This window comes from Crinia signifera, chromosome 3 (assembly GCF_055691185.1).
Source record: "Crinia signifera chromosome 3, ASM5569118v1, whole genome shotgun sequence".
Taxonomy (NCBI): domain Eukaryota; kingdom Metazoa; phylum Chordata; class Amphibia; order Anura; family Myobatrachidae; genus Crinia; species Crinia signifera.
In genome coordinates this window covers 268,523,836-268,668,014 of record NC_139219.1, presented here as the reverse complement: position 1 = coordinate 268,668,014, position 144,179 = coordinate 268,523,836, and the positions used below count along the sequence as shown (strand labels likewise).

The 144,179-nt window shown below is 43.7% G+C and overlaps 1 protein-coding gene across 1 annotated transcript; it reads right to left on the bottom strand.

The window, feature by feature from the left end:
- Positions 1–36,728: 36,728 nt before the first annotated feature.
- Positions 36,729–101,436, bottom strand: AGTR1 (angiotensin II receptor type 1). Its single transcript, XM_083178022.1, has 2 exons — positions 101,286–101,436; positions 36,729–38,134 (listed from the first exon to the last, which is right to left on the bottom strand). The coding sequence occupies exon 2, from the start codon at positions 38,102–38,104 to the stop codon at positions 37,007–37,009; it is 1,098 nt and encodes a 365-aa protein (XP_083034148.1). The 5' UTR covers positions 38,105–38,134; positions 101,286–101,436; the 3' UTR covers positions 36,729–37,006.
- Positions 101,437–144,179: the final 42,743 nt, after the last annotated feature.

The window sequence follows — 144,179 nt, the reverse complement described above, 5'->3', positions numbered from 1 at the left end:
GAATGGCTTGTTGCCAAGGGGGATGTGCCACGCCTCTGGACGCACCTAATCAGGTTTTGCAAATACTCGCTGTCTGACTGGTGAGAGGTAAGAGAGTGTGCTTGCCGCGTCACATGTCAGCCCAGCGCCGGGGTGGAGTTGTGGACTGAAAGTAAACTCGTGTGGAGGAGGAAGGATGTCGTGAGTACTGCACTCTCTCCTGGCAGGGTCCCTGTGAGCTCCAATTTGCCGCCGTGCATGCGCTCTGCAGAGCTTCTGGTTGCCACTGCTCTGCAGTTCTCTGAAGGGGATGGACATTCCAGCTATCATGCCCTCTTTGTCGGCTGCCGCAGCTACTGCACATCCCTCCTCTATGGCGGCCTGCTAGTCAGTTTCTGCGTTCGCTTGGCAGGTGCTGTCTGATGAACTAGCACTGCACATACCCCAGCATCAGCCACATGTTATTAGGGGAGTGCAAGACCAGAAGTGAGTACCCAAATGTGGGGGACTGGGGAGTTTCATGTTAATTAGTGGCTTTCTCACCTCCTCCCATGGCCCTTAGAAGCACAGGTTTGGCAACATGGGGGTCCGCTCTATGTGAGGTTAGGGTGGTGGGCAATAAGTACAGTGCTTGACATCTGAGACCACCTGCACACATACATTCTGCATAGCAAATAGATATTACCTGAATAGCTGGGCAGCATCTCAGTTCTACAGTTTGTATAACGGTCTGTCTAGTCACAAATACAATTGGTCAGTTACTGCCAGGATCTGCCAGCCTCCCCCGGCCACCCATTCCTAACCAGCCCCCATTACCTGCCACCCCTTCCTTTCTGTCACCACCACTATCTTCCAGCCCCTGCCAGTAACCCCACTATCTGCCACCCCTTGCTAGTCTTCACCGTGATTTGCAACCCTCTATTAGCTGATCCAATATCTTCCTCCCTCCTCCCCTGTCACTTTCAAAAACTTCCAACCCTGCCAGTCACCCCACAATCTGATGACCCTTGGCAGCTAACACATGATCTCCCACCCACCCTCCTTCTGCTCCCCCATTTACCTGCCACCCTTCTTCTATCTAGTCACCTTCCTTCCACCTTATTTATACCACCTCTCTGCCCGCACAGCCAGAGGTCATATAAGTGGCACTTTTGTGTGGCGTACTATTATGTGGCAACACCCCTTCCCCACAGAGCCATGCCCTAAATTTTCAGCGTGCACTGTCACTGTTCCTGTACTACGGCTTTTCTAGTATTTGTGTATCTTGTTTTATGTGAGTGGGCCAAATTATACTCCCAGCCCTCGGCCCAGGGTATATGCCGTATGGGGAGAGGAGGAGGTTTCTGTATGTGCCATGCTGGTATTGCGGAGTTTGCTAAAATGTGTAATGGGCATTATGGTGTGTGGTCTAAAGTGTAATACCACGCCCATTTTTGTGATGCCGCGCCTCCTTCCCCTTAGGCCACGCCCCTTTTTGCTGCGCGGCGAAGCCTGCTTCTGTATTTGAATTTGGGACCTTCCATTACCATAATTCTAGATTTGGCTATGTCTCCAAATCTCACTAATAGCCTGACTCCCAGAAACAACCCAGTGCCCTCCTTGTGTGAGAAGATCCTACACTGTACCAAAACTTCCCAGGGTGTGGTGGCATGTACTGAGACATTCCTGCCATTAAAGTCCATTGGTACTGCTTTACAATTCCAGTCCAGTGATACTCAAGAAAGATAATGGAGAACCAAAATTTGGAGGATAAAATAGTGAAGAACCACTCCCTCCTAGTGCTGAAGCTGCTGCCACTAGTCATGACATGGACAATAAAATGGCATCAACGTCACCTACCAAGGCCGATGCCATTGCTTTGTAGAGGGAATGTAAAATCCAAAATCCCAAAGTTCAGTAACACGACGAAAAAAATAAATGTAAATCGTTTGAGGAGTAGCGGAAGCTTGCCAATATGCCATTTACAACACAAAGTGGCAAGGAATGGCTAAGGCCCAGGCCTACTGTATGTTCATGACTAGTGGTTCCGCTTCATATGACAATCAAAGCCCTCCTCTTCCCCCCCGCTAGAAAATGTAAGAGTTTTAAGCTGTTATCAAAAACAAAGCAAATCATCCGACCCGCTGGTGATGATGCGGGGCAGGCAGGAGCGAGTTTGAACATCTGGTGCGGACTGAAGGACCTGCCAACAATTGCTGACATTCTACTGTCACTGCACATGATGCTGTCACCATAAAAAAAAATGGTGGAGGATTACATTGCTGACAGCATCCATGTAGGCATGTCAGACAGTCCATATCTGTAGTGGGAATTTGGAAGCCCCTGTATGAACTGGCTCCCTCTTTACCTGAGTTGTCCCCCCCTCAAGTGTGTACTCCAAAAGTGTTCAGCAATAGGGGCAGTGTTAAGGTTAGTAGGAGGGATAGGGGGATTTACCAGAATGCTGCAGCTGTCACATTAAATAACTCAGCTGGTACTGCACATCATGTGACCACCAGGGCCAGGAAGCCAGCAATGGAAACCTGTGACCTGATAAGAGAACCCTGGGCCACCAGAGACGGTTTGTTGACTCTATGATAATGACATTTTAGCAGTGTTGAAATAGCAAATGTCTTCACGATCAATGTCAACATATGATTATCCTGACATTTGCATGTCTAGAATTTTGGGAGGAGATGGATCAGATGCTGAGCTTTGGAAGAAGTGCTATTCTAAGGCAGAAAAAATCCTATATAATAAAAGGCTCATCACCTCTAATGGGGAAATTCAAGTGCTACTGTATATGTGCTGGCGGCCACTAGATGGGCATTTTAAAGGAGCAATTCAATTGTTGCTCCATTTGGGTGAGCACAGCCACCAGCGCTGACATTATGGTTTTGTTGTGCCATCATTTTGATGGGCTGGTAACTAGTATTACATTAAATATCAGGTACAAGAATAAAAAAATCCCGGTTATAGAATGGATGGCTGCGGTAGCCTGCAATTGTTGATGCTTTGTATTTCCCATAACATAAATTTGAAGTTCACATGGTTTATGTAATCACCTAAGAGAAATTATACTTCACTTACAATATTTATTTTGGGAGACTTACAGAACTTTGCCCGTTACCACTGGAACAAGCTAATAATAGTCTTGTAGTGCGTCTCTCTTACTTACAGTATAAGCACAGTTTTGACATCCAAAACGTCATTGTCCTATTTTCTTTGTGATAGACGTAACTTGCACAAGGATGGAGAACAGCCAATAGAAGAACCCTTCAAAAGTCTTGTGATGCTTCAGTACAACTCCAGCAAGCAGACATGAACATTCATTTGTTTCTCACAGGAACAGTTCCATGCACATCGTTAAAACCAGATCAAAGTTACAAGGTTTAAGCTGACTAACATGAGAAAGGAAATTACTGCAGTAAGGCTGTTTTTCAGGCATTTTTAAAAAAAAAAAACTTGTTCAATCAACAGGAGATTAAACTCCAGATCAGACTGTTTTTATACACTCCTACTGCAGACCTTGGGCAAAATGTAATAGGGTGCGATGTTTAGTAATGTGCAATTTGTTTGGTCAAAAACTGCCAAAATTGCACATTTAACAAAAATCGAACATGTAGTAGTGTGCAATTTGCAGTAAAAATTACACATTTTACCCTGACCAAAAAATCGTTCATTCAAAATCTCATAGAAAATATCAAAATTACAAATGAAAAACTGGAGAAGAGGTCAGAGGAAGATGAGTTTATGTATGTTTATCTGTGAATGGGTACATGTATGTAATAAAGCAGTACTGGTGAGGGTGTCAGTGTGTAATTATTGTAACACTGGTAATGCTGTGGGTCTACAAGTTTCTGCAAGCCCTTTAATGCCACACATGCTGGGACTAGTGGTCCTTATATGCAGGGGAGGCTTGCTGGGACTTGTTATTCCAAAGCACAACACAATGTTAAATTTTAATTCTAATGTGTAAAAAAGTGTCCCCTGGATGTGGCATGGCACCTCTGGCTGTTGGAGTCTGGTACTGGTTTCAAAATCTGGGAGGCCCACAGTCTTTTTGTCCCCTGTATTTTTGGAACCAGGACCAGTCCATGAGCCCTGTGCTGGTTTCTTAAATATGAGGGGACCCATTACTTTTTTTCCCCGTATTTGGGAAACCAGGTCCGGCTCAAAGATCCCAGAGGTGGTTATGCTCGGGGGTACTGGGGACCTCACAACATTTCTATTTAATTTTACAATTGATTGCACGCTCCTGGGCCGTTACAAAAAAAAAAATCACACATTTCCGTTGCTAACAATTGCACCTTTACTAAAAATCACACATTCCTGTTGCTAGCAATTGCACCTTTTTGTGCATATTGCATGTGTTTCAGCCAACAAAACCAAAAACATTCCCTGGTTATATTTTGCAATAAAATCCTCACTGCATTGGGTGGTTCAGGGAGCTCAACATAGCATAACTTCAAACTGGTCTCCTCACCCTGTTGAGACCTTGATACAAGCACCGTGCACCATGTACACGTGCAAAGGACAACCATCTTTTGGGACATTCCACAAGGTCCATTCGAACTTCCTTGAGCGGTTATTCAACTTCTATTGACCCACATAATAGTAAGGACCATTCTACCCAAGCCTGGAAAAAGACCCAAGAGTGTTGAGACCTCTAACATAGTACTGATGGCAGTTGCCCCCTTCCCATCCTCCCATTTATCAACCATCCACAGGTGAACAGAGTCCATAATTGCTGAGAGAGTGCCACAAGCATTCCAAGTACATTGCTCCCTTATTAATGGATCAATTACCTATCAGGAATATTATTGTTGTGAATTGTTTTTAATATTGCAGTTTTAATAAAATGTCATAAGTATTTAGACAATGCCATTATTGTTTATTATTGAACATTTACCATCAGTGCGCTGCTCTCTTTTCCATATTCTGTACGCATCACTTTATTCTAAACAGCAATAATCCTCCGCCGAGTCCTCACGGACCGGCAGGCATTTCCCTGGAGTGTTGTCACTTATACACGTGTTCTAAAAATAATGAGTTTCATTTAACTATATAACCTCAATAACACGGAAGGTCAGGGCATATATAATCTGCGGTTGGGTTGCTTTATTTTGCATTGGTTTATGTGACATTGTACAGCTGGTAACCTCAGCATTCCTTTAAGAACATTTTCTTTCAAAGAAAACTGGATTTTGCTGACAAAGCATTTTTGTCTGTTCCAATGTATACAATGAACCTTGGTCTGAGACACTCGCACTATGAAATAAAAGCTTCTGTATCTTAAAATGGAATCAGATTATTATACACAATTTCCTACTGAAATTATGCTATTACTCCTACTTTCACACAGTAAGGGGCAGATTCAATTGCTGGACTGAAAGTGATCTGCATCGATTTCTATAGAAATCACTAATGTACATATTGTTTCGCGCACACCCAGAGCACCCACCCACGAAGGACGAATTAAGTTATTCAAAGTATTGAGCTTCGTCTGTAATTCCTCACCTTCCAACACAATGTTATGGGATTTGGGGGGTTATTCTGGTTGATCTGCCTTGCGAATGGTGGCTTGGCCGCTTCGCACGCACTGTCTGCGAATGCATGTTTTACATAACATCCATTCGCAGCCTCTGGGTGAACACCCACATCATTCCATGGTCACCGACCATGGAATGATGTGGAACGTGCACGCATATCTAAGTGACTCTCAGGTCACTTAGAATTGCGTGCACCCTTGGGAGGAAGAGGACGGGCAGCTGACATCCGGTGATGTCAGCTGCCTGCCCCCAGCACCGACGTCACAGCCCGATTACTATGGGAAAGCCCAGAGTTTACATGGCGTTCCTGGGCGCGACTATCCGCCGCCGCAGCCTTGGGTGCGTGCGGCACCCAGTCTCTTTGCTGTGGCCGCAAGCACCTGGTGTATTCACATGCACAGAGATGACCCTGCGCATGTGCATACGCCAACCGTCAGTCCCTGTGCGAATGTTCTGGTCTATGCGAATGGACCAGAATAACTCCCTTGGTCTTCTGAGTATGCAGTGTGTGTGTGTGTGTGTGAGGCCTCACCTGCCTCACCCCACCGCACGCCAACGACATACAGGTATACACTAGAAGTACCCTGGGGGATATACATGCGGGGAACACATACCTGCCGAGCTGCACATTGCCTAGGCAGCCATCAGCGGCACCACTGGTCGATGCAGCAGCCAGGTAGGTAACAGTTATAGCAAAGACAGTACATTTATCAAACAGGAGACACAAGGTTACATATGGCAGAGTGTACAGTTCTTAAGCAGCCATTTGCGGCGCCATCTTGAAGGGCTCAACAGGCCATCTTCCTGTAGAGAGAGGCAGCTTGGGTGGTGGCAGGGGGGGAAGAGTCAGTCAATGAGGCGGGGGGGAGAGTCAGTGAGGGAGGGATCCTACTGGCCTCTGGGTGTCATTGCCGCTTGGCCAATGCACCTCCTGTCCCCCTCCTTTTTCGGGGCTCCTCTCGGGGGGGCACTGCTTATACCTGGAGCTGGGACATGGGGGGGAAAATGGGCACTCACAATCCACAGGTCTTCAGCTGGGGGCCTGCAGGCTGGAAGTTCCTCCACTGGTCCCAGTGTCTGCCTGGGGCTTCTAGCAGGGTGGTGTAGGCTAGCAGCCGCGGCCAAGGATCATGCTGGCCCGGATGTACCCAGGATCCTCAGGCCGATGGATAAAGTGGTCGTGCACGTGGCCATGGCTGTGGTGCCGCCTGTCCCATAACCGAAGATATCGTTCACATCAGAACACTACTGTTTCATGTTGCTCAGTCTTGAGGCCCCCATACATTGGGGAGTCGGGAGCCCGGGGGAGCAGGGTTCACGGAGAGCTAGGCAGGGGGAGCCAGGAGCCTGGAGCCATCCAAGCTGCATTAAAAAAAAACCATACAAAAGAATGGGAAGCCACTGATGAAAATGACTTACTACTGGAGCGCGGCAGCGCCTTTTGTGTTCCAGGAGAGAGCAGCTCAGACTCAGCGACATGACCTGATGTCCGATGATGTTTCCGATGTATCAATTATATGCCAAAGGACGGAATCCATTATCAATTATATGCCATCGGATGGAACTAATGACATAACAGTAAATGTCCCTATGCTCAGATTAGCTTTTGCATGCAAAAAAAAAATAGCAATGGCAGCAGCTTTGCTGTAATTCATTGGAAAACACACCATATTGAAATGCCAATTTGTAATAAATTAAGAAAAGATTGTGTACCGGAACGCCACACCATTTTCTGTACTTTTCTGAATAGTGAAGTTGACAGCTTTTTTGATTCTTAATTGAATATTCTGACCCCGCTCATCCGAACTTTTGTGCGTGCTTCAGTGTGTAATTTTGAGTGACAAGATGCTGCCTTTCATGTGTTGGGTATTATGGGTATTACGCTGGGCTTTATTTCAGATAAGCAAAATATTTTTATCAATTCTAAGAGTGTAAATCTAGAACCTTGTTACATTTACTCCTTAGTGTCTGTAAACTTGTACAGTAAAGGTCAGTGAGATTTGTTCATGCTGGCTGTCTGGCTATTGTGATTGACCTGACTAATCAGTGGGTGATATTTGTGAATGCATGCAAATTAGGTTGATTTGTAAATGGTTTCACCAATGGAAAGTCTTTGACATTTGGCCGAATTCCAGAATTGGCTATCTCTATATAAGGATCATGCTTTTTAAAATGGTATAATAATATTTTTCAGTAACTATGGGATATTAATTTATTTCCATTTAGGTGGAGATGAGATCATTTTGTATGCCTTTTATGTACTTAAAACACAGTTCGTCTCTATGCTCTGTGTGATCCCCTGGGCCTTATCATTTTGGTTGAAGCAAAAGTGCCATAAAATGATATTATGAAAATGCTGCACTGTGCTCTGAAATTGGCTTTTTCCTAGAATTTTCTTGGGATTTGTCATTTTTTGTACAAAAAATAAAAACAACAATGCATTTTAACCCCTTCATGACAGAGCCAGTTTGTGCCTTCATGACAGAGCCCTTTTTTTCAAATCTGACATGTCTCACTTAAGTGGGGATAACTTTTTTTTGCTTTTACTTATCCCAGTGATTTTGAGATTGTTTTCTCGTGACACATTGTACTTCAAGTTAGTGGTAAATTTTGGGCGATACAGTCTGTGTTTTTTTGTGAAAAATACCAAAATATCGTGAAAAAATGGAAAATTTAGCAATATGCAAAATGTCACATTTTCTGCTTGTGAGACAAATAATCATACCACTCAAAATAGTTAATAACTAACAAAGACCATATGTCTACTTTATGTTGCAATCATTATTTCAACCTCCTTTTCATTTTTTTGGACACTAGGAGGCTTCAAATATGACTAGCAAATTCTCAAATTTTCAAGAAAATTTCAAACACTGATTTTTTTAGGGACCAGTTCAGTTCTGATGTGACTTTGAGGGACTTGTATGTGAGACACCCCAATAAATGATGCCATTTCAAAAACTGCACCCCTCACAGTATTCAAAACAGCATTTTGGAAGTTTGTTAACCCTTTAGGTGTTTCACAGGAATTAAAACAAAGTGTAGGTGAAATTTCAAAATTTCTTTTTTTTTGCAGAGTTTCAATTTTAATACATTTTTCTAACGAATACAGTAGATTTTACTAGAGAAATGTGACTAAAAATTGATTCCCCCAATTCTTTTGTTTTCAAAAATATCCTATATGTGGCCCTAGTGTGCACGTTGACCAAACCACAGGCTTCATAATAGAAGGAGCACCTACTTGATTTTGGAGCCTCCTTTTTATGAGATTTTTTTTTAGGCACCATGTAGGTTTCTAGGCACCATAAGTGCTAAAAGTTAGGAACCTCCCCCACAAGTCACCCCATTTTGCAATCTACACCCCTCAGGGAATTCATCTAGGGGTATAGTGTACATTTCAAACCCCCAGGGGTTTCACCAATTTTGGTACAACTGGGATGTGAAAATGGAAAATTACATTTTTTTACACAAACATGCAGTTCTGGCTCAAAATTTTTCATTTTCACAAGGAATGAAGGAGACAAAGCACCCCAAAGTCTGTGCCCCAATTTCTCCCGAGTACGGCAATGCCTCACATGTGACCAAAAAATACCAGTTGGGCGCATGGCAGGACTCAGAAGGGAAGGAGTGATTTTTGGATTTGGCAGCACAGATTTTGGTGGAATGAATGGTGGGTGCCATGTTGCATTAGCAAGACTCCCAAAGCACCAATACAGTGGAACCCCCCCACAAGTCACCCCATTTTGCAAAGTACACCCCTCAGGGAATTCATCTAGGGGTATAGTGTACATTTCAAACCCCCAGGGGTTTCACCAATTTTGATACAACTGGGCAGTGAAAATGAAAAATTACATTTTTTTACACAAAAATGCAGTTCTGGCTCAAAATGTGTCATTTTAACAAGGAATGAAGGAGAAAAAGCACCCCAAAATCTGTGGCCCAATTTCTCCCGAGTACGGCAATGCCTCACATGTGACCAAAAAATACCAGTTGGGTGCATGGCAGGACTCAGAAGGGAAGGAGTGATTTTTGGATTTTGCAGCACAGATTTTGGTGGAATGAATGGTGGGTGCTATGTTGCACCAATACAGTGGAACCCCCCCACAAGTCACCCCATTTTGCAAAGTACACCCCTCAGGGAATTCATCTAGGGGTATAGTGTACATTTCAAACCCCCAGGGGTTTTACCAATTTTGATACAACTGGGCAGTGAAAATGAAAAATTACATTTTTTTACACAAAAATGCAGTTCTGGCTCAAAATGTGTCATTTTAACAAGGAATGAAGGAGAAAAAGCACCCCAAAATCTGTGGCCCAATTTCTCCCGAGTACGGCAATGCCTCACATGTGACCAAAAAATACCAGTTGGGTGCATGGCAGGACTCAGAAGGGAAGGAGTGATTTTTGGATTTGGCAGCACAGATTTTGGTGGAATGAATGGTGGGTGCCATGTTGCATTAGCAAGACTCCCAAAGCACCAATACAGTGGAACCCCCCCACAAGTCACACCATTTTGCAAAGTACACCCCTCAGGGAATACATCTAGGGGTATAGTGTACATTTCAAACCCCCAGGGGTTTCACCAATTTTGATACAACTGGGCAGTGAAAATGAAAAATTACATTTTTTTACACAAAAATGCAGTTCTGGCTCAAAATGTGTCATTTTAACAAGGAATGAAGGAGAAAAAGCACCCCAAAATCTGTGGCCCAATTTCTCCCGAGTACGGCAATGCCTCACATGTGACCAAAAAATACCAGTTGGGTGCATGGCAGGACTCAGACGGGAAGGAGTGATTTTTGGATTTTGCAGCTCAGATTCTGGTGGAATGTTGGTGGGTGCTATGTCGCATTAGCAAGACCCCCGAAGCACCAATACAGTGGAACCCCCCCACAAGTGACCCCATTTTGCAAACTACACCCCTCAGGGAATTCATCTATGGGTATAGTGAGTACTTTGACCCCACTGGTGTTTTGTCAAATTGTTAGGCATCGATACGTGAAAATGAAAAATGTCATTTTTTCCATTAATTTGTAGATTCACCCCATAATTTTATACTTCCACAAAGGGCAATAGTAGAAAAAGCACCCCAAAATTTGTTACACAATTTCTCCTGAGTATGGCAATACCCCATATATGGTTGTAAAACGCTATTTGGGCAGACAGCAGGCTTCAGAAGGGAAGGTGCACCATTTGGCGTTTTTGGCGCAGATTTTGCTGGAATGGTTTTCATGCGCCATGTTGCATTTGCAGAACCCCTGTTGTATCAGAGCAGTCAAAAACCCCAACAAGTGATACCATTTTGTAAACTACACCCCTCAAGGAACTCATCTATGGGTATAGTGAGTACTTTGACCCCACTGGTGTTTTGTCAAATTGTTAGGCATCGATACGTGAAAATGAAAAATGTAATTTTTTCCATTAATTTGTAGATTCACCCCATAATTTTATACTTCCACAAAGGGCAATAGTAGAAAAAGCACCCCAAAATTTGTTACACAATTTCTCCTGAGTATGGCAATACCCCATATATGGTTGTAAAACGCTATTTGGGCAGACAGCAGGCTTCAGAAGGGAAGGAGTGCCATTTTATCATAGAGTTTGCTGGAATGGTTTTCGGGCGCCATCTTGCATTTGCAGAGCCCATATTGTACCTGTGCAGTGGAAATCCCAAGCAAGTGATACCTTTTTGTTACTAGCCCCCCTCATGGAACTCACTTACGGCCGTAGTGAGCATTTTGACCCCACTGGTGTTTTGTCAAATTGTTATGGGCTGTGAAAATAAAAAAAAAAACTAATTTTTTACATTAATATGTAACTTTAGATCAAAATGTGCCATTTTCACAAGGGTTAATAGGAGAAATTGTGTAACATATTATGGGGTGCTTTTTCTCCTGAGTATGGCAATAGCATATATGTGTTTGTAAATTTCTGTTTGGACACATGGCAAGACTCAGAAGGGAAGGTAATGGCATGCGGCTCTTTGTACAAGCTGTGTGGAGTACATTAAAATTCAAGGGAAGTGTGATATATCTTAAAACAATCTTTGATACACAAGCCTGGTTGTGTGGGGCAGGTTTCACAATGGTAAGTTGTGTCCTTTCTTATCCCCTTTTTGTAGCATACTCTACATCGTTTCTGGGACCTTCCTTTCTTTCCAGTGTGGGGGACTTCACTCGGAAAATGTTGCCCTGGTACAATTCGCGAGGCCTCGCTTCCAGAAGTACTAGGGCCCCCCTGTTCCTGGTTGCCAAAAATAAGGGCCTTTATTACTGCCTCTTGGTAATCCAGGAATGTCCCCCTTTGGCCTGCACATCGATGTAGTACAAATGCGTTGTACAGTGCCATTTGTACTATGTGTACAGCTAATTTTTTATACCAGAACCTTGTTTTTCTCATAGCACTGTAAGGCTTCAGCACTTGATCTGACAGGTCGACCCCCCCCATGTACCTATTATAATCCAAAATGCAGTTGGGTTTTGTAGTTTCGGTACTTGTGCCCCGCACTGGGACAGGGGTGCTGCTATGGCCATGCACTGTTGTCAAGATAAGGACATCTCTCTTGTCCCTATACTTGACACACAGTACATTGTCGCTGCATAATGCCCTGCTCTCGCCCCTTCTAAGTGTTTGCCCAAGCAGCGACCTAGGGAGGCTTCTATTATTTTTCCGTGCAGTGCCGCATGCCACAGTACTTCTGGAAGCGAGGCTTTTGAATAGTGGGACGCTGGTATAGAAATTATCCAGGTACAGGTGGTATCCCTGGTCCAGCAGTGGGTGCACCAAATCCCACACTATCTTCCCACTAATTCCGAGTAAGGGGGGGCATTGTGGGGGGTCTATTTTTGTGTCTCTACCTTCATATATCCTAAATTTGTGTGTGTACCCTGATGTACTCTCACACAGCTTGTACATTTTCACGCCATACCTTGCCCTCTTACTTGGCAGGTACTGGCGGAATTGGAGCCTCCCTTTGAAATGTACCAGGGACTCATCTATTGAAATGTGCTTCTCGGGGATGTATGCCTGGGCAAACTTGGTACTAAAATGGTCTATTAGGGGTCTAAGTTTATATAACCGGTCATAATTGGGGTCATCCCGGGGTGGGCACTGTGCATTATCCCTATAATGGAGAAACCTAAGGATCGCTTCGAAGCGGGTCCTTGACATAGCCACACGGAACATTGGTGTATTGTATAAGATGTCTGTGCTCCAGTAGGACCTAATCGTGGGCTTCTTCACTAGCCCCATGCACAGTACAAGGCCCCAAAATATAACCATTTCATTTTTATGTACAGGGGTCCACTTGCGGGGCTGGGCATAATTAGAGGTGGGGTTTTGCTCAATAAATTGTTGGGCATAAACATTAGTCTGGGTGACCATTAGATCAACTAAATCATCACTAAAAAAAAATTTAAAAAAGTCCAGCTCTCTGAACCCTGCTGAATTAAATTGTATTCCTGGATTCCCTGTGAACTCAGGGACCTGGGGTACGTAGTTTTCAGGGGTTGTCCATGTGGGGTCAGAGGACTCGACTACTGCAGTGGGAGTCCTGCGTTGCCTCCTCGGGGGTTCATCAGAGTCACTAGATGATGAAGAGGATGACAAACGGAAATTTGTCTCATCCTCGCTAGCAGACTCAGTATCAGAGGCCAGAAACTCGTATGCCTCCTCGGCAGTATATGTTCGTTGGGCCATAGTTTTATTGGTGTATGTATTTATGAGGTGCTTCAACACGTGTGGGGTTTTGTAGCACTGACAATGTGCAAATGCACTGCAAAAATTATGGTGTGCGAATGCACTAAAAAATTATGGGGTACAAATGCACTGAAAAATTATGGTGTACAAGTAACGCACAGAAAAAATTATGGGGTACAAATGCACCGAAAAATTATGGGGTACGAATAACGCACAGAAAAAATTATGGGGTACAAATGCACAGAAAAATTATGGGGTACGAGTAACGCACAGAAAAAATTATGGGGTACAAATGCACCGAAAAATTATGGGGTACGAATAACGCACAGAAAAAATTATGGGGTACAAATGCACAGAAAAATTATGGGGTACGAGTAACGCACATAAAAAATTATGGGGTACAAATGCACCGAAAAATTATGGGGTACGAATAACGCACAGAAAAATTATGGTGTACGGATAAGGTACAGAAAAATTATACGGATCACAACACACAAAATTAGGTGGTGACTACAGGGAGGGTGATCACAGCACAGATGACCACAGGGAGGGTGATCCCAGCACAGATGACCACAGGGAGGGTGATCACAGCACAGATGACCACAGGGAGGGTGATCCCTGCACAGATGACCACAGGGAGGGTGATATAGGCAGGGGTGACCACAGGGAGGGTGATCCCTGCACAGATGACCACAGGGAGGGTGATATAGGCAGGGGTTACCACAGGGAGGGTGATCCCTGCACAGATGACCACAGGGAGGGTGATATAGGCAGGGGTGACCACAGGGAGGGTGATCCCTGCACAGATGACCACAGGGAGGGTGATATAGGCAGGGGTGACCACAGGGAGGGTGATCCCAGCACAGATGACCACAGGGAGGGTGATATAGGCAGGGGTGACCACAGGGAGGGTGATCCCTGCACAGATGACCACAGGGAGGGTGATATAGGCAGGGGTTACCACAGGGAGGGTGATCCCTGCACAGATGACCACAGGGAGGGTGATATAGGCAGGGGTGACCACAGGGAGGGTGATCCCTGCACAGATGACCACAGGGAGGGTGATATAGGCAGGGGTATTGTGGTGATCAGCGCAATTTCACACAGCCTAAACACAGCCTAAACTCTGACACAGCTCTGACACAGCTTCTCCTTCCAAAGCTCTAACACAGTGAGAGGGTTAGAGCCCGGGAAGAGAAGCAAAACACCCCTTTTACAATAGAAAGGCTGTGATTGGTGTAGTCAGGACTGACTGACCAATCACAGCGATCGGCGGGGCGGGACCACTCTGATTGGTCCGCGGGCGCACTGACACGATCGGCTGCTATTGATGACAGCAGCCATCTATACTATGTCGCCTTGTCACTTGACAAGGCGACATGACACAGCGGGGACGTACCTGTACGGCAAGGTGCGCGAACTACCCCGCTGCCGTGACGTACAGGTACGTCCGCGGGCGGGAAGGGGTTAACGAGTTTTTTTTTAATCTATACTGTATCTCTGCTTTCTTAAATATGTTTATTGGAACTAAATACCAAGATAAAAGGGAAAAACATAAAAATAATCCAGACTTTATAGTTTGGTTATATCAAAATAATAAATCAATATAATATTTTCACATCAACACTCTCCCAAAAATCTATAAAAATATATTGCAATGAGAGGATGAAATGTCCTGCTTAAATCTTTTTTTCTAAGAACTCTTATTTGGACATAAAATTAACTCTGCAAAAAGGGACAAATTTGTCCCTTCCTAGAACTACAGTATGTTGCACCGCAGTAGGGGAAAATTTTAAATGAGCTGACAGATTTAGAGTTGGGAGGGGTGTGTCTAAATTTCCCAAGTCTAAATTTCAGTGTAAAAACAAAGCTGCTTTGAATTGGTGCTTAGCAAATGCAGACAGTATTTTCTCTTTGTGCAAAACTAAATAGTTACCCCTTACATTACAACATGGATTATCCAGGAACAACATTACAATATGTTGCCTTTTTTTACTCATATCTCTAAATAAACCCTTAAATTTTCTATTGCAATCTAGTATAATCTGGATGGTCTGGACTCATTGTTTTATCTCTAGTGTATAAAACTCATTCTTTCTAAATATGAATAATAATATACAGGTTCTCTATATTTATTATAACAATTAAGCCATTACAAACTGTATGTCTTTCAATTTTCCATGTTGGGATCCAGAATTTGTATTTGCTAGGTATGGCGAACCAGATGTCCATCTCGGGAAGGCTAACTGTCCAACTCCCACTAGACATCAAATTTAGGTATAGGAGGTTCTGGTCGGTGTAAGAGAGAGTTATACAGCATAAATATATTACACGTCATCAAGTGGCTACAGTAGAAAAGTTATTGAGATGGATTCAGAAAATGAGAAAACACTACAAATACCAGTATTCAATGCTCCCGATTCACCGTTTTTTTCGGCGAATCGGGCTGTTTTCACCCCTTGCGTTGAATTTTTTTCACTGAAAATATGATTCACCCTATTCAATGTTCACTGTTTGCCAAAAGCGAACAGTGAATGCCGGCCAGTTCTCCGTTTCATGCTCGCTGCAATTCGCTGGTATATTTCAATGGGGTTTTCACTGGGATTCACCGAGAGTGTATTCAATGCTCAAATGGAGAACTGCTTTCTCCATTGATTTTCGTCATGATTCTCCATTTTACATTCGTCATCTTTTTTAGGTGAACTGGAATGTGATCTTTTAAAAGAAAGCGTTTTTTTTTTATTTTTTTGGTGTCAAAAAATCAGATATTTTTTTCTGTGAAGGGGCATGCTATTTTTATTCATGTGCTTGCATGCCAGCATGCCACATTCGCCAGCAGGGGGCGGGAGCCGGGAGCCACTCATTAATATTCATTTATTCACTGCACACTGGTCCCGATCATTACATATGCACAATCGGCACCAGTGAGTGTAGCGGCTCCCTAGCACAGCCCCCTGCCAGCTCTGGGGGGGGGTCTCCCTGTGTCCCCGACAGCCCTCCATCAACCCCCACAGTATCCGGCGCAGACAGGGAGGCTTCCATCTCCCTGCCTGCAGCCGTCCCCCAGCTCCCCGGCGGCATTCGCCCGGGGGGGGGGGGGGTTAAAATTCGCCGCCAGGGGCAGAGAGCCCCTGACGCGTTGAATAGGGCGGACGGGCGGGACACATGCCAAAGAAAAATGGTCAACATAAACTTTTAGAAGTTTTTGAAGTGTCCATTTTTATATTTTAGCACATGCCCCCAATTAGTGTACCACATCTTCTCACATGGCTCACTTCACTCACCATGTATAAATCAGATTACCGTTTCCTATGTGGATGTTAAAGTATGAAAAGCTATAAAAATAAAAATAAAAAATACTGTAAAAAAACTCATGTAGACCATATGCTGTGTAGAGGGATGGTCTAGCCCACAGGGGCACAGGGGAAACCCCTGGTAGGCCCCACTGACTGGGACCCCCTCCTCCTCTTTGGGCTATGGTGTATTTTCTGTAGTGCATTTCAATTATTATTCTGGAACATTATCATGCATACACGAGCAGTGTTTAATATATATATAGGCCTGACTTATTTTGCACTTGGCAAAAAAGAGACAGCACTCCACGTTTAGTAATAAACAAACACTTTTTAAAAAAAGATAAAGTAGTGATACATTACATGAGACCTAGTATCCATCAATGTTTCTTTGGCCAGCGGCCATTTCAACAGGATGTCTGTCAGAGGAATATGTGCAGGGAGAATGACCGCATCCTGATGAAATGGCAGCTCGGCCATGAAACGTTGATGGAGACTAGGTCTCATGTAATGTATCACTTTATCTTTTAAAAACAGTGATTGTTTATTACTAAACGTGGAGTGCTGTCTCTTTTGCCGAGAGCAAAATAAGTATTGCCAATGAAATTGTCAGCAGGACACCACGAAAGCTGCTTAATTATCCAGAGTGCCAAATTGATGCATAATATATATATTATTATTATTATAATTTTATTTATAAGGCGCCACAAGTGTTTCGCAGCGCCGTACAAAGGAACAATACAGGGAGACAAAGCTTGGCATAACATTGAATAAATAACAAGAATACAGTACAAATAAAGAGCGCACAGTTCAATACACATTACAGCTTGGATATAAGTAGTGAGGACACAATCAACATACAACTAGAGGCTAGAAGCCAATGATGGAGATGAGTATGTGGACAAAGATGGTCACTGAGTGTTGGAGTATAGAAGAGCTGTGAGTGACATGTGAAGAGAAGAGGGCTTTGACAACAGGAGGGAAGAGGGCCCTACTCGGAGGAGTTTACAATCTAGTAGGAAGGGGAGACTGACAGATTACAGAAGGTGCAAGCAAGTGGGTGGTGGTTAGATAGCAGGATGTAAACAGGCAAGGGGTCGGAGAACCAGCTGGTTTATGCAGTGGAAGGGTATGTTTTGATGAATAGGGGAGTTTTCAGTGCCCGTTTGAAGCTTTGCAAGGTCGGGGAGAGTCTAATGGAGCGAGGGAGTGCGTTCCACTGAAGGGGTGCAGCACGGGCAAAGTCCTGTACTCTAGCATGGGAAGCAGTGATCAGGGTGGAGGAGAGACAACAGTCGTCAGCCGACCGTAGAGGGCGGGAGGGTGTATGAATGGAGATGAGGTTAGAGATATATGGAGCAATGGAATTAGAGATGGCCCTGTATGTGAGTGTGAGGTGTTTGAAGAGGATTCTGTAGGGGACTGGAAGCCAGTGATATATATATATTATTTATCAAGTGGCCCAGGCCATATATTCTTCAATGGTTAGTAGCAACCCCTTCTTGGTTCTGGCCACACCCATAAACAAGGGGCAATACAACTGCATTCACCGATGGGCCCTTCTGACACTGGCTGTGTCTACCATTTTCATATCGACCTTTTTACCAGGTCCCTTAATACATGTCAACCTATTGATTGTTGACCTTATACTGTTGACCAAGGGACCAGACACCATGAAATGCTGGTGCCTACAGAGCATCCTTAACATGAACCTGATACAATTAGATATAAGATTTGAAAAACTAGAGATTCTAAGAAGAGTTAATTTGTGTTTGTCACAAGTGCAGAACTCACAAATTTGTGTTTGGCTGCTTTGAGTTGGAAACTATTCTATTGTATTGTAATAAGGATATGTGTTTGTGAAAGGATACAGGGGAGAGAAGAAAAGAAGATATTGCTTTAGGATCTATACACAGAGGTAATCACATATCATAAACAAATGAACAACACCATTGTCAGGCCAGTACAGTATGTACCTATAACATCCAATAATTCTGTATGAAAACACACAAGCACAACTGGCACTACTGGCACTACATCTCTTATAGACACAAGCTGAGAACCTCTACTGTATTTTATGATCACATTTCTTTAAATACAAAAACACAAAATTCTGAAATAATCTTTTGATGCTTTTTACAGAAACTCGCTTGAACTATTTTTATCTTTTCCCCTCTTCTTTGGACCTGGAGTTTCTGTAGGAAAAGACCCCACAGCTGATGTTCAGACAAGTAAGACCCCACAGAAAATGTAAGGCGTCGGAATAAATAATTACCAGATTTTTGTCAGCAGGTGGATAAACAGAATATGAATATAATCATTTCAACAATTGGGGCTGAACCGTCTGAAGAAATTACTTTGTTTGCAGTTAAACCTATTTTAAATGGTGGAGATGGTGGTAGATTTTAGAAGGCTGTCACTGGTTGTATCTCTGCTTGAGTTTGCTGGCAGTGTTGCGTCTATGGTGAACTCCTTTAGACTTTTTTGGTCTAAAATCTTAGAGAATGTTAAATGGGATCCATCACCGATACGGTTGTCATGAAGGCACAGCAGATTCTGTATTTCTTTTGGCAGCTCAAGAAGTTAATCTCATGAAGCTGCTTATTGTTTTTATTCTGTGATAATCAAGTCTGTGTTATGTTCCTATATGTTTGGTTTGGATCAGTCAGTGAAACTGACAGACTTAGGCTCCAAAATGTAGTGAGAACAGGATGCGGTCATAATGCCAGCGGTCAGGGTGCCAGCATTCATGATGCTGGCTTTCAGTATATAGATGATGGCATCCCAAGAAGACTGATACCAGAACTTTGAAAGGATCAGGATGCCAATGCTGCAATAATGACAGTTGGCATCCCAATTGGTGAGAAATCGGGGTGCAGCAGTGGGAGGCCAGGAAAGGGGGAGTTAGGTTTAGGTACTACTTAGACGACTTAGGGTTAGGCAGTGGCGTAACTACAGAGAGTGCAGGGGATGCAACTGCTATGGGGCCGGGGGGCCCCAAAATCCTAGCAGGCTTTCCACTGCACCCTCTGTAATTGTGTTACTTTTATTTCCCCCTAAAGATAGCAGTGAAGCCGTGGGTCAGGGGACATTGTTTTTAGTGCAAGGGAGGTAGGGGGAGTCTCAGAACCACTGCCCGGAAGCCACTAATACAGCAGAAGTTCCACTTTTGCTGCACCTGCTGGCTGCCTGGCTGCCTGGCTGTGACGGCGGTGCCAGGGGAAAGAGGAGAGGACTGTTTGTTTGTTGCCCGGAGCTGCTCCCCGACGAAGGAGGGGACCCGCTGCTGTTGCTGCCCGGAGCTGCTCCCTTGTGCAAGAGACCAGCTGCCAGTCCTCTCTGGCGGAGGAGACCGGCTACTATTGCCTCCCAGAGCCGCGCTCTGTCAGAGGAGGGGTCCCGGTGTCCCGCTGAGGTTGCCTCCTGGAGCAGCACTACTCAGAGCCACCACCCTGTGTGTGTGTGGGGAGATGGGACCCGCAGCTGCCCGGCGATGCTCCAAGAAGAAGGACCCACTGCAAGAAGCCGCTTCTGCTGCTGTCACTGCCCCAAGCCACACCATGGAGGAGCGAAAGTGGATACTACAGACCTGGGGATGGTGAGAACAACCTTCCCCCCATCTGTCTGTTTGTGAGTCTGTCCCACCATGGTCCATCTGTCTAGTACTCCCCAGACCTGTCTGGTCTGTATGTCTATGCCCCCCCCCCCCATCTGTCTCTCTTTTCCCCCATGTGGTGCTCTGTCTGACCATCTATGCTCACCACCTTTCTGTCTGTCTATGCTGCACCCTCCTTCTATCTGTCAGTCTCCTTACATGGTGCTCTGTCGGTCAGTCTACCCTTCCCCCTCCCCTTCATCTCTCTCTCTAACTAACACTCTCTATCTTTGACACTCTCTCCCCCCATCTCTCTCCCTCTGACATGGTCTCTTGCACCCCCTCTCTAACTGACTCTCCAATACCCTGTTTTTCTTCATCTCCTTTCCTTGCAGTGACAGCAATGGGGGGAGGCCCTTTGAATATTTTGCTATAGGGCCCACAAAATCCTAGTTACGCCCCTGGGGTTAGGCTATGGGGTGAGGAAGGTTAGAGTTAGGCTGCGAGGAGAGGGTGTTAGGTATAGGTATTGGGGTACATGAACAATAAACTTTATTCTGAAGTACAGATGGGGCAGGCTACATCCTGGCTGGCGGATCGCCAGAACGTCCCTGATGGCGATCCGCCAGCAGCCTCGCCATCCATCAGACTGAGATGCTCTGTCCCTGTAAATGCCCTTCTCAGCTGTATTGGGTATTTTTTGTAACAAATACTCAGACTGTGAGCTATGCATCTGCCGCCGCTACTGCTAACACCAGCGGGTACAACCCCCATTTGGGGGGTGTAGCCTGCGGTCTTCTGCTGTAATACTAATGGCATGCACATATTATGTAGTATGATGCACAGTGTCTGCCATAATCAATTGCACGGTGGTATATTTACACATTCGAGGAAGTTAAAGAGAGGACAAAGCCCTTGCGCAGTCTTTATGCGGGCCCCCTCTTCCCTGCCAACGCAGTAGAATCTGGCTTTTTGCCACAGTCTACTATGCATGCACAGGACATTGTGGACCTGTGGAGAAAGAGAGAAGATATTTGCCTATCCTACCAGAAGCTGCGGCAGACACACAATTTTTGCATTATTCCTCTATAACCCCGGAAGAGTTACTGTAGTTGCTATCCTCCATCCTGCCTGCTTCCTATTGACACAGGAAGGATAATGGGGGCCAGACTAAATGGCTAATTGCATCATTTGGCTCTGCCCACATTCACTGCAGACACATGAATTACAGGTGTTTGTGTTGGGGCAGAGCCTAATGATTAGTCCGTTCAACCCTTTTTCCCTAAGTGTTCTGAAATGTCTCCTGTAAAGCCTTGTCCTAGAGAGGACACTAACGAAGTAGGCAAGTATGGAGGAGAGAGAGATGCATTAAGCTTCAAAAGTGATAAACTGGAGAGTGATAAACAGCCAGCCAATCAGCTCCTACCTGCTATGTCACAAACCGTGTTTGAAAAATGTCAGGCAGGAGCTGATTGGTTGGTTGTTTATCACTCTCCATTTTATCACTTTTGAAGCTTAGTGCATCTGGCCCAGAGGCATATGGAGAGAGAGGGAGATACATAGGTAGGGAGAGAGAGACATTGGAAGAGTGGGAGATACATAGGGAGGGAGAGACATGGGAAGAGAGAGAAGACATGGGGAAAGAGAGAGAGGACATGGGAAGAGAGAAGACATGATGGGGAGAGAGAGATATGGAGGGATAAAGAGAGAAAGACACTGGGAGAGGAATACATGTGGGGAGATAGGCATGATGACAGTGTCCTATTTCTTATCATTACTGGCAAGAAGTACTGCCAGTGGTGGTTGACTTACTTTACTTTGACACAAAATTATTCTCCTGAATTTGATCAACTTCTTGTTCAACACATTTATTATCAACATCCTCATTAGCATTACACAGATATCCCCCTCATCCTGCATTTTCACAATGGCATCCTCAATTTCCATATCTAAACCATTACCTACTGTACTTTTTACATTTATTTTTTATTCTCACATTTGCAGAGGGATCCGAAATGGTAGGAGAATACTTCATCAAATGTGACAGGGATAGATAACATGGACACCCCTAGATTGTCCTCAGGGATTTGTGAAGATTCTGAAAAACCCAGTCTTTCTTCAGCCTTAGCGGTCTTGTTTTTGGGCACTCATTTGTCTGTTTTAAAGGTGTCACATTTACATGTAAACCATTGTCAGGGTAACCATCAGAGGGGTATTGTGGGGACTCCAGACAGAAAGGGGGCCCTGGACTGGAGTTTATAAAGTATAATTTGTCATAAACAAAGTTCACATTACCCTTTAAGCAATGTAGAGGTGGAGTAGTGCTGATAGTGCTGCAGACACCGGAGGTCTCACCAGGCATTCCAGGTGTTTGAGAAAGAGAATGGGGGTCCTGCCTTTAGTCCCTCGGGCCACAATTGATGGCAGCCCTGACCATTGTGGAACAGCTTAAACAATTCACTATTTTGATGCATGGATCAAACTTTTATATCTTTTACATGCTGTCATTGGGCTAGTTTTATTTTGTTATAACTTTTACATTTCTGTGCCTTACAGCAGGCCACGGTCCTAAGGCATGCTAAAAGTCCAGGGTTTAAGGATAATCAATCTTGAGCATAGATACTGAAAGACAATTAGTATTTGTTATTTTGATTTACCCATCTTTGTTAAAGCATGGATACCACTAAAACCAGAACTTGAGGTTTAAGGTTAGGGAACCCTTGTCTAGATCATAGTACCATACATAATTACAGTCAATATGTTCCTCCTTAGAAGTATTTACAGCTTTATTACTATTTAAGTGATGCAGTTGGAGTTGGTGATTTTTGTGTATGCAAGTATGGGCCTTATTCTGGTCGATGCGTAAATTTCCGAATTCTTTCGGATGGCGTTTTTTAGCCGTCTGCGCATGCGTGGGCAACGCTATGCGCATGTGCCACGCAAGGTCTCCGTACTTGTTTTCACTAACACCGTACAGAAATGTGCACCGCATTCACTCGGGAGATGTGGGCGTATTATGGGCGTCATTCGGAAGTACACAGGGGCGTAGTTTCAAAGTGGGCTAAACTGGGCGTTAACATTGGCGTACACGAGGGAGTGCACTAATTCTGGTAGACGTACATTCGGACTGAACACCGAATGAAAACGAACCAAAAGGCAAGAAATATGCGGTGTCCATAAGCAAGTATTTCTTTGCGGACACCACTCGGTCATGCGCTAGGCATTCGGATCGCACAATTAGTACTCCCGCACCTGAACCAATGTCACCTGAACACAATACAATCCACTCCTCTACTCATTACTCATTAATTACACTCTTTTCATTGCTTCAATTGGAAACCTTGCAGCTTAAATGGACCATTACAAAACACACAAAGCTATGCTGAAAGCACGGCTGCATTTGTTAAACACATTTACACTGCAAGCAATGGACAGAACTTCCTATCACTAATATAAATATACATGTCACTTGTACATTTACCAATAAAACCACACATTTGGGGATAAAAATATAAATTTATTAGACTAAGGTCAAACATAAAATTGAAAAAGCATGTTTTTTGCCACATGCCACAAATTAAAGGTACCAGGAATTATGGAAATAAAAAAAAATAAAGTTACAAATGTATTATTTACATACATAGCCACAGCAGAATCATTAGGAACACATCAGGTGGCTTCACAAGAAAAGTATAGCACCAACACTTCAAGTACAGCAGACAGTAATGGCAGCCAAAAGAGGCCAACAGAGGAACCAAACACAGCATTCGAACCGAGGGCAAATGTGGGTACCCTGTGCAGGGGATTGGTTTGCACACAGGAGGCTGACACACACACACAGCAAAATGAAAGATTTGGGAAGACATAAGGGTGGAGATTAATGTGGACACAAGTTCATGTGCGGGGCTTTTTGGCCTTGGAAGGGCCCTTGCCACGTGCAGCAGCAGCTCCTCGCCCACGGCCATGGCCACGTTGGGATGGTGGGGCAGGTGGGGCAGATGATGGTGAAGGGGGGGATGGTGTTCCCCTTCTGTTAGCAGGGAGTGCTGGTGGTGGGAAAGCACCAGAAACGGCTGCCAATAGGGCCCTATTGGTGTTAACTAGGTCTTGGAGGAGGTCATTCATCCGGCAGGATTGATCTGCCAGCACCTGCAGGCTGGCAGCTACGGACTGCTGGGTGCTGACAAGACCCATCATGACCTCCTCCGTCCTACGCAGCCGCTCTGATGCTATCTCTCCCTGCTGGTGAATCTGGCCAAGCATCTCCACCCACCTGTCCACATCCTGTGTGGCCGGTGGCTGCTGCTGCTGCACATGTCTGGCAGTGGTGGCAGGTGGCACAGACTCCTCCACCTCCTGAAGACTTGCATGACCAAACGGCGGGGATGCTGGTGAAAGAGAAAATTACAATTACAACACATTCCTTGAAAATTAGTACAAACTACTTATGCCATGCCAAACAATTACCTTCTACATAAGCAGCAAAGACTTCCGCTGGGGCCTCGCTATCCATGTTGCTCACCCCCTGGATCTCCTCAATGGCTTTGCAGCCAGCAGCCATCTCTTCCAGGGGGGTGAGCTTCAGTTTTCCTGGCATGGGGCCAGCCCCAGAGGTTTGGCTGTGGTCCCGCCGTTTGGTCAGCTTCTTTTTTAGGTTGGTTTTGAAGTCGTGCCACCTGCAAGCAAAGTTCTCATATTAATACATGTCACCCCTGACGTTTGATGTAGCATGCATTGTAATCTGCTACAGATTTCAAATTGTGCTTCATTCTACATAACTTACATTATGATAAACTTTAAACACAACACTTAGAACAAACTTCCACTCAGCCTCCAATAAATATAGAATAAGAGACATGCCAATCATGTCTGTTGCTCCTAGCAACCTGACCGACCATTCACCAACTCCATCTAACATATAATACAAACATTACTGGTCTACTTCTGCACAAATGTAGCACACTTTAACTTGCCTCTTCTTCACATGCTCCCTCTCACGAACTTGTGGAGCTACCACATTAATCTCCGTGGTTATGTCATCCCAAATCTTCCATTTCCTGGTGTGTGTCAGCTTCTCCTGTGGACACTCTATCCAATCCCTTGCACGGGGTACCAGAATGGCAAGCTCCTGCGGTTCGAATGCCATGTTCCTGGTGCCTGGATCCTCTGTTGGGCTCTTTTGACCACGGCCACGCCCACGGCCACCTGTCGCTGTACCTGAAGTGCTGGCCATGCTACTATCTTGGGAAGCCACCTGCTGTGTTCCCAATGATTCTGCTGAGGCAGAAGATGGGCCAGCTGCTGATTGGCCATCTGTGCTTTGGCCTGATGTGGATGGGCCAGCTGCCTGCTCTCCTCCAAATGCCTGTTGTTGGAGGGGCACATAGGAGGTGCTGGAGTCCAGGCGTGCCATGAGGTTTTGGAAGTCTTGCTCTCCCTCAGAATGAGAGCCAGCCATGTTTGCAACACCATTTTGTGGTTCTAGCACACCTTTATATACTATTTCTGTCAGTGGCGTACTTCATCCCCACCCTGTGTTTTTTGCGGCAGCGTTTCATATGGCAGCGTTCCGTACGGCAGCGTATGCCGTGCTGTTTGTGCGGCGCATAGGCCACGCCCATAGTAGCGGCAATTCGATTTAACAAAACCTGGCGTACCTTCAAAGTCTAATTTAGGTGAAATGTTGTAATATTTTCTATAATGACCACCTCCAACGTTATAAAAACATAAATGCTATCTGTGAATGTTCATTAGTACTGTGCTATTGTTGTGAATGTACAACAAATGTAAGTAACCCAATTCATTTTGAAATCCGACCCCCCACAAGTCATGCAGTAGTCATCACTGATGTCATGCACAACACATGTGATAGGCCTATAAATAGTGGTTTGATGCTAGATTCATTTGTCTCCAGATCTGTATTGTGGCCGGGTCTAAGGTAAGATCTCCCATGGTCATTGTAGAGATGATATACATTAACAATGTAAGGGTAATAATGTATGCAACATTTGTTCACATATCAAAGAGTTTTTGTTCAGCAAAGGCTTGTTAGCATTAATGAATCATGTTACCTGGCCACCATTTAACACACAGGTGTTAAACCTGTGGGCCACCATATATTGGTGAACTACATGTCCCATCAATAGCTGAAATGTGTCCCATGCTGTTACAGTTCACAATGGAGGTTATTCATGTTACAACATTCCCTTTCACACCATCAGAAGGCGCACACTTTGATGTCCCATGCATTTTCACCTAACATATTTCTTTCAATTTGTCATTCGTGTGTCTGACTACATGATTTCATGATCAATTGTTCTTAGATATAATACTTAATTAGTGTTTAGGTGTTAAATGTAAGAGAGATATTTGTGTTTAAATATTTGTGTGGTGAGGTAATATTATTGTTACATCATTGTAGATCATTATGGATATTCGGGACTTGACTGGGCGGCCGTCTATTGTACGTATGGATTAATATTATTCTACTCATTTTTTGGAAGGAGCATTCTTTGCATAGGTGTTCCATTTCATTTGATCATTTCATTGTTGGTTGCTGAAGCAATGATGGATTTTGTGGCTAATGGGCTAAGGGCACTTGCGGCTCAACCCACTTGTCGCCCAAGGAGGCCAGGACGTGCAAGAATCTTTCTCACACGGGTGACACTCTTTGGGATGCCCGATGATGAGGTACTTACTAGGTACCGGTTACCCCCACATGTCATTCTAGATATACTCTCTTTAATTGAGAGTGATCTAGAACCTTGTCATGGGCTCACGACGGCAATTCCGCCTCACACTCAGCTGCTGGCGGTCTTGCATTTCTGCGCCTCAGGATCATTCCAACAAGTAGTGGCAGTACTTGCTGGAATATCCCAGCCTGCTTTCAGCAGAATCCTGAGGCGTGTGACGTCAGCCATGTTTAGGCGCAAGGGGCACTTCATGGCCATGTCTTTTGCCCAAGAGACCCTTCACAGAAGCCAGCAGGCATTCCATCAAATTGCTGGCTTCCCTAATGTGATAGGGGCTGTGGATGGCACCCATGTACCATTTGTGCCTCCATCACGAAGTGAGAAGATCTATAGGAACCGAAAATTGTTCTACTCACTCAACGTGATGGTGGTATGTGGCGGCGGCCCATCCATGGAAATTCTTGCCTTCAACTCGAAGTTTCCCGGAAGTGCCCATGACTCTCATGTTATCCGACAAACCGGGATTTGGCAGAGACTCCAAGAGCTTGAAGGCCGTGATGCGTGGGGTCTGGGTGACTCTGGTTACCCATGTACGCCCTGGCTGCTTACGCCGTACAGCTCCCCAGCACCAGGCCCACAGGAGGCATTCAATAGGGCGCATGTTGCCACCAGGCAAGTGGTGGAGCGCTCAATCGGCCTGTTAAAGGGTCGATTTAGAGTGCTCCACCGGACTGGTGGTGACTTACAGTATGTCACTGAAATGGTGTCGTTGTGGGCTTGTGTACATTCTTTCACAACATAGCTGTGCGGCGTGAGATACCCTTTGATGAGTGGGATGTCCTAAAAATAATTTTGGGATCTGGATGATAGGCCAACAAATGTGTAGGTCAGTAGGTTAACACCATATGGTCATCATGCATGTAATCGACATGGTCAAAAGGTTGAAATGACAATGATCAACATCTGAAAAGGTCAACATGAGGTTTTTTTTATTTTTTTACTTTTTTTTATATTTTAACTTTAACATCAATATGGACTCCAATTGGGTATGATTGCCGCAAGCATGGTGAGTGAACACAGTACACTAATTTTGGGTCCATTTTCTAAAATGTACAATATTGCACCCAGTGGCGGATTCAGGAGGGTGGGGGGCACCAAGACACGTGTCCCTCTTTTACCTAGTAAGGGCTGCTGGCTGTTAGCCCTCTGGATCAGGTGCAGCCAGTGAATTTTAGCAGACTCCACAGTTGGCAGCTATATAATGGTTGTCCAAGCAGCAGGGCGACAGTCAGGAGAGATGACTTCTGCAGCTGCTGATAGCCCAATGGAGAGGTTGTACAGATCAGAGCCAAAACTGGCCCCCATCCCTACCGGCCTATCCCTACATCTACTGTGTGCAATGCCTCCACTCCCGACTCCTGGATTCAATATGCCCGAGCAGCAATGGATGGGCATTTCCAGTGTTACTGGGAGGAGATCAGTCCCCTTCATCCCTGCAGATCTCCACAATCTCATTTAACCACTAATCCAACTCTGTCCCAACCAGAGATATAGTCCCAATGATGTATTGATTAATGTAGGGGATGTAGCTTAGTGATGTAGTGTGGCGTGTAGGGGGATGTAGAGTAGTGATGTAGTGTGGCGGGAGGGTGGGATATAGCGTAGTGATGTAGTGTGGCATGTAGGGGGATTTAGCATATTGATGTAGTGTGGCCTGTAGGGGGATGTAGAGTAGTGATGTAGTGTGACGTGTAAGGGGACGTAGCGTAGTAATGTAGTGTGGCATGTAGAGGGGATGTACTGTAGAGTAGTGATGTAGTGTGGTGTGTAGGGGGGATGTAGAGCAGTGATGTAGTGTGGCCTGTAGGGGGATGTAGAGTAGTGATGTAGTGTGGTGTGTAGGGGGATGTAGAGTATTGATGTTGTGTGGCATGTAGGGGGATGTAGCGTAGTGATGTAGTGTGGCCTGTAGGGGGATGTAGAGTAGTGATGTAGTGTGGCATGTAGAGGGGATGTAGAGTAGCAGGGCCGGGCTGGCCATCTGGCACTTCTGGCAAATGCCTTGTGGACCGATTTTCTGCAGCCAGATGTGTGCAATATAATAGTATTTGTTCATATAACTGCTAAGGCTGCGGCGCGCAGAGTTCGGACTGCACCGGTACATAGAGAGAGAGACAGTGACTCCGGCCGGAACTGGAAGCAGTGTTGGAAGTGCATACTAACACTTCGCTCTCCTCACTTCACAGCAGCTGCGTTGGGACCCGGCCGAGACATCCTTTGACTGTCCCAACGCAGCTAACAGCTAATTGGAGCCACACACATGGAACCCCCATGGCTGATAGCTGCCGTCGGGTACCTGAAACCCAGCTGTCTGGTTGGAGCAGGAGAGTACCGGCTTTCTCATAGAGTGTTCACGTACAGCCGCAGGCACCAGAGCTGTGACCATGGGACTGCCCTCTACAGAGCCTGCCAAGCTTCCATCATGTCTAGAACCAGGGAGAGATGGCTGATTGCTGCAGGTTAGAGAAGGTCTCTCTCATAGCCCTTTGTGTATATCTATCTATCTATCTATCTATCTATCTATCTATATAGATATATAGATACAGAAGTACCAACACACTCGCCATTCCTAAGAATGGGGTGCAAACAGCACCCACTTCCCAGGATGGGGTGCATTGGCCTGTGACCACACACTCTAGTAAATACAAACACAGGGGGCCCAGCACTCACTACAACAAACTAACTCACCTTAACATTCAAATAATCAATTAAATAAATAATGGGGTCATTGATGCATTGATCAATTTATGAACTAAAACCCCATTATTTATTTAATTGATTATTTGAATGTTAAGGTGAGTTTGTTGTAGTGAGTGATGGGGCCCCTGTGTTTGTATCTATATAGATAGATATATCTATATAGATATAGATATATAGATATGCCAGTAGTGTTATTTGTAATTTAATCTAAGTTCAAATGGCCACATATTGTATTTGTTGTTATTGCTAAATATGTTCCCCTTGTGTTGTCAGCCTAGCGTTACATATTACTCACACAGTATGTCTCACCCTCCTCCCACCCAGTCCTTATTTTCCTTTTTTCCTTTTTTAATTTCCTTTATAATTTCATCTCCATAACATAAATATTTATTAACCTACACCTGCTATCCTGCAATCACTATTGTATTTGCTGCATTTCTTTCTGACTTACTCAGGTATTTGTTATCCGGTAGAGTGATTTATTTTTTAGCGCTTTGACACAGAGCCGCTGCATTTAACTGTACAAAGAGCAGAGTACAGCAAGCCAATCAAATGCAGTCACCTGAGGGCCTAAAACCATTCCCATTCTCATTACATGTAACAGTGGGGTCAATTGCATGTAACAATGTGGCATAATATGTAATGGGCATAACAGTGTGCAGCATATTGTGTAATGGGCATAACTGTATGCAGCATTTTGTGTAATGGGCATTACGGTGTGTTCCATAATGTGTAATGGGCAATGTAATGCCTCCTTTTTGTGATGCCATGCCTCCTTTCCATGAGGCCACGCCCCCTTCTCACCGCGCGGCTTCACCGCGCAAGGGTACCGCCTCCTGCAGGTGGGCCTGTGTGCTCAAAATGCCAGGGCTGATTTCTGGTCCCTGTAGAGTAGTGATGTAGTGTGGTGTGTAGGGGGATGTAGAGTAGTGATGTAGTGTGGCATGTACCTGTCGATTCTATGATCCACACACATAATTACACACTGCTGACAGTAAAAGCACCAAGAGTTTGGGCAATGCTAAGAATGTGTTTGCTTCCCTGAACCTTGCACCAACACTCTCAGAGACATCCTCATTTGAAAAAGCGGCGTCTTATTTTTCAGTCATTGTGTCTCTTGGTCGTTATTGTCTCATGATCACCAGACAAGAAAACCATATTCTAATCTATACAAATCACTAAAAAGTCCATAGATGGTATGTCCCATTCTGCCTTTGATAACCACAGGATTGCCCTCATCACATTACTGTGTTTAGACTCTAACACTTAATACCTGTATTTGAATGTAACATGCAGCAATTAAATGAAGCTATAGTAGAGCTTTTAGGAATTGCTCCAGTCATATATGCAAAAATGTGAAACTAGGATGGGAACTTACAATTTACTTTATTAAATACCACAACATATTTATCAATACCAAAGAACAACACATTCATAAAAAATACAAAAATTGAACATTACATTTGTACCAATACAAAACATTATACATACAACTTTGTACTATCAAACACAATAGTGGTTATACTTTGCATGTACTGTATTATAAAAAACAATACAAAATGTAACATTTAAAAGCAATACAGATATATATGATATACTGTAGAGTGCACACTGTCACTACGAAGTGCTGTACATACTGTGTACTTCAGAGAGGATGATTCTGGGATGCATAACATTGACAGATTTTATCTACGGTGATAACAAGGCTATAACTGTATCTATGACTTCTGCATTTAAATGATCTTTTGTGCACTGATAAAATATACAGCTTATTCAATTTACATCTAAAACTTCTGCAATACCAGTCACAATGTTTATAGTGATTTACATTCTATATAGCTTGTGTCAGTCAGATAAAACATTATTATAGACAATCACTTTAACTGTAGAACAGATGTACATCACTGGTTACGCTTCAACTCTTTTACCCTGTGTTAACTGCTATCAGTGTTTTACAGACAAATCACATATCAATGGAAAGGCCCACACACATGTTATGAATTTCCCTTTTATATCAGCCATGCACATGTAGCCAGGGAAATGAATAATGCCACACCTTCTTTGTATGATACTGTAGCTGGATCAGAAGAATATTCCACCAACTACTGACAGTAAAACTCATGCAAACTAGAAGGTTTTTTAGAGTGTATTTTGTGTGCATTGGCTTGCTCAGAAATGGGCACGCGCAAGAATGGGCAATGAAGAAGAATACAGTAGGCTGCTCAATTGCATTCACCGTAGAGGCATAATTGAGCAGTAAGGCAAGTTCACTGAAGACATGTTAGTGCAAGAGACATGTTAGTGCAAATGTAGGCAGGGGAGCCAGAATGTTTTCAGGTGTTGGGTGGGGGTGGGGGGGGGGGGGGGGGGCAAGATAAAATTTCATTTTGGCCCTTTCTTTATTAATTTCCACCCAGATGCGTTAAAAATTACATCTAGGGACAAGCGCTCTAGTAGAATGTATAGAGTAAAGCGGTCACATCAGCAAACACTTTATGTTGCACACCTAGGGCCAAATGTAATAGGGTGAGAGTTTCAGAAAGTGAGATATGTTGAGAGAGTTTTCCCATGTTTTTTAAAGCAGCAATCAATTACATGGCAAAATCAACCTGGTTTTGCAGTGTAATTGATTGCTGCTTTAAAAAAAAGGGGAAAACTCTCCCAAAATCTCTCACTTTCTGAAACTTTCACTCTATTACATTTGGCCCCTACAGCACTTATGCAGTCATTACATTTTTGCGTGAATTCCTGTTATTGGGGAGGAATCCAGAGGATCCATTAATAGCTCCCACTGTGCCTGAGGATGCATAAAGAGGGTATTGAGACATCGCTCTTCCCAATTACAATGTACATTTTTGGATGAACCTTGGGGGAAACTGGCAGGGTTGGGTGGTTGAGGGTGCTGCATTGGGGGTTCACGGGTGACGCAAAGGATAGGGGGAGATTGGGATTTAGAGGGAAAATAAATTAATTAGAAGTGAAGAGAGAGCTGCGGGGGTGAAGGAAAATATGAAGTGGGGCGTGAGAAGGCCACAGGGATGGACCCATGGGAGAGGCCAGTCCAGAGTAAAAAGCCACATGCTGTAGTGATCAGAGCTAGATGCTGGGAGAAGCGGGTTGTGGGAAGGGACAAAGTGGAGCAGAAGGAGCCAGGAGGAGGATTATCTCAGTTCAGAGACTACAGACTTGGGCTTTACAGTCAGGAAGCCCTAACATGAAGGGGGTAGTGATATGATGGGGGTGAGGTAGGTGGGGGGGGGGGGGGGGCGATCTGACCCCTAAATTCACCCATGGGGGAAGGTAGATGAGATGACCTTTTTCACATCCCACCCAACAGTTCCTACACCTATGAATGTAGGGTATTTAGAGCTGGATGTAAGTGAAAATACCTCTGTTTATATAGGTGTATGTTTTGCACCTTATACAGTATAGGTGCAAGTCCAACCATGATGATGATGATGATGACTACTATTAAACTATGCATTTGGGTGGCTGTACTCACCAACCAGGGAGGGGCGGGGGACGACGACATACATACATTAAATTGAGACATTATATGCGGGGAACACATGCCCACCGAGCTGCACAGCACCCAGTGGCGCCGCTGATGGCTGCCTAGGTGCTGTGCAGCTCGGTGGGCATGTGTTCCCCGCATATAATGTCTCAATTTAATGTATGTATGTCGTCGTCCCCCGCCCCTCCCTGGTTGATGCTGCACTGTAAATCAACAAAAAATTCCTAGTGTGCGCAAGCATACATGGCCAATAAAGTTGATTCTATTCTATTCTATTCTATTTTTCAGTTCCTTGGCCTGAATTCTCTCTTGGTTTCCCTGTTCTTAATACTCTTTGGGGACAAACAATTCAGACCTGTTCAGGTCTAAATTTGTCCCCTCTTCCGATGGTGGGGGTCCACGCATGTGCATAGTCTCTAATGCACATACACAGGCCCTGGTTGCAAGTGCCTTCTGCTAATTTTTCCTTTGCCAATACGCTTGCAGCCTTAATGACAGGCAGGGGGCGTTCATGGGTAGACCCTCAGCATTTCATGGGCGTGCCCACAAAAACAGTGGATGCACCTCAGCAGGTGTTCCCTTGGCTGCTCCAGGTGGGGGGAACAATGTCGGCATCTGACCCAATTTCGCGTTGCTACAAGCATCTGCCATGTGACTCCAGGGTCACATGGCAGCTGCGAGTGCCGGGCAGAGAAGGGGAAATCATTTGATGGAAAGTAACCATTGAATGATTTCTGCTCTGCGCTAGTGAGTGGATCTGTACCCATATACATCTGTTGGCAGCCCTGTACATGGGCTTGTCTGGAGAGCAGGTCTAACTTAAGTGATTTGTCATATAATTCCTACCACATTACAGTAGTTTAACTATTATTTACAGTTTTACCATTTAGAAAGAGCGAATGCTGTATGGCATATAAAATGTTATTGAACGTTTCTAATGGCACATGATGAATACATCATTGAAATATTAAAATATTTCGAAATACGGAATAATCCGTTATCCAAAATCCCGAGCATTTTGGATAAGGGATACTCAACCTGTAGTTGGAGATTTAAGGAATCCTGAAATGTTATAAATGCTGATGAGTGAATTGTGCTCACCTCCACCCAAACCCCCCCCCCCCTTCCCGAACACTCTAAAGATCATCGTTACATTGATCAATATCAGCTTAAAAAAAATAACACATGTACAGTATGTACAAAACATTCCCCACTCAAAATATCCTTGACAAAATTGTATATCTCTATACTTTATACCAATATGTTTCACACCATGAGAAGAATTATAAAAAGCTATATGTTCTTGTGAAGCATACAAATGTAAATAAGCTTTTAAATAAATTTTGGGTACAAATTAGGCAACACATAACCCTGAAACTGGGACTGATCATGTATGTATGACCCACATTTATTGGTGAATGGGATCAATTGCATTGAGCTCAGGACAATGTGACATATAATATTCTAATAGGTCTAGGTCTACATCATATGGTCGATATAGTCAAAATGTAGGCAAAACCAAAAAGTCAACATGGCAAAGATTGACACATGGGTCAAAGTTTTGTCTATTTCAACTTTAACTTATTGTGAACCTCTGCGCTAATTAATATTGGACAAGGCTGGGATGGATAAATTGACATACACTGTTTTATCAAACATACATTAATACATTTCTCAATGGTCTTAATGTGACCGTATTAATAACACACTGATATGTGATATCACTACATAATTATAAACATATGTACATATATAAAAAATCTCCTTGCTGTCGGAACTTGATATCAGTCTATGCTGCTGCAGTTTGAATCTGTTTCTAGTATGCGGCCAGGCTGTGCAAACCCCTGGCTTCCCAAATGAGGCACTGTATTATTATTAATTTATATATATATATATATATATATATATATATATATATATATATATATATATATATACATATATATATATATATATATATATATATATATATATATATATATATATATATATATATGCACACAATTATAATAATTTGGTGGTATCACATATCATTATGTTATCATTATGTTATTAATATGGTCACATTAAAACCATAAATGTTTTATATGCTTGATGAAACCGTGTATGGCCATTTATCTGTCAGCCAAGTCTAATGTTAATTAGCTCAAAGGTTCATAATTAATTATTGTGTTTGGTTCACTTATATGATATCATGATACGCTGCCACAAACATATTAAAGACATCTGCAGCTCTATTTATTATATTTTATATACTCCGTAACAATTTAAAGAGAACAGCACCTAAATAATATTGGTTTATTAGTTTGTGTCTATTGTCCATGTCTACAATTTCGTGTTGACATATTGATTGTTGACCCTTTAAGGGGCTTAAGGTGCCCACACACTAGAATGACTTTTTGGCCGATTGTCCGAATTCCGATAAATCGGCCGATATATAATCCGATGTTTCCCGATAATCGGTCGAAAATCTAAAATTTCGGTCCGATCCGCGCTCACATGGATCTTTTGCTAAATCTTCTGATCTTACATGCTGCATAAAAGATCAGAAGATTTAACAAAAGATCCATAGGAACGCACACGGGATCTTAAGAAAAATCTTTGGTGAAGATGTGCGCTTGCCTGAAATATTTTGTCCAGGACGGACAAAAGATTTCAAGGCTAATTTATGCGCACATCTTATGATCGCAGATCTTTCTAGTGTGTGGGCACCTTTACACATGATAAGATTTGCTGAGCGTTCCGAGCGTTAGATGTTTTCGTTACACATCCCCTCTCATGGTACAGAGGGAAATCGGTGGCAGGGGGTTATTCAGCGGGGCGGCATCTCAGGTGCTTGGTAAGCTGTGATATTCGCAGCTTACAGAGCAAACCCGAATCAGGCCGTTTGACCATATCTATCCGACTGCTTGTATTGTAACCATACCAATGTATCATGATTGACTGGTGTATGTGTGGCCAGCATTAAGTACTGTTCTAATGGTGTTGATAGTACATTTAAATTATGTAGATGACCTTGAAATTACAAGAAAAATTGCCATTGATTTATACTTAATAACATTAGATATTAGATGTAAATGTAGAAAGAGGTGAAGGTGAAGAGATACACTGGGATCATATTAGCAATAATTTATATTACAGTGTTCAAAGTTACGATTTAACATTAATTGTGTCATAGTAAAGACTATTTAAATAAATATAAAAATAAATAGAAAATCAGTATATTTGCTATTAACGATATTTAAAAAAAGTTTTGCAAAGCACAAAAGAAAAGTAGATTTGTGATATTGAAATATATGTACATAATATGAGCAAAAATATATAAACATTACTCTGGTAAAGAATGTATGTTTTACATGTAACAAAGGGACACATAAATATGGTATATTACAAAAACATTATTGTACAAAATGAGGTATTCAATGATCATTCATTCATTCATTCATTCATTCATTCTTTCCTTTCAATCATGAACACAAACTACAGTATATTCTGAAATGTGAGGGGAATTTAATAGGATGAGAGATTCAGAAAGTGAGAGATTTGGTAAGAAATCTCAAGTTCTTTTAAAGCAGCAATCATTTACACTGCAAAATCAAACTAGTTTTGCAGTGTAAATGATTGCCGCTTTAAAAAAACTGGAGATTTCTTACCAAATCTCTCACTTTCTGAATCTCTTATCCTATTACATTTCACCCCCAATGTTAGTATGTAAGTGATGCTATTTTATATAAACAGCAATGCTGTTTTTGGATGTAGTTTCAGAAATTTGCTAAATTAAGTTTAGTAGATATTTAGTGGATGTTTTGTCAGTTTCATACTGATTGCTTTGTAGAAGTTAATATATGTATGTATGTTTCTTTATAAAAATCCACCACATTTTATAACTGGATTATTTTCTTAAGCTTTTGAAGTGGAATTGTTTTCTTTCAGTAACGTTTACTATATTACACACTCCCAGTATTTACTTCTTCATGTTCACTGACTCTCAAAGAGTTTTTAACTGAAGAACTATGTTTGTCTGAAGGGCGATAAGAAAGGGTACTCATTTTTGAATTCAGGCTTTTCAGACTTGTATGTGATCGAATATTTGGTGGTATGTATTTTAGAAGTTGCAGGAAGTGTTTCCTGAAATTCTTTCCAAAAAACCCATATAAAAAAGGGTTCAGGCAGCTGTTCAAATAAGCAATACAAATGCTGATTGGCATACCGGTGTCAACAATGTCTTGAATATAACAGCTTTTTATTTTTCCCAGCTGAATCAAAATGTCCAGGAAGGTAAGCACTTGATGTGGAAGCCAGCAGAAAAAAAACACCAGAACAATGGCCATTATCATTTTAAAAATATCATCATTTCTAGTCTTGCCTTGCTGTTCATGGAAGGTGTCCTTCAAAGTCTTTCCAATAAATGTGTAGCTGGTTAAAATGATCACAAAAGGAATACAAAATCCTAGCACATTCTTCGTTATACCCAAGCCAATCAAAAGTGTTTGTGAGTTGTTGGATGAATAAAAGAATGCACAGACTGTTATGTTTGTCTCCTTAATTGGGACCAATGTACGATATATAAATGTGGGCAGACTTGCCAAACATGCAATGATCCATATGGTGAAACAAATGATCCTGGCAACCACCATTGTACGTCGAATACGAGATCTCATTGGGTGGACGATTGCTATGTAGCGATCAATGCTGAGGCATGTAAGTAGAAACACTGTAGTGTATAGATTTAGAGTGATGATTGCTGAGGATAGTTTGCACAGGAAGCTGCCAAAAGGCCAACTGTAGTGCATGGCTGTGTAGGCCGCCCATAAAGGCAATGTGATGACAAAACATAAGTCAGCAATAGCTAAATTCATCAAAAATATGCTGGCCACAGTCTTCATCTTCATGTAGCAATAAATGACAATGACAACAAGACTATTCCCAAAAACTCCTATGACAAATATTGTGCTGTAGATGATGGGAATGGCAATAAATATGTAACCGTGTCTTCCCGACTTGGTGCAATGGACCGTAGGCTCTTCAGTGGACATGTTCACCATCTTGACAGGGTTAGGTTGATGAAACTGTAACTGCAGAATAAGAACAGATGTAAAAAATAATTAGCATATATATTATTATTTATAAGCACAGTGTTTTGCTGGCTTATGTTTTTCTCTGCATATATATATCTATATAATAAGTTGAAGAGTGTATGTGTGTGTCTGCGTGTCCGTTGCATTGCGGACACACCGTGGCACTCAGAGCTCCCAATTTTTTTCAACAAGTTACCTCTATACCCGGTGGTGTGCACCTCAAAGCCGTTTTTGGGAAATTTCACTTAGAAATTTAAAAAACACCAATTTTTTATTTGCCTTCATTGATAATCTGGGAAAAAGATTGACGATCTGGGAAACGAATTTCATTGCTGTCATTGAGTATGAATGACACATTCTAACATTATGGTGATGGCTTTAAACAATTAGGAATAATTGAGGATATACATAGACCACACATCATTGTACACCCACACACACACACAGTACACCACATATGCACACATAGCACACAAGACACACATATATACGTAGCGGACCTCACACACTTACACATTGGACAGATACACACAACAAAACACACACATAACACACCACATGCAGCACAACACAAACCCATATACACTACAACACCACCAAAAAACAATACAACAAACACACACACTTAAACATTGCCAGGATACGCACAGCACACTACACACACATATATATGTAGCGCACCTCACATTTGGCAGATACTGTACACACAACCCAACACACACACATAACACACCACTCACAGTACAACACACACCCACATTCACTACAACACGCACCCAAAAACAGTACAATACACAGAACACACAAACAAACATTGAACAGATACACACAGCACATTACACACACACACACACACATTTATACGTAGCGCACCTTACACACTTACACATTGGGCAGATCACACAACACACACACATAACATACCTGTAACAGCACAACACACACCCACATTCACCACACACACACAAAAAAACAGTACAACACACAAAACACACACATAAGCTGTGTACAAAAGGTGGGCGATAGGGGCTGAAATCACTGGAAATATGGTTGCTAGCGACCATATTGCCAGTGATGGGAGTGTGCGCGCTCCCGTTTTCAGCCCCATTCTAATCGCAAGCTCCTGCGACCAGCTGATTACCTCTGCGACTCCCCCGGCAGAGGTTCCTTTTCATCAGCGACCATCTCTGCTAACAATATATTGCTGAGCAATATATCTCCCTGTGTGTACGGGGCTTTAAACATTGCACAGATACACAAAGGCACAACACACACATAAACATACACATTTCTGATTTTGTACCGATTTCTGACCCTCAGATGTTGGAGGGTATGTCATAGGTGCTAAATATCAGGAGTGGATGTAGAATTCAACAACACATACAACTCAGGAGCGTTGTGTTTCAAACAACAACACCACACCTGATTTCATTGCCATCATTGAGTATCGATGCAAACACATTCTAGCATTATGGTGGAATCTTTAACAAATTACAATCTTAGGTCTTTGGCACAGCATACTGTAAGATGACATTTTTCAGCAATTTTGGAAATAAAAAAAACCAAGTTTTTCCCGGGCAACGCCGTGCGGGTCAGCTAGTATATATATATATATATATATATATATATATATATATTATATTCTCTCTATATATATTATAGTAAATGGCACATATTTTCAACATTAACTTTAGAACATTGTGACTGCTAAGCCAGTTTCTTAATGTAAAAGACTTGCAAGGTTACAATCATTACTGAAGGGTCACGTCACATAAATACTACCCTTACAATATAGGAATATTCCATGCCGCAATCTACAAAATGTATTCAGCCTACCAACCCCGCTGATGACATGTGTATTTATTTATTTGAGACCGAGTCACTGGCTGTAACTGGACAGAGTGACAGGCTGTAACTAGACCAGTGGCGGAACTCCGGGAAGCAATGGAGTAATTTGCCACTGGGCTCCTGGCCTAAAGGGGCACTGACTCCATTGCTGCCGCTGGGTCCCGGCAATCCCCTGCACCCTTTAGAATTGTTTAAAAAAATTAACCCATGGGCAGAGGCTGCGGCGGCACCGCTGATGTCCCATGGACCCCCGCACCCTTAATACAGAAGGAAAAGGACCAGCTGATCCTGTCTCTCCTACCCCTTTCTGGTGCTGCCATGCTCGTCTGGAGGATCCAGATCCTGTGCTACCTGCAGAAAGGTCAGGCACCTCTGACCTCCATGAGAACCAGTGTGAACTGCGGGATGACCCAGTGCTACTGATCTCCGGTAGGGTCTGGCACCTCTGAATTGCGGGAGACCCGGCATGACCTGCGGGATTACCCGGAGCCGCTGACCTGCGGGATGACCCAGCGACACTGACCTGCGGTGCGACCTGGCACCTCTGAACTGCCGGAGACCGGGGATGACCCGGAGCCGCTGACCTGTTTTTTTTATTTGAAAAATAATGCATATTTCAGATTCCTTTTGGGGATGGGACTAGGCATTCAAAAGTTATGCTTGTCGCAGACATTTCAAACCCCTGTTCCCCCCTCCCCTCTCTCTCTTTTTCTGTGTCCATTATTTTTCTCTCTCCCCTACTTTCCCTCCCTCTCTGTCTCCCCCAGCCACCCTCTGCTCTCTTTTCTTTCTCTTACCCCGTACCCCTCTCTCTCTCCCCCTCCACCTGTCTGTCTATAACCTCTACCTCTCCTTCTATTCTGGCTCCCCATCTCTCTTTCCCACTCTCTCCCATGCTCTTTCCGTCACCACACCCATACCTCCCAGCAGTTCCGTTTTTCGCAGGACCATCCCGTTTTTTGGGGGACAGTCCCGCGTCCCTTCCGGGGCCGGAAGTCCTGCAGCAGGGGGCAGTTGGGAGTAGAAGGAATAGACACTGTGTGCATGTGCACAACATCTATTCAGCAATACAGAGGGCAAAAAGGAGCGTGGCCTGGTGGGGGTATCATTTGCATATATTATGCTCTTATTTGCATAGTATATGCCCCCTTTTTGCCGCTTCCGGGCATCAAGAAGTTCAGAGGTATGACCAAACCTCTCCCTGTTTCACCACTCTCTTGCCCTACACGCCATTGATAATAAACACTTGAATTTCACATTTCTTGTTAAGACTCAGAATGACGGCTTTCTATCATCTATATACATGTTTAGTGTCCGTGAGTATCAGAAACACTGCCATCAGCTGGCTGAGTGCGAAACTACATCTCTTTCTCACACATGCACAACCACAGAAGGTAGCAGACTATTTCACTATATGTTATAGCCACCTTGCTATATGTCATTACTATATCACTTCATGTTATTGTATATCCAGTTCACCATATTTATATTAATCTTGATATGTTACATCAATTAACCTTTCTACCAGATGCATCTTGCAATGTCATATACAAATCACTACAGGGCATATGCATCAATGCTTGGAGAGTGATAAAGTTGAGAGATAAAGTACCGTCCAGTTGGGTCCTAACTGTGACTTTACAGGTTGCGTATGAAAAATGAGTAAAGCATACATCTACAGATTTATTGTCAGATCTGGCTGGTTGGAAGAAAAACCTGCTAACATCTGAATGATAATTTGTCAGTTTTCAATCAATTTAAATGTATTAAAATTAAATTTCAGCAATTTAAATCAAATGGCCAACTGTAATTTGTTCTCGTCCATAACATGGTTTTTGTTCTAACCAGCCAGATCGGACAATAAAATCTGTAGATGTATGGGCAGTTTATAGTGACTATTGACATCACGCATCCATCCTTTTCATCATAATACATATAAACAAGGTTGCAAAAACAAAGTTTAGTAATCAATTCACAACCAAACTAATTAGAGATTTACTATAACACAGCATTCCTAAAATTTGATGCTCCATTGACGTCAATAAAGTATGTTCCAATCACAGCAAAAAAAAAAAAAAAGGATTAAGATTGTAACATTACAGTATGGGGATCATTTGTGGGCAACAGTTAGGGCAAGTCTGTGTGTGTGTGTGTGTGTGTGTATGTGTATGTATTTTATATAGTACAGTATCTCAGTTACTATCATATCTGGTAAATTGATTTAATGGGCATGTTGGTGGGTATAAATTGTAATGGGCATGATAGTGTGTGGCATAATGTGTAATGGACATGATGGTGCTGTGCATAATGTGTAATGAGCATGATGGTAGTGGGCAAAATGTCTAATGAGCATGACGTGGTGGGCATAATGTGTAATGAACATGACCGTGGTGGCCATAATGTGTAATGAGCATGACGGTGGCGGGCATAATGTGTAATGGGCATGACGGTGGCGGGCATAATGTGTAATGAGCATGATGTGGTGGGCATAATATGTAATGGGCATGTTGGTGGTGGGCATAATGTGTAATGAGCATGGCAGTGGTGGGCATAATGTGTAATGAGCATGGCGGTGGTGGGCATAATGTGTAATGAGCATGATGGTGGTGGCCATAATTTGTAATGAACATGATGGTGGTGGCCATAATGTGTAATGAGCATGATGGTGGCGGGCATAATGTGTAATGAGAATAGCGGGGGTGGGCATAATGTGTAATGAGCATGGCGGTTGCGGGCATAATGTGTAATGAACATGGTGGTGGCGGGCATAATGTGTAATGAGCATGACAGTGGTGGGCATAATGTGTAATGAGCATGATGGTGGCGGGCATAATGTGTAATGAGCATGGCGTGGTGGGCATGATGTGTAATAAACATGGAGGTGGTGGGCATAATGTGTAATGGAAATTACAGTGGTGGGCATAATGTGTAAAGGGCATGTTGGTGGTGGGCATAATGTGTAATGAGCATGGCAGTGGTGGGCATGATGTGTAATGAGCATGGCGGTGGTGGGCATAATGTGTAATGGGCATGAGGGTGTGAGGCATAATGTGTAATGTGCATGACAATGGCAGGCATAATGTGTAATGGGCATGACAGTGTATGGAATAAATTCTAATGAGCTAGATTTCTAGTAACGGCACTGATCTGTGGCTTCTATGGGATGCACAGAATGTTAAATTGTTTCAGAATTATTATTTTTTTTTACATATATTTTTATAACTGGTGAATGAACAGCAGAGTGTCTCTTAAAAATAACTGAAATGTCTTCTAACTGGTATAAGCTAAACTGAAAAATAATCTCATACTATTAACTTAAAATAGCTGTTAAAATCTTTGATTGCCCTACTCTTTGGTTAGACACTTTGATTTAATACGTACAGTATTACTGCAGTGTCACAAGCATTAGCACACTAGAAAAAATGCATTGTCAAATTATCATTTCACTTTTAGATTGGAACAATTAAAAAAAATATTTTCATACAGTAGTTAAAGATGTCTAAATATTTACTGCTGTACAGTCACCTTTGCTGTGTAATTTCATGATCATTTTATCTGTGATTATATTGCTGTGACCCATGGCATGCAGGGAAATGAAGACATTGTTGATTTGTGAGGGTTATCTTATCAGTGTTCACTACATGGATAAAACAAGAGTGAGTGGCAGGCCTCCAGTTTCCAGATCTCTGCTTGGGAAAAAACTGGTATTGAAACAGCTGCGTAAAACTTATTTTAAGTGCAATCTACAGATACACTATGCCTAGTCCCACTATATAAAACAATAGTAATGGCGATAATAATAATAATAATAATAATAATAATAATAATAATAAATATTTTATCTAGCTATTGAGATAGAGAAAATAAGTCTATGGCATGGCTCTTTAATGCTGGACCTTAATTAGAAGAATTAGACCTTAATGCATTTGCTGCAGTCACTGTTGTATTAATACTGCTTTGACTGTTCTTTCAGAGCAAGCATGGCAGACAGGGAGAAAGCATCAAGCTATTTGTGCTCCCTTATAAGCTGGTGCCAGAAAATGACATCAGAGCAATAAAATAAACATGTTTACAGACACTTGTGAGACATGCTATGCCAGCACATTGCACATTGTAATATTTTATGATATGAATAAAACAATTATGGATAAAACAAGTTGTATGTGAAAGAATAACTACAATCATTTACAGTATATTTCATTTTCACTGACTTGATTTAACGAGAGAGAGAGAGAGAGAGAGAGAGAGAGAGAGAGAGAGAGAGAGAGAGAGAGAGAGAGAGAGAGAGAGAGAGAGAGAGAGAGAGAGAGAGAGAGAGAGAGAGAGAGAGAGAGAGAGAGAATGTCCAAAATATTCTGATGCCCTGGCCCAGCATGTACGTTTTGGCAGTCAATAATCAGATGGCATTCAGATTTTTCAGCATAAGCTGAAATATATATATTGAAGTACATGAGCTACTAGTTTTCTAGGTAGGTACTTTAATATATATCTTCAGCATTCACCAATAACCCAGATTTAAAAAGAAATTAATATTTTCACCAACTTTGTAGCAACCTTTCCTTATAGAAAGGACTACATGCTTAAGCATAAATGTAAATCATACAAAATGTATAGTGTCACTTTAATAGCCATTTGTCAATCTATTTATATAGTAACAAATTGTGGGCATTATGACTGGTCTTGTAAATTATACACAAATGAAATTACCTTTCACAAAGCCCCTGGGTTATAATTAAAATGACATACTATCTTAAATTCACCGATAAAACAGCTTTGCCACAGCGATCAGTGTCACATATACGAGATGACAAAATCCAGGAAATTCAATTAGGAATGAAAGTTCACATTTTGTTCCAATTAAAGACTTGAAAACAAATTGGTTACATCCTACTTGATTAACACTTTTACAATTGCACTGAATTTGATACATGGCTTGGAATATAAAGTAACGGCTAGGAGCTTTTGTTTTAATAAGGATGTAAAAAAAGAGAACTTATTTTTTATTTATTTTATTTATAAAGTATATGCAGATCAATATATTCTATGTTCTAGGAATGTATTTTGAAATGTGTTTTTGAATTATTTTTGAAATCTACTTCAAAGCAGGTACAGATAAATTCATAAAAAATAAAATAATAAAAAGGTAAAATTCCAAACTAATAAATAATGAAATGATAATGAAATAAATAATCAAAATTACTAGTGTTATTGATGTCTCAAAAATTTGAGTTAAATACAATTTTATTAACTTATATAAAGAAGGCACAAAAAATTATAAAATCAGTCTACACTTTATACAGTCAAGTTGAAAATTAATGTTCTGTGAGGGTTAATTTTTTTAGCCATCCTCATGCTGCCTAGGATCTGTCAGTTAACATTTATTTTCTATCCAGTTAACACTGTGTATGTAAATTCACATTTAAATATGCCAATGTAATAAAGTGTTAAAAATATAAACCATGGGATGCGATGAAGACAGACCCAGTTTATTTTTATGTCATCATTAATTTAAGATGGAAATTAAGCTGAATGAATATTGTATTTGGAGTCAAGTAGAAATATTTATACTAGGATTGTCTTAGATTTTTTTTCTTTTTGTACAAATTGTGCAGACAGTTCTGCAAGGTTACTATCAGGAGTCACATTCCATCAGCAGAAAGCGATCTTGCACTGCATATTCCAGTGACCTGGCAATTTCACAATTCATAGACCGGGTTTTTGCTGAATCACTGTTTCCTTTTATAATAATAAAAAAAAAGGACTTTGATGTGAAGTCATGATACATGTAAAGTATTTCCTTATTATGGAGCATGCCTTTAGTATGCAATAAAGTTTACAGTAGATAAACTGCAGCTGATAATCCAATTGGCCTACCCCCAGAGGTGAATTTTCTACAAGGCAACCTAGGTGCCCGCCTTGGGCCCAGCAGGTCCAATGAGGCCCCATAAACAGGGCCGGTGCAAGGCACCAGAGCGCCCCAGGCAAGTCGGGGTGGGGGCGCCCCGGTGTCTGCCACCTGGGTACCTGTCCTGCGGTGCTGTAAAGCTGGCAGCGGCGGCGGCAGCGGGGGGTCCCTGCAGTCAATAAGAAATAACGAGCGCTATCCGCCGGGCTATGCGGAAGTGCTTCTGTTTTGGAAACACTGGCCGCATGGCGCACGCTGATTGGCTGAATCTAAGCAAATCAGCGTGCGGCCAGTGTTTCCAAAACAGAAGCGCTTCCGCATAGCCCGGCGGATAGCGCTCGTTATTTTTAATTGATTGCAGGGACCCCCCGCTGCCGCCACAGCAAGCTTTTACACACATATACGCCGCAGGACAGGTACCCGGGCGGCAAGGCGGGGGGGGGGGCGCGAAATACTGCCCTCCAGTGGCCGGCGCCCTAGGCAAATGCCTAGATTTGCCTAGTGGTGGCGCCAGCCCTGCCCATAAATATAACCTGGCCATCCAAAATGTTCCCATTGTGTGACTACCGTGCAATGTCATGATGTTCTTGGATAGTATAAAAAAATTTGGACATACAAAATAGTTTCATCCACTGTATGTAGGCAGTCAATTTACTTTAAATGTGATACAGGAATTTAGCGTAATTTAAAAAGACCCAGAGTTGATTTAGATTTGTACACAATGTTTATGTTAATGCAACTGAACATTTATCGCTGGACTGTGCACGCGCCAATGTCTTTTATCAATGCCGTCTGCAATCAGCAGCAAAAATATAGTGCTATGGATTTTTTGAGGGCGGAGGGCCCAAAACGGGTATCTTGCCTAGGAACCTGTGAAGTCTAAATCCAACTCTGCCAACCCCAATCTAAATATATTCTAGGTTATTAATTAATTGGATTTGTTTTTGATTGTATAACATGTCCTAAAATGACATAAATTGTGATAGCCCATATATGTTCATATACTGTACTGTAACTTTTCTATCTAACTGAAGTTTACAGAATTCATTGTGTAGGAATAAACACAAGGCTGGCTGTACTACAAACATTGATTAATGGTTATGTGGAAAGAACAGCAAAATCTCATTAAGCCAAATTTTTATTAGGCAATTTTTCTAGTAATCATTGAAGAAGTCATTCTGCTGCTGACTCCCCTGTTTCTGTGAGAGAAACAGCAGATTTCCAATAACCTTTTGTTCTAGTTAAACCAGCAGTTCAGAAGTTTTCAAATTCAACAGTGAAAACTGTATGTCTTCCTTTTATTATAAGTAGATGTCACAAAAGTAATATTTGTAGCCAAAATACATTAAGTAAAATATATATTAAAACGTTTAACTGGGATAACACTTTAGCTATCTCAAAACATCCCATCAGCTCTCTATAATGTTATAAATACTTTATAACCTATCACCCACTGTCAGTAAACAAATCTATGGAGCATCTGAGCAGCACTGCTGACATCCAACACTGGACAGTTTAAAGGGGGGCCAGAGTATTATTTGATTGAAGGGGGATTAGATTATAATTTGATTAAAGGGTGCAACGATTATTATTAGACACTGGGAAGCTGTCTGTATTGTTTGGCGATCATATTGGACAATACCAGGTGGCAGAATTGAGGTAGTGATGACTCTGAGACGGTGGGAGAAGCATGCCATGGTGTGGTTTGGATTCACAGGGTAGGCAAAGGCTGGATTAAAGGGGACACAGCAGTTGATAACATCCCACTCTCAAGAGGAATATTCAACAGGGCGCTGGCATAGAGGTTTCAGGAACACTCAGTTCAATAAAGTGTTCCTTCCCCTATTTGTGCTGCACGCATGACATCATAATGTCACATAATGCTTTGAGCAGGAGAAGATCCAGATTTGTGGTGAATAGGGAAGGTTTTATATTTTATATTCAGGGTGGGAGAGCGCTCAGATTGGTAATTAAATTTGGAAGAAGTGATGCAGAACCGAGTCTCTTAACACGTTTCTCTGATATCTGGGTGCAGCGGTTTCAGCAGAAGAATGTCGCTGATGTCCACCCAGTGTTTCCATGGGCACTCCCACTGTTTGCAGGGGGTTTGCACATGAGCATGAGTGACTGCATACCTCCCAACTGTCCCGTTTTCCGTGGTAACTTCCTGCTTTTCGGGGATGTTACCACGTTCCTCCCAGGGCTGCCATTGTCCCGTGGCTGGGGGGAGCAGTTGGGAGTCCCCCGCTGTCACCTGGTGAATAGATGCTAGGTGACGTCTATTCCTGTACTAGAGAGGCTGGGGGCTGACCAGCAGCTTACATAGCTGCTGGTCAGGCCTCCTCAGCATCAAAAATGGAGGTGTCGCCTCATGGATTGATGCATTTAAAAGCCACACCCCTTATTTCAGGTGCATGCAGGAGTCCCTCTTCGCCTGACTACAAAGTTGGGAGGTATGGTGACTATGTGCATGGACAGACCCTCACCATTGAGACGGGGTTGACTTCGGACCTGTGCGAACAGGTCTGAATCGGTCCTGAAGTTCAGAGATATGCAGGCTGCCGCAGTGATACAGGAAGGAGGATGGTGTGTGTGTGTGTGTGTGTGTGTGGGGGGGGTTGTGTGTGTTTCACCTGTGCACACCACTCATGAGTTCGAACTTTGCACAGGAAGATTTATTTTCATTATTTGTTCATTGAGTTTTGTGTTTCCTGAATTTTGTGCTGGAGAACAAAGTATGGCTGCATTTGTTAGTGTTCTGGATGAGTTGGCAATAGAGATCTCCATAACTTATATGTCTGCCAAATTGCTCAATAAATTATTTCCTGTATGACCTTGTGGAATGCAAGCCATCCAGAGAGCTGTTGTGAGTCTTTATAAGAGGAAGGGAGTCTGTATATTATTCACAATATATTCTCAGCAACAGTTTGTTAGTTTGCAATATGAAACACTTTCTCTAATATACATATAATGCCTTCGTAGGATTTTTTAATAGACTATTGTGCTCTTGACTTGACAAATGCATCCAAACACAGAACTGAAATTGGAACTCAAACAATCTAAGCCCAAAGCTATAATTTCACAGGGAGCTTCTCCACTCATTGGGGGTTATTCAGACCTGATTGCTAAGCTGCTTTTTATCAAACAGACCAAACCATGTGAACTAAAGGTGGGGCAAATGTAATATGTACACTGTAGGTGGGGCTGGGACAGAGGTCGTACTGTATGGCCACCTTTGGGTGGAGATTTACTAAAGCTTGAAGAGAGAAAAATTGGTGGCACTGTAGGTTCGGAAAATGTAACATGTGCAGAGACAGAGTTAGATTTGGGGGAGGTATTTTGTTTCCCTGCAGGGTAAATACTGACTGCTTTATTTTTATATTGCAGTTTAGATTTCAGTTTGAGCACAAACCACCCAAATCTAAACCAGGGCCATTTTTACAGGGGGACAAGTCGTGCAGCTGCACGGCAAGTTCCACAGTTACAATTGCCACCGGAAGACATGTCCCGCCTCTGAGTCCTTATCACCCCCTACCTTCATGATCACCCCTACCACCGCCTAACTGTCTTTAATTATTATTATTGTGTGCCATATAACGGACCTATTGCAGGGACAGAGGGAGTAGGAAGGATGGAGCTGTTGCTGGGCAGGAACAGCGATGGGAGACCTAGCGTGCACTGCTGCTGCTGCTGTTGGGCATGCAGGGTGTGGGTGTAGACATGGAGCTCCTTGGAGGAGTGGAGTGAGGAGCCAGGGGTAAGCCCGCAGAGCTGCTGAGTGCAATGTCAGGGTGCGGGATTCAAAGAGCTGCCGGGAGTGTGGGACAGAAGGAGACACAGAGGTTTTGGGAGCAGAGAGAAGCCAGGTGGGAGCCGCAGAGCAGCCACTGACAGAATCGGAGTGCTGGGCAGGAGGGTTGGACGAACATACAGAACAGCCTGTCTATAGTGGAATGTGGTCCCGGAGAGAGCTGCTGGCAGCACAGAGTTGATGCAGCAGGATGAGGCTGCTATGAGAGAGACTGCGGGCCAGCCAGAAAACAGGAGCAGATTAGTGCTCACATGGTCTGCCCCTTCTTCAGCTAAGTAATCCCCCCACCATTACTTATCCCCCATCCCAGTGTCCCCCACCCTGCCATATCAGTTTCTCCCAGTCTTCCCTCCCCAACCAGCACTTTGCTGTCCAACCAACCAGTTCACTGACTCCCCCAGCCCGGTTTCTCCCTTCTTTCCACATCCACTAGTCCACTTACCCTTCTAACTGCCCCTCAGTAAGATCCCCCTCAGCTAGTCTGTGGTAGTGTCCCCTGTTACTAAGGGCCTTATTCTGATCTGAGCTCAGTACAAATTTGTTCGGAAAATGGGCAAAACCATGTGCACTGCAGGTGGAGCAGATGTAACCTGTGCAAAGAGAATTAAATTTGGGTGGGGTGTGCTGAAACTGAAATCTAAATTGCAGTGTAAAAATAATGCAGCCGGTATTTACCCTGCACAGAAACAAAGGGGGAAATTTACCAAAATGGATTCGTAGAAAAAAGGTGTATTCGTAGGGAGAAATACACCTTTTTTTTACGAATTTGTATTTTCGGGATTTACAATCCCAAAAATACAACAAATCGTAGTCCTAAAGATGGAACATTCGTATTTGTATTTACAAATACGAATGTCTACACCATCGATAGAATACGACAGAAATCACCATTCAAAAGAATGGTGGTTTCTGATTTACTAAGCAGCCGTACTGACAATACGGCTGCTTAGTGGTGTGAAACACCCACGCAAATACGACAGGAAAATAGAACACCATTTTCCTGTTCTATTTGCTTTAAGCCTGCACGGATCAGTCAGATCCGTGCAGGCTTCAGTGTAAAAAAATAGAAAAATAAATAAATTTAAAAAAAAAAAACGGCGTGGGGTCCCCCCCACAGCCGAAACCAGCACCAGGCTGACAGAGCCTGGAGCCGGTAATTAAAAATCAGGGAACCCGACAAATAGGGGTTCCCTGATTTTTAACAACCAGCCCCAGGCTCCTGCTCCGGGGCTGGTTCCCAAAATACGGGGGACAAAATGACTAGGGGTCCCCCGTATTTCAAGAACCAGCCCCAGGCAAAACCAGCCAGCGGGTAATGCCACAGCCGGGGGGAGACTTTTTATGCAAGTCCCCCCGGCCAAAGCATTAACCCTACCGACCAGTCAGCCTGGCCAGGGGCCCTGGGGGAGTGGGGACCCCCCCCAATAAAGGGGTCCCCCCCTCCAGGACTTACCTGACCAGGCTGAAGCCTGGTGCTGTCCTCGATGCCCCTGGGCGGTGGGCATCGAGCTGATGGTTTTGTGTAAAAAATAGAATAAAAACCATTGTCTTTTACTGGTGAACTATGAGTCCCAGCAAGCCTCCCCCGCAAGCTGGGACTTGGAGAACCACAAGTCCCAGCCTGCGGGGCATTAAAGGGCCCGCTGGGTCTTGTAGTTCCACAGTAAAAGAAAGAGTTAAATAAACACACTGACACACGTGAAAAATAAAAGTTTAATACACACATTACACATACATACTGATACTTACCTTTCTTGATCCCGTAGGTAGCCCTGGTCCTGATGTCGTCCATGTCGGCTGTCTGCGTCGTCCTCCAGGTCCATGTCGACGGTCCGTGTCGTCCTCCAGGTCCATGGCGGTGTCCGGGTCCGAAGAAATCCATGTTGGAGCTGTGGAAGGAAATCCTACTCACCTGGTCCTGCGCTGAAGAAGTCTTCTCTTGATCCGACGTAGTCCAGGTAATCTTCATGCTGTCGCCAGTCCCCGCTGTCTCCGCTGTCCGTGCATCGCGCTGAGGAGAGATGCTGAAGTTTCATATTCGGCGCCTCTCCTCAGACTGAATTCTATTGGCCGCCTAGCAGGCCAATCAGGAGCCGAGAAATGGTTTTTATTCTATTTTTTACACAAAACCATCAGCTCGATGCCCTGGAGGACGACGCAGACAGCCGACATGGACGACATCAGGACCAGGGCTACCTACGGGATCAAGAAAGGTAAGTATCAGTATGTATGTGTAATGTGTGTATTAAACTTTTATTTTTCACGTGTGTCAGTGTGTTTATTTAACTCTTTCTTTTACTGTGGAACTACAAGACCCAGCGGGCCCTTTAATGCCCCGCAGGCTGGGACTTGTGGTTCTCCAAGTCCCAGCTTGCGGGGGAGGCTTGCTGGGACTCATAGTTCACCAGTAAAAGACAATGGTTTTTATTCTATTTTTTACACAAAACCATCAGCTCGATGCCCACCGCCCAGGGGCATCGAGGACAGCACCAGGCTTCAGCCTGGTCAGGTAAGTCCTGGAGGGGGGGACCCCTTTATTGGGGGGGGTCCCCACTCCCCCAGGGCCCCTGGCCAGGCTGACTGGTCGGTAGGGTTAATGCTTTGGCCGGGGGGACTTGCATAAAAAGTCTCCCCCCGGCTGTGGCATTACCCGCTGGCTGGTTTTGCCTGGGGCTGGTTCTTGAAATACGGGGGACCCCTAGTCATTTTGTCCCCCGTATTTTGGGAACCAGCCCCGGAGCAGGAGCCTGGGGCTGGTTGTTAAAAATCAGGGAACCCCTATTTGTCGGGTTCCCTGATTTTTAATTACCGGCTCCAGGCTCTGTCAGCCTGGTGCTGGTTTCGGCTGTGGGGGGGACCCCACGCCGTTTTTTTTTTTAATTTATTTTTTTTTCTATTTTTTTTACACTGTAGCCTGCACGGATCTGACTGATCCGTGCAGACTGCTAGAAATAATTCGTATTAGCAGCCGTATATACGGCCGCTAATACGAATCATTACACCATCGGAGGGTTACAAAGCAGTCGTATATGACTGCTTTGTAACTGATCCTCCGGAACACGACTTTGCATACGACTTAAACAGTCGTATGCAGTCGTAGGGAAAATACCAATACGAAAAACTAGGTTTTTCATATTGGTAAATTTCCCCCAAAATAACTCACACAAATTTAAGTCTCTCTGAACACGTTACATCTGCCCCACCTGCAGTGCACATGGTTTTGCCCATTTTAAGAACAAATTTGTACTGAGCTCAGATCAGAATAAGGCCCTAAGTTTAGTGAAGCCCCATCATATCTCTATTCCCTTCCTAACCATCCCAGTGCCCCCATATGTATCACTGCCTCTCCTGTCAGTCTCTCCTGTCACCCTCTGCCTCTCTGTGTCTCCCTCTACTTGGCATCACTCACTGCTTTTCCTCATCATCCACTGCCTCCCCATGTCACCTATTCCATATTGCAAGGCCATTCCCATTTCTCTGGCACATGCTAAATAATTCCTATCTCTTTTACCCTGCCAAGGTCCCTCCCCCCCCTATTCATTTTTTTATTGATCCACTCATGCGTAACAAAGCAGGAGTTGACCAGATGTAGCAGACATCCCGTCTCTTCCTCTATTGCCAGGGCTCAATCAATGTCACTGAACAGCGGCTACGGGTGCTTTCATAAGGACAACCTGCTGCTGCTTCCAGGAGCAGCCTGCCGAGACTGCTCATGTTGCGGATGACAAGGAGATGGTCAGCATCTGCTGGTCCAGCGGCGTAACTATCGTCCCGCAGCCCCAGCGGTGGCGGGGAGGCGGTCAGGGTATGTGGGCGCCGGGGGTGCTGCGGGACTATTATTATTCACTAGCTGCCTTCTGCCGCCGGGTCCCAGCTCTCCCGGCTACTGCTGCAGCCGCAGCGGTGCTAATACAAAAAGTGACACTTGGAAAATGGCTGCCCCCATACCGCAGACAGTTTTCCGCCTGCGGTATGGGGGCAGCCATTTTCCAAGTGTCCCTTTTTCATTAGCAGCAGTAAACGGGACGGGAGAGCCGGGACCCGGCGCAGACGGATGTGGCCCGAGCCGAGGTAACACAAGCACATACAAACAAACACACACACACCCCGCCCGCACCCCGGCTCCCCTCCACTTGTGTTTTTTTTACCCGGGGGTTGGACGCCCCCTGCATTTTGGCAGGGGGGCGCATAATTACTAGTTACGCCACTGTGCTGGTCCCCGCTTCTACTAAAGGGATGGAGTGGCAGAGTGGTGGGGGAGGGGGAGACTAGAACCCATTGTCACCATCTGTACATTCGGTACTGAATAACAATGGGGAAGATGGAACTACAGCTACAGCTCTCCCCCCCCCCCATTGAATATAGTCCTACAGCATCTTCTGAAATACAGCTATCCCACTGTTAGCAGCGGCTGATTCAGAGCTGCTATTTGAAGTGTCTCGTCGTCTCCAGAGCCAATAGGAGCTCATAGCCCAGCAGCCAATCAGGCAGTGGTGGCTGCTGTACCGTGAGCTCCGTTGGCTTGCGAGCTGGTGCAACAGTTGAAATAGCCACTGATCTTCTCTGATACAGCAGCCGGGTTGCCCACCGCTCTGCTCCGCTATATCCCCATTACAATGAGCACACCACTCTTCCCGGCTGTAATGGGGACAGCAAGTGCATCGCTCTGCCGGGGTGCACTTGCTGAAAGGAAGTAATCCCCCATGGCAACGAACATTGAACTTCCCCTGGCATCAAGCATGTATTCGACATCCCCTGTGGCAGTGAGCATTTAACCCCCCCCTGACAACAAGCATGTAATCCCCTGTAGTAACAAGCATTTAAACCCCCCTGGCAATGAGCATATGTAATGCCCCATAGCAAAGAGAATTTAACTCCCCCTGGCATGTATTTAACTCCCTCCTGGCAACGAGCATGTCCATAAGTGGCACCTATGTGGCACTAGACATTATAGCGTGTGGAATGTGTTATAGGCACAAAACACATCACAAAATATCTCCCATCTCGACTCCCCCAGCCGAAATCAGATTCCAAGATTATTGGTGAGATCTTAAATATCCTGACTTATGTTACATCTAGGGATATAAAGTTCTGTAGGTAAACAGGATTTCCAGATTACCGGTTTATGTATAATTCTGTTCCTAGTAAAGGCATTATCTTGTAAGTCACTATCATAGAATACAGTAAGTACTTTGGTCAGTGGATTGTTGCATGACATAGGCTTGTATAGTACAGTAGGTCGCATACGTGACTTTAACAATTCATACCCAGAGACACCCGATGCCATAATGCAGAGCCATTGCATCAGACATGATTGATCAGGACTAGAGCTCCTGTAACCCAAGCTTAATGCATTGCTATTATAAATAGAATCTTATTAAAAAACTATCAGATTACTTTTCTAGACAGCCTCATTATTGTTACACATTATGCTTTCGAAACATGTTTAAAAGAGAAATCTGCAATTTTCAAATGGTTGCATTTAATAAAGTTGTCATTTCAATAAACAATATAAATTATAGTTTCATATTTACAAACACATGACAGACTTTCATCATAGAAAAACAATATTTCTCCATGACGTATATAAGGACATTTGGATCTAACATGAACCAGTTAAGAATTGATATAATGGGGTTTATTTAGTAAGATGGGATTTCTATCAAAGATGGGATGTTGTTATTGGCAACCTATCAAATAGCATCTAGAACAGGGGCCTTCAACCTTTAAGACTGTGTGGGCTACATTAAAAAAGTCAAGGAAGCCCAAGGGCCCTTGGCGCACCCAATGTCGAGCTGTGGCACGAATGAGGCACGTGTGCATGTGATGCGGCAATAGATGTGAGATGCTCACGCGTCCCTTTCTCGGCACCCCGGCGCTACAGGTGAGCATGGCTCCATCTGAGCATGGCTCCATCTGTATACTGCGGTTTCAGCACAGCCCCCATAGACATCACAGCTCACCCATAACATCAGCACAGCCCCCATACTCAGCACATAACCCCCTCAAAAGATTGTCAGCACAGCCCCCATACTCAGTACATAATACCCCACCCCTCCATAGACAGTCATCAGAGCCCCCCCCCATAGGAAGTCAGCACATCCCCCCTCCATAGGTAGTCAGCACAACCAGCCCTCTCCTTCGCCTCCATAAATACATCCAATAGATAGTCATCACAGACCCCATGGCTCCTCCTTTCCCACATCGGCGGCGAAAGTGTGGTGGCGGGACTCCGAGAGGCCTGCGATCTGCGGTGTCCGTGAGAGGGGTAGTGGTGGGGCCCCGGGGGTACAACTATTGGTGGCATCCTGTGCTCCTATTACCCCCCATTGGTGGTGCAGGTGTGCGCAGTGCTCCGGGAACCTCCTTTTCCCCAATGGCGGTGGCAGGGCTACAGGTGGCCTGCTACACGCGGCGTATATGAGGGGAGGTGCTGCGGTGGGGCTCAGGGACGGACTCCAGGGCTCCTCCATTCACCCATCTATGGCTGAGCTCCGGTGGCCAGCGATCCGAGGTGTCCCAGATAGCGGCAGCAGGGCTTCAATGGTTGGCTGTGTGTCTCATCTGCATCTTGCCTTGGACGGATGCTGCAGATGGGACCATTTTATATCTCCATGGCGGGAAGTTGTGGTGGCAGCAGTGGGGTTCCAGATGTGCATGTCAATCACTGATGCAGGTGCGCCCCTTTTTTTTCAATTTAAAAAAACTGCCCAGCCAATAGGCCCTTGCTATGTCATAACCACAACCCTTGGCTGATGTTTAAATACATCAGCGTGAGGATTGAGCAGGAAGTTCAGTGGGAGCAGTGGAGCTGTCAAGTGCTGCAGATGACCATCGTCCCAGGTAGGTGGCAAGCTAATACAAAAGAGCTTAGCCGGCTGCCGCCCCTTGGGATTCCTGGATGAAGACTACAGAAGTCCTAGTTGCAAGCAGCAGCCATGCAAAAGAGCTAAAAGGCTGCCTATCCCCTAGGTGAAGATTGCTGTTTAATAAAAATGTTTTTAAAAAAAATTATTTGGTACTTATGTATTATCTGGGCTCCCATGTTAAATGCACACAATTTTTTCATACCCCTACTATCCAACTACGCATGGAGTTGATTTTATATAGTGTGGCGAGCGCAGCGAGCCACCGTGCCCGAAGCGTGGCGAGCGCAGCGAGCCCCGCGAGGGGACGCGGTCTCATAAGAAAAATGGGAGCCCAGATATTACATAAGTACCAATTATTTTGTGTATTATTTTAAACTTTTCATTAAAGGGGGCTTACAGGTTCATGCAGGACTTTAAAGTCATGGCATGGTGGCACTTGTGGTTCTCCAAATGCCACCATGCTGGGATTTAACTGTTTGGACTTGTAGTCCTCCTGTAATGAACAATATTAGTTCAGCTATCAACCCTGCACCCCCAGAAATCCACAGGTATGGGCTGACTAGCTAGGGTGGCTGAATGACCAATGACATGTGTCCAGGGCCGGCAACAGAAATCTTGGGGCCCCATACACTAATATTTTGGGGGGAGGGAGAAATAATGGGACAGGGGTCAGACAGAAGTGTGCATTGAGGATCAGGGAGAAGTGTGCATGGGGCAGGGCTCAGAGAGAAGTGTGCATGGAGGATCAGAGAGACGGGGGCAGGGATCAGACATGGTGTGCATGGAGGATCAGAGAAATGGGCATGGGGCATGGCTCAGAGAGAAGTGTGCATGGAGGATCAGAGAGAATGGGGCAGGGTTGAGAGAGAAGGGGACATTAACCCCTTCCCGACATTTGACGTACATTTACGTCATGGTCGGGAAGTACTTCCCGACACATGGCGTAAATGTACGTCATGGCTTGTAACTGTCACCGCGTCTATAGACGCGGTGACAGTTTCAACATGTCTGCTGTCCCTGACAGCAGACATGTCCCTGCATGCCCAGGGGGGGCTGCGATGCCGCCCCCCCGTCGGCGATCGCTGTGATTGGCTGTTCAGTGTGAACAGCCAATTACAGCGTTTTCTGTGTCACCGGCGAATAACGTTCGCCGGTGACACGCGATCGGAGGTGATTGGTGCTGTAAAGTACAGCACCAATCACCGCGGGGTGTAAGGGTGACACTGGTGTCACCCCACCTCACCCCGCCCGCCCCCAAAGGCCGTGATTGGTTCGTCGGACCGACGGACCAATCACAGCCAAGGAGGGAGATTTAAACTAACGGTGACTGCACTGCAGACGCCATTCCGGTCTGGAATTGCGTGCAGTGCGGTCACCGTGCCTAGCTGCCGCAGTATACTGACCTGAACCGAGCAAAATACTTACCTGATCACTGCTTCATTACTGCTTGTAGTGTGCTGGATGCTTCCTGGATCCTGTTACTACTTGTGACTTCCTGTGTTGTGAACTTGTGCTGCTGCAGTGTAATAGCGTTAGATAGAGAGAGATAGATAGAGAGAGATAGAGAGAGATAGTGTCAGAGAGTGCTATATTTTGTGCTGCTGCAGTGTGATATAGTTATAGATAGAGAGATAGAGAGAGAGAGATAGAGAGAGATAGAGAGATAGTGACAGATTGTGCTATATATTTTTTATATAACTGACTGCTGCCCCCCCTTTTGTGCTGATCAGTATAAATTAACTGATCAGCAACTTTTTGGGGGCGCAGGTTTTTTTTTATATATATATATATATACCTGTCAGTGCTGCTGCTGCAGTGTTATAGAGTGATAGATAGTGAGAGATAGAGAGATAGAGAGATAGAGAGAGATAGTGACAGAGAGTGATAGAGACTGCTATATTTTGTGTCTGCTGCCCCCATTTTGTGCACCCCCAGCAACTTTTTGGGGGTGCAGGGGTTATTTTTCATATATATAACTGTCAGTGCTGCTGCTGCAGTGTCATAGAGTGATAGATAGTGAGAGATAGAGAGATAGAGAGAGATAGTGACAAAGAGTGATAGAGAGTGCTACATTTTGTGTCTGCTGCCCCCTCCTTTTGTGCTGATCACTATATCTGAGGTGATCAGCAACTTTTTGGGGGTGCAGAGGTTTTTTTTTTTATATATACCTGCCAGTTGCACTGTCAGTTGCACCAAAGGTTGTGCACCTGCTGCCCCTCACTGGTAATCAGTGTCGCATCACTGATCACCTTTTTTTTTTTGTGGGTGCTGTGGGGTCTTTTTTTTAATTTTTTTTTTACACACACTGTGATTTTGTGGGTGTCCTGTGGCCACTGTGCGCTGATCAGTGACGTACATCACTGATCATCTTTTTCGGCACAGGGTTGATCTATTTTTTTTTTTTTTTATCAAATTCCTGTTGCCTTTGAGCGCTGTTCAGTGACGGACGTTACTGACCAACATCTGTGCTCAATTTTTGGCGCAGGACCTTTTTTTTTTTTTTTTAACCCCTTCAATTTTTTTTTTTAACCCCTTCAATTTTTTTTTTTAACCCCTTCAATTTTTTTTTTTATATAAAGTATTTTTTTTTTTCTGCACTACATACACACTACACACTACATACCCCCCGGGTTGAAATAAAGTTTGTACCCCCCCCCCTACACTATACACGTGTTGAAACATTTCACTACCAGTAACACAAAAATAAAAATGGCATCCCAAATGTCATCCCAAATGTCATCCCAAATGTCATCCCAAATGTCATCCCAGTCATCCAGAAGAATGTATTCAGCGGAGGAGGCATATGCCATGCTTGCCTCTGACTCTGACACAGCCAGTGATGCAAGCGGGGAATTTGAAGGCTTCGTCTTAAGCTCCTCTTCCTCCTCTAGTGATGAGGGACCCCCTCAAAGACGCCCCCGTAGAGCAGCTGAGACCCCCCCCAATAATTGATCTCGTATGGACCCCACCACCAGACAATTTTGAGCCCCAGGTTCCTGAGTTTTTGGCCATGCCAGGAATCCAATTTGATTCCACAGGTCTCAGAGAAATTGACTTTTTCAAATTATTTTTCTCTGATGATTTTATAAATTTAATGGTGGACCAAACTAATTTATATGCCCAGCAGTTTATTGCTCAAAACCCCACGTCATCATTTGCTAGGTGGACCCCTGTAGATGCAGTAGAGATGATGACATTTTGGGGTCTGGTGTTTCATATGGGCATAGTAAAAAAGCCAGAAATTAGGCAATATTGGAGTACAGATGTTCTGTACAGCACCCCATTTTACCGTATGGCCATGCCCCGGGCTCGATTTGAGACGATCCTTAAATTTTTGCATTACAACGATAATGCACAGTGCCCACCCAGAGATGATCCCACCTTTGACCGGCTATTCAAAGTCAGGCCGGTCATTGATCATTTCAGTGCCAAATTTGAAGAGATGTACATCCCAGATAAATTCATTTGCATAGACGAGTCCCTTATACATTTTAAAGGAAGGGTTAAATTCCGCCAGTACCTTCCCAGTAAGAGGGCAAGGTATGGCATAAAAATGTATAAGCTGTGTGAAAGCACCTCAGGGTACACCCACAGGTTTAGGGTATATGAAGGGAAGGATTCAAGAATTGAACCGCCAGAATGCCCCCCCTCCCTCGTAGGTGTTAGTGGAAAAATTGTCTGGGATTTAGTGCACCCCTTCCTGGATAAAGGTTATCACCTCTATGTGGATAACTTTTACACCAGCATCCCCCTGTTTAAGGCCCTTGGTTCAAGAGGTACAGCAGCTTGCGGTACTGTGCGCAAGAACCAAAGAGGCCTCCCAAAAACGCACATTGCCCAAGTAATGAGAAGGGGTGAAAGCAGGGGAATATGCACCGAAAATATGTTGTTGGTCAAATATAAGGACAAGAGGGATGTCCTTATACTGACAACAATTCACGGAGACAGTACCACCTCCGTCCCTGTACGAGGTACCAGTACCCACACCTCAAAACCTAATTGTATCCTGGATTACAATAGGTACATGGGCGGAGTGGATCTTTCAGATCAGGTACTGAAGCCGTACAGTGCCCTGCGGAAAACAAAAATCTGGTACAAGAAGCTGGCCGTGTATATCATCCAGATGGCACTGTATAACGCTTACGTGCTATTCCGTTCTACCGGCCAGAGGGGGACATTTATGCACTTTCAAGAGGAAGTCATAAAGGGCCTAGTATTTGGGAACCAGCAGGCAGAGGGCCCCAGTACTTCTAGTACTGGCCCCCGTATTGTACCAGGGCAGCATTTTCCTGATGAAATCCCCTCCACTGGAAAAAAGGGCAGGACACAAAAAAGGTGCAAAGTTTGCTATAAAAAGGGAATAAGAAAGCAAACTATTTTCCAGTGTGACACTTGCCCCGACAAACCCGGCCTATGTATAAAGGAGTGTTTTAAAATATACCACACATCTATGGATTTTTAGGTTCATCATTTCACCGTGCTTCGGGGGTCTTGCTAATGCCACATAGCACCCACCATTCATTCCACCAGAATCTGAGCCGCAAAATCCAAAAATCACTCCTTCCCTTCTGAGTCCTGCCATGCACCCAACTGGTATTTTTTGGTCACATGTGAGGCATTGCCGTACTCGGGAGAAATTGGGGCACAGATTTTGGGGTGCTTTTTCTCCTTCATACCTTCTGAAAATGAAAAATTTTGAGCCAGAACTGCATTTTTGTGTAAAAAAATGTAATTTTTCATTTTCACTGCCCAGTTGTATCAAAATTGGTGAAACCCCTGGGGGTTTGAAATGTACACTATACCCCTAGATGAATTCCCTGAGGGGTGTAGTTTGCAAAATGGGGTCACTTGTGGGGGGGTTCTACTGTATTGGTGCTTGGGGGGTCTTGCTAATGCGACATAGCACCCACCAACATTCCACCAGAATTTGTGCTGCAAAATCCAAATATCACTCCTTCCCTTCTGAGTCCTGCCACTTTTTGGTCACACATGAGGCATTGCCGTACTCGGGAGAAATTGGGGCACAGATTTTGGGGTGCTTTTTCTCCTTCATACCTTCTGAAAATGAAAAATTTTGAGCCAGAACTGCATTTTTGTGTAAAAAAATTTAATTTTTCATTTTCACTGCCCAGTTGTATCAAAATTGGTGAAACCCCTGGGGGTTTGAAATGTACACTATACCCCTAGATGAATTCCCTGAGGGGTGTAGTTTGCAAAATGGGGTCACTTGTGGGGGGGTTCCACTGTATTGGTGCTTTGGGGGTCTTGCTAATGCGACATAGCACCCACCAACATTCCACCAGAATTTGTGCTGCAAAATCCAAATATCACTCCTTCCCTTCTGAGTCCTGACACTTTTTGGTCACACATGAGGCATTGCCGTACTCGGGAGAAATTGGGGCACAGATTTTGGGGTGCTTTTTCTCCTTCATACCTTCTGAAAATGAAAAATTTTGAGCCAGAACTGCATTTTTGTGTCAAAAAATGTAATTTTTCATTTTCACTGCCCAGTTGTATCAAAATTGGTGAAACCCCTGGGGGTTTGAAATGTACACTATACCCCTAGATGAATTCCCTGAGGGGTGTAGTTTGCAAAATGGGGTCACTTGTGGGGGGGTTCCACTGTATTGGTGCTTTGGGGGTCTTGCTAATGCGACATAGCACCCACCAACATTCCACCACCAAAAATCACTCCTTCCCTTCTGAGTCCTGCCATGCACCCAACTGGTATTTTTTGGTCACATATGAGGCATTGCCATACTCGGGAGAAATTGGGGCACAGATTTTGGGGTGCTTTTTCGGTACTTGTGAGTTATCCGGGCGTCCGATTTTTAAATCGGGTCGGATCGGGACATCGCATCGCATCGCATGCGACCATCGGATGCGATGCGATGCGATGACCCGATTTTTCCATAGGAATCAATGTTAAAATGGACTGAGTCCATTTTAACATGGAATTCAATGGGAAAAAGGGGTCCTTTTCATACCCCTACTATCCAAGTGGGCATGGAGTTGGATTTAAACCTGTGGCGAGCGTAGCGAGCCACCGAGCCCGAAGCGTGGCGAGCGTAGCAGAATCTGAGCTGCAAAATCCAAAAATCACTCCTTCCTTTCTGAGTCCTGCCATGCACCCAAATGGTATTTTTTGGTCACATGTGAGGCATTACCGTACTCGGGAGAAATTGGGGCACAGATTTTGGGGTGCTTTTTCTCCTTCATACCTTCTGAAAATGAAAAATTTTGAGACAGAACTGCATTTTTGTGTAAAAAAATGTAATTTTTCATTTTCACTGCCCAGTTGTATCAAAATTGGTGAAACCCCTGGGGGTTTGAAATGTACACTATACCCCTAGATGAATTCCCTGAGGGGTGTAGTTTGCAAAATGGGGTCACTTGTGGGGGGGTTCCACTGTATTGGTGCTTGGGGGGTCTTGCTAATGCGACATAGCACCCACCAAAATTCCACCAGAATCTGAGCTGCAAAATCCAAAAATCACTCCTTCCCTTCTGAGTCCTGCCATGCACCCAAATGGTATTTTTTGGTCACATGTGAGGCATTGCCGTACTCAGGAGAAATTGGGGCACAGATTTTGGGGTGCTTTTTCTCCTTCATACCTTCTGAAAATGAAAAATTTTGAGCCAGAACTGCATTTTTGTGTAAAAAAATGTAATTTTTCATTTTCACTGCCCAGTTGTATCAAAATTGGTGAAACCCCTGGGGGTTTGAAATGTACACTATACCCCTAGATGAATTCCCTGAGGGGTGTAGTTTGCAAAATGGGGTCACTTGTGGGGGGGTTCCACTGTATTGGTGCTTGGGGGGTCTTGCTAATGCGACATAGCACCCACCAAAATTCCACCAGAATCTGAGCTGCAAAATCCAAAAATCACTCCTTCCCTTCTGAGTCCTGCCATGCACCCAAATGGTATTTTTTGGTCACATGTGAGGCATTGCCGTACTCAGGAGAAATTGGGGCACAGATTTTGGGGTGCTTTTTCTCCTTCATACCTTCTGAAAATGAAAAATTTTGAGCCAGAACTGCATTTTTGTGTAAAAAAATGTAATTTTTCATTTTCACTGCCCAGTTGTATCAAAATTGGTGAAACCCCTGGGGGTTTGAAATGTACACTATACCCCTAGATGAATTCCCTGAGGGGTGTAGTTTGCAAAATGGGGTCACTTGTGGGGGGGGTTCCACTGTATTGGTGCTTTGGCGGTCTTGCTAATGCGACATAGCACCCACCAACATTCCACCACCAAAAATCACTCCTTCCCTTCTGAGTCCTGCCATGCACCCAACTGGTATTTTTTGGTCACATATGAGGCATTGCCATACTCGGGAGAAATTGGGGCACAGATTTTGGGGTGCTTTTTCTCCTTCATACCTTCTGAAAATGAAAAATTTTGAGCCAGAACTGCATTTTTGTGTAAAAAAATGTAATTTTTCATTTTCACTGCCCAGTTGTATCAAAATTGGTGAAACCCCTGGGGGTTTGAAATGTACACTATACCCCTAGATGAATTCCCTGAGGGGTGTAGTTTGCAAAATGGGGTCACTTGTGGGGGGGGTTCCACTGTATTGGTGCTTGGGGGGTCTTGCTAATGCAACATAGCACCCACCAACATTCCACCAGAATCTGAGCTGCAAAATCCAAAAATCACTCCTTCCTTTCTGAGTCCTGCCATGCACCCAAATGGTATTTTTTGGTCACATGTGAGGCATTGCCGTACTCGGGAGAAATTGGGGCACAGATTTTGGGGTGCTTTGTCTCCTTCATTCCTTGTGAAAATGAAAAATTTTGAGCCAGAACTGCATTTTTGTGTAAAAAATGTAATTTTGCATTTGCACAGCCCAGTTGTATCAAAATTGGTGAAACCCCTGGGGGTTTGAAATGTACACTATACCCCTAGATGAATTCACTGAGGGGTTTAGTTTGCAAAATGGGGTCACTTGTTGGGGGGTTCCACTGTATTGGTGCTTGGGGGGTCTTGCTAATGCGACATAGCACCCACCAAAATTCCACCAGAATCTGAGCTGCAAAATCCAAAAATCACTCCTTCCCTTCTGAGTCCTGCCATGCGCCCAAATGGTATTTTTTGGTCACATGTGAGGCATTGCCGTACTCGGGAGAAATTGGGGCACAGATTTTGGGGTGCTTTTTCTCCTTCATACCTTCTGAAAATGAAAAATTTTGAGCCAGAACTGCATTTTTGTGTAAAAAAATGTAATTTTTCATTTTCACTGCCCAGTTGTATCAAAATTGGTGAAACCCCTGGGGGTTTGAAATGTACACTATACCCCTAGATGAATTCCCAGAGGGGTGTAGTTTGCAAAATGGGGTCACTTGTGGGGGGGTTCCACTGTATTGGTGCTTTGGGGGTCTTGCTAATGCGACATAGCACCCACCAACATTCCACCACCAAAAATCACTCCTTCCCTTCTGAGTCCTGCCATGCACCCAACTGGTATTTTTTGGTCACATATGAGGCATTGCCATACTCGGGAGAAATTGGGGCACAGATTTTGGGGTGCTTTTTCTCCTTCATACCTTATGAAAATGAAAAATTTTGAGCCAGAACTGCATTTTTGTGTAAAAAAATGTAATTTTTCATTTTCACTGCCCAGTTGTATCAAAATTGGTGAAACCCCTGGGGGTTTGAAATGTACACTATACCCCTAGATGAATTCCCTGAGGGGTGTAGTTTGCAAAATGGGGTCATTTTTGGGGGTTTCCACTGTATTGGTGCTTGGGGGGTCTTGCTAATGCAACATAGCACCCACCAACATTCCACCAGAAGCTGAGCTGCAAAATCCAAAAATCACTCCTTCCTTTCTGAGTCCTGCCATGCACCCAAATGGTATTTTTTGGTAACATGTGAGGCATTGCCGTACTCGGGAGAAATTGGGGCACAGATTTTGGGGTGCTTTTTCTCCTTCATACCTTCTGAAAATGAAAAATTTTGAGCCAGAACTGCATTTTTGTGTAAAAAATTTAATTTTTAATTTTCACTGCCCAGTTGTACCACAATTGGTGAAACCCCTGGGGGTTTGAAATGTACACTATACCCCTAGATGAATTCCCTGAGGGGTGTAGTTTGCAAAATGGGGTCACTTGTGGGGGGGTTCCTAAATTTTAGCATCTTATGGTGCCTAGAAACCTACATGGTGCCTAAAAAATAATCTCATAAAAAGGAGGCTCCAAAATCAAGTAGGTGCTCCTTCTATTATGAAGCCTGTGGTTTGGTCAACGTGCACACTAGGGCCACATATAGAATTGGGGGAATCAATTTTTAGTCACATTTCTCTAGTAAAATGTACTGTGTTCCTTAGAAAAATGTATTAAAATTGCAAATCTGCAAAAAAAATGAAATTTTGAAATTTCACCTACACTTTGTTTTAATTCCTGTGAAACACCTAAAGGGTTAACAAACTTCCAAAATGCTGTTTTGAATACTGTGAGGGGTGCAGTTTTTGAAATGGTATCATTTATGGGGGTGTCTCACATACAAGTCCCTCAAAGTCACATCAGAACTGAACTGGTCCCTAAAAAAATCAGTGTTTGAAATTTTCTTGAAAATTTGAGAATTTGCTATTCATATTGTAAGCCTCCTAGTGTCCAAAAAAATTAAAAGGAAGTTGAAATAATGATGGAAACATAAAGTAGACATATGGTCTATGTTAGTTATTAACTATTTTGAGTGGTATGATTATTTGTCTCACAAGCAGAAAATTTAACATTTTGCAAATTGCAAAATTTTCCATTTTTTCACGACATTTTGGTATTTTTCACAAAAAAACACAGACTGTATCGACCCAAATTTACCACTAATTTGAAGTACAATGTGTCACGAAAAAACAATCTCAAAATCACTGGGATAAGTAAAAGCAAAAAAAAGTTATCCCCACTTAAGTGATACATGTCAGATTTGAAAAAAAGGGCTCTGTCAGGAACGCAAAAACTGGCTCTGTCAGGAAGGGGTTAATGAACAGATAGAGGGGTCAGGTATTAGAGAGAAAGGCAGGTGTACCTGCTGCAAGATGTGATGGTCAGATGATCTTGCAGTTTAGTAGCAGTGCTGATTCCAGGCTTCATCAGCCTGAGAGCTCCGGGAGGTGCAGGGTGCTGTGGATCAGCCTCTCTGCCATACAGGCCAGAGCTAACAATTGTAGAGCCGATGTTGTGGTGCTTTCATGCACAGGACATCAATTTCTTTAGCCTGGAATGAGACAAGAACTAGTGGGGGCTGCGGAGATGGCGCTTTACTGTCCAGCTGGCCCTAGCGGTGGGTAATAGACTTCTTCCAGAGCCACTTTCCCATCCCTACACGCCTGTCCGCCTCTGGGGCCCAATTAGAATTATGAGGCCCATCACAGTTGTCCCTCTAGACCCCCCTGTCGCTGGGCCTGCGTGTATCCCCTGACTGTGACATTACCTCCCTGACCAGTGTAGCCTGGTGCTGTGCACCACTGAGATCTATATTACAGTGTAAAACTAAAACAGACAGTATTTACCCTGCACAGAAACAATAAAACACCCAAATGTATCTCTCTGCACATGTTACATCAGCCCTACCTGCAGTGCATATGGTTTTGTCCATTAGAGAGTGATTGTGCCTTTCCGAGTGAATCAGAATAACCCTTGGTGTCTAGAAATAAATACCTGTGAAAACAGTGCTTTGTTATGCTAACCGCGTTCGAGCTTGAGAACATTGGACAAGATACAACTGCTCTTCAGTTAGATAGAAAACACATGTAAATAATAGTAACAAGCAATAATTCAAGTTGAACAAGAATCTGTCCTTTGGTAAATATATTAAATTTAGTTCCAAATCTCTCATGTGGTAAAATAATTTCTATTTCGCTGGCACATCTTAAAAGAAGATATATTTGGGTTAGAAGTTAAACATTTGATTAGAAATCCATGACACTCTTGGGAATTATTCCGAATATGTATTGAAGAATAGCTAGTAAGTGTGTGTAGTTTCTCAGCGTTGTGGTTTAAATTACAAGCAAATTATGGAAAAATAGCTTTTCCAGCATCTTGGATTTTCTCCCAGTAGCCTGTATTTGAGGACTTTAGTAGTAGTCTGCCCTTTGCCATCTATACAGTTTATTATGTCAACTCCCATTGTTCCCAGCCAATGATGCTCCTTTTATCAACAGTCCACTTCCCAGACCAATCAGCTGCTGTTTATCTAGCACTGTGTATGAAAATGCAGTTTGAAATGTATTGGGAAACGTCTCTCTTTTAACTTTCTGAAAGGTTTGATAATACAGTGCATACCCCCAAAATTTCTATACACTTGGCTAGATGGTAGCCCTTGTAGGACTTGGCAATAGCACAAGAGATTGATAGGCAGTTTTTAACAGAAAATGGTGCTTAGGGGTATACAAAAAGCTTATTGTGTGTTAGAATTCACTAATCGTGAGTCCGTTGTGACAGTACAGTGGAAATTCAGTACGACTGTGGATCAGAATTCATTCTGCAAAATGCGCATGTAATCTGCACGCGGGCTGCATTTAGATGACCTGCAAAGCTGCAAATTTTACAGCTTTGTGGGTCAACCAGAATGACCTCCTAAATGCGATGCGATCTACAGTAGTAGTTCAAAAGGTACTTGTTTCCTAGCACGGCACCCGTCGTGGTACATCGCACGCCTTAAGTTAAGGTCCTTAAGGCATGCGATGGACGCGATGGACCCGATTTTCTGTCTTTAACTGTCTCAATTGCCGGTAAAAGTGAAAATCGCGTTGATCGCGTCCATCGCGGCCCCTAATAAGGGGCTGTGATGCGACCGACGCAATCAACGCGATTTCCCCATAGGGAACAATGTTAAAGTGAAAATCAGCGAGCGAGCCAACGAGCCCGAAGCGTGGCGAGCGCAGCGAGCCCCGCGAGGGGACGCGGATACCTGTGAAGCCCGCGATGGGCCGCGATACCTGTGAAGGTATCCGCGTCCCCACGTGGGGCTCGCTGCGCTCGCCACGCTTCGGGCTCGGTGGCTCGCTGTGCTCTCCACACTTTCCATTCTGAACTCCATGCCAATGTGGATAGTAGGGGTATGAAAAGGTCGGAGGACACGTACCGCCGCCCCTCGCGGGCTCGCTGCGCTCGCCACACTTCGGGTTGGCGTCTATAGCGGGGTGGCGTTAAAATTGGGGGCCATTTCAAACATCAGAGGGGGTTTCTATTACAATAGGGTGTTTTGGGTCATTTCACATTAAAATTAATGCAAAATCGCGTCGATCGCATCGCATCCGATTTGGTTGGCATGCGATGCGATCGACGATTTTGCTGACGCGATGCTCACAATCAAAATTGGTGGCGCCATTCTAGGAAACAAGTACCGTTCAAAAAGTATTACCTGCACATATTTTTTTGACTTGCGATATTCGATGCCCAGGAGCAGGCAGTGCTTCGCAAGCCAAATCAGACACTGTGCGATGTGATCTACAAGCGATGCGTTTTGAACTAAAAAGAATGCATCTGACCATTGCACCGTGTGTGGGCACCTTTAAACCTGCACTGTTAGTGTGCCTTGAGTACCGAGGTTGGAAATTCCTGCTCCATCCGATATCCGACCTCCAAGTGCATATTGGTAAAAAAAAAAAAAAAGCATATGTAAAAATATAGTTTAAGCCACAGGTTCTCAAACTCATTCCTCTTGACCCCACACAGTGCATGTTTTTGCAGGTCTTAAGGTGCCCATACACGTACTGATTATACGGTACGTTTTGTGCTAAAATAGCATCGCATTGCATGCGATGTGCGTGCGATTCGATGCAATGCGATCAAAACACAGTACAGAAAGTATGTGCAGCACATACTCTTTGCACTGTGCGATGGGATGCCCGCGGGAGCATCCTGCATTTATCGGTATGTGTATGGGGGCCTTAACAGAATCAAAAGTAAAATAATTAGCTCCACCTGTGGATCTTTTAAAATGTGTCAGTGAGTAATGAGTGCACCTGTTGGTTGACCTGGAAAACGTGAACTGTGTGGGGTCCGATGATGTCACTCTGGGGCAGCCCTGCATCTCTGAAGATGCTTGACTGCCCTCAGAGGGACAAGTGAGAAAAAGTTATTAAGGATCTCTATGCGCACAAAAACTGGATGCTGCTAAACAAATAGTGCAGTGAGTGTCATTCAAATCACACACAGAAATAATACAGAGGACAATTGATAAGCACAATGTCCAGCGCTTCCAGAGTTCCCAACGGACCAAATTATCACCATATGTGATTGGTAATAAAGAATAAATAATGTCACCAATAGCAGGTCCGAAAATGGTTATCCGGTTTCTTGAAACCAGTGGTCGGAAGTAATTTTCCTCCATTTTGGTTATATGTGGAGAGAATAAAACAGCCAATAGTGCATAATATTAAAAAATATGACACTTTAATACAAATTGCACTTACAATGAGTTGGAATTAAAAAGCATATCAAAGATATCCAAGGCATATACAGGGGGGATGTCCACAAAGGTACCAGTGGTAAACAGGCTCCAGCTCCGGAACTGGTGGTCAGAGTCCACAGGGATCCAGTCCTACATTGTAGATGAGAAAGCAAGACACGCTAAACGCATTTCGGATATATTTATCCTTCGTCAGATGCCCCCAGAGGGACATCATTGGGATTCCCATTGGGGCATGCCCCCTTCACATTAGGCTGCGCCTCTGGTGCACAATGGAAACAGAGAGCGCACCCAGTGTCAGCGCACCTGGTGATGCCTCTGCTTGTGTCTGGCATATAACAAACATCCCAATATAAGGGAAGGTTGTAAGGAGGGACAAAGATTGCACACTTGTAGGCCTAAATATGCAGGAAGCCCTGGCCTAGATTTCCCACAAGACAACCTAGCCGCCTGCCTAGGGCACCTTAACCTTTTTGTTTATTTTTGGGGATTTTTTTGGGGGGGAGATATCATTTGTTTTTGGGACCCCTAAATTGCTGAATGTCACCTCCTCAAGAGCAGCTGGACTTACCTGTGATGCCACCTACCTGATGACATAGACATCTTTCTATCTAAAGATGCAGTCTCCACCAGCTTAACTATGAAAGGGTTTCATGTGCAGCTGCATCGTTAACAATATATTGCATAATAGATGATACGCATGATAACATTATTGATATTATTTGCAGAGAGAGTTAGATTTGGGTGAGGTGTGTTCAAAACCTGGAAGGGTGGTTTTGGCAAAACAAATTCTGGAACACGAGCGGAGATCCAGATCCAAAACCAAAACACAAAAGCCAAAAAGTGTCCGTTCCAAATGCCTTAGTAATTAAAGTTGCAAAGCCATGTGAACTGCAGGTGGGGAAAGTGTAACGTGCAGACTAAGTAAAATATGCCTAGAAGTATTCTTTTGACAGGCGTATTCGTATTCTGAATCAGGTGTAGGAATGTATACGCAAATGAAAGAATACCAGTAGAAACCACCATTGAATCACCAACCGTAGTGATTTGAATTTGGCCCCAGCCCTGATGGTTGGGGTATACGCATTTCTATGCATGTGTAAACACCAATAGCGAACGGCTTTGGCGAGTTAAATATTCTCCAGGCTGTTCGCTGCAGGTTTTAATAAAAAAAAAGGCAGGGTTCAGAATGAAAGATCTTGATCAGTATAGCTCATTCTGTACACACACACAGAGATTTGCATTCACCTGCTAAGCAATTTGGCTAGATTTTGACTGCATGCGCTGACTTAGGGCCTTATTCTAGTTCACTCTTTCTGACAAAATCCTTCTTAGATGGACAAACCATGTGCACTGCAGGGGGGCAGATGTAAAATGTTTATTTTAGATTTGGGTGGGGTTTTACTTCAAAGTGAGATCTATATTGCAGTGTAAAAATAAAGCAGCCAGAATTTACCCTGCACAGAAACAAAATAACTCACCCAAATCTAATTCTCTCTGCACATATTGGGGGAAATTTACTAAAGGAAATTTGTAAAAAAAAAATAGGTGTATTTGTATCCAGAAATACACTTATTTTTGACATTTAGGGGGAAATTTACCAATATGAAAAACCTAGTTTTTCATATTAGTATTTTCCCTACGACTGCATACGACTGTTTCAGTCGTATGCAAAGTCGTGTTCCGGAGGGTCATTTACAAAGCAGTCATATACGACTGCTTTGTAACCCTCCGATGTCGTATTAATTTGTATTAGTGGCCGTATATACGGCTGCTAATACGAATTATTTGTAGCAGTCTGCACGGATCAGTCAGATCCGTGCAGGCTGCAGAGTGTAAAAAAAAATAGAAAAATAAATAAATATAAAAAAAAAAACGGCGTGGGGTCCCCCCCACAGCCGAAACCAGCACCAGGCTGACAGAGCCTGGAGCCGGTAATTAAAAATCAGGGAACCCGACAAATAGGGGTTCCCTGATTTTTAACAACCAGCCCCAGGCTCCTGCTCTGGGGCTGGTTCCCAAAATATGGGGGACAAAATGAGTAGGGGTCCCCCGTATTTTAAGAACCAGCCCCAGGCAAAACCAGCCAGCAGGGTAATGCCACAGCCGGGGGGAGACTTTTTATACAAGTCCCCCCGGCCAAAGCATTCATCCCTACCGACCAGTCAGCCTAGCCAGGGGCCCTGGGGGAGTGGGGACCCCCCCAATAAAGGGGTCCCCCCCTCCAGGACTTACCTGACCAGGCTGAAGCCTGGTGCTGTCCCCGATGCCCCTGGGCGGTGGGCATCGGGCTGATTCAAGTGTAAAAAAAAAGATTAAACTATTGTTTTTTACTGTGGCACTACAAGTGCCAGCAAGCTGGGACTTGGAGAACCACAAGTCCCAGCCTGCTGCGCATTAAAGGGCCCACTGGCACAAATTTTAAATAAAAGTTTAATACACACTTCACACACACACTGATCTACCTATCTTGATCCCGTCGGTAGGTCGCTGGCTCCGGTGTCGGCGGCTCCGGTGTCGGCGGCTCCGGGGTCGGCGTCATGTCTGAAGAAAATCCATGGTGGACCTGTGGAAGGAATACTACTCACCAGGTCCTCCATGGATGGTCTTGTGTCTTCTGTCTTCTTTTCCAGGGCTTATTTCTTTATCTTCTTTCTTCTTTCTTCTTCTTTACGCTGCCGGCTCCCGGGACATTCAGAGCTTCAGAGATGTTTCCTCCTCGACGTCTGGACTAAGAATGAATTCTAGCCAATCAGGAGACGCCTAGCGGCCAATCAGGAGCCAGTAAAGTCGGCTCCTGATTGGCTAGAATTCATTCTTAGTCCAGACGTCGAGGAGGAAACATCTCTGAAGCTCTGAAAGTCCCGGGAGCCGGCAGAGTAAAGAAGAAGAAAGAAGAAAGAAGATAAAGAAATAAGCCCTGGAAAAGAAGACAGAAGACACAAGACCATCCATGGAGGACCTGGTGAGTATGATTTCTTTCCACAGGTCCACCATTTATTTTCTTCAGACAGGACGCCGACCCCGGAGCCGCTGACACCGGAGCCGCCGACACCGGAGCCAGCGACCTACCGACGGGATCAAGATAGGTAAGTATCAGTGTGTGTGTGATGTGTGTATTAAACTTTTATTTAAAATTTGTGTCAGTGTGTTTTGTGTACTATTTTTTTAACTGTGGAACTACAAGTGCCAGCGGGCCCTTTAATGCCCAGCAGACTGGGACTTGTGGTTCTCCAAGTCCCAGCTTGCTGGGGAGGCTTGCTGGCACTTGTAGTGCCACAGTAAAAAACAATAGTTTCATCTTTTTTTTTACACTTGAATCAGCCCGATGCCCACCGCCCAGGGGCATCGGGGACAGCACCAGGCTTCAGCCTGGTCAGGTAAGTCCTGGAGGGGGGGACCCCTTTATTGGGGGGGTCCCCACTTCCCCAGGGCCCCTGGCCAGGCTGACTGGTCGGTAGAGATGAATGCTTTGGCCGGGGGGACTTGTATAAAAAGTCTCCCCCCGGCTGTGGCATTACCCTGCTGGCTGGTTTTGCCTGGGGCTGGTTCTTAAAATATGGGGGACCCCTGCTCATTTTGTCCCCCGTATTTTGGGAACCAGCCCCAGAGCAGGTGCCTGGGGCTGGTTGTTAAAAATCAGGGAACCCCTATTTGTCGGGTTCCCTGATTTTTAATTACCGGCTCCAGGCTCTGTCAGCCTGGTGCTGGTTTCGGCTGTGGGGGGAACCCCACAACGTTTTTTATTTATTTATTTTATTTTATTTATTTTTACACCGCAGCCTGCACGGATCTGACTGATCCGTGCAGGCTAAAACGAGAATACGACAGGAAAATGGTGTTCTATTTTTCTGCCGTATTTTCGTGGACAAAAGCAGCCATCCTATCGATGGTGTAGACATTCGTACTTGTAAATACAAATACGAATGTTCCATCCATAGGACTACGAATTGTTGTATTTTGGGGATAGAAAATCCCGAAAATACTAATTCGTGAAAAAAAGGTGTATTTCTCCCTACGAATACACCTTTTTTCTACGAATCCATATTAGTAAATTTCCCCCTTACTATACAGAAAATACGGCAATTCGTATTTGTATTGATGTGCTATCAATACGAATACAAATTGCTGTATTTTCGGGATAGTAAATGTCAAAAATAAGTATATTTCTGGATACAAATACACCCATTTTTTACAAATTTCCTTTAGTAAATTTCCCCCATTATATCTTCCCCCCTGCAGTGCACATGGTTTTGTCCATCTAAGAAGGATTTTGTCAGAAAGAGTGAACTAGAATAAGGCCCTTAGTTAGCAGGAGATAATCACTCGGGGCATACACACGGAGAGATCTATGCTTACTTTCTAAACAATCTAGTCAGATTGCTTAGAAAAGAGCACAAAATCGCTCCGTGTGTATGCCCCTTAAGAAAGCGAGCAGGTAACATTCTGGAAGATCATTTGCATCCTGGCCACAATCTATTCCAACTGCTTCCATCTGGCATAATTTATACTACAGATCGAAGTTTGTAAAAAGACATAGAAATAGTTTCTTCCCTCAGGCTGTCACCGTGTTAAATATCTGAGATAGTCAGTCAGGCCAGAGCATGTGACATTATAGTGCATTTTATTGTGGATGTATGCTTTATGTGCTCTTTTTTATGTGTTCTCTTGGGAAATGTGGATTATCAGAACTGAAGTCTGTGTATATTCTTGTATACATGGCCAATAAAGCTGATTCTGATTATTCTAATAACTGCTGTTAGCGATTATGAGGCCTTTGCAAATGCCTTAATAAGGGAAAAGACATTTCAAAAGAAGTGTATACAAATGCCAATAACTGTGCTATAGCACAAAGAATTCTTCTCTTGATATAAAATTCTCACAAATACTTAATAATATACGGTATAAGAACCCTAAATAGCATAAATGTTCTAAAGTATATACTAAAGCTTCTAAAAATGAAAAGAGGTGTTGTTGCCCATAGCAACCATCACATTCTCTCTATCCTTTCTCTAGGCCGGCAGGGGTAGCCAACTCCAGTCCTCGAGAGCTACCAACAGTTCACAGTTTCTATCTCACCTCACAGATTCACAGGTGCACTCATTACTGACTGACGCGTTTTAAAAGACCCACAGGTGGAGCTAATTATTTCACTTGCGATTCTGTGTGGAGACCTGGAAAACGTTAACTGTTGGTAGCTCTCGAGGACTGGAGTTGGCTACCCCTGCTCTAGGGCATCCTAGTAAATGATAGACATATTTTGATAGCAACCAATCAAAATATGTCTATCATTTTCTAGAAAGCCCTATAGAAATGATAGGCAGAATCTGGTTGCTATGGGCAACATCACCTCTTCATTTTTGGAAGCTTTAGTAAATTTACCCCATATAAAGAAATTAAAAATAAATAAACAGACAAACACAAAATCCAATATAAATGGTAAATATGAAAAGGGATAAGGAGTTCCTTATATTAGTTTCGTAGGGGTAAATTTATTAAGATGGGAGTTTATTGAAGATGGGGTGTTGCCCATAGCAACCAGTAAGATTCTACACATTATATTCTAAAATGTGCTTAATAAAGAAGATGTCTAATCTCATTGGTTAGGATGGGCAACATCCCATCTTCAATACAACTCTCATCTTAGTAAATGTACCCCTTAGGGTGGGTACACGCTAGAACCATCTCAGACTGATATGTAGTTTGTGGCCAAACTGGAACAACATATCGGCCAAATCGTTCAGTGTGATCCCAGAATTGCCAGTTCCCCGGGTTGTATGCAATGTCCTCTGGTCAGCCGTGCTGCTTGGCCAACCAGAAGATATCGTGTATGATGCCATGCTGTTGAATGCCACAGAGACTTCATAACTGTTATAGAGTGTTTGAGGACCTGTGGTCCTTTATATTTTCATGGGTGGTGGCAGGGCCATACTGGCAATCTGGCACCTCTGCCAACTGCAAATGCAAGATGGACGATGGACTGGTGGGCCTATTCAGGCATAGAGAGACCTGGATAGCTGTGTGCAGCTTCTGGGATTTCCATTTGAGTAAATCCAGCCCCCTCTGAGCCTCCCCTGCCGCTGGACCCGCATGTCTAGAAGAGACTCATGCATGCCCCGGTCAGTAGCATACAGGACCCAGTAAGGACATGTGTATGCACTAATGCCAGGGCTAAATCAGAGCCCTAGTCTGTCGTTTTGGCAATAAAGAGAGCTGTATGATACAACGGCAAAGAGTAAGAGACTGCAGAAGACATCTTGTGTGTCTGGAGCAGCATAAACTTACCAGGCTGGGCAGACAGCTTGTCACTCTACCCATGGGGTTTGGCTTTCATTGGTGGTGGCGTGTTGGGTACTTGTTTCCTAGCACGGCCACAAATCTTGGCCATCGGGGGTAATTTTAGTGGCCTGCGACGCGACCGACGTGATGCCCCCGATTTTTCCATTGAAATGCATTGAAAACAGTGAAAAATCGGGTCGGTCGCGTTGTGTGCGCCTAAAAATGCTTAAATGGTCCACCCGCGATGGCCGCGATTTCCCCATAGGGAACAATGTTAAATGCCTCAATTTAGCCGCGATGCCCCCGATTTCCCATAGGAAACAATGTTAAATGGGTCAATTTACCCAAATCATCATAGAGAAGCATGGTAAATGGGCCAGAAAGCCCAAAAAACACCCCTGACCAGTGAAATGTCCCCCCAAAAGTAGTTCACGCCACCCCGCGATGAACGTGAACCCGAAGCGTGGCGAGCGCAGCGAGTCCGCGAGGGGCGGCGGTACGCGTCCTCCGACCTTTTCATACCCCTACTATCCACTAGGGCGTGGAGTGAGAATAGAATAGTGTGGCGAGCGCAGCGAGCCACCGAGCCCGAAGCGTGGCGAGCGCAGCGAGCCCCGCGCGGGGACGCGGATACCTTCACAGGTAAACGCGTCCCTTCGCGGGCTTCACAGGTATCCGCGTCCCCTCGCGGGGCTCACTGCGCTCGCCACGCTTTGGGCTCGGTGGCTCGCTGCGCTCGCCACACTATACTATTGCATTTGGTAAGAGGGGTCAGAGGTGGAGGCAGAAGGCTGACCACTGACCATAAGGGCAGCTGGCCCAATAAAACATTTTTATTCTTCCTTGTTTTATATGGCAAAGATGCTGGCAGGAGGCCAATCCTTGGCAAAATGGGCAGCAGGCCCTTCGAGGTTTGTTATTTTCTATGTTTGTTATTTTATGTACATGATATATAACTGCATTTATTTAACCATTCTTATTTTGCCATTTTTAGTTTAGAGTAGGGATTTAATATTCCACTTAGTCTAAATAGGCCTCCCTACTCAATAAAAAGCTGACCCCCTTCAAGCTATAATTCGGTTGTCAGAGTCATTATTTCATAGATAAGTGGTGTGAGTGGCAGTTGACTGCATCTGACTGTGTAAGGTTTATACAGGGCAGGTGCAAGGGTTCTTGGCACCCTAGGCAATACTTCTGCCTACTCACCCCCCCCCCCCCCAAACACAGCCAATTACCCACTTTCCTGGTCAGTCAGGTGAAGGGACAGTGTTAACCTGCTCACTGGGCTGAGAACATGTGCAGCCTACCGAGCAGGTCTGAATTAAGTGTGTAGCTGACCACTACTTGTATTTATTTTTTTAAATGAAAAAAAAATGGTCTCTTACTTTTGAAGAATGTAAATCCAGGGGGCAATAATTCATCATCTCGTGTGCCACAGATACAATTTCCACAGTAAATCTTGTTTCATAATTCACAAAAAAAGAAAGTGTAATTCTTATCCTGCATTTCTCTAACCCTCCGTGTCTCTACCATTGCATTACCTCCTTGCCCCTTCGCTTTAGAGGAGGTTATGATTAGGCACTGGACAGAGGGTTAGGATGTGGGAGGTTAGAGTTAGGCACAGGGGAGAGGGTTAGGCTGTGGGAGGGGAGGTTAGGATTTGGCACAGAGGAGAGGGTTAGGCTGCGGGAGGGGAGGTTAAAATTAGGCACTGGACAGAGGGCTAGGCTGCGGGAGGTTATAATTAGGCACAGTGGAGAGGGTTAGGCTGCGGGAGGGGAGGTTAGGATTAGGCACAGTGGAGAGGGTTAGGCTGTGGGAGGTTAGAATTAGGCACAGGGGAGAGGGTTAGGCTGCGTGAGGGGAGGTTAGGATTAGGCACAGTGGAGAGGGTTAGGCTGCATGAGGGGAGGTTAGGATTATGCACAGTGGAGAGGGTTAGGCTGCGGGAGGTTAGAATTAGGCACAGTGGAGAGGGTTAGGCTGCGGGAGGGGAGATTAGAATTAGGCACAGGGGAGACAGTTAGGTTGGGGGAGGGGAGCTTAGAATTAGGCACCGGGGAGAGGGTTAGGCTGCGGGAGGGGAGGTTAGGATTAGGCACAGTGGAGAGGGTTTGGCTGTGGCAGGTTAGAATTAGGCACAGGGGAGAGGGTAGGGCTGCGGGAGGGGAGGTTAGGATTAGGCACAGGGGAGGTTAGGCTGCAGGAGATTATAATGGCACAGGAGAGATGGTTATGGGTAGGCTTTAAATAGATACATTTAGGATGTGTACAAAACATAAACATGTATAGTGGAATAATCAGTACAGTATGTCTACACATACTAAAAAAGTGTGGGTGAAATAAGGAGGAATTAGGAAAACTAAATTCCCCTCCTACTAAGAGAATAGCCTGCTGCACCCCCCTTATCCCCACCATTCCCCGTGTCCATGCCAACACACCCTCTCCTTCTCCCCGGCTCTACACTCTATGCCCCTTCCCACAAACTCTCCCTGTCCTGGCTCTCTGTTCCAGATCTCCCCCCCCTCCTCCTCCACCTTCTGCTTCAGCTGCTCAATCTTATACTCACCCGCCACCTTGCGGTTGTTTCCTAGCCGGGTGCTATAAAGGTGCTGCTTGCCCGGGATTTTTGCCTCCATGTGCCAGATGGGCGCGGGCTGAGCAGCACAAAGCACCATAGCCCAAAGAGCTCCTCAACTTCTTCCTGCTGCTGCAGCTGTATAAATGGCTGGTACCATTAACAGCTTCCCCAGCAGCGCAGCAAGGGGGTGGGCAGGCGGCTGGCTGATGCCTGATTAATGCTCTGAGTCTCAATTTCTGCCTCCCGCCATCTACCTCCCACAAACCGCGGAAACATATATATATATATATATTTAAAAAACCTGCTCGGAGAATAGAGGCAGCTCAAGGGCGCCCTCCAGCGTCAGGTGCCGTAGACAGCTGCCTAAAGCTGCCTAGTGGTAGCGCCGGGCCTGGGATTATATTCATTGTATTATACTCGGCTCTGCAATCGTCAAATCTGGACAGGTAAGATGCTTTTTTATTTGTGCCTTTATTAATATGCAGAGTCATTGACCTTCTTATGGAACTTGGCAAATACGCCTCCTGCTGTGAGAAGCTTGTGTGATGGATACTAGTCATAGGCTAGTTAAAGGTATGGCCTATTATTAAGGTGGCTCTTGTTGCAGGTCATTCACAAGGAATAAAATAGATAAACTATGTTTCAGATTTCCAATGTACTGATGAAACCAGGAACAGGTTCCTCTCAGAAAGTTACTCACATGAGTCTCTATGGGGTGTATTCAATGCGGCCGATGAAGGAGTTTTTATGGAGAGGATGTTTTGTTTTTAGCGAGGATCACCAAATACAAGCCATCCTCACCTTTTAACCCCCTCGTCTGCCCCTCGCCCTATTCTATGTTCTGGGGGAATCCGGTGAAAGGCGAGGTCTGCGGCTACTGCAGCATGCCCGCTGCATTTATCACACGATGACAGTGGCGGGCGGCTCCTGCCTTTAGACTTAAGGGGGGGGGGGGGCAATTTCCAGGGTACTGCTCGTTGCAAACAGTCATTAATTATTTGCAGGTTATTAGTTTGATTTGCACTGTACTAGTGTTTGTATGCACATACTACAGTATAAATACATGATGTACTCATATGCACACAAACACAGGTACAGAGCAAAATACACACTTTTAATAACTTTAATATTAATTAAAGTACACAAAATTATACTCTTAACAAAGATCTACACACAAATATTATTAAAATAAAATAAACTTCCATGCACCTCCCTGGTGCAATGCATACCTTCCTTCAGCTGCATCACACTGAGTGACTCACTGAAGTCTGGACATGCTCACTGCAGAGAATTGCTTCTGGACTGCACAGACAGCAGCCCATAAAAGCACTGTAGCTCTGGAAATTTTAATCACAGAATGGCTTCCTGTTAGAAGCTATTGCTGTCATCACTCCATGAACTGGCAGCCCAAATGAGGGAGGAGTTTCCAACTCTGTGTATGATGAGCAGTAGCAGCTTCTAATCATAATCTACTACATGCTGACCTCCTCCCCACAGGGTTTGGCTGTTGCTGTGTCTGTCCTGCTGCTTCATGGAGCCTGGTAAGAGGAGGTTACCAGTGCTCTGGTGCTTTCTGTCTGTGTCTATGGTGTTGAGATTTTAACTGGAGGCCTATAGCAGGAGCCGCCACTTCACGATGAAGAGAAATAAATAATAGGATGAGCCCTCTTTTTGTTTAGTGGATTTAAACTCACAAGAACAGGAGAGAACTTCACAGAATAAATTGCACTAGCTGAAGTGGTAAGGCTGTTTGAGTGCCCTCTGACACTAGTGGGAGACAGCAATAATGTCACTATTTAGTTCTCTGAGAGGCTTGCAATCCCTCACCAGCTGTTGCAGGGTGGCAAGCTTCCCATAGAACAAATATGATTATAAGAAAAGACAACTTGAGTGCCAGCATTCCATTATACACATGGAAATACTTTGTTTAAGTGTTGCTTGAATTCTCTGGCCAGTAAAATCATGTCAGGGATTTATGAGCAATTCATTATTTAGCTGTAAAACTATTTAAGCACATTTAGCTTTTCAAGAAAATCTGTTCATCAAAACAGTTGGTCTTACATTTGTACAATATATATATATATATATATATATATATATATATATATATATATATATATATATATATATATATATATCTTTATTTTAATTGAAAAACCCATGTTTGATTCCCTGTACGGACTGTACAGACAGCTCCTGAATATACCAATAGGTGGATTAGGCTGCAGCCTAGAGCCCCCTGACTTGGGGGGAGGGCGCCTTGCAGGTGACAGCCGAGGAATAAAATGAATGCCTAATTTATTCCATGCTTGTTAGCTATCATCCGTCCCGATGTACTGTGGGGGTAAAGTTTATGTACATTGGCCCTAATTCTGGTTCACTCGCAAAAGCAAAGGGAGAAATTTACTAAGCAATATATGGTAGGAATTGGTGTATTTGTATTCAGTCGTATTTGTATTCAGTCGTATTCGTATTTTTGAAATACAGTAATGTGGAAGTAGATTAGTATTTCGCCTTTTTACGGCTGATACTACCAGTTGAAATTTTGGTGTAATCCAGTACAAAATCGTAAAAAAATACAACTGAAAAATTCTCCATGATTTTCAGGCGTATTTCACCTCTTCAATATTTTCACATGTGAAATTACTCAGATATTAGCCCACAGCTACTCCCATGAACACAAACCCTTCTCTGCTTGTTACAAAGATGGATACTTATTTATACATTGAGAAGTTTTCATTGTGGGCTGTGGGCTACCTGATGTCCTGACATATGCATTGAAGAAGACGCTGGTGTCATGAAACAGAACATCAGCAGCAGCTTGTGCAGGTTCCTCGGAGGCTGTTTATCCCTCGTTTAACTTTTGTGCAATAGAACCTGGACGCATTGGCGGATGATGTGCTTATACAGATGTTCTGGTTTCATCATATCTAAATTCTCCGTCTGTATGATTGCATTACACTGGAGCAACATCATGCAATGGGACGCTCATGCGATGTGTCAGGCTTACACAAACTCCTGGCAGTTAGTGAGGATGGAGAAGACCGTGCACCTGCATTGGAATTAGTACCATCTGCCAATAGATGGAGTACAGAGTGTAGGTGGCAGATTACGCATCACTTGTTACAGGTTACCTCCAATGTTGACAACCAAAACCATTTTGTGTGTTTAAAAATAGTTTTTTAATGTGTTTATATTTTGCAAGAAAAAAAAGCTTGTTAGTAACATTTCCCATGGGATGTTCATAAGGACAAACAATTCTAATGTTTTCTAAAAAACATGGCAAACATCTGCAATTTTAATATACTCAATCCCATTGGTTGCCCATAGCAACATCACTTGTATAAAAGTATGAAAGATAAAAAAATTAAAAAAATTAAAACACGGGGAAAAAAAATTACAAATTAGGAATAAAAAAAAGAAAAAGAAAAATAATAACTATAATAATAATTAAAAAACTTGAACATGACTGCTACAGGCCTGTGACTTCCCTAGCACTTATTATGCATCCTACATTGTACATTCTCTGGTGTAAGATGTTGTTGGCAAAAAATAAAGATATTACAAAAGGGAAATGGTGCAATAACCTCTCATACTCAATATGCTACACTGTGGCTGGTGTAGTTCCCCCGCGAATGTGCTGCAACTTTGCCTCCTCGGCCATCTTCTTCTTGACAAGCCGCTTGACATTATAAAATCACTTCTTGTAGTGGTCAAACTGCTGCATGATACTCCCCTCTGCGTTAATGGCTGACACTGACTTACTCCATATGGTGGCTTTACGACAAGCAGACTCCTTCTGTGCCTCAGGCCCAAAGAGCTGCTGACAGTACTGGTGGATAACCCTCAACAGGGCGTTGCTCTCCGCATTGGTGAACACCATGTGCGGCTTTTTGCCACTGGGCCCAAAAACCTCACCAAGTATGTCTGCTCCTCCCTCACCTCCTCCCCTGCCTGACTTCTAACTAGAAACAACACACAGAAAAATAAAAAATAAAACACCCTCCACTCCTTACCACTCTCTCACACACAAACTCATACAAACCTCACTCACAAATAAAGACTTAAGACAAAATTAAATTACAACACAAACCACAGGACAACTTTCAAACAAATAGACCACTCAACAATCACCAGATAACTCAGCAAACTCCAACCTCTACTGCACTCTCCACACCACGCCTATCTAGCCTTCAAGCTAGGGAGCATATGGGGTTTTTTTTGTATGGCTGGGAGAACACTCACAAGTTTATACTTTAAGCCAATTACACTTAATTTCTGTTAAGCAAAATTTACGTGCCTATTCTTCAAAATATGTACATATAAAACATACACATACAAGGCATAAAGATACAAAGCAAAAAAACATAGGGAAACCAAAATATGAATACAAATATGCAAAATAAAATATGAATCCATACCACCAAAATACGCCATTGAAAAAGACGAATTGTAAAAATACGACAGGTTAGTAAATTTGGGAAAAAAATATGACTACCAAATACAAATACACTACCGATGCCGGTCATATTCAGTCGTATCCAAAATATGAATACGACTGAGATGGAGTCGTAATCTTAGTAAATTTTGCCTACATTCTCTCTTTAACGGACAAAACCATGTGCACTATAGGTGGGGCAGATGTAACATGTGCAGAGAGAGTTAGATTTGGGTGGGGTTTGTACTTCAAGCTGATATCTAAATTGCAGTGTAAAGATAAAGCAGACAGTATTTACCCTGCACAGAAACAAAATAACAAGCAAATCTAACTTTCTCTGTACATGTTACATCTGCCCCTCCTGCAGTGCTTATGGCGTTGTTCATTAGAGATTGTGCTACAGTGCCAGCTGGACAGCTTTAAGCCAAAGGGGTTTTTCTGGTTGACTTGTAAGTCCGCCAAAGCCCGTCTGGTGAATATGGGACCGCCCACCCCCCTTCGTAGCGCAGGTTCGCCCGCAAAGCTGCTTATGGATGTCTAACATAAGCATTCATTCACAGGCTAGGCGGAACCACCCCCAACATTCGATGGTCACTGATGGCGAAGGTGCAAGAATATTTAAGTGACTCTCTGGTTACTTAGATATGCGTGCATCCTTGGAAGGAAGTGGGCGGGCAGCTGACATCCTCTGCCCCTCCCCCCGCGCATAACTGGCCGTTTTGCATGGGAATACCCATGAAATCGCCAGGCCCGTCACCGCTTGCCCCCTGTCTGCAATCCTGGGTGCGTGTTTCCAGCGAACACCCTGTTCGCCATGGCCGCACGCACCCTAAAAAAAAAAAAAAAAAAAAAAAAAAAACAGTAAAAAGATATTTAACCTTAATGGATTTATACTGATTGAATTTAGCAATCCTATTTTGTATTATTTAACTTTGTGAGGCTGTTTACTCTGTGTATACTTAATACAAATTATTTTCAATTTACAGATAATAATATAAGTAGACTTACCATACTATCCCTTTCAACTGGGACATTTATGAATTACACAGGTTTAGAGGCTGGATGACTTCAAGCCTGCAAATCCCTTGATTTTATAGAGAACCTGTTTAATTCATGAATGTCCTGGTCTAAAGGGATAGTATAATAAGGTATAGAACTGTGGGTCCCGATATTTGTTTGTGTCCTAAATCTGCTTATTCAGGTTACCTGACTTGTGATTGTGCTCTGACCTTCATTTCACTTCTCTTGTGTTTCTGAACAGTCTCAGCATTGCTCAGTTCAATCTGCATCTATGCTGCCAATCAGTCAGTGCATTGCTTGATCACTGATTGAGCACCTGAGGAGGATCCAGTCTGTAGCTAAGAACAACTATAAACCTTTGGTTGTTTGTTTACTGTTTGCTTGTCTAGATTTGACTGAAGCTCCTGAATCCATGCCTCAGATTGCTGATTACCTTTCTCCCTGTCATCCAATCAATGTAAGGCATTGGGGATAAATATCCTGCTCTTAAACTCAGGAGTAGCCTTCAGCAGCATCTCTACCAGATTCCAGCTTTGGACGCCTCCTTGTTTTTGCCCTGTTTGACCACTTTTGCCATACCAGTACCACATACTTGCCTACCTGACCCTCTTCATGAGGGAGAAAATGCTCTGTTTCTGTACTTCCCTGGTAATATATAACACCTGTGGTGAAAAAGGTAATTGATAAAAAAGGTGTTTCACTACAGGTTAGAGCAATCATACATTACCAGGAACAGAGCATTTTCTCCCTTATGGAGATGGTCAGGTAGGCATGTATGCAGTACCCTGACCTTAGCCATAGCCCAGCTACCCACCTGAGATTGAGACTCCCCCCACTGTCCAGCTACTTAGCCACAGTTGACTATGGCCACTGCCCGGCTATCCACCATATCCTGATTCCCATTGTTCACTCAGTTAGCCGTTATTCCAGCCATCAGTCTGAGTTCTGTAGTTACCCAGAATCCTGCTTCTACTCTGCATCTTGTGGCATCAGCTATCCATCCTAAAAACTCCTTGTTTGGTGTAATCAGCCACTACCAGCTATAGTACCATGACAGCCTAACCAGTTGTTACTAGCTACAAAACCACAAAAGGCTAACCAGCCGCTACCAACTACAGTGTTGTTACAGGTTCTTCCACCTGCTGGCTGGCAGCCAGCTACTGTGTCACTTTGGATGAACCAGCTGTTAACAAGCTTCTAGATCTTCCACTGTCTGCCTGTGTCAGTTGTTACCACTCCTCTGGCATTGCAGTTATGCTATCTGGTCCTCCTCCGGTGATCAGTAGCTCTAAAGCATGTTAAAGCAAAGTGGCAGTAATTATTCAAGCTCCAATAATTCCCCGCAGCTTCTTTGTCTACTCCGGATTCCTGTATTGCCAGAGAGGCATTCCTGCTTATACTGTATTGTTTTCTCAGTTTAATTGCCAAGGAGGCATTCTTTAGTTTTATTGCCCAGCAAGTATCTTCTGTTCTACTGCCTAGGAGGCCCTCCTTAGTTATTACCTATCCGGACCCATTAGTTAGAGACTGTATCTAGTAATTCCGTCAGTTCTGGATTCATTACTTGTTATTACCTGAGCTATTTCTGCATTCCTGTATTCTGTGTGTTTCCATTATTCCAGGATTCTAGTACCTCCAATCATCTCCTGATCCTATACCACTCCAAGATACTAGCAATTGAAACACCACAGTCATAACTGGGTCCCCAAACTCATATCCGGGACAGTCTGGAGCTTCCAGAAAGTACTTTGATGCACCTTAGACTTTTATTGCTTATTGTAGTTATATTTTCCTTCTGTATCTTTTTTTTCATTACACCATGTATTTATGCCCCATTGTGTGCTACACCTGTGTGCTATGGCTCCACTATTTTCCCACCCTGCCAGCAACAGCCTATACAGTGCACAGCTGATGGTTGCCTCATTGGCAGGATTAGCTTACCTATATATGTCTTGAATCCTTATATGGCTCTTCTCCCACAGTGCAACCTTTGCAGTGCACTAAATATGGCTGCCTCACCTGATATGCTTGCGGGTGGGATCTAAAATACATGGGGCCAACTCTTATGTTGGCATCCTACTGCTACTGTAACCACCGATTTTGTATCATGGCTTCTAGGTGTTATCTATTGCGCCCAGGGTAAAACTACAATATGTGGTCCTTTGGTCGACAATGTCTAGGTGGACGGTCACTAGGTCAACCACTAATGGTTGACAGTGACAAGGTTGATGCCTTGAAATAGTCTATATACCATAGGTAGACATTTACAGAGAGTTGACACAAGCTTAAGGTCAACATGGGTGTGGTCGACATCCACAAGGTTTTCATGCAGTTTTCATGTTTTTTCTAGTGTAGACCAACGTGGTTCATACCTTACTATATAAGTCGGTAAAAGAACGGGGTCATAGCAGGAATACAGGATCTGAAAACTGGCAGAGCATCGATTACTGGGCCTAATTCAGACTTGATCACAAAGTAAATTTTTTCTCTATTGGACAAAACCATGCTGCACTGCAGGTGGTGCAAATGTAACATGTGTAGAGAGAGTTAGGGCCCCCATACATTAGGCCAACTTGTCCTAAGGACAAGTACAGTAGGCCCGATTTCCCCTGAGCTCCCCCGGCAGCTCCCAGGAAGAGCTTGATAAGATTTGGCACTTGATGTGCCAATTTTTTACATGTGATAAATCGGATGCGATTAATCACATGTAAACCCGGGGAGCTGCAGGTGGGGTCGAGTCAGGAGAGCAGGGTCCGTAGTAGAGGCAGGCGGGGACTGGAGAGCAGGGTGGGGTAGTGGCAGGATCCAGGGTAGTGGCAGGAGAGGTAGCAACAGGGTCCGTGGAAGAGGCAGGTGGAGACCAGAGAGCAGGGTCCGGGGGAACTGCAGACAGGGTAGCGGCAGGGTCCGTGGTAGAGGCAGGTGGGGACCGGAGAGCAGGGTCCAGGGGAGCTGCAGGCGGGGTAGCGGCAGTGTCCAGGGTAGTGGCAGAAGAGGTAGCGGCAAAGTCCATGGTAGAGGCAGTCAGGGACCAGAGAGCAGAGTCCGGGGGAGTGGCAAGTGGTGGGAGAATAGAAAAATATCCTATTCAAAAGACTGGGCGGCCGTTTATTGGCTGAAATCTCAGTCTTTTCAATAGGGAATGCTTAAGGACAAATTTCCACTAGTGAAACATGCAGAGCTGCAGCAAGATACACAATAAAGTAAACATTTCCCAGTCGATGTTGACAATTTTATTCATCTCTTATGATGTCCTTGCAAGATTTTTGGCCTCAAAGCTGGTGAAACTGGATATAACTAGACTGCATAGTAATAAAAATGTTATTTTAAGTGTGTGTGCTAAAGAAGAGATGCAGCTTACACAACATTTTCTGAAAATAGAAAACACATGTATTTTTTCTGTGAGGGGAGAACATTCCACAGAAAAATGGCATGGGATGTTCTCAGGGGGTGATATGCTTTTCAATTCCTGCAGGAGGCATAAATATTTCTTGTATCTAAACCTTGCTCTGGACGGGATCTATAGGATATTACAACATAAAGCAACACCCAAGGGAACAGACGCTTCCAAACATGAATGGGAAAACCACATTTGTTCCAGATGTAAGTTCCTACATCTTACATCACCCCAGTGATTCCCCAAACACAGAAATTATTCTCATACATGCCATTAATATTTCTTGTTTTATTTGTTGCATTGTCCTTGAAAACACTGAGATGTTTATTCAATAAGATTGGAGTTCTATTAAAGATGTTGCCTATTACCAACCAATCAGAATCTTCTTATTTATTTAGCATTTTCTAGAAGATAATACATAGAATCTGATTGGTTTCTGATAGCAACATCCCATCTTCAGTACAACTCATATCTTAGTAAATTAATCCCTGAGAATAGAATAACTAAAATCAGTGATTACAATAAAATGTGATTAATTCTAATATTTTAAAATGAGTTTCACTTGTTATAGTCCCCAACATTTCCTATATATTAGCCCAGAACTGTGACTGTGTGTATAACGGTGGGCGGAGTCATAGAGTGACAGATCGGGGCTAATAGCCTATCAGCGCACTGATCTGTCACTCTTTGACACCGACCAGCCTCTACAGTACAGCTCCGCCCACCGGGGGCTTTCCGTCATCTGCATCAGCAGCCAATCCCCACCCACTTCTCTGCCTCAGTCTCCAGAAAAAAAAGCAGCCTGTTGCCTGGAGAGGGCCATTGTTACAGAGCGCTGGCCGTGGCTCGCTGTCCGGCACTCGGTTGCTGAGGAGGCGGCAGGCAGCACGCGGGGGGGGGGGGGGGGAGTAAAGAAGAGAAGAGGAAAGGCAGAGGCATGGCCACCCCCATATCATATCCAGGCTGCACATGCATTACCGCGGCCTCCTATCCATCTCATGCTCTGCTTTATATCTTCTGGTTACTTTAATGCTATGAACTTCTGCACCTGCAACTCCACCACCCGCAGCACACCCGCACCCACCCCTCCCACACCCACAGCACCACTGGACACCTTCCCCCACCTGCTGCAACCATGCAGACATGAGTGGCAGACTCCCCCACCTAATGCACCCACCAAATGCTACCCCCACACCCAGACATCCTCAGCCTGCAGTACTCCTGCACCTAGCTGCAGCAACACCGCACCTGCCCATCCCCCACCCACAGTACTCCCACTCCCATAGCACCCCCGCGACTGCCCCTCACTCAACCACTGCAAAGTAGCAATGCAGGGAAACCTCCATATAATACAAACTATATTTCGTGCAATAAAGGCGTTCACATGTTAAGGGGGCGGATCCCCTTACGACGGTGTGAAGAGCACCTGTAGGGTACGATGAATCACCTAGTTTTACTTATAACTTTTAAAGTAATTGATGTAATTAACTGAAATTTGACACAGTCATAGAGTGTGCTGAAAGTGTGTACCATTTGCATCCAGGCAAGCTGTTCACACATGCATGATGTGAAGGCCGACTATTAATGCTTCTGACAGTGGTGGGTACTGTGGGGTCAATTGGCAGCTCTGGAAGTGGGAGCAGCTCAGTCAAAATTTCAAATAGTGGCGCCACACTAGCTGCTACCAACTGTAAGCCCAAACTTACTCTCTCTGGCAGTTTTTCAGGCTCCCCATTTTAACTTTTGTAACTATTCGATTGTAACTTTGGACTGTGCTACAGCTCCAACTCTTGGTTAGTTAAAACCTTCCATAAAATGCAGAGATAACACCCTGTATATATATGGTAATGAAAGTGTAAATATTTCAAACTACATATATGGGGTTGATGTATTAAACATTGAATAAGTGGACCCAGAGGAAAGTTACCCATAGCAACCAATCAGCTTTGAGGTACTATTTATCAAGTACATTCAATATAATGATAGGTAGAAGTTGAAGGTGAATTTATATTTCTTACATGGTTCACTTTTACACTACTCATGCTGATTATCACCATCAATGGGTGGAGCTGTAAGATTTCTCTACACTGTACTCTTTGCTTTGGTCAGGGGCTCTACCTCTTTACCCCTATTATTACTATAATGGCCAATAATGTTAACTTTATAGCACATGCATCCAACATTGCTGTTTGTCAAAATAAAATCTGTACTTTGAGCCATGATGGTGTTTACACATCGTGGACCCAGAGCATACCTACTTGGTACTGGCAAGCAGATTCCTTCTCCTCTGCTCTCTATCTTCTCAGTGACATCTTTGATGGCACCATCTTTTCAAAGTCTTTGGCACTATGCAAGAGCATTTGTTACAGCATCTTTCCATATCACTGTGAATATATTGCCAAAAGATGGCAGGCCAACTTGCTAGAGATGGGTATAAAAGGGGTGTTGCTTTGGTCTAGGAGTGGTTTGGCCCTACAGGATACTGGGTAAATGGTGCTGGCCTGGTCCCAGCTGTCTGATACTGGTAATGGTGTGCCCCATTTTGAACATAATAGAATATTTCTCTTTTATAAACATATTCTGTCATTTTTATTGTCTGTGAATAAACAATTACTTAAACAACTGCTCCTGACTGCTCATGCTGTCAGCAAGTACTCCTCCTAATTCTTTTGTTGTGGAATGGGGCAGTTTTGTATGTTTGTATGTTTTTTTTGGTCCTGTTGAAGCAAATGTGTTTAATTTTTTCCTGTTGGGGCCATTGCTTGTGTGTGTCCCCCCCCCCCCCCCCCCACCCGGCATGCTCATTGTATGTTATTTCCTCTGGAGCTTAATGGGTTTAATTTGTTTTATTGTGGGTGCCAATATGTTTTATTTTGCTTTTACTTTTGTGGTTTTATACATTTTTTGGTACTTGTGGAGTATCACGGCTCCCATGGCATGCCATATATAGTGGCATGCGATGGCATGTGATGCGATGCGATTTTTACCTATTTTGGCCGTTTTTTGACAAAATCGTATGCAATCGCATGCGATCGCATCGCATGCGATCACCTCGCATGCGATCGCATACGATTTTGCACTGAAAAGCATCCAAATGCATTGGAATTAGTATTAAACATGTTCAATGGCCCCCAACTGGCATTTTTGAGGCGGTACCACCCCCACTATCAACGCAAACCTGAAGCGTGGCGAGCGCAGCGAGCCCGCGAGGGGCGGCGGTACGCGTCCTACGACCTTTTCATACCCCCACTATCCACGTCGGCGTGGAGTTGAGAATAGAAAGTGTGGCGAGCGCAGCGAGCCACCAAGCCCGAAGTGTGGCGAGCGCAGCGAGCCCCGCGAGGGGACGCGGACACCTGTGAAGCCCGTGAGGGGACGCGTATACCTGTGAAGGTATCCGCGTCCGCTCGCCACGCTTCGGGCTCGGTGGCTCGCTGCGCTCGCCACACTTTCTATTCTCAACTCCATGCCGACGTGGATAGTGGGGGTATGAAAAGGTCGGAGGACGTGTACCGCCGCCCCTCGCGGGCTTGCTTCGCTCGCCTCGCTTCAGGTTCGCGTTGATAGTGGGGGTGGTACAGCCTCAGAAATGCCAGTTGGGGGCCATTGAACATGTTTAATACTAATTCCAATGCATTTGGATGCTTTTCAGTGCAAAATCGTATGCGATCGCATGCGATGCAATGCGATTTTTTTGCATACGATGGCCATTGTGGGAGCCGTGATACTCCACAAGTACCCATTTTTTCCTATCTGGGTCCCAATGTTTTTTTTTTTTCTGCCTTTGAGGGCCACTATATATGTTTCTTCATGTGGACTGCTTTCTCATGCAATGTGTTTTTGTCTGCACAATCAACTCAATTGCACTGCGCATGTGTCCCAATGGTGCTCATTCGGAGTTGCAGAACAGAGTAAGACGCATGCACTAAGAAGTGTAAGGGGTTACAGGGGGGCTGCTAATCAGACTCAGGTGTAATGTACAGTCGTATGGGAATGATATTGAAGTGACAAGGCATGTTGCTGACAATGACTGCGTACAGACACTGAATTGTTCACCTTGGAGGCCATACTCCGATGGATGATCTACAACTTGCGTAGGACTGTTAAAAGTGTCAATGGTGTGGCCAAAGGTGGTGTATAAAGAGTAAGAAAGCATGATTACAGCTCCTGTAGACACTAAAATTGGGCATGTCAGTCCAAGCATTGTAGGAAGAATGGAGGCACACCAGTGAGGGGCATTGTAGTGGTATTATCATAAAGTTGAAGATGCAACTAAAGCAAAAGATGCAAGAAGGGCCACAATATGTCCAATTCACTTGACAAACATCACCCAAACCCCCCTCGAAAGACCACACCCCCTCAGACCCTATTCCCATTGGGTAAACAGAAAAGATGGTGATTACTTAACTGCGCTGATTATATTCAAATAAAACCTTAAGGGTGTCTGTCCCTCCTTACAGATGAAGTTATTCTTTCATGAAATCCATTTACTGTATCCCAAAAAACATAGAAAATGTAACAATGCAAATACAGTTTTAATAAAAGACAATTTATTAAAAAAGGCTTGAAAATATAAAATACAAGATTTTCAATGATAAATGAATGGATCCACTGTGGGCTATGTGGATTACAATGTGCAGATAAGTACCATTAAGTAAGGAGATAGAAATGAGATAAAGCAGTTCAAACAGCCTGTGGTATACAGTAAATGTCCCCAGGCAAACACTGCTCCCCAGTGAAGCTCATGCCTTTAAACGTTATTGTATCAAAAGGTTAGTATTGCATAAACACTTTTATAAGGGGGTTCTTTGTCAAAACAAGCAGAGATAGCTGGCAACTATCGTAAAGCGCAACGGAATCTGCTGCGCTATATAAGAAACTGTAAATAAATAAATATATAACTATCAGATTACTGATGTATTATACTATAGATAGCATGATGGTCATAAAGAGCACATCACTGGATAATTCATGCTCAAAATACATATTTTCATTGATGAATAAATCAGTGGTACTTGTTTCCTAGCACGGCCACAATCGCGGGCATCGTGTACCTTAAAGTTAAGGTACACGATGCCCGCGATGGACCCGATTTCCTTTGAAATCAGGTCCATTTTGCCGGCAAAGGCAAAATCGGGGGCACCGCGTCGGTCGCGTGCATTAACATGGCCCCCGACGCGACCGACGCGATGCTTGCGATTTTGCCATAGGCTTCAATGTTAAAATATTTTTAACATTGAAATTGGGAGCATCGCGTCGGTCTTGTGCCATTATAATGGCACAAGATGAGATGGACTTGATTAAGTCCATTTTACATAGGAAACAATGTGAAATGGGCCAATATGACCCATTTCACATTGCATATGGCCCCGTCATGGGTTACGCAACCCCATTGTGAGCGTCACCCCACGATTGACGCCAACCCGAAGCGTGGCGAGCGCATCGAGCCCGCGAGGGGCGGCGGTGCGCGTCCTCCGACCTTTTCATACCCCTACTATCCACGTTGGCGTGGAGTTGAGAATAGAAAGTGTGGCGAGCGCAGCGTGGTGAGCGCAGCGAGCCCCGCGAGGGGACGCGTATACCTGTGAAGTTATACGCGTCCGCTCGCCACGCTTCGGGCTCGGTGGCTCGCTGCGCTCGCCACACTTTATATTCTCAACTCCACGCCGACGTGGATAGTAGGGGTATGAAAAGGTTGGAGGATGCCCACCGCCGCCCCTCGCGGGCTCGCTGCGCTCGCCACGCTTCGGGTTGGCGTCAATCGTGGGGTGGCGTTGAGGGGGTAAAATTGGGGGTCTGGGGAATATTTTACATTGAATCCAATGTAAAACAGGGTCCCAGGGACCCTATTCACATTTGATTCAATGTAAAAATCGGGTCGATCGCGTCGGTCGCATCGCAAGCGATTTGGTCGCATGCGATGAGACCGACGCAATTTTTCCGTCACGATCACCCCAATGCAAATCAAACAAGTACCAAATCAGTCATTCACAAATCAGTTACAAATACATTATTCTAGAGAACATCTCTGATGACTTTTACTGGCAATTATCTACAATGTTTCATATCATATGGTATAGCACTTAACCCATTAAAAAGTTAAAGTAGCATAGTGGTTTTATGTATCTAAATGGTTTTTAATTGATTTTGGGGCTTTTGCCTCAATTCAATTCATTTTTAGCTGCACTTACACATACATGCTTTGAGACACTGAGTTGCCTGCTCCTGAAATAAATTATGGCTATGTCTGACCCTCCTCTTGTTTAAGGACCACACATCCCAGCATTCACTGCCAAAGCATAAGCATGCCCTAAGAGCAAACCTGCGACAGGATATTCTGAGATATGCAGATCCATGACAGCTGGAGTGAAAGAGTTTGCCTGGTAGTATGCAGCAATTCAGAATCCAATGTTGCAGGACCCATTTGCGCATTCGCATGATTCTTTGGAAATTGCTGTCTTTATATTATGTAGGGGAATGGCTTCAGGGTAACAAGTGGCATAACAAGTAGAACTAATATATACTGATGTCCCCTTGCTGATTTTTCCACCAGCCCCACAATACACATCCCAACCCTTTGAAAGTGTACGGTGATTACCAGAATTACCCCTGTGTAAGAGCAAATACATTTTCTTATTGTAAATACAAATGTTCTGGAAAGCATTCGCAAGGTTCGGGTCTTCCCACTGGTCTAGTATGAAATCCTGATGGGACTTATGTTGTTTCATTACTCGCCTGCTCTGGGTCGGTCGGCTCTTTTGGTGTAGATGTACCGACTCCACACAGACTGTCGGCACCTGAATAATTACTCGACCTTCTAGCCACAGAGCTGGAAGAGGAAAATAGATCCTTCAGTTGAGCCGCCAACAGTTCCAAAAGGTCAGGAAAATCTCACCACAGGATCATAGGATAAGGCAAGCGTGAGGCGGCGGCTGCCACCGGCTGGATTCTCTGCCCCCAATGTTGCACTGGAAATCGCACTCTTGGGTACTTGCGGGTGGACCCATGGATAAAGAGCACCTCAAACGCAGGTAAGACCTGGTCAACGCCTTTAGGGATTGACTCTGCAGAGATTATTGACAAGTCACTCCCGGTATCAACCAGTGTCTGAATTGGCCATGTTGCGATCTGGAGGGTCACCTGGAATCAGTAGGGCACTGATACAGCTGTAAGCTGCTCACCCCGACTTTCCTGCTCTGCAATCCATAGACCCAGGCTGTTTCGTACAGTCCTTTCATATGTGGACCTGTTCCCCGCATTCATAGCAGATGACCGGATAAGAATGGGCCCCCATTTCTGGAGATAAATGGATCTGGGGTCTTGGAACTGGTCGAGTCTCTCGGTCTAAGGGCTTGGCCATTTTCCCCAGTGCAGCATAACTCTCCATTGCAGCAGCTAGATCCTCCATATTTTGGGGGTCAGCCTGGAGAACCTACTACTGCATACAGTGGTCTACGGCTACGGTTTCCACCACTTGGGTGGCCGTATTCTACTCTGGCTGAAGCCAAGACCTGAATTCGAGACTTCTCCATGAAACTCCAATGCCAGTCCTGGAACCTCTGGGCTTTGTAGGCCTTGGTTACACCAATGCGATCCAGTAAGGCAGTTTTAAGCTGTGAATAGGTAGCTGCCTGGTCCGCAGGGAGGTCATGGTATGTTTTCTGGGGATAACCTGTCAAATATTGGGCTAGCCACCCAGGTATCCGGGTGGCTGTGCACTCATGTAGGCTTCTACATCATCTAAGGCACACATCTTTTGCATCGGCCTAGGCTCCCAGTGTTGCTGTTGAAGGAGACCCACTTCATTATGAATCAGGTGCAGAGTTTCCTGCTGAGCCTGTACTTGTGTTTGAAAAAGCTGCATTTGGGATTGTTGCCCTGCAGCCACATTACAATACGATACACTTTATTGTTATTACCATGCATAACATAGTAACGAAATACAGTTTAGCATCAGTAAGATACAATATAGTATATAGCAATATATAAAACCTATCTCCCCCCACTATACATCAATAAAACCTGCTATATTAGATACAAGAATTCAATACCCAAACGGCTCTTGGAAAAAAAACTATTTTTTAATCTACCTGTTTTAGCCTTAAGGCATCTAAAATGCCTACCGGACGGCAAGAGTGTGAACATTCTCTGAGACGGGTGGGTCGGATACTTCAGAATACTCCGTACCCGTCGTAAGCAACATTTCTTCTCAATATCCGCCACCATTGGAAGAGAAGTCCCAACAATCCACTCAGCTGTCTTAACTACCCGCTGAACCATCCTGGTTTCTGCTACTGTATTAGTTAACAGCCCTTAACTAGTTATTAGTTAGTAATTAGTTAATTAGCCCTTAACAATTCCTCCCTGGTGGATGGAACGAATGCACAATATATGAATCTTGCGTTCCATTAACATACATTACCCACAGTTCAATAAACAACAAAAAAAAAACAATTTTTTTTTGCTGGTTACTAATCTGACCAAAGGAAGTTGGAGACTGTGGAGATTGTCACAGCTCCGGTGGTTCCTGCAGCTGCTAGATTCCTGCTGCTCTTGGTGCGTCCTGCAGAAGGCCTCACATTGGGCACCTCTTTGTAACAAACTACCTTCCACTAGACAAGACACTGACACAGTTGTAGGGAAAAGCATTCCATTTACTTCCACAGCTATTCAAACAGGTCTTTTCCACAGCAAGTTTACAAAAGTTTTCCGGGTACCTTAGCCAAGCACCTGTCCACAAACAGCATACATGATTGCAGTCACCCTGTCTCTAACCCACTGGCACACCGTCCTTGATCACCTGGCCACTTGCTAGCATCAGGAGTCCTGAGCCCTTGCCCTAACAAGCTTTAAGTAAATGTGACACGTGTGCCTGATTGCTCGAAGTGCTTGCTCCATCACCTGGACAGGACCTGCATGGATGGGATTCTTCAGTATCTCTCTTAGGGGGTTATTCTAGTCCATTCTTTCTGACAAAATCCTTCTTAGATGGACAAAACCATGTGCACTGCGGGTGGGGCAGATGTAACTTGTGCAGAGAGAATTAGATTTGGGTGGGGTTTTTCTTCAAAGTGAGATCTATATTGAAGTGTAAAATCATGCAGTCAGTATTTTCCCTGCACAGAAACAAAATAACTCACCCAAATCTAATTCTCTCTGCACATGTTACATCTGCCCCCCTGCAGTGCACATGGTTTTGTCCATCTAAGAAGGATTTTGTCAGAAAGAATGAACTAGAATAAACCCCTTAATCCTAAACCCAGGTAGTTTTGGCCTGGAGAAACTGAACAACTGTGCCCTGTTCTGCAAACACCCAGGGTGGCATCCGGACTGGACTGCCACAAATTATATACATATATATATATATTTTAGACCGTTACAGCGGTAATTTGTGTTTACTAAGAGGGGAGCACATTGGCAATGAATACTATAACACACTTACAGCATAAGTCAGTGCACTCATTTTTGGCACCCTGGGCAAATCTTCAGCCCCACCACCACTATCAACACCAACTTTGCAGCTCCTGAAGAAGGCAGAGTCTTAAAAATGTCCACAACCGCTGCCTGCATTAAGTATAACTATCACTTAGTAACACCCATAGAGCTCCCCTAACATTTGGTGTGCCCCATTAACAAAAATACACTCCTGATATTCATTGCAAGTCGCTGAGGGGGACCATAGAATCCAGTAGATGAGCCTACGTGATTGTAAAGGGATCCCTAAAAGACTGTGAGAACTCTTGCGGGGAATCCATGGTTGATGACCTGGAGAATGTCAACCCGTGTTGGCCCGTTCACACTAGAAAAGGACCCGTGTTGAAAATCTTGACCCGGTAATTTGTGATGCAGTGAGAGTGGGATTACACTGTTTTCATGGAGCAGCGCTTAAGGGAAGCAGGTTGTCACACAGCTCACCAGAGTGTATGAAGCCACTGGCTAAAAGTAGGAACATTGGATTCATTTTAGATTGCAGATAATCACACTATCTTAGGACTGTACTTTATGTTCTGACACATCGGACTATACTGTACTTCCAGATGTTGTATATTGAGAAAAAAATCCTCATAAAACCTATAATGCATCTCTTTCCTGTGACTTGCTTACAAAAGATTGTGGGATGTGATTTTGAACGCTACTTGTTTTATGTTGTTTATTATCAAGGGCGGAAATGTTAAATATGAAATAAACATGGTCTTTATCTCACTGTGATAAGTATTTCCAGTATCTCTTCAGTAAAGCTCTATGTAGTGTGCATACACAAAGGACCACATTACTAGCCATGTATTTTACTTTGGTACTATGTGGTCTATACAGTATGTGCTACATTTTCTATAGGTTGACAACAACCAAAATACATGTGTATGTAAATGAATACTCTACTGCATCATTTGTGACATACTGTATTTTCAGTTCAGTACAAGTATTTATTATAAAAAAGACATGTCACAGTCCACATCATTAATATAGAAACTAAGATGTACACTTATGTTATTGATTGCATTTATCATAGTCTAGTCTTATGCAATTCCCAACAGTTTTGTAAAGTGAAAATGTTTTTACTTTTATAGACCCTTATAGTCCTTTAACCCCTTCGGTGTTATGACTGGAAATTTCTTGGGCTGAGCTGCGCTGCAGGAGCAGACTCTGATGAGAAATTTCTGGGCATGCCACTGTAAAGAAAGGGTGCGCTGGTGATGTCACCAGCGGTGAACCACTTGCACACCGCCATCCTCTCGTCACCACTCAGAAAGTATCGGGGCCACTTGGGGGGGTTCAGCTGCGCTTGGCTGTTCGTGTGTTCGGGCGTCCAAACACAGGACTGGCCGAACAGACGAACTGCTGAGCGCCCGAGCACCTGAGTGCTCCCGAGCCCTCGAACTTCCCCAAGTGGCCGTAAACAGCCGAAGCCAGCAGCTCGGGGGACCAGGGGCTGCTGCAGAAGGACCCTTCTGTGGTGAGTATTTCTGAAGCAGGACATGCCTGCCCTGGTATGTTTGTCCTGCCCCAGAAAGAAAACACCACTCCAGGGGTTAAGGATCCACTTAAGGGAATATGTTTTTTGTGTTGTATTCAGTGCCGCTGCAGAGATAGGGCTGTGGGAGTAGAGAGCAGAGACTGCCACAGCAGCACCGCCTCTCTCCCCCGCTCAGCACACGCTGCTCAGTGCTGTTTATTGAGCAGGGGAAAGAAGCAGCTTCAGCAGCAGTCTCTACACCGGCACACAGCCTGCACCCCCTGTATTGTTTTTACAGGGGTGTGGCCACGGCCGATCAAACCCATCTTTGATTTTAGATTGTCCCTTAAGATGATAAGGTAGTGTCCAAAGTTTGAAGATGATTAGTTAAAGCGTTTGAAATGTATCATGGAACATACACACACACACACACACACACACACACACACACATAACATAGTTATGTAGATGTTACAAGCAAAGTAATAGCTACTGCTATCACTTTACTTCTGGGTATGGATTTAAATGCACATGCCCAGTCACTGGGCCATACATGTAGCTTTACATTCCAGAGTATGGTAAATATCACAAATTAAAAGCCCCATAGAAAATGTGGGTGTGCTACTGAGCATGCAATAACATCTGCCCATACATTACTGGATGCCGCTCTGGAAAAATTACCCATTCACAGCCCATGGGCTACAATAACTAAGACCATCTAAAGATGTAGTAACCCCCTTCATATATCCTGGGATGCTTTTTTCCCTTGTATTCCCCATAAACAGCAAAATTGCTTTGACAAATATGCCCCCAAATGCTATTTCATGCAAGTTATTCTTCATCTCATCTGTAAGTTCCTTCAGATTGTCGTGGGTAAAATTGCTATAACTTCTAAAAATGAAAAAATTAAATAAAATGATGTTGTCCATAGCAACCTATCATTTTCTAGGATGCAAAAGAGAAATTATAGAATCTGATTGGTTGTCATGGGCAACATCATCAGCTCTTAATAGTTTAATGAACACACACACATGCACACTGTATGTATATATATATATATATATATATATATATATATATATATACATATTCACAATCAAGAATGACACTCAGGAAACTTGAGATATGGTGCAACAAAAGGTGCTGTATTTACATGGCAGCAGTCGTCAACGTTTCGGGGAACCTATCCCCTTCCTCAGGACTCAAGAGTATGTTCCCCGAAATGTTGACGATTGCTGCCATGTACATACAGCATTTTATGTTGCACCCCCCGGGAGTCAGTGGATGAATATATATATATATATATATATATATATATATATATATATATATATATATATAAATAATATGTAACAATTGTATTTCTAAACACCACTTAGTCACTGTGCTTTTAACAGATGTTCTTAATTTCGCAATGTTAAATGATTTGTGGAGCATTATAAATAGATATGTTGCACATTTTTCTATTTCATTAGAGACAGATATGATTCCACTTTGCAGCCAGGCAATTATTTTTCTGAGTAATACTTAAAGTTCAAATTGAAGTCATTTTACATTTTATATAGATATAAGTGCCATAGTCATTCATTCATTCATTCATTCATTCATTCATTTAACAGGTCTCTCTTGTAAATCAGACAATATTTGGGCGAGACTTTACAAAACATTTCTTCAGTATGGCTACCGCATTCTGCAATTACTGTAGCACAATTAAACCTTTGCTCATATCCTACAACGTGTTAGGTAAATAAACAGCTCAATGGTTATATTATTGAACACGATTACACTACAGTATATCAATTGTAAATCAATATTTACTGGTGTCAACTCAATACCCACCTCCCCATCTGCAATATTATTGCTTCCTCCATGAATACTATGGCTTGCATTCTAATATTTGTGGTTTAAAGATGACAGATTAAAATGAATAGATCTGAACAGGAAACGGATCCAATTCTCTGTACACAGTAGTCTAAATAACATTGTTGTCCACAGCACAGGGAGCATCATTAACAGCTAATCTGAGCAGGGAACATGATCACCACGTTAACATGACGACAAAGCGAGTAAAAAATCATGGAGACTAGATTAAATAAGCAATGTATAATATCTATGAATAATTTATTTTAACCTGCAGAAGGCTAACCAACTACCAACAAGGGCTGTAAGTATGTACAAATTTACTACACATCATTTTAAGAACTTTCATTTAAAAAATACAGTAGGTACAAATGGATATATATTGTTTGCAGCCTTTGAAAATATATAAATATTGCTATCATTATGCAGTGCAACATATTCAGTGTACAGTATTGAACACAATGATTCTGGCAATACGCTTTACCTAATAATAACATAATTACAGACGTCATTTCTAATATCTGAGTCTCAAACAGCTCTAGAGAGAAGAAAAGAAAAACAGGAACACAGGCATGCAGAGAGACTTTACACACATATGATGTCTGAAGTTTTACAGTCAGTGAAGAAAAGTTTTAAAAAGTAGACTAGTTGTTTTAAAACGTGAAGCTATAAACAGATAACTTATAGGTCATTTCAGTTATTATCTGACATGCTCACTAATTGATTAAGTGATTTGCAAATATTGATGGAAGTCAGATGTGTTTCCTACCTCAATCAATAGAAACCAGCACTAAGATATCAGTTTCCAGCTGGAATTGACCTCAGGTGATGGAGTAGCGAGAGGAGCATCTGTGCTTTTCGAGGAAGCAGAGTAGTTTAAGATCATACACTCACAGCTGTCTGACAGTGTAGTTAAGCCCCGAGTCTTATCCGTCACATCAGATGCAAAACACGCCTCTGCTGATCTCATCTCAGTGTCTAGGAAAACATGGGATGGACATACATTTAAAGTAAGAGAAGCAAAAACATATGTATTTAAAGGATACTCACAAATGCTATGCACTCATACTTGGGCAATAATGTTATTGCACTTTCTGGTGCTGATGCTCATGTGAAAGTAAATGGTCTTTAACAGGGCACTCTCAAGTACATTTAAGTGAGGGTATGTCAAATATCTAAGCCATCGGTTCCAAACGCTGTCCGAAAGACACCTTTAAAGGTTCGATTACTAGTGATATTCATGCTTGAGCACAGGTGACTTATTGACTTATTTAGTACCTCAGTTACTCGTAAGTATAAATTTTGATCCCCCTGCAAAAAAGTCTCTGGCGCCCCAATTCCATTTACACATTACACCAAACACTGTAATGCCTCTTACACATTATGTCACACACCTTAATGCCACTTACACTATACATAGAAGCAAATGGGGTGCTTATCTCTCAGGACTGACTGCGTGCAGTGAGTGGACTGTGGGAGGGCTGGGGAGTAGGGGGAAATGATCTGCATGAAGGTTTCTGCATTCACCCAACAGACAGCCTCTCACCTCCTCACGCCTCGTTTGGGGTCACCTAGATATGGTGCCAGGAACCTCAGTAAATATTCTCAAACAGATGTTTAGCACTGTAACTAGGGCCAGAGGGCAATAATTTGAATACCTAGATGTGCCCCAATACTTCACACTGTCACCACCAATGGTAGCTACCTACTCAAAGTGGACACCTGTACCCTAACAGTATACTCTGTACAACTTGGGTTGATCGGAGAAGGTGTAGCAGAGAAGGAGGCTGGTTTGATATATTGCGTGTGCATATACCAATCAATGGGGGAGTTAGTTCAACTCCTTAACAGGGGCACGGTCTAACTGTTCTGTGGCATTCACACAGATGCACACTGACTAAGGGTATCTAGACCGCGGGTAGCAAACACAGGAGCTGGGTTCCCGGAGATGGATTTAGTCACAGCGGTAGTTGGAAACACGCTGGTGTTTAAACAGCATCTAAGCAGCTGCTAGCGAATAAATGGCAAGATCTGCTGTAGCAGAGAAGCGACTAAGTAGCTCTCAGTGACTCATGGTAAAGAAAGTGGGGTAGCGGTAGCTTCTTGTTAGCAGGGAGCAAGCAATAGTATTCCTTGTGATACTGGATACAAGAAGTTGTCCCAGCGAGGAGGAAATCTTAAGCAGGGAACTAAACCCCCTGGAGGGAATGTCACTGGACTAGGTGTGATTAGCGAATGTGATTATTGCCCCGGTCAAAATTTATCACATGGCCAACCAAGACCAACTTCACCAGCCTCATGCCAATCAGATGCAAGGACATGTGTGCCCAGACAGGTGACTAGCCGATTCCTGGGCAAAACCCAGGCTGCATCATGACAGACAGATTGCAACTGAAATGGGGCAAGATGTTCTAACATCCGCTGCCTTGTATCACCGGTCACAGCATTCTTAATAACAGCATATGCTCTAACATATGCGGTTATTAATGCAAGGGACAGCTCTTTCGATAAGAGCTGTCCTTTGCGATGCGGTCACGGGGCTGGACTTCCGGGTCTGAGACCCGGGAGTCCGTCTGCACATGCGCAGAGCACGGCGCTGGCTGTGGGGCATACTGGGAGGGATCTGTGATGGATCCCTCACACAGCATTGCGGTAAGAAGCCCATAGGCTTCTGCAGGGAATCATGCTGACACTGCGGAGGGGTTTAGAGAATACAGAAATGTGGTAAAAACCCCAATAATGGTTTTTTTACTGCATTTCTGGTTTAGAGCATCCCGCCCAAGGTCTGTTATCTACTATTCCCTATATATATATATATATATATATATATATATATATATATATATATATATCTCCTATATATTTGGCTACATCTGTCACTCAAAGTGGGTGTCTGTGTCTATAACGCTCTGTTCCTGGACTTTCCTCTTAATGTGTGATTGCCTTCATCTGTGCTGAACACCTTTCTGAGAAATTAACCTGTTTAAAACAGGTGATGGCAATCATACATTAAGGGGAAGTCTAGAAACAGAGCATTGTGTCCCTCCTGGAGAGGGTCATGTTGGGAGGTATGTGACAGAGAACCAGCCCAGTGAGCCCACAGACAGTGCCAGACACCCACTGCCTTCCCATGTTGCCCAGCACTGCTACTCCACAGCCACCAGGCAAAACCTCCCCCCCCGCGCCCCCCCCCCTCCCGCGATTCGCGGCAAAAACACCCGCTCCCCCGCGACCCCCCCTACCGCGATTCGCAGCAAAAACACCCCCGCGACCCCCCCTCCCGCGATTCGCTGCAAAAAGAACCCCCCACGACTCCTCCCGCAATTCGCGGCATAACCACCACCCCGCGACCCCCCCCTCCCGCGAATCGCGGCAAACCCTCCCCCGTGACACCCCCCCCTGATTCGCGGAAAAAACACCCCCACCGCGACCTCCCTCCCGCGATTCGCGGCAAAAAGAACCCCCCGCGTCCCCCCCCCTTGCACGATTGGCGGCACCCCCCCTGCGACCCCCCTCCCGCGATTCGCGGCACCCCCCCCCCCCTAAATTCGCAGCAGCCCCAGGATTAAATGGCACATGCAAAACACTGACATGGCTATGGTCGACAATGAAAAAGGTTGACATGAGTTTTTGAAGATTTATTTTTAATTTTTTTAATTTTTTCATATTCATTGTCATGTGTCGACATGGACACCAATGAAGTGGCACACTTATGTCAACATTTACATGTGTTGACCTTTCTGTGTTGATTTTTTCTTGTGGCGATTCGCGTCACACCCCCCACAACCCCCCCTCCCACGATTCGCGGCACCCCCCGTGACCCCCCACCCCCCGCAATTCGCGGCAACCCCCCACCGGAACCCCTGTGAACCCCGCCCTCCTGCGATTCGCGGCACCCACCCCCGCGACCCCCCCTCCCGCAATTCGCGGCACCCCCCCGTGATTCGCGGCAGCTCCAGAATTAAATTGCACATGGAAAACACTGACATGGCTATGGTCGACAATGAAAAAGGTTGACATGAGTTTTTGAAGTTTTTTTTTTCATTTTTTGAATATTTTCATATTCATTCTCATGTGTCGACATGGACACCAATGAAGTGCCACACTTATGTCAACATTTACATATGTTGACCTTTCTGTGTTGATTTTTTCTTGTGGCGATTTGCGTCACACCCCCCCCACCCCACCCCCACAACCCCCACTCCCGCGATTCACGGCACACACACACACACCTCCCCCGCGATTCTCGGCACCCCACCCCGTGACCCCCCCTCCCGTGATTCACGGCACACCCCCGCGACCCCCCCTCCCATGATTCGCCGCAACCCCCGCCCCGTAACCCCCCCTCCCGCGATTCGCGGCACCCACCCCCGCGACCCCCCTCCCGCGATTCTCTGCAATCCCTCCCCTCCCGCGATTCGCAGCATCCACCCCCCCCCACAACCCCCCCTCCTGCAATTCGCGGCACCCCCCGCGACCCCCCCTCCTGCAATTCGCGGCACCCTCTGCGACCCCCCCTCCCGCGATTCGCGGACACCTAAGTTGCAATACAGGGCATCTTTCATACAATTCTAACCATATTTCTCATATACAAACGTTCACAAATTAAGGGGGCGCAGCCCCTTACGACGGTGTGAAGAGCGCCCGTAGGGCGCGATGAATCACCTAGTATATATATATATATATATATAACATGCATTGATCAATTCATGAACTAAATCTCCACTATTTATTAATATCAGTTGATTTAGTGTGTGCAGAACCCCTACAATTTCTGTTTAACAATGTGGTCACAAGGCATGGGGCACCCCAAAACTAGGAAAGGTGAGTGCCGATATTTAGTGTATATTGTTTATTAGATTAATTTTTTAATTAGTCTTATTGCGGTCACATTCTCTCATGCACCCTGTTTTAACCTTTTAACCTATATTTCATAGCTTATGTTAACCATTTCCCTAGATCAGGCATTCCCAACCATGGTCCTCAAGGCACACCAACAGTGCAGGTTTTAGTGATATCCAGGCTTCAGCACAGATGGATTAATCAGAATCGCTCAGGTACTAATTAAGTCACCTGTGCTCAAGCCTGGATATCACTAAAACCTGTACTGTTGGTGTGCCTTGAGGACCGTGGTTGTGAAAGCCTGCCCTAGATGATTAGTGACAGGTGTGACATTGGTAACTGCTCACCTTTAAAAGCAAAACATTAATGTGATAGCTATGTGTATTGTAACCATTTTGAGCAATAGTGTTGGGACCTGCAGAAAAGTGGGGTCCCGTGAAGGGGGCTGCAGGCTTAAATGCATTGATCAATTCATGAACCAAATCTCCACTATTTATTAATATCAGTTAATTTTTTTTTTTCATCTTTTATTTATCAATTTTTTTTAAGAAGAATAAGACATACATACAAATAACATAAATTCAATAAAAAAAAAAAAATACATAAATAAATAAATATCATCAAGTAATAATTACATATTGAACATAAACATTCAGTCAAGTAGAATATTGAAGTTAAGCATTATTAGATTGGAGCATGGATAGAGTTAATTGTGGTTGCTCGCATCTGTCAAGGGTGGAAAAAATAACCATGCTATAGATGGCATATCCCTACACTATGTCCCCGATACAGGTTACATATCTGACACAAGGGCAGGCAAACTAAAAAAAAAAAAAAAAAAAAAAAAAAAAAGTGTATATAATATTTCACATAAATCACAATCACCATATTAAACTCTATTAAAATGATATGTGTTATTTTTTATGAGTGCATTACTTTGAGACTCTCCATTTAACCCATATTACATTGTGCCTACTAAGTGTACCTTAATTAACCGTCAATAATATTCCTGCTCAGTTGCATAATTTACTAGTACTAACCAAAAAGGAAGAGGGAATGCATAAGTGTTATATAAGGGAGAGAGCATATTACCAAAATTGCTCTTTCCTTCTAATTATCAATAGTGTATATTATATTTCACTTAAATCATAAACACCATATTTGACTCTATTAAAATAATGTATATTATTTTTTATAAGTGCAGTACTTTGAGGCTCTCCATTTAGCCCATATTGCATTATACCTACTAAGTGTATCTTGATTAACCGACAAGTGATATTCCTGCTCAATTGTGTAATTTACTAGTGCTAACCATTCATCTATCGGGGGGCCCGTGCTTGCCATCCAGTATCTAGAAACTAAGACCTTTGCCAGGGAACACAAGCTTCTAATATAAATTTTTAGCGTCGACTCAACTCCGTCACAGTGCAGGATATTCAAAATACAGCATTTACTAGTCAGGAGATCCCGTTCCACCCCGGTGTGGATAATAATATTCTTGACCCTCCCCCAAAATTCCAGCACGGGTTGACATTCCCATAGGAGATGGAAATAAGTACCAGGGGAGGTCTTGCATCTATTACATATTATTGAAGATACAGAACCAAATTTAATCAATCTAGAAGTAGACATATAAGCACGATGTAATACATAAAGTTGAATTTGTTGCACTTTTATGGAGGATAAGGCCTTAGCATATGTTGACAGCGCGACTCGCCAGTCATCCTCATTTAGGGGACCCAGGTTCTCTTCCCATTTAATTTTTAACTTTTCTAAGTCATCTCTATCTGCATCTGCAGTGACTATTCTATAGATTTTAGATACCTTTTTTTTTACCTCAGATTTTACATGCTTTTTTAAAGGTGACACACTAAAGCTCAATCTTAGATTGGGGTACTGATGCTCCAGACAGCTTCTTAATTGTAAATAACGAAAAAAATAAGATTTTGGTACACTAAACTCCCTACTGAGCTGAGCAAATGACTTAAACTGCTCATTTATAAAAAGTTGACTCAGACAATCAATCTGATATAGACCCCAAACTCGGGTGAGTTGTAATTCTTCGGAGTTGTTAAGCAACCGTTTATCCTCTATTGGATATTGAGGATCAATACCAGTATACCTTACAATTTTATTTGCTTCATTCCACACCCTTATAGTCTGGACCACTAAGGGTGTGTCCGAGGCAAGTATGTAGCCCAAAAGCAGCCTAGCGACTGGTTTAATCTCAGGTGTGGATACCTTCACCAATTCGTCTAACAATCCAACTGCAGGGCTCTCGTCAAACCATTGATTCATTTGCGCTAGTTGTGAGGCAAGATAGTACATTTTAAAATCTGGTAGGCCGATCCCTCCCAGCTCTTTTTCTCTAACCAATGCCTTGAGTCTAACCTTTGATCTAGAGTTATTCCAAATAAATGAAATCATAATGGAATTAAGCTTACGAAATATTGTGCTGGGGATGTGAATTGGGGACTGTCTTAGTACATATATTATATATACATATAATATTTTTGGTAGTATAGTCATTTTTACTAAGTTTGCACGGCCCATCATTGTCAAAGGGAGTCTTCTCCATGTTTTACATTTTGACTCAAAATATACCAGAAGGGGTACTACATTTAAGGGAATGAATTCTTTTGGGTCCACTGTCACCCAAATTCCAAGGTATCTAAATTTGGAAACAGATTTTAGTGGGAATAATTGGGAGGATGGAGATATAGGTTCAGGTTTAATGGGTAAAATATGAGATTTAGACCAGTTAATTCTCACTCCAGAGTAGTCCCCAAACTTATCAATTAATGCAAGGACTTTGGGTATATCGGTGCCAAAATTGGACAAATAGATCAACAGGTCATCTGCGTAGAGGGACACCACGTCTGAGCCATCACCCACCTTAAATCCCCGATTATGTAGGGATGCCCTCAATAAGCATGCCAATGGTTCTATTGCCAGGGCAAACAAGGCAGGGGATAATGGACACCCCTGCCTTGTTCCCCTGGACAACCGAAACGGAGTCGACGTCCAACCATTAATTGAAATCCGAGCCAGGGGATTCGTATACAATAACTGTATCCATTTGATATATCTTGGACCGAATCCCATGGCCCTAAGGACCGACCATAAGTACTGCCACTCAATGACATCGAAAGCCTTAGTGGCGTCCAGTGATACCACAGCAGGTTGGATATCTGCAGCCCCAGGGATCTGCAGGTGACTGTGTAACTTCCGAAGATTCAGCTCGGTTGATTTACCCGGCATGAATCCGCTCTGGTCGGGATGGATAATTTTTAGAATATATTTGTTAAGGCGAGTTGCTAATATTTTAGCCAATACCTTTGCCTCCACGTTTAGCACCGATATAGGTCGATATGACTCGACCTTAGTCCCGTCTTTCTCCTGTTTTAAGATGAGGGTTATTTTTGCCTCTACTATGGAAGGGGGAAGTTTGTTCTCCTCGAAACAAGAAGAGAAGGTATGTAACATAAGTGGGGCAAAGTAATCAATATATTTTTTATAAAATTCGGCTGGTATACCGTCTAATCCCGGGGATTTATTATTTGGTAGCTCTATTATTGCTCCCCTCACCTCTTCTAGGGTCAATGGGGCTTCTAGGTCTAACGCCTCTTGTTGTTCTAATGACGGAATAGGTATTTTGGCAAGGTATACCTCTATGTCCAACTGGGTAGTCCTCAATTGTGAGGTATATATAGAAGTAAAATAACGTATAAATTCTTGACCGATGTCAGGGGTAGCATGAATCCTAGTTCCATCCTCTTGTTGAATACAAACTATTTTATTTAGGGAGGTTTCAGCCTGAGCCAGTAAGGCCAGGTATTTCCCAGGCTTATCAGAAAATTTATAATTTTTTTGGGATCTAGCTGACATTACTCTCTGGTTTTGGGATTTTAATGCCTGCAACCATTTTTCCTGGGATTCTAGCCACTCAAGTCTAGAGGAGTCAGTACCATCAATTAGAAATTTAGTTTCTCTGACAATTGTTTCCCTTTCCAACCGAAGGATAACCTCTCTAGCGTTTTTTTTTATTTCGGCTATTCGCTTTTTCAAGGTTCCCCTTACAAACGCCTTAAAAGCATCCCAGGTGATGGAGTCAGAGGCAGACCCAGAGTTTAAATCCCAAAATTCCTCCCACTGAAGAAAAATCCTATCACCCTGTTCAAAGGATTGCAACCAGCTAGGATTAAATTTCCAGAACCTTGGACCAAGCTCCTTTGACTCGGAGAGGTCCAACTCTATGGGGGAATGATCAGAAATCCCCCTAGCCAGATATCCAACTCTCTCCACACACGGGGTTATATCTCTAGATACGAGAACAAGGTCAATTCTCGAAAATGCCTGATGAGTAGCAGAGTAGCAGGAGTATTGCCGGCTGGTTGGATTTCGTAATCTCCAAATATCCACCCAACCCATATCATACACAAAATTGCTAAAGGCTTTTGTATTCTTGATTTTATCTGCTGAGGTGGATCTCCATCTGTCCCCTTGGGGATCCATTACGTTATTAAAGTCCCCTGCACAGATGACTGGGATTAATGGATGTGTTGCAACGAATTCCGCCGCCTTCAGCAGTACATCAAAACTGAAGGGAGGGGGAATATAAACAAACAATAATAATAATTGCTGAGTATTAATCACACAATTAAGAAAGATGTAACGGCCAGACGGGTCTATGACAGAATTATTACATGTAAATGCTAAAGATTTCCTAATCAGTACTGAGACACCCCTGGAGGAGGAAGTAAATGGGGCATGGAATAACTTCCCAATCCAAGGCCTTTTCAATGCCAATAGCTTCCCCCCCACCAGGTGAGTCTCAACCATACACATTATATCTGCCTTGGATTTCCTAAGGTGGTCAATAACTAAGGAACGTTTAATTTTATTATTGAGACCACGCACGTTCCAAGATATTAATTTAACCATAGCAAAGGTGGAGTAAAGGGCAGGGCTACTTCCTCCTCTCCGGGCGTACCACACCAGTACGATAGAAGAGAGTTGCGAATGTACGAACTCTCCATACTCCAATACCATAACTTGACTGAGAGATACAAAATTTCCAAGTACACACAAAAATAACAACACAATACATATAAGAGAATATTACCCCAAAAGAAACCCAATCCCACCCCCCTCCCCGTATACCACCCACTGCTTGGCATACTTTTTGAACCAATACTACCCAAATACAATCACAACAGAAAAAAAAAAAAAAAAAAAAGGGAAAAGACCTTGCAAAACTTGGGGCAGTAAAATAAGAACCCCTAGCCACCAAAGTGTAGGGAGGCTCTCCGGCACTATATAGGATGAACACAGTCATATTATTCTAACTAGAAGCCTGCTGATGCCGGCCCGGTAACCATTTATCAAGCCATTTTGCGGCTTCGTCCGGCGTGGAGAAGAAAACAGAGTCACCATCGTTAACTACTCTGAGTTTTGAAGGATAAATCATCGAATACTTCAATTTGCAATCACGTAGTCTTCTTTTTATATCCACAAACTTGGCTCGGTCACGTTGGACATCCAAAGCAAAGTCTGGGAAGACCGAAACTTTATGACCATCATACAACAACTGACCCTTTTCACGAACCAGGCGCAAAATTGCATCTCTATCCTGGAAATTCAAGAGTTTAATGATAGTTGTACGTGGGGGGGCACCCGGTGGTAAGGGTCTGAAAGGGATACGATGCGCCCTTTCAACCGCAAACTGTGCAGTAAAGGATGTTTTACCCAGTTCATCCATCAACCATTTCTCAAAAAATTTCACTGCGTCAGACCCCTCCACGCGCTCAGGTAGGCCAATAAATCGCAGGTTGTTCCTGCGCAACCTTCCTTCTACATCCACCAATTTAGCCCTCATTTCTGACACCTGGAGTGAGAGATTTTTTAACTTAACGCCAGTTTTGGTATTCTCATCTTCCAGGGTCGAAATACGATTTTCTGTATCCTGGATTCTCTCATTAGTGCGTTTAAGATCAGTCTGTAGATCTGAAATCTGTAACTGGATTGCATCTATTTTATCAGTGAGACGATGCTCGCTACTAGCTATTGCCTCCAGAACCTGCTGCAATGATATTTCTGGAGTTGCTGGGGGAGCTGCAGATTTTGATGGTGTGGTATGAGGAGTAGTGTTCGGGGTCTGTGCTACATTGCTTTGTGAGCGGGCAAACCTTTCTAATTTTGCTGCTGCAGCAGTTGCGTTACCGGTTTTCCCCATATTATTCAGTCACAATAGCAGAAATAATGCACGGTTCACAGAGCGCTGGGGTGCCTCTAGCCTCCTGCTCAGAGGGTCAGTCAGCAATCTGAATTATACTTTCTTTGCCACACTCACTTCACACCGAGTGGGCCTGCACACTCGCCCCTTCCCACAGATATAACCACTCCAGAATAAATCCTCAATCAACCTGGACTCTCTCTCCTCACCGTCTTTCTGTGACCCGGGACCGGGTATATCCGTGCAGCCCCCTCCGCTCCGTTGGCTCCGCTCTCACCGGTGTCCAGGGGCAGCAGGTATCTCTGTAGAGCAGCCGGGTCTTCACTGGGTATGTCTGTGCAGCCCCCTCCGCTCCGCTAGCACCGCTCTCACCGGCGTCCGGGAGCAGCGGGTATCGCTGTAGAGCCGCCGCGTCTTATCCGGGTATATCTGTGCAGCCCCCGCCGCTCCGTTAGTACCGCTCTCACCGGCGTCCAGAGACAGCGGGTATCGCTGTAGGGCTGCCGCGTCTTCACTGAGTATGACCTCTGCTCCGTTAACGCCGTTCTCACCGGCGTCCAGGGGCAGCGGGTATCGCTGTACAGTAGCCGCGTCTTCGCTGCTGTCAGGGACGCCAAGCTCCTTCACCTCCGACTCTCGGCACAGCACGCGGCAGGTAACCCGGAAGGGATTGATCAAACCCGGGCACGCACAGCACGGCAGACCAGTTAGCAGACGGATGTCTCGCCGGAGAGCTCCCACAACCTCCTTACTCCCTCACTGCCGTGGCCACGCCCCGTGATTCCTTTAATATCAGTTAATTTAGTGAATGCAGAGCCCCTACAATTTCTGTTTAAACAATGTGGTCACAAGCCATAGGGCACCCCAAAACTAGGAAAGGTGAGTGCCGATATTTAGTGTATAAGATATATATATATATATCTCTATCTACTGTGTGTGTGTGCACGGCTTGGGGCCGAAGGCACACAGCTGTACCCACCGCTGGCACTGTAGTCTCCGGCTCTTGTACTTTTACTGTGCATGAGCGCAGTAGCGCACGCAAGGGGGGTTTCTGAGTACCCAGAACCCCCCCCAGGAGTCTAAGGCCCCTAGTCGGAAAGCTGAGGGTCCCCTCTTTCCATGGGTACAAGAATTTTAAAAATCGGCCCTTGGGAACCGGAGATATCTGACTTCAAAGCAGTGGTCCCCATCCAAGCCTGTTAATTGCTCTTCCCAGTCAGATATTTCAGGTTCTGTCTGACATAGAGTTTTTCTGAGGATATATTCCAAAAGCTGGGACTCTCCCCCTTTGATGGACACTAGAAGCTTGTCTCTACTGTTCACAGAACCAGAGATATTAGCCTTCCAGCAGCTGGTTACTGCTCCAGCTCCACACACCTGGTATGTAGTTTTATATTCTGGTTGGCAGATTGCTCTTCCTCCTGAACTCTGATCCCCTAGTCCCCAATACCATGAGGTAGTTGGGATTCTCTAGTTTTTAATTTCATTAAAATCTAAGAAATCTATTTCTGGGAACTGGAGATATCTGCAGTCAAGCAAGCTGTCCTCCCACCAGAAAATTATGAATAATAAGCCCACTCCACTATACACCCCTCCTCTGCATATTAAACATCCTCTACCACCCTGGAAGTTATGTATCAGGGCCCCTTCATTCAGCCCAATGCCCCCTTCTCCCATCCCATCTCCCACCATCTGTGCAGTAAAGGGGTAATTAGTGGAAATTACTGATCCAGGCCCTACATGCTGAGCGGTTGATATAATACCCCCTACCACCCACGGGACATCAAAGCTTCCGCTCATAGAACCCCCACCCCTACCGCTGGAGGATCGGTAGGTGCCCCAATACATTGCTATGCCCAGGGCTCTACACTGCTGTTGACGCTCCTGTATGTGTGTATATATATATATATATATATATATATATATATATATATTTTTTTTTTAATATTATTATTATTAATATACATTTGGTCTATCTATAATACTTTAACTGACTCGGAATATACTGGGTCACCTAAGTGTCCATCTCCGTGCTATGCTCCGCCCCTCTGGAAACCCCCTTCTGAAAATCCTGCGTTTGCCCCTGGAGCGGGTCGTCTGTTCCGCACTCTGCGAATTACTGTACCTGCCCAGCCTGCTCATAGTGCTCGGCGTTCTTTTGTGAAAGTGACAGGCCATCAGCAGCCAGGAGCCAGCAGGAAGCAGCAGCCAGGAGCCAGGCCAGCAGGACTGAGAATGAGAGAAGTCCACACCTGAAAGCAGGATCTGGAGCAGTGAAAGGTTAACTGATGCTCATGCAGAAGAGGGTTGTGTGGATTTAGGATTAGGTGGGGGGGGGGGGGGGGGGCAGAAATATCATTGTACAGGGCCCCAAGATTTCTGTTGCTGGGCCTGCTCACCAGCTGTTGTCACATAGTGTAGCTGGAGCCCTGCCAATTCAATGTGGGCTCTGGTCCCTGTAGGCCAGCTAAGAATTCTATCTATATAATTCTGTCAGTTGTGTGTTTTATACATAGTAGTATAGAAGGTGCGCACCTGCTACGTCCATTGGTAAACATTATGTAACGGAGCATAGAATCAGATCCTAATACTCTATAGGAGATATTTTTCAAATCTTGGGCAGATAAATGTAGATTAAATACTGTACCAACCAATAGGCTTCCGTCATTTCTGAGACTGTGCTAGAAAAAATACAGTTGATTGTTTACTATAGGCAACTCTCACTCTCCATAACTCGCTGTACATCTCCCCACAACTTTCTGAGGAATGTAATGTGGACATCAGCTGGTTAGTACCACCAGCTGTCAAAACACTATTTAAATTGATAGAGGTTATGTTTACAAAGGTTACTAAGGCAACTAATGGGACTTCCTCTAGCAAGGAACAGCTGCTACTATAGGCACGTGAGTAATGTTTAGTTTAGGAAATGGGCTGTATTTCTTATATGTTTGGCTTATCATATCAATATTTTCTTATTGTTAACTGCAGCAGACTTACTAACAGTGCTTAAAGAGGTCCTGAAATGGCGGTGGAACTCATTTTTCCCTGCCAAATTTGTGACCTACCTCACACACATTTGAAAAGAACAAACTGTGAAAACTCCGTGCCCCCCTTCCACCTCTGTCCCTTCCAGGCAGCAGTAGCAGCACACACCTACAGCATGTGCATCTCACTGAAAGCATGAGAGCACATGCTGCAGCTGTTCTGCTGCTGTTGAGGGGGGGGGGACAATAACACTTCCCCCTTGACTTTATACTTTTTTTTCACACACACCCTAAACATTTTGGGGGTGTGATCTAATTGCAGGATGTGAACATGCCTCCCGTGATTAGGCCATGCCCCAAAAAATTTCCCGGGGCCCGGCATACCTCTCGGCAGCCCTGGGCACACCCACCACAGAAGTAGCGTACCTTAAACACATAATGTCCACCATAGTAGTAGGGGTGTGGTATAGGGTTCCGACAGTCGGGATCCCGACAGTCATTAGCCCAACATTGGGATCCCGACTGACCAGACTCTGACAGCATGGCGAGCACCACAAAGCCCCGTGCGGGATCGCTGCGCTCGCCACGCTGTGGGCACGGTCACATCAGTCCCTTCCCCAGTGGAGCTTACAATCTAGATTCCCTACCACATGTACACGCACACACAGACATTCTAGGAATCTAACCCATGACGTCAGTGCTGTGAGGCAGTAATGCTTACCATTACACCATCCGCATAACCACTCCTTTGCTGAAATACCCCATCCCCACACCCAGCGGCCTATCAAACTGAGATTGCATTCTTGTGGGATTTGGCACTTTGCGCATGATAATGAATTTCTGTAGGTATCCTGTCACATTGTATAGTATAAGTACTGTAACTGTACTATCCAAATAAATTCCTAATCAGAAAAATATCTTCCTTGGGTAAAACCCTATCTAACCACACAGGATAATTGTATAACACCCCCCCCCCCCCCACACACACACACACACACACAAATGAGATGCACATCATTTTTTTTTTAAATTTCTCAATTAATGCTTTTTTTCCTTTGACATACTCTACATGTGCACAGGAAATGAGGGGCCTCTCACACTTTCCTCAGGCACAGGTCTGCTTTGTCTATGCAATTTATAGATAAACAAATCCTTAACTGATTGTGGTTAATGATTGTAACGGACATGAATCATGCACCAAGCATGAGCATTTAAAATTTGTTTTGCAAAATTAACTACATCATACAATGATAGCAATATTATAAATTGCATCAGTTAAAAGTTGAAAGTTTTCAGCATATATTATGAATTTTTAAAGAAGTTTGATTTCTAAAATACAATGCGCTATAATAAATGATCACCTTTGATGAGCCTCAAATGAAAACTGTGAAAGAAAAAGAAAAAAACTGCGCTAGACAGATTTATACATTCATTATGTTCATTTATTAAATACAAGTCACTGGCCAGTGTATCATAAAAGAATTCAATAAAAACAATATATGATTTGGTTAGACGGTGCCTTTGGCACTAGACATAGACAAACAACATTTAACATAAAAGTCCCAATATTGTTATTAGGGGAAGATTAGAAACCTCAGGGTCTGTTTGTGTTAATTAGTCTTTGTTAGTATTTTTAGAAAACAGGTTGCTGTCAATATTATTCCTTTCGATATTGTTTGGAATATATCAGTCCATGTCTGGCCAGACTAATTAGAGAAAATACCTGCATGAATTTGCTTCTCTTCCGTCTCCCAGCTGCTGGTGCTTACCCAGTGAATGCAGCTATTTCTGGAGCACTTGTGGAGTCCTTGCAGGTATGGATCCGGATGGTTTAACAGAGATAATCTCCTTTGGTTGACGCTTTTCCCCGCCTCTTGGTTGCCCTCGGCGGCTTCCTCAGAACCAATGGTGTATCATTGGTTCTGAGGAAGCCGCCGAGGGCAACCAAGAGGCGGGGAAACGCGTCAACCAAAGGAGATTATCTCTGTTAAACCATCCGGATCCATACCTGCAAGGACTCCACAAGTGCTCCAGAAATAGCTGCATTCACTGGGTAAGCACCAGCAGCTGGGAGACGGAAGAGAAGCAAATTCATGCAGGTATTTTCTCTAATTAGTCTGGCCAGACATGGACTGATATATTCCAAACAATATCGAAAGGAATAATATTGACAGCAACTTGTTTTCTAAAAATACTAACAAAGACTAATTAACACAAACAGGCCCTGAGGTTTCTAATCTTCCCCTAATAACAATATTGGGACTTTTATGTTAAATGTTGTTTGTCTATGTCTAGTGCCAAAGGCACCGTCTAAACAAATCATATATTGTTTTTATTGAATTCTTTTATGATACACTGGCCAGTGACTTGTATTTAATAAATGAACATAATGAATGTATAAATCTGTCTAGCGCAGTTTTTTTCTTTTTCTTTTTTTGTGTGCAATCCAAAGGGTCAAGCAACCCTTAGAAACTGCAGCTGGAAAAATATATTTTATATTTTTTATTAATTAGAACCGAGCGCTCTACCTTCCCTTCTTTTTTTCTATAGAAAACTGTGAAAGAATGAAAGTGGCAAACTTCAAACCACCAGTGACCAGATCAATCCACCTCAAAGTTAGAATTAATTAAAAATGTGTTTTAATTGCACTTTTCTGCTCTCAAGAAATCAAAGTCAAGAAATCAAATCAAATAAAGTCTACAAGATATCATGAAAATAATAAAGCAAACTTGAATGGAATATACAAGAGTCCAAGCCCTTCCTATATCATTAATCCTGGACACGTTAATAAAAAATGCAGCTTTTTAATTGTGCAATAACTTTAGGCCTCTTTGTAAATGTGTTTAATTGAAAAGAAGCACAGAACTAATTGGCCATGGAACGTGACTTTGTTAAATAATTACACACAAGTAATTTAATGAAATTTCCTCACAGACAGTGTCAGGAAATGTGAATTGAACACTGCTGTTGCTCAGAATTAAAACAGTTAATTTCCCATCAGCTTATTATAAAAACATAGACCCCGGAACCACCGCATTTAACATGAACAGCGGATATAGGAAATTAGCGCAGTATGGATCATGGCGACTAATGATCTAGAACAGATCATTGGAGCCCCGGACTGAACAGGTAGAGCAAAGCTTTTTTTATTACTCCCAGCAACAAATAATGGATGAGAAAACAGTCATTTCTGAACATCTAGTTCAGGAATTAACAATGAGTCATTAGTACTTTAGATTTACTTACAAAAATGAAAAACATCTTGTACCTTGAAGGCTTCAAGCATGATTAATTAGCTGTTTTTGTAAGATTTTAGGGAGAAAATGTACAAATACTATAAATATGAAATTATCAATGAATAAACCTTGTTGTTCTCACTTTACTGTACAATTGATAAATGATCTGTGTATGGTTTTCTAAGTAGATATACCCAATTACTGTAGTATATACTGTAATACAGGTTGAGTCTCCCTTATCCGAAATGCTCGGGACCGGGATCATTTTGGATAAGGGATTTTTTCAGATTTTTTTAAATATACTTACCTGGTCCCCTGGTGGCCCCCCGAAGTCTACGGTGTCCCCCGGCATAGACGGCGGCCTCCGGGATCCTCTTCAGTGACATTTCTGGTCCCAGTGGAGCATTGCGCAAGTGTGTGATTGTCACCGGGGCGCCCGCGCATTCACACAATGCCCCCCTGGGATGGGAGATACTGCTGAAGAGGATCCCGGAGACGGCCGTGGACATCGGGGACAAGGTAAGTACCCCCTAGTTACCTCTCTCCCCAGCTCAGCACCAGCACTGAGCAGCATGTGCTGGGCTGGGGAAAGATTCTGCTGCAGTGGCAGTAATTTCTCTCTCTCCCTCTGCCCGGCTCTCTGCAATGTGGGTGGGCAGTATCAGGCCCCTCCATCAGACCTGGTCAGGGTAAAAAGTACCCACTTCCCCCCCTCTCTTTACCCTTAGGTACACACTGTCTGACAGATTGGGCGTTCTTGTAAATGGCTCACATATTGCAAGCCCATCAGTGGGTGTGTACCCTCAATATGTCTGTTAGCAACATAGTTCATAGTTGTGCATCACAACTGATGGCCAATATATATATTCAGATATACAACATTTGTCTGCCCATACACTTATGTCACAGCTGGGTGGGCAAATTCAAATGCCCGCTTAGCTTGGTGTCCTGTCTGACATGCTGAGCAGCTTCTCAGCATGTGTGTATACTTACCTGGATTGTCCAATTGGTCAATGCAATGTTGTATCTACTGACATGCCAGCCATACCCTGCACCTGGTTTCTACCAGTTAAGCTTATAAATCTGGGTACATTATCTACTGTGTGGACTGACCTTCATCACAAACTACTGACACTGACTTTTATTGCAGCCTCTATCCACCAAAGTGGGGGCGGGCGCTGATGTCATATGCCCCATGCAGGAGTTTTCACGGGATGCCCATAAATCACTGGGCGTTCCCATACAGTCACCCCCTGCCCACCCCCGGCACTCCCCTTAGTGTTCAAATGCGCAGACCCCCCACCATTGGCGATATGGAGAGACTGCTGATTGCAAGCCCTTCTGATGGCAACCTTGTCCCCAAGGCAGGATTTAGGCTATATCCTACTTATAAGTAGGAAAGTGTAACTTTAGCCAGGGAAGATCCAAAATAATTGGGTTTACAGTAGTAGGAAGCATAAAAAGAGTATACATTCCCAATGGAAAGTATCTTTGCATGTGAAAGAGTAGGAGAAACTAGGTTCTAATTTGCATTCTCACATACAGCAGGCTCATTTTAAAGAGTGTATCTCAGTTCTTGTACATGTACATTAAACAGTTCTAGATGCAACTATAGCAAAAGATACAACATGGCCAAAACTGCTCCCAACTCAGCATCAATATGCTACAATGAAATGCCGGTGGTCAGAATCCCAATGGTCAGAATCCTGAATCCTGGTCAGAATGCTGATGGATCACATGGGGAGCATTCCAACTCTAACCCTAGCTTTAACCCCCAACAATCCCCTCCCACAGTCTAAGCTTAACCAGCCCCTCCCACAGTCTACCCCTGACTATCCCCCCTGCAGCCTAAACCTCCCCCCTAGTGCCAAACCCCAACCCTAAAACTAACCATAATGCCTCCGGAATCCATTGGCATCTTGAGCGGTGGGATTCCACTGCTGGGATTTGTGACTGCCAGAATCCTGACTACATCCCTCTATGAAGCACTCTATACTTGACCACAGTTAAATACAGATTTAGTTTTATAATGTCATTCTGTTACTGCTGCTTACTGTCAGTTTCTGGGGACACTTTAGGACACCAAACTAGTTTTCACTAGAACGTACATTTTGCATTAAATAGTTAGTTACTGTACAATGTTGCCATGGTGTTTGGACAGGAATATATTTTTAATGCGGCTATTTGAGATACTAGTGTGGTGTTCATTCAAGCAATTTTATTCATCTGCTGCCAAACTTCATTAAGTATAAATTGGACATTGACATGACTGGGCATTTGTAAGCTACAACAGAAATAATAAAAATTGTTTATCTTTACTTAGGTAAAAATCTTGTCACATATATCATTTCCAGTGATTACGATTTGAGTTTCTAAAACATGTCCCGCATAAATTTACTTTGTACTGTTCTCACATCAAAATATTCCGTACAGCTGAAAAGTGGAAAGTTTTCATGACTTGAATAGTCAATAAAATAATTTGTTTAACCCTTTGAGTGCCAAGGGAATTTGTCAAAATAGGTGTGAAATTTGCCAAGCAAACCTTTTTATTAATCGTTGCTGTGAAAGATCCTCAAAATATCCGTTAAAAATGCCAGCATCGCTCACAGCGACTGTTCTTTTTTGGGTACAATATTTAACTAAACTTAAATTAATCGACTTGGCTGTATTTGTATTTATTTATACCAAACTAGGAGTCACTGTTAGCGACGCTGGCATTTTTTAGCGGATATTTTGATGATCGCTCATAGCAACGTTGGCACTCAAAGGGTTAAAAACATGTTCTAGTTAAAAAAAAGTAACTAGACTTGCTAAAGAGAATGGCATGGTACAATGGTGTGATTGGATGGTGTACTCCCTACCAATCACTATGGGTCGCATTCTGAGTTACGTGAGGTCATAATTCCAGCTGCTTTTTGTGATGGGAATTCATTGACCCACCTTTGTTATGCCACTGGAGATGACATTGGCATTACAGATGGAGCGCCTCTCAGTCAGCGCTGGGAATAGCCAGAACCCCTCCGCTGGCGAGAGCTGGTGGAGAGGCGCTCCATCACACACATGCGTGTCCCCTTCTCTCAACGGCAGATGCCGGAAACCTTGCCTGTCTCCACTTCAGGGAGACGGGCAGGGTTAAGGGGTGTGGGGGGCTGCTAACACTGACGGGGGAGTGAGGTGGAAGTGACGTGAGGCGTCGGTGGGCTCAGAACAGGGTGTGTGATCATCTCGGGCATGCACCCCCTTCTTCTGAAGCAGCTCTTCATTATACCATACCCGGTACTTGTGTATTATCTGGGCACCCATCGCATCGCATACCACTGCGCTCGCCACGCTTCAGGTTGGCGTTGATAGTGGGGTGGACGCATATCGACCAGTCATTGGTCTTCTTCAGGGAGTGCAACTCCCTGAAGAAGACCAATGACTGGTCGATACGCGTTGGAGCTATCACAGACATCACACACCCCTTCAAGTCTCCTTCCCCTGTTGGAGTCGAGCGCCTGTTACTCCACAACCACAACACTCCCGGGAAACGCGTCACAGCGGGACCCAGAAGTTGCTGTGTGAGTGTAGAAGCGACGTGGAACATCAACTGGCGGTCCTGCTTGGCTGTGCAGGCGCCAGCGGAATCGCAGAAGAGTATACGGCGAGGGACGGTCCAGAGTGGAGGAATTATCAGGGTATCAGGTAAGTGTGCTGTGCACCACCAAGTGTGTTAGGGACGCCGGCCACTGGTGACACTTCACCACTTCCCATGACCCACCAATGACTTTTTATCCATCACACCACCCAAGCTGAACTACCTGTTCTTCTTCATTTACTTTCACTGTTGGACATACTCCTCCCCCCCCTTTTGCATTGATTTTTATTTTAATTGTCCATTTGATTATTTGTTGTTGGTTTTTTTTTTTTTTTTTTTTTTTTTTTTCAAAATATTTTTATTGGATTTTGAATTTTTCATAGTCAAACATTGAAAAACATACAAATAATATATCAATCAATCAAATAAGGCACATCGTAAAAGTTACAGAGTATCTCAGGCCTCAATGGGATTTGTAAACAAATTCTGTAGTACACCCCTTGGGTGCGAAGAAAACAAGTAGAAACACACATACAACAATAGGTCTTTAGGTAACAATTAATAATTACTACGGCGAGGCGCCCTTTCGGGGTCTCGGGGGCATGGTCCCCTGGTCCGTCTACCAGCCTGCTGGCCTACGTACCAAGATAACCTCTTCCTTGATCAGGATACCTATGTCTTTTTAACATTGAGAGATACCCAGGAGTTCTGATGTCCTATATATATTTCGGTGTTAGTTATAAGGATCGGATTATCTCTGTGGTATGTCTGTCAAGGTAAGTATTATCCGTTTGGTTTAAGTATTAATGGGGCTGAGATATTTCTAGGGGGGGGGGGAAGGGGGAAGGGGGGGGGGGGGGGATTGAGAGCATTCCGTTTAAATCTCGGCAAAAGTACATAACAGTCGTCTGCGTTTTGGCTATAGGGGCGAGATGTGTGAGTCTTCTCTATCTGTTTCCTTAGGGGGGAGAAAGGGGAGGAGTGGGATATGCTATCTGCATAATTTTCCTAGTTATTTCAAATGTGAGAATAGGTCTAGAGATTCTAAAATTTTGTTCTGGGTGGCAATTGGACTAATTCTGATATAGGGTTTCCATTTTTTCAGGAAACTCTTTGTTAAGGATTGGGTAGCGTGAATATTGTTGTATCTATCATAGGTCATGTAACTGTTTAACATCTCCTCCAAGTCAGAGAGACTTGGTTTTCGACGTGTAATCCATGACTTCAATATAGTTTTCTTTGCCACCGTGAACAAAACCGTAAAAAAGGGGATTAGGTAGGATTGGCTGTCAGCGAGATTCCACTCATCAAAGTTTACAAAGAGTATTGGTGTGGGTAGGAGTTGTAATTTCAGTGCAAAGTGTTTTTCTATGTAATGCAGTATTTTATACCAAAACTTCTTAATGTGTCCACAGGTCCAGAAGTTGTGGAACAAAGTACCAGAGTGATAGCCGCATTTCAGGCACTTTCCTGTTTCAGAGGGATCAAAGTAGCTTCTTTGCTTTTGCGAAATGAAAGCTCTGTGTATTATTTTGTAATGTGTTTCTTGTAGTGCTGACGCCTGGAGAATCTTCATTGTGGACTCGTAATACTTGTATATATCAGTGGCCTGAATCTGGGGAATATCCTTTTCCCATGCTGTTTTAGTTTTTTCTTGTGTTGTTAATAAAAATTTTTCTTGTAATGCTTTGTATATGAGTTTTGATTTAAAGGAGTCCGCTTGTAGTTTGCTGATCCATGAAGTTAATGTAGAGTGGGATGAGGATATTATCTTGTGGGTTGAAAGGGATTGCACAAAGTGTTGGATTTGTATTATTGGGAATAGGGCGTTGGCAGGGAGGCCAAATCTATCTCTGAGAGCAGAGAAGGGTAAAGTTTTCCCTCCCGGATCAAACACTTGGGAGATTAGTTTTAAACCTTTCCCCTCAAGTCTGTTGAAGGCTGGATTGTTTACTCCGGGGGGGAAAAGTGGGTTTCCACAGATTGGCATCCATTCCGTATTTTGGGGGTCAATTCCTATTTCTCGACATGTCAGGTGCCAGGCCTCATGTATATCTTGGAATAGTGGGTTTTTGTAAGTCTGTAATGGTATTTTATTTTTTGGTACGTGGATGAGAGCTTTAGGTGAATAAGGAAAGAGGGCCGCCCTGTCTAGTTCACATAGGGAAAAGGAATTTGAGTCTTGTAGCCAGCCTAGTGCCACTCGGGCTAACAGGGAGCATGAATATGCCTTTATATCTGGTAGGCCGAGGCCTCCTTCTGCCTTTGCCAGACAAATCTTGGCCCATGCTATTCTGGGTTTCTTCCCGTTCCATATAAACTTGGAGCAGGCTTGGTTTAAAGTCTTGATATCTGTGGGGGAGACTTTTAAGGGTAGCATTTGCATGGGGTACATTAACCTGGGAAATATAACTGTCTTCACCACCTCAATCCTTCCCAGAAGGGAGAGAGGTAAAGAGGCCCAGTCTGTGAGAGTTTTCAGTATTTTAGGTATGATACATGAGTAATTTTTTTTGTATAGCTCAGTGAGTTTGTTCGGGATCTGGATGCCTAGGTATTTTATATGGGATTTTTGGATTTTAATGGAATTTAGTATGTCATCTGGTGGGAATGTGGGAGGGGGGCCTTTTAAGGGTAATAGCTCGGATTTATCAATATTTACTTTGTAGCCCGAGAAACTGCCAAACTTCTGTAATATCTGGAAAATTTTCGGTATTGCATGTTGTGGGTGAGACAAGAATAAAAGCATGTCATCAGCAAATAATGATACTCTAAGATCTATACCACGAATCTGGATTCCCTGGAATTCTGGGGATTCTCTCAGATGGATAGCTAGAGGCTCTAGGGCCAGGGCGAACAGTAGGGGTGACAGGGGGCAACCCTGCCTCGTGCCTCTCAGGATGGGGAATGGGTCTGATAGCAAGCTGTTGCAAATGATTCGCGAGGATGCTCCCTCGTATATCGTTGAAAGGAAGCAGATGAATATTTCTGGGAAGGCAAATTTTCTAAGCGTGTTGTGCAAGTGCTCCCAGTGTACCATGTCGAAGGCTTTTTCTGCGTCAAGTGATAATATCGCTTTTGGATCTTCCGACACAGCACACTGGGTAGCGTGAATTGTCGAAAGGACTCTTCTAATATTTATTGTGGAGCTTCTTCCCATGACAAAGCCTGTCTGGTCTATGTGGACTATTTTAGGTAGAATCAGTTTGAGACGTTCTGCCATGATTTTCATGAGTAATTTGTAGTCGATATTTAGTAGGGAGATTGGTCTGTAAGAGCTGGGCAGAGCCAAATCTCTACCCGGCTTCGGGATCACTCTAAGTATAGCTGAATTGAAGTGGTTGGGCATCTCATTTAACTTTAGAATTTTGTTAAAGGCCTTGGTTAGAGTTGGGATTAATTTGGGGGCTAGTAATTTATAATAGTCTGGGGTAAGGCCATCTGGGCCAGGGGCCTTACCTGTTTTTAAGTCTGACAGGGCCTCTGCTACCTCTTGTGGAGTGATGTCTTGGGAGAGGAAGTGTGAATCTTCCTCTGTTATTTGGGGGGTTGTAATGGTTTCCCAGAACTCCTGGGAGTTTGTGGGTTCAGATTTTGGTGCCGAATATAGATTGGTGTAGAAGTCGCAGAGGACCTGTGCTGTCTGGGGGTTAGTTGTGGTGTAGGTATTGTCTGCTTTTCGGAGAGGGCGAATTGTTGCCGGGGGTCTTTGGCCTTGTAAGAGTGAGGAAAGTAATTTGCTGGATTTATTTCCAAATCTATGAAACCTAGCTCGTTTAGAGAAAGAATAGATAGATTCAGATTTCTCTATCGAGGCCTCATAGGTCCTCTTCGCATCTAGGTAAGTATCTCTATTTGAGGGGGAGGGGGTGACCCTGTAATTCCGGAAGGCGTCTGTAAGCGTTAATTGAGCTTGTAATTGCTCTCGCTTTGCTTTCTTTTTTATGAAAGCCATGTGGGAGATAATTTCTCCTCTTATAGTGGGTTTGGACGCCTGCCAGAACAGCAGGGGATCCGCCTCCTCTGTTTCTCTGTTTTCTTTAGCATAGTTGTCCCATGCAGTTATTACAGCATCTCTCAGATGTACTGATGACGCTAGGGCAGACGGGCATCTCCATGCAATTGTAGGGGTCTGGCTATTGGAGAAGTGAATTTTAATATGCACCACAGCGTGGTCAGAGAGTAGGATTGGGGCCATTTCTGCGTATTCTACCTTAGGAAACAAAAAGTGAGAGAGTAGGATGTAATCTATCCTGGACATTCTATTGGTAGCTGCTGGTAGACAGGAGAAATTTTGTTCTGTGGGGTGCGAGACCCTCCAGGCGTCTATCAGTTGTAGGCGTTCACATAGTTTTGGTACGCCAAATTTGGGGAGTTTACGGGATGGGGTGTGGCTCGCTTGCCTATCCAAAGCGTTAGAGGAGACAAGATTCAAATCCCCACATAGTATCATTGGGATGTGGTGAAAGGGGGTTGAAACCGAAATTAACTGTCTAAAAAAAGGGTTAGAATATTGGTTGGGGGCATACACATTGAGACAAATAAATTCTTGCTGTTCATATTTCAAATGGCATAGAACAAAGCGGCCTTGTGGGTCCGCAACAGTTTTCAATATTTCCAAATCTATGTTTTGTTTTGCTATGATTACCACACCTCTTGACTTCGAATTGTGAGAAGATGAGGCTATCACTTTCCACTTTAACATATTTAATTTAACCACTTCTTGTGGCACCAGATGTGATTCTTGAATACAGACTATGTCCATTTTTAGCTTATTTAAGTATACTAGTATTCTCTTCCTTTTTACTGGGGAGTTTATTCCTCCCACATTCCAGCTGCCAATTCTAAGTGCCATATTTGGCGTTTGCTGGGTACATATATATAGAGATCAATACATTCGACTTTGGTTTACATCTGGTATGTACAGGGTGAAATGCTTTCTTTCCCTGGAGGGAGTGGAAGGGGGGGGGAGACATAACAAAGGGAAGGGGGGGGGAACAAATAAAATCAAAACTTAGTAGCCAAAATGGCCTGCTTCCTTTAACGTTCGGGGGAGATAAGCTCATCTCTCCCTGTATCCGCGATTTGTAGACTCCTATGCCTACCAGCTCACTACTATTAGATATCTATGCAAAACTATAAACAATTTAAAACGTTTGTAACATTTGCTATCTTAGCAATACACCACAATAGACCTGATCCGGTCGTAGAAGATCACATCTGTATCTATCTTCTGGAACGAAGGTCGGCCAATTCAGAGGGCACGGGTGAGTGCGGGAGGGGGGCAAAAAACAAAACTCAACAATGTTTATGTGGGCATCCAGTGTTTGCTGTGTGCTTTCTATTGGTTAGTGTGGTAGGAGGGGGTTAATCACAGTCCGACATCTGATGGGGACCGTGGTCTCGGTTGTGCTCCTCTCTCAGGAAAAGTTCTGCGTCGCGTGCTGACATAAAGTCTTTGTAATCAGTGCCCTCGTAGATCCTCAGTCTTGCCGGGTACATTAGGGCAAATTTCCTCTCAAGTTTGATTAGCCGTGAACAGATGGGTGAAAATTCCTTTCTTTGTTTCATTAGCTCTGCAGTATAGTCCTGAAATATAAGGATGCGATTGCCCTCCCAGGTAAGATCTCTGTGCCTGCGGGACATTGTCCATATAAGTTCTTTGTGGAGGAAGTTAAGCGTCTTGAAGATGACTGCTCTGGGTCTGGCGCCCTCCTGTGGGCGCAATGGTCCCAGCCTATGTGCACGCTCCACTACCATGTCTGAACATCTATCCTGGATGTGAAGCATTTCTGGCAATTTATTTTTAATAAATTGAAAGAGATCGTTTCCCTTCAGTGACTCTGGTAAGCCAATTATGCGAAGGTTCTGTCTCCTAGACCTGTTTTCTAGATCCTGCACTTTGTTGTACAGGTACATCAGGTCTGAGGAGTGTTGTTTCAGCATGGGCTTTATATCTGCTATGTCCTGAAAGCATTCTCCCACTCTATGCTCTACCTCCGCAGCTCTCTGGTGCAGCTGTGCTAGTTGTGAGTTTATCTTGTCAGTCTGGGCGTCTAGCAAGGGGGCTATTGCTGCCCTTATCGCTCCCACCATCTCCCCATATGTAACTGGGTCGTCTGTGTGTGGGGTTACCTTTTTGCCTGTCCCTGGGGAGGCTGGCTGGGTATTCACCGTGCGGCTGCTGGCTGGTGTGGGAGAGGGCGGTTTGACTCTGGGAGGCAGAGGGATTGCTTTCAGATCCTCCGTCCGCGTGTGTTCTGCTGCGGTCGCCATCTTGGGAGTGGCAGAGGCTGGCGTTTTGGCTCTGGCTGTGCGGGAACGGGAGCCTGGCATGTCCTCCAGGATTCTCTCCATGCGGGGCCGGGGTCACCGGACACAGGTAGTGTGGCGATTGCGGGCTGTCTGGAGGCTTAAAAGCCTAGAAAAAGGTGCTTGTGAGCCGGTCTGCAGCGGAGCACCTCTCACATGCGGCTGTTCATGCCGCTGCCGGAACCGGAAGTCACCTTGTTGTTGGTTTTTTTTATTTGATTGCCTGTGTGCATCATTAGGTTGTTGCACATTAGGTTGCTACACACCCTGTTTGGTGCGGACACATTATATGTTCATTCTCACTGGGTTACCCATACCCGTACTGTCCATAGTGTGTATTAGTAATAAAAATCCTACTATTTTACCCACCATACCCAGACTACTGCACATCTTTTGTCTTTAGCGAAGGACTCCATAACGTTTTTCTGATAACATGACCTGCCTATCTGAAGCAATATGTTTTTGGCTGTCTCAGTTAGTAATAAAGTGATAACTCATGGTGGCAGGGTATCACAGTAGCATACGTGGGTCTTATGGGCCCTACAATGGCGTTTGTGGTTCTTATGGGCCTTACACATGGAGAGAGTCCTGGTTTCTTGAATACCAGGGAAAAAAAAAAAATAAGGTCCCCTATATTCAAGAGACCAGTCCTGGTTCACAAAATGCAGAGGAAAAAAGTGAGTTGGGGGTCCCCTGTATTTTAGGGATGAGCACAATGCTCTTGAGCTGGCCTTGTTTCCCAAAATAGAGTGGGGGTCCCCTGTATTTTGGGGACCAGCACCAGGCTCCACTAGCAGTCGGTGTAATGCCATAGCCAGGGGACACGCTTGACAGGGTCTCGTGGCCAAAGCATTACCCATACTAGCTAGTCAGTCCAGGCCGGGAGTTTTTGGGGAGGTGGGAACCCCCTAAATAAAGAGATCCCCCTCTCAAGGTTAGCCCACGCCTTGGCTAAAGCCCAGGACTATCCCCGCTCCCCTGGGCAGTGGTCGTGGGTTTGATAACAGTAGTATTGTCCTTTACAGTAGGACTACAGGTCCCAGCAAGCCTACTCCATATGCTGGTACTTGGGTGAACCACAGGTACCAGTATGTAGGGCATTAAAGACCCACTGGTACCTATAGCCCCCTGTAAAAGAAATAATAAAATAAAAACAGAAGCACCGGTTTTAAAATATTTTATTAAACTGCATCTTCTCTTTTCACACAGGGGGACCCCCCCCCCCCGGGCTTCTGCGGCATCTTCACCTGGGGTTGGCAGCCTTTTAGGCTCTTTTGCATGGCCGCTGCTTTCCAGGGCTTCATCATCTGTGTTCTACACCTGGGGGGTGGTGGCCTTTTAAGCTCTTTCACATGGCGCCACCTCCCAGGACTTGTTCTTCACGAGGTCTTCTCTATTCCTCCTCCACCGTCAGACTGCCTGCACCCTGTCTTGAGCTGGCTAATAAAACCAGCTCTAGGAGGTGGGGTAATTATGTGGCGAGCTGTGATTGGCTGGCCACAGCCATTTAGAATTTTTTCTTTCCCGCTGCTGCCAAAGGATGACTATGGGGACCCGGACCTCTGCCGCCACTGAGACACAATGTGAGTGCACAGATTACCATTCTGCATATGGGGGATGGGGGGCAGATGTGGTGTGGTTGGGGGAGGGGGGGGGGGCGCAGGTGGAAGGTTTCACGAGGCACAGCAGTATTGCATTGCCCACTCAGAAGGCCCTGCTCATCCCCGGGCCACACATGTGGTAGAGAAAATTAAACAAAATTGGTAACTCACTTTATCAATTATTTTGATACATTGTAATTTTGTTCATACTGTAGATAACTTATTCAGATACAGTATGTCTCTGGTAGTGCTTTAAAGAGGGAAGTTCAGTGATGGGAGTTTTAAAATAAATGTAACCATCTGCAGAGGAATGTTTTATGTTTTATTTTAGGAACGGCATCTATTCCAAGTATAAATTTGATGTCACAATTGTAACAAATTTGATCACAATTATTTTTTTCCAAAAGTTTTTATTAGAAATTTACTAGAATTATTCTTAAAAATTACACATTGCTGAGTTCAATAATCAATCAAAAAATTTGTGTATCAGGAAACATGAAGTATAAAAATAAAAGAGAAAGGTGCGTTCTGGCATTAACAAAGCATAAACAAAGGACACATCTCTCAAAGCCCAAAGAGTGTGTTGACTAAACTGGTGGATCATTGGCTATTAGTCGTATTAAGTACCAGGATGTCATTGAGAAGCATTTAATAATCAATAATTTTGTCAGGTTGGGAAGAGTTGAAATATAACTTTCTCGGAGCTCTAAAAAAGTGACAACCTTGGACTATTCATGACGGGAAGCTTCCATCCAGTTTATCCGGAAAAGATGAAATAACTTTTCTTGAAATAGTGAAAAAAAGGGATTCTCAGAATGAGTCCATATCTGAAGAATTGTTTTTTTTTGGCAGTCGAACTCAGGATTAATAAAAGTTTGCAACCACCATGGGAAATTCTCATGGCCTTGAGGTATCATTCAAAAAATTGTTCATTCCGGCGTGAAAGGTAGGTAATTTAACAAATTATCCATACCAATTTAAGTCAAAAAGTCCGAACTTATGGGCACTCCCACAGACAATGAAATAAATCTGCGTTGTCTACACGATATTTAGGGCACAAGTGACTTTCGGAAGAGTCAATCATGAAACTGTGATGTGGACTAATATTATATCACAATTATTTAAGCAAAAATATCTGCAATACTGATTTGACAACAAAATGGCATGTTTAAAGGATGGCATTTAAAAAATAGCTGCAAAAAATAATAATTAGTCAGAATATGAACATTTAATGTAAAGTAAAATTCTCTGATACAGCTGTTCCAGTAAAGTATATATATAGTGCATAGCTTGCACATTTGTACTTGCACAGATTGTACAATATAGATAGGAGTATAAAAAAAGCTGTGAAACTATGCAGGATGCATAGCAGAGTGAGGGGGGCAAGATTAATTATTAAACGACTCATTGAAAGAGTTAGAAAATGTATCCTCTCCTACTGTATAACCAGAAATAATGGAAGTAAACATGGTTATATGTTATGGTGGCCTTATCATTGTACTTGTTATTTTGGCTTGGGAAGTTTTTATCAGGTTTTGCCACATTAAAGACCACAATGCAAATTTTTTTCAAGCATCAATTTGCAAATTAGGACAAATGTAATATTCAGATGTATCTATCCTCTCATTTCATTTGAGTGGGCTTAACCGTTTGAGTGCCAATGTCTCTGGGCCATATTTTGGTTCATTCTTTCTGACAAAATCCTTCTTAGATGGGCAAAACCATGTGCACTGCGGGTGGGGCAGATGTAACTTGTGCAGAGAGAATTAGATTTGGGTGGGGTTTTTCTTCAAAGTGAGATCTATATTGCAGTGTAAACATAAAGCAGTCAGTATTTTCCCTGCACAGAAACAAAATTACTCACCCAAATCTAATTCTCTCTGCACATGTTACATCTGCCTCCCCTGCAGTGCACATGGTTTTGTCCATCTAAGAAGGATTTTGACAGAAAGAATGAACCAAAATAAGGCCCTCTGTGAGAGATGTTCAAAATATGAACTAAAAAGGCCAGCGTTGCTCACATTTTTTATATAAATTAAAATAAAAAATGTTCTGTAAAAACAAGATTATATTTCCTATATAAGGTAAACATGACACGTTATTATGATTAATAAAAATGTTTGCTTCAGCAATTTTTACACCTATTTTGACAAATTTGCTTGTCACTCAAAGGGTTAAATTCAGTAGGGTACATTCCTCAAAGGTGTGTTTGCATTGTGGTGCTTAGTATAATCTTGATGTAAAATTGCACTCTTATTTTGCGATTCATTTTGAAATAAAAGGAAACCCAGTAAACTATAACACATTACGCAAAAGTTATTTTGTTGATGTTTGAGAACATAACACACTCCGAGTAATGTTAGAAAGATAACTTGTGATATTAGTCAGGAAACTTCCTCTGCTCACTTGATGGTCAGGTTTTCCATGCTGGTTTAGAAATGGTACAGCAGTAAATGCTTTGCAGGTAAGGTACTTGAAATACCAGAAACAAGAACCAGTAGGCGCCTCCTGTATATCAGTATAAATTTATTACACAATTAACAATCACTAAATAACACACATAGAATAAAATAAAATAAAGGATAAAAGGTATTGGATAAATTGCATGCATGCACTATTGAATTAAAAGAAGGCCATATCAATGCGTTAGCATAAATGTGTAACAAATAGTTACCAAGTCCTGGATTGGACCAAATGGGACAGTAGTAGCAGTCACTCCATGGGGGGTAATCCCAAATACAGTCTGTGTTGGTCGAATATTTTTAGTAATCCTCCCGGCAAGGGTAAATGCTGGAAAAAATGGAGTGGATCTCTCACAGCTGCAGGTGACCGTTTGGGGATGGTGCCTTGGTCGCTTGGCTGGAGGATTGACACTGTCTAACAAATCTACAGTGTGTAGTGCGGAGAGGGTGGGCACACTTGACCAGTATGCCTTGCCTTGGTGTGCAAGCTACAGCTGCTACAGCGCCCAGCAAGCCGACTTTAGGCTGAAGTACACAGTCTCCGGCGGGCGCAACTCCGTATGTCGTAAAATACGTATAGAAATGTGTATATACTTATGTCATTTTATGTCTTTTGGATAAAAGGATGCTGTTGTTTTTATGTATACCTATAAAACACCTGCAGCCATTATGGCAGTAACGATTGGCCTTAACAAAGCTAATACACCTGTGGACAATCATTGGGAGGGTATAAAATCAATCCACAGCACCAACCTCCCCATTCCTGAATTGAAAAAGCCGCCTGTGTGTGGCGAAACCGGTCTTAAGAAGAGCTTTCCCTTAACTATCGGCAGACTGAGGACACAAAGGGTCGATTGGGAGCATATACCCCCGGCAAAAATCCCCCTTGTACACTCTGGTCCAACCCACGGACATTCACAAGCAGCACAGAGTGTTCCCCCTGCCGACGCTGATACATGGAGGACCGTGATCAGCCAGTCTGCTTCTTACAGCAGCACAAGTCTACACGGAGTTGCGCCCGCCGGAGACTGTGTACTTCAGCCTACAGTCGGCTTGCTGGCCGCTGCAGCAGCTGTAGCTTGCACACCAAGGCAAGGCATACTGGTCAAGTGTGCCCACCCACTCCGCACTACACACTGTAGATTTGTGAGACAGTGTCAATCCTCCAGCCAAGCAACCAAGGCACCATCCCCAAACGGTCACCTGCAGCTGTGAGGGATCCACTCCATTTTTTCCAGCATTTACCTTTGCCGGGAGGATTACAAAAAATATTCGACCAACACAGACTGTATTTGGGATTACCCCCCATGGAGTGACTGCTACTACTGTCCCATTTGGTCCAATCCAGGACTTGGTAACTATTTGTTACACATTTATGCTAACGCATTGATATGGCCTTCTTTTAATTGAATAGTGCATGCATACAATTTATCCAATACCTTTTATCCTTTATTTTATTCTATGTGTGTTATTTAGTGATTGTTAATTGTGTAATAAATTTATACTGATATACAGGAGGCGCCTACTGGTTCTTGTTTCTGGTATCTCTTGTATTGAGGGCGGCAACCCTCTCCCAGAAGGCAGCCACCTGTGTATAAGCACAATACACCATCCCTAGCGCTCAAGTTTTGCTCTAAGGTACTTGAAATGTATGCTATATCCAGTACATCCTTTACCCAAACTTCCAACTTCCACTAGGATTATTTTGAGCAAACCCTTAAGGGTGTACACACGGTTCGATTACGACTTTACGGGGCGATTTTGACTAAGCCAATTTAGGCTACATGCATACAAGCGATTTTGACTAAGTGCGATTTGACTTCCCCCCACACTCTATTTTGCTGGGCGATATCGTCACCGTGGGGCCACGCATCGCTATCGCCCGCAGGCGACTTTGGTTAACTTGCTAGACAATTTTTATTATATAGACCCAGAATATAGGTTATGATAATGGTGGATGAGAAATACAGTACTCACTATTACCTTTGTTTTTTCCTTACAAGAATGAGATGCAATAAGATAATACCGAAATACAAACTACAGATTTATTGCTCTACCATATTGGACTGTCAACAGTAAAACGATAAATGTAAATCAAGCACCAAGTACCTACCAATCAACTCTTGTCATTATTAATACACGTTTTGTAACTTCATTGAAACTGATATGGTACTTGGTAAATTATCTCGCTCCAAGACTTGATATATATCCCTCTAAAGGAGCTCTGACAACATTGTCATCATACTGTAGATTATGGATCACAAAATTCCCAGTTTTAACATCCCAGAAATTGGGATTTACTATATAATCATTTGTCACCCTAGTAATCTCATTCCCAATATTTTATATTCACATATTTGAAAATACCGTAACTTTAATATAATCAGTCTATACTATAATATAATAATCATATTATTGGTAGACAATGTAGCCATTAGGTCAACATTGACTATGCCACTATTTATAGTGTATACACCTTAATGTCAACAGTTATTATATCGACATCGCTAAATATGTTGACAGGCAACAAGTCAATATTGTCAGAATGGTGACATTAGGCTGCAAACTGAGAGGGTAAGGCAGGAGTTATAGTAAGGCACTATGAGGAGGTTATGGTTAGGCTGTGGTAGTAGAGTTAGACATTTGGATGGGATTTGGGTAAGGCTCTGTACGTGTGTGTGTGTGTGTGGGGGGGTTAGGCTGAGTCAGTAGAGGAAGTGTTAGACATAGGGATTAGGGAAACCAGGGAAATGGTGACATTCTAACATGATAATAAATCATCAGTGTCTACATGAATTGGTTTTTAGGAGAAAAAGAAAGGAAACACTGCAATGGTCTGTTGTGACTTCACCTACTGTATCTGAAGAGAAGTATATGTTTGTAATGTCAAACCAACATTTAATGCCCTAACACATTTACCATATTAGTGCAGGAGAGGAGAGAAGAGGGAAGGAGAGCACTCACCGTCACGGCCCTATGTAGTGTGCGCTCAGCTCCTATGCTGCTGAGTGGCTCATACTAGCACTGATGGACATTTGAAATATGGCACTGGCTCATAAGCCAATCAGAGCCTGCAGTCTGGCAGCCAATTGCTAACTCTGGCTGCCGATCCGTGAGCTCTGACAGGCTGGCAGACAGGCGCCATATTTCAAATCTTAGTGCCAGTGTGAGCAGCTCAGCAGGGCCATGGCAATGGGAGGCGGCAACTGGAGAGTAGCCAAATGCTGCTCCCTCCTGGGACCCAGCACTCTAGGCTGTATCCTGATCTGATTGTTGATTTATCAGGCCCTGACACCTCCCTGTAGTTTTACTGGTATTCAACAACCATCTCCTTGTATTTCTGTTATTCAAATTTTGGCAGCACCACCCCCCCCTCCTCCCCCACCTAAGATAAGTTTTCTGTTATATCATATGGGGTCAGATGCCCTAATCTTCAAAAGTGATATAATGGAGAGTGATAAACAACCAACCAATCAGCTTCTGTCTGATATTTTTTATTCTTCAAATACAGTCTGTAACATGGTAGGTAGGAGCTGATTGGTTGGTTGTTAATCACTCTCCATTTTATCACTTTTGATGCTTAGTGCATCTAGCCCATGTTCTGATATTTCTGCGCAACCCCTCCCACCCCGTCCCCCCATCCCCTTAAATTAGTTTACTATGGCACTGGCTTGGATTTGCTGCTCCCGCGGTGTCATTCATGAGGCTCCTCATTGCTCAGATCACTCATGCCTGAGCAGTGTCTTCCTGTTGCTATGCTGACCGAGAGGAGGAACAACTGCCCGCACGTCTATCATCTTTATTTTCAGCATCCCGCTGCGTGACTGCGCACCAATGCTGGTGTCACACTTAAATATCAACAAAAAACCCCCAGTAAACCGCTGTGCACTGCACCGGCTGCACCAGAAGTAGATCCGCCCCTGGCGGCCAAGGCCACAGAACTGGTCAGCAGCCAGCCTGGCCAAGCCGCATCCTTACTGCTGCTGCCAGTAAAAGAAGTTGCTGCCATCATACGTGCGAGGGGTGTGTGTGTGTGTGTGTGCACGCCTATGATAACGTACCTTAGCTGATAGGGCAGTTAGTACCCAGTATTAGGCTTCCCTCATCGGCCCTCCGTGAGGAACAAACTGTTTTAGTAGAATGATCTATTTACAGTCCTCTGATCATTTGGGGTATGGACAACCTAACCCGCTCTTCTTCAGCCCACCCCCATTTATCACTCCTGCTATAGGGCCTGATTCAGAGTTGATCCCTAATGTAAGAATTCACAAACTGATTGAATGCATACAGTACCAATCGAATCACTTGATGGGAAATAGCAACAGAAAGCGCACATGTATCCTTTTGCAGTTTGACTGACAGGAAGCTGGCGTTTTGTGGGTGAAAAGCTGTAATATTCTGGGTGTGATTGAGAAAAATGCAGACTTTCCCAGGCGGTTTTATGAGGAGGAGGACTATGATGTCAGCGCTGACCAGCACTGTCCCTGTCGCAGGTTAGATGGATCCTCAGACTTACTCAAATTATTACATCCTAGTTTATGAAGGAGAAAGGACAGCATTAGAACATTTACAGTATGTTATACAAAGCTCCCCAGGGAGAGCTATGCAATCGGGTACTGTGCTTTTACTTCTGATTTGTGTATTATTTGGACCTAATCCCAGATTTCATACAGTTCATATGCAATAGAATAATATATTACTAAGTTGTACAGTACGTTGTATTCATTCTTTGTGTCAAGTTACATTTGATTTACCTTTTATTATAATCGTTCATTTAATTTGGTTTACTTACAGTAGTTATGTTAAAGATGTTCAGTGGAATTATTCAGCTACACTGTGTTATGTTTATCCGCTGCTACTGAAGTCTGCTTTGCTAATGTTTAACATGTTATAGTCATACATGTCTACACTTTTTTATCTACTCCGTGGTAGAAGACCAGAGAGAAGACTCCCCACCATCGAACAGGGGCCCGAATTCGGACCCGAAAGAGTCTAAATCGGCCCCTAAGTGCATCTTCTGTAATTACCTATTTTCTGAGAAGCTTATGCTGAATGTATGGGATGCATTCAAAATCCGAATGGGTCATAATACCGAAAAGGGTCATATTACCGACAGGGACGAAATTCCGAATGGGTCATAATACCGACAAGGACGAAATCCCGACAAGGACAAAATCCCGACATTTAAAATACCGACAAGGACAAAATACCGACATATAGAATGTACAGGTGAAACTGTCAACATGACTTTGGGTCGACAGGTCGCGAGGTCGACATGGGTTTTTTCACTGTTTTTTTGACCCGACATGTGCCGACAGGCAGCATTTCATGCCCTACCATCCACTAGGGCGTGGTGGGAGAATAAAATAGTGCCCGAAGCATTGCGTGCGAAGCGAGCTATGCAAAGGGCTGCGGTTCACCTCCAACTGTGTCCATGTCGAAGGTGTCAACATTTGGGTAAAAAACTGTGAAAAAACCCATGTCGACCTCGCGACCTGTCGACCCAAAGTCATGTTGACAGTTTCACCTGCACATTCTATATGTCGGTATTTTGATCATGTCGGGATTTTAAGTGTCGGGATTTTGTCCTTGTTGGTATTATGACCCATTCGGGAGTTTGACCGCTGTCGGGATTTTGACCGTCATTATTTCATACCAAATCCGAATGTATTTACTTTATGATATTGTAGTTGTTATCCTTGACCAGGTGGGCTTTACGCCAGGACATGGTATATATCCTGCTAGTAGCTGTGTTACAGTTGTGTCCCGGTGTTTAGTTTTCTCTCTAGTTATCTTGTGTAAAGAGAACACCAAACCTACGTAAAACATGCTCTAATGATGTGTACCGTATCACGGAAACAAGATGTAATAGTCCCTTTACACTGTAATTCTTAGTCAGTCTATAAAAATGAGCCAAAATGTATTAATTTAACAGTTTGGCTGTTCAGCAGTGTACTCATACAGTCATTCAGCCCCAAGATATTTTATTACTCATCATAATGCTGATCCTAATTTCATTTTTGTAATGCGACAAACCTTGTGAAATTAGAGACAGGAAATTAGCACAATTAGAAATGTTCTGAATTTTTTAATTCCTTAAGTTAACTCCAACTTACCCAAGTAAAATACAGGATGGGTATCCTTTATCCAAATATCCGTTATCCAAATTATTCCAAAATACATCCATCTATAACTAGCGGTATATACAGATGGAGCACCTGTCAGCCAGCCTGCAGGATCGCCAGATGTCCTGAGCTGGTGCAGGTTGACGGACAGGTGCTCCATCTGACGAGGGTGCGCGAGCATCTCACACACTTGTGCGTTCCCGTCAGCATGGAGGTGGGGAGTGGCTTCCCTGCAGATAATTTTGATCTGCAGGAGTTGAATGTTCACCCTATACACATCATTTTGTGAATAAGACTGGCAAGGAGCATAGATATATGTGGACACATCTCTTGCTCTGCTAAGATAATTGAGAATCAAATGATTCCAATCCAACTTTGATTAAATTGCATTATTGCTTCTTTTATATTTGCCCGGTACAGAGTTCTGCAAGACATTTGGGAAGTTTGATGGTAATCATCTGTTCCATGTCGGCCTAGCAACCCCCAGTTCCAAATACATCCGGTTTTGGAATTAAATGTAGTGTACAGCATGCTTTTGTAACAGAAATATATTCAGGTATAGATCTATATATGGTGTTGTAAAACTCCAGAAGAGTAGGCATCAATCGGTCATTAAGCATCTTGTAATAAATTTTGATAAAATCATCTGGGTCCACAGCTTTGTGTGGCAAGATAGAAATAACCACAAAGAGCTCCTCCTCGGTCACCTCCCCAACAAAAATATCTCGCTGTCCCTGAAATAATTTAGGCAAGATTGCTGTTGATAGTATATTCATCTGTAAAGTGTCCTGTGAAGGAATAAATTCAGAGTAAAATGTATACAAATAAGCCAAAATATTCATAGTACAAGTATAGGTTTTGTTCAGTGACATACAGTATCTCTCAATTCTGCAATAAATGAGCATTTTTTCCCATGGCATAGTAGCCAAAAGCTTTGTAGCCTTATATTACCCCATCTGTAAAATTAGTGCTTAATTCAATCCAAACTCTGTTGTGCTTGAGCAGTTAAAAAGGATTCAACCAACTTTTTGTTACAAAGGTACAGTATATGTCTAGTGTTGTTTCTGAGGACGAATCTATATATGTGCTTGGATATTGCTTTGTGTAAGAATTACTGTATATTTTGCAGTGTTTTCCCAATACAATTTGGATATGTAACTTAAAATATGTCCTTTCATTATTACCTTTGACATTTCTCAGAACAAAATTGGAATATCCCAAAGTTTAATACTATTGTTCGAAAATTTGGACCAGGAACTTTACAAAAACTACTTAAAGTTGTCCAACATTGACAGGAAGTCTTGGAAATGCCAAAAGTGGTCCATTGTCTATTGGAAGACGCGATGTAACTCCACTCAGAGGTGGATATTCCACAAGGAAGCCTAGGCACCTGCCTAGGACCCAGGAAGTCCCAAGGGGCCCCATAAAGATATCCTGTCCAAAATACTCCTAAAGGAGCATCGCATGACTATAGCGTAACATGACATCACATGTGTCTCTGAAAGTCCCTTTGATGTTATTTGATAAGATAAAAAATGTTTGGACACACAAAATGGTTTTATCACCTGTATGTGGGCAGCCAGTTTATTTAAAATGTGACACAGGTATTAAGCCTGCGCCAAAAAGAACTAGAGTCTGAATCAGATTTGTACGCAATGCCGATGTCATACAGCTGTGCATTTATCAGTAGACTGTACACACGCTGTTACTCTATCATTGCAACACCACAACCTACTGTCTTCAACTGGCTCTCTGCCTCCGGCAACTGCAGGATACACCTCAACCTCATAATGTATTTGGGCCCCCTAACCAGCTGTGCAATGTGTAATCTCCTAAACACAAGTATTATTACATAAAGGACATTTTAAGATAAATGTTTTTTTTTTTTTCTATTTCCTACAGTAGTTTCTTTTGATAATATGTAAAGGTTTTTGTTATCTCGCTCACTACACTAGAGATAAGAGAAAATAGAAGTGGTATAGCAAACTATGGAAAAGCAGCCATGCATCACTACTAGAGTGTCCATATTTACAGTGGTCGGTTATGTCCCATTTGTGTGTGTATCTTTGTTCCATATTTATACATAGTATCTGACAGACATATTCTTCTCTGGTGACCTGTGAAGAGAATGCGTAAAGATTACTGTCGTCCTGGAAACTATTACTACTTAGCGACTGCAAACATACTGCATACAGTACATCACTGACGTTCTTCTAACTAAATCCGCTTTACTGTACTGGAAAACCATTAATAGGTAGTCTTGTTTTAAAAAATATACAGTACATGATGAAAATTTTTGTTTCACAAATGAAAGCTGATTTATTATTAACTTTTTTAACATAATGAAAGTAGTTTCTTGCAAGTCGGGTATTTATTTGTACTACTGAGGCTGATTTTAGTACACTACTAAGAGAAAATCTGACATTCCCATCTAGATATTAATGGTTGAGTCACACATAAAGTGGCTTAACACATTATGCTAATAAGAGGATGGGGGGCTCTGTGTGTGCAACCAGAAACTGCCTAATGATTTTACGCTAATCACCAATAGCTATCAGTAGTAGCTGCACTTGTACCACCCCAATGCTAGTTATATGAGATCCTTCAGAAACAGGCTTAACTTCCCCACATATGCAAATCTCTGAGTCTCATGGATCTTCTTATGAACACTACCATCAGTGGCGTAAGTTTGTCCCAGTGGCCCGGTGCTGCCCCCCCCCCTTCTTCCACACACACCCTTAAATAAAATTTATATATATATATATATATATATATATATATATCTTCTGAAGAATATATTTGTTCTATAAATCTATATCTATCTATATATATATATAAGACGCATCTGCAGCTCGGACGAAGAAGCGCTTATTCAAATGGACTTAATGATCCTTAAGTTTGCGGATCGTGGTTACAACTGGGCACAATTAATCCAAGCTAAAAAGAAAGCTCTATCAATCCCAAGAGTGGACACTCTGACTGTCAGACCTAAAGTGAAACTGCCACAGGGAAGACTGCCTTTCATTAACACCTTCTCCACGGCCACGAAGGAACTGGTGCATACTGCCAAACAGTTCTGGCCGATCATCACCATGGACCCGCATCTTCCATCCTTAAAAAATTCCAGCATATTACCTTGTTACAAGAGAGGTCGTAACCTCAGAGACATGCTCGTTAAAAATGATGTCGCACTGATGAGCCCCTCAACCAATCCCCACTTTCTTACACGCAAACCAGGCAATTACAAATGCACTGGATGCATAACATGTAAATTCCTGGAAACTGGCTCTTCGTTCAAACACCCTCATTCCGGCTGTTCCATCAAAATACATCACGTACTCACCTGCATGAGCAGGTACGTTGTCTATGCAATCCGCTGTCCGTGTCGCCTTATCTACGTCGGAAAGACCACCCGCACCTTCAAGGAGCGGATGGCAGCACATCGTTCATCCATTAAACTAGCCCTGGAAGGAGCCGTGTCGGATCAACCAGTGGCACGACACTTCAAAGACTCAAGGCATCCCCTGCCATCGTTACGTTACTGGATGGTCGACCAGGTCGCTCCATCCCCTAGGGGTGGTGATCGCGGGAAAGCGCTTCTCCAGCGAGAAGCGGCATGGATTTTCAGGCTCAACACGATAGCCCCGGCCGGGCTCAACGAATATCTTTCCCTTACCTGTTTCCTCTAATTCCCTGGTCCCTTGGACTTGCCAATACCGAGACTCATTAACTGCAACTCTAACGGAAGCCTCCTGTCTTACAGCGATTCATACGCTTTTCTTGACTTTCTTATTGACGCACATGTCGACGGTTATTCCATGTCGACTGCCAACACCGTTGGTCATGCTTTTGATATATTGTATTGCCCGCATCCTTATCTGTCATTTCCCTGACTCCCTGTCTGTCATATTATCTAGCGTACCGTTATTACAATTTGTCATTGACATTTACACATGTATGTCTTTTTGGGACATTTCGATGTGGTTTCTCTCCCCTTTTTTGACTGTACCCCTATCCGTTTACATCCTGCTTCCTTGTTTGTGTACACACCTGTACTTTGCGATTTTACGCTGCCGTTGTTCCCTGAAGGCTTTCCATTCGCTTATTATTGTTTTTCGTGTACACTGCAGTTATGCTCAATTTCAGTTGTGCCATGTACCCTTTCTGTGATTTTTTCCCCCCTCCCTTTATCCGTGGAGCACTTTTTACATTATACATGCGCCTCATCATGTTGTATTTCATTTGGGTTTTTTCACTATTTGTACATGTTTTAACAGGTTACCATGGCGACGCGTCTACCCCGTGTAGGTGAGCGTCATGATGACGTCATCACCGGCCGACGGCGCCTGACTATGGAGTACCTGTCGTCCTACTGTGCACGGGGGTGGGAAACTTATATAGGTAAGTCATTCATGTTCTTTCTTTGTACTCTGACGAAGGATTATTAAATCCGAAACTAGTAAGCACCTAAGCTGTGTGTGGTGTCAGCTCTTTGATTCTTTCGTACCAAGTCCCCACCGAGTGCCGCCAGCACCATCTCCCACGCTATATATATATATATATATATATATATATATATATATATATATATTTATATATGTGGAGTGTCGGTCGGCACTCCTGCTGGGTAGTCAATGTACTGTGGTGCCTTCCAGGAACAATGGATATTTTCAAAACAAAACAGGCGGCACTCGCGGATTTGATAATAAACAAGTGTATTAAAAATACATCGTGGTGTCACATCAAATAGCCCAACGTTTCGAGGCTGTGCGCCCCTTCTTCAAGGTGTGAACAAGTGTAAGTGGTGTGCTCTTACCTTAAATAGTGAATGGCTGCTGCTTGTCACTGCGGCTACCGGGACCCTCCGTGCGCTCGTGTGCCGCGGAGCACCTCCGGCTAGACTGCCTCCCAGTGCTTCCGGGTTCACGGGTTAGGAGGATCGTCAGAGACGGCAGCGTCCAGTTGTCATGGAGCCCGCCTGGTAACCATGGCAACCTCATGGACGCCGATGTCCGCTGTCCGTAGTCGCCGTGCTTCTGCAACACACAAAGACTAAAATCAGCAAAATGTGAAGTGAAATTGTGAAATAAAGATATGTGTGTATATATATATATATATGTGTGTATATGTGTGTATATATATATATATATATATATATATATAATATGAAAACTGTACAATATATCCAAAGATATAGACAGAACAGCACTCCACTTTAGTTAAAATCCATATCAACTATCATTTCCAAATTAATAAGTATAAGGTACAACGCCAATCAGCAAAAAAGAAGCCAATGCTTTTTAGGGGACACAAACATACTGTATTCACCCATCCATGGCATGGCTAGTCACCTACAGGACCCACAGGAAGGACAGGTTAACAGATAGCTTTTTAACTAGTATTCCCAACTCCATGTGTCATTACCAGATGCATTTATGAGACCACACGCTTAAAACTTATCTGCATACACTTTAGTATTAATTTCAATAGTAATATTTACTCAAAAGAGAATCACTTAGGCCAGTCATTGACCACAGGTAATTGCTTTGCTGGGGGCTATCCAATAAGTTCAGTTAACCGGCACTTAACAGAGATTCTGCTTTGCGTGCATCAGGCATGTGAAGCAAAAATCCCTGATAAGAACCCCAGGAGACCCATTTTTAGCCAATAACACATGGGTTTGGGAACTTAAACTTGTATATTAATCTTCTAAAACATACAGTTTTCACCGAACCAAGTTTAGTGGCTATGAGGTACCTTCTATTTACTCTCTTCTAAATCAGGTTATTTTTCCCTACATGCCCTCTGAGTCAGACTTATAAGAGTTGGGAAAATATGATTTCCTCTTACCCTCTCAGATATATTTTGCTGGCATTATCTTCTTTCTTCCCTCCTCCAGGTTGCTTGGATGTTGCGGTTAAAAACAGAATAAATAATCACAATACAGAGGTTAAGGGTATTAAGCATACCCGATGTCAATTTTTTTTTTTGTTTTAATACTGTGGTAGGAGTATTATTATAAATAATAGCTGCTGCCATATGAAATAAGACTATTTTGAATATTCCACAATGAAATACTCTTGGGGTTTACGATAACACTTTCTACAAATTCATCAACATTTACACTTACTGTAGCATTCAATAAAGTGATATGAAATCAACCAGAAATCAACAATGACAACAGAGACAACAAAAAACATAAATTTAAATTTATACATTTTTTTTAGCTATTGTTATGTTTTAGCAATATAAAGCAATTAACATATAAAACTGTTTTCTATTCAATTCA

Coding starts and splice junctions, on each gene's coding strand:
- AGTR1 (XM_083178022.1), bottom strand. CDS start 38,104: ATGGTGAACATGTCCACTGAAGAGCCTACGGTCCATTGCACCAAGTCG.